This window comes from Brachyistius frenatus, unplaced genomic scaffold (genome assembly GCF_029030835.1).
Source record: "Brachyistius frenatus isolate BFR_SWC_R1_liver_20210118 unplaced genomic scaffold, ASM2903083v1 Contig_253, whole genome shotgun sequence".
Classification (NCBI taxonomy): Eukaryota; Metazoa; Chordata; class Actinopteri; family Embiotocidae; genus Brachyistius; species Brachyistius frenatus.
The window spans coordinates 154626-271677 of NW_027210852.1; the positions used below are offsets into that span (position 1 = coordinate 154626).

General features: G+C 43.2%; 15 protein-coding genes across 23 annotated transcripts; 5 read left to right on the forward strand and 10 right to left on the reverse strand.

The window, feature by feature from the left end:
• Window positions 1–795: 795 nt before the first annotated feature.
• Window positions 796–13337, forward strand: LOC138634182 (serine/threonine-protein kinase Sgk1). Of its 2 annotated transcripts, none has more exons than XM_069720870.1 (13): window positions 796–976; window positions 8011–8086; window positions 8872–8950; window positions 9042–9082; window positions 9181–9238; window positions 9344–9427; window positions 9546–9677; window positions 9802–9914; window positions 10052–10175; window positions 10284–10379; window positions 10482–10637; window positions 10743–10832; window positions 11223–13337. In XM_069720870.1, exons 1-13 carry the CDS (start codon window positions 949–951, stop codon window positions 11385–11387), a joined length of 1242 nt encoding a protein of 413 aa, XP_069576971.1. In that variant the 5' UTR covers window positions 796–948; the 3' UTR covers window positions 11388–13337. The 2 variants fall into 2 exon arrangements, with proteins under 2 accessions (XP_069576971.1, XP_069576970.1); XM_069720869.1 differs by lacking the exon at window positions 796–976 and adding an exon at window positions 7237–7465.
• A 662-nt stretch (window positions 13338–13999) lies between these two features.
• eya3 (EYA transcriptional coactivator and phosphatase 3) lies at window positions 14000–25744 on the forward strand. 4 transcript variants are annotated; one of them, XM_069720866.1, is made up of 19 exons: window positions 14013–14193; window positions 17395–17499; window positions 18571–18620; window positions 18796–18890; window positions 18992–19072; window positions 19175–19226; window positions 19731–19840; window positions 20089–20226; window positions 20424–20509; window positions 21074–21251; window positions 21700–21869; window positions 22197–22280; window positions 22409–22498; window positions 23475–23533; window positions 23655–23815; window positions 24165–24279; window positions 24718–24839; window positions 24942–25042; window positions 25339–25744. In XM_069720866.1, the coding sequence occupies exons 2-19, from the start codon at window positions 17443–17445 to the stop codon at window positions 25417–25419; spliced, it is 1830 nt and encodes a 609-aa protein (XP_069576967.1). In that variant the 5' UTR covers window positions 14013–14193; window positions 17395–17442; the 3' UTR covers window positions 25420–25744. The 4 variants fall into 4 exon arrangements, with proteins under 4 accessions (XP_069576966.1, XP_069576968.1, XP_069576965.1 ...); XM_069720865.1 differs by having other exon boundaries at window positions 14000–14193; window positions 17392–17499; window positions 24718–25042; XM_069720864.1 differs by having other exon boundaries at window positions 14001–14193; window positions 24718–25042.
• A 3654-nt stretch (window positions 25745–29398) lies between these two features.
• On the reverse strand, window positions 29399–32485 carry LOC138634183 (XK-related protein 8-like). The gene is made up of 3 exons (XM_069720871.1): window positions 32115–32485; window positions 31414–31604; window positions 29399–30743 (listed from the first exon to the last, which is right to left on the reverse strand). The coding sequence occupies exons 1-3, from the start codon at window positions 32420–32422 to the stop codon at window positions 30055–30057; spliced, it is 1188 nt and encodes a 395-aa protein (XP_069576972.1). The 5' UTR covers window positions 32423–32485; the 3' UTR covers window positions 29399–30054.
• A 1788-nt stretch (window positions 32486–34273) lies between these two features.
• Window positions 34274–36304, reverse strand: LOC138634166 (XK-related protein 8-like). The gene is made up of 3 exons (XM_069720846.1): window positions 35711–36304; window positions 35109–35296; window positions 34274–35011 (listed from the first exon to the last, which is right to left on the reverse strand). Exons 1-3 carry the CDS (start codon window positions 36034–36036, stop codon window positions 34314–34316), a joined length of 1212 nt encoding a protein of 403 aa, XP_069576947.1. The 5' UTR covers window positions 36037–36304; the 3' UTR covers window positions 34274–34313.
• A 793-nt stretch (window positions 36305–37097) lies between these two features.
• srsf4 (serine and arginine rich splicing factor 4) lies at window positions 37098–41990 on the forward strand. 2 transcript variants are annotated; one of them, XM_069720890.1, is made up of 6 exons: window positions 37098–37263; window positions 38497–38639; window positions 40221–40324; window positions 40467–40681; window positions 40798–40875; window positions 41063–41990. In XM_069720890.1, the coding sequence occupies exons 1-6, from the start codon at window positions 37157–37159 to the stop codon at window positions 41586–41588; spliced, it is 1173 nt and encodes a 390-aa protein (XP_069576991.1). In that variant the 5' UTR covers window positions 37098–37156; the 3' UTR covers window positions 41589–41990. The 2 variants fall into 2 exon arrangements, with proteins under 2 accessions (XP_069576991.1, XP_069576992.1); XM_069720891.1 differs by lacking the exons at window positions 37098–37263; window positions 38497–38639 and adding an exon at window positions 39717–39760.
• A 383-nt stretch (window positions 41991–42373) lies between these two features.
• Window positions 42374–48614, reverse strand: msto1 (misato mitochondrial distribution and morphology regulator 1). The gene is made up of 14 exons (XM_069720889.1): window positions 48458–48614; window positions 47497–47626; window positions 47268–47337; window positions 46959–47034; window positions 46349–46406; window positions 46100–46250; window positions 45161–45275; window positions 44875–45009; window positions 44645–44797; window positions 44383–44514; window positions 44096–44280; window positions 43317–43421; window positions 43122–43216; window positions 42374–42990 (listed from the first exon to the last, which is right to left on the reverse strand). Exons 1-14 carry the CDS (start codon window positions 48539–48541, stop codon window positions 42746–42748), a joined length of 1734 nt encoding a protein of 577 aa, XP_069576990.1. The 5' UTR covers window positions 48542–48614; the 3' UTR covers window positions 42374–42745.
• A 1182-nt stretch (window positions 48615–49796) lies between these two features.
• On the reverse strand, window positions 49797–52939 carry apoea (apolipoprotein Ea). Its single transcript, XM_069720862.1, has 5 exons — window positions 52921–52939; window positions 52578–52641; window positions 51918–52068; window positions 50965–51252; window positions 49797–50186 (listed from the first exon to the last, which is right to left on the reverse strand). The coding sequence occupies exons 2-5, from the start codon at window positions 52618–52620 to the stop codon at window positions 49889–49891; spliced, it is 780 nt and encodes a 259-aa protein (XP_069576963.1). The 5' UTR covers window positions 52621–52641; window positions 52921–52939; the 3' UTR covers window positions 49797–49888.
• Window positions 52940–54950: 2011 nt separating this feature from the next.
• On the reverse strand, window positions 54951–56524 carry LOC138634172 (apolipoprotein A-IV-like). 2 transcript variants are annotated; one of them, XM_069720856.1, is made up of 4 exons: window positions 56435–56524; window positions 56291–56338; window positions 56016–56166; window positions 54951–55733 (listed from the first exon to the last, which is right to left on the reverse strand). In XM_069720856.1, the coding sequence occupies exons 2-4, from the start codon at window positions 56328–56330 to the stop codon at window positions 55154–55156; spliced, it is 771 nt and encodes a 256-aa protein (XP_069576957.1). In that variant the 5' UTR covers window positions 56331–56338; window positions 56435–56524; the 3' UTR covers window positions 54951–55153. The 2 variants fall into 2 exon arrangements, with proteins under 2 accessions (XP_069576957.1, XP_069576956.1); XM_069720855.1 differs by having other exon boundaries at window positions 56016–56169.
• A 2654-nt stretch (window positions 56525–59178) lies between these two features.
• LOC138634173 (apolipoprotein A-IV-like) lies at window positions 59179–60456 on the forward strand. Its single transcript, XM_069720857.1, has 4 exons — window positions 59179–59271; window positions 59359–59406; window positions 59504–59654; window positions 59761–60456. Exons 2-4 carry the CDS (start codon window positions 59373–59375, stop codon window positions 60338–60340), a joined length of 765 nt encoding a protein of 254 aa, XP_069576958.1. The 5' UTR covers window positions 59179–59271; window positions 59359–59372; the 3' UTR covers window positions 60341–60456.
• A 1289-nt stretch (window positions 60457–61745) lies between these two features.
• Window positions 61746–65861, reverse strand: tomm40l (translocase of outer mitochondrial membrane 40 homolog, like). Its single transcript, XM_069720858.1, has 10 exons — window positions 65806–65861; window positions 64838–65076; window positions 64660–64727; window positions 64411–64503; window positions 64222–64323; window positions 63962–64067; window positions 63546–63668; window positions 63391–63467; window positions 63024–63126; window positions 61746–62547 (listed from the first exon to the last, which is right to left on the reverse strand). Exons 2-10 carry the CDS (start codon window positions 65073–65075, stop codon window positions 62408–62410), a joined length of 1050 nt encoding a protein of 349 aa, XP_069576959.1. The 5' UTR covers window position 65076; window positions 65806–65861; the 3' UTR covers window positions 61746–62407.
• A 5250-nt stretch (window positions 65862–71111) lies between these two features.
• LOC138634170 (probable ATP-dependent RNA helicase ddx6) lies at window positions 71112–78524 on the reverse strand. The gene is made up of 13 exons (XM_069720852.1): window positions 78352–78524; window positions 75888–77051; window positions 75693–75797; window positions 75137–75266; window positions 74773–74919; window positions 74202–74296; window positions 73935–74057; window positions 73388–73516; window positions 72988–73104; window positions 72682–72745; window positions 72478–72579; window positions 71604–71824; window positions 71112–71509 (listed from the first exon to the last, which is right to left on the reverse strand). The coding sequence occupies exons 2-12, from the start codon at window positions 76128–76130 to the stop codon at window positions 71610–71612; spliced, it is 1470 nt and encodes a 489-aa protein (XP_069576953.1). The 5' UTR covers window positions 76131–77051; window positions 78352–78524; the 3' UTR covers window positions 71112–71509; window positions 71604–71609.
• Window positions 78525–79106: 582 nt separating this feature from the next.
• Window positions 79107–80425, reverse strand: LOC138634184 (trypsin-2-like). Its single transcript, XM_069720872.1, has 4 exons — window positions 80202–80425; window positions 79957–80101; window positions 79675–79768; window positions 79107–79328 (listed from the first exon to the last, which is right to left on the reverse strand). The coding sequence occupies exons 1-4, from the start codon at window positions 80326–80328 to the stop codon at window positions 79107–79109; spliced, it is 588 nt and encodes a 195-aa protein (XP_069576973.1). The 5' UTR covers window positions 80329–80425.
• A 333-nt stretch (window positions 80426–80758) lies between these two features.
• On the reverse strand, window positions 80759–90437 carry lipea (lipase, hormone-sensitive a). 2 transcript variants are annotated; one of them, XM_069720882.1, is made up of 11 exons: window positions 90313–90437; window positions 87941–88190; window positions 86962–87246; window positions 86687–86777; window positions 86429–86574; window positions 86151–86336; window positions 85487–85639; window positions 85079–85223; window positions 83994–84221; window positions 82651–83027; window positions 80759–81781 (listed from the first exon to the last, which is right to left on the reverse strand). In XM_069720882.1, the coding sequence occupies exons 2-11, from the start codon at window positions 88178–88180 to the stop codon at window positions 81521–81523; spliced, it is 2112 nt and encodes a 703-aa protein (XP_069576983.1). In that variant the 5' UTR covers window positions 88181–88190; window positions 90313–90437; the 3' UTR covers window positions 80759–81520. The 2 variants fall into 2 exon arrangements, with proteins under 2 accessions (XP_069576983.1, XP_069576982.1); XM_069720881.1 differs by having other exon boundaries at window positions 83988–84221.
• Window positions 90438–98501: 8064 nt separating this feature from the next.
• On the forward strand, window positions 98502–113519 carry LOC138634188 (sodium/hydrogen exchanger 3-like). Its single transcript, XM_069720879.1, has 16 exons — window positions 98502–98963; window positions 106052–106354; window positions 107327–107487; window positions 108172–108250; window positions 108455–108632; window positions 108709–108929; window positions 109067–109269; window positions 109799–109888; window positions 109978–110048; window positions 110130–110259; window positions 110373–110518; window positions 110892–111018; window positions 111210–111383; window positions 112168–112222; window positions 112323–112412; window positions 112505–113519. The coding sequence occupies exons 1-16, from the start codon at window positions 98678–98680 to the stop codon at window positions 112804–112806; spliced, it is 2616 nt and encodes an 871-aa protein (XP_069576980.1). The 5' UTR covers window positions 98502–98677; the 3' UTR covers window positions 112807–113519.
• Window positions 113355–115937, reverse strand: olah (oleoyl-ACP hydrolase). Of its 2 annotated transcripts, none has more exons than XM_069720901.1 (6): window positions 115807–115937; window positions 115501–115639; window positions 115299–115398; window positions 114535–114704; window positions 114369–114451; window positions 113355–113995 (listed from the first exon to the last, which is right to left on the reverse strand). In XM_069720901.1, the coding sequence occupies exons 1-6, from the start codon at window positions 115934–115936 to the stop codon at window positions 113853–113855; spliced, it is 765 nt and encodes a 254-aa protein (XP_069577002.1). In that variant the 5' UTR covers window position 115937; the 3' UTR covers window positions 113355–113852. The 2 variants fall into 2 exon arrangements, with proteins under 2 accessions (XP_069577002.1, XP_069577001.1); XM_069720900.1 differs by having other exon boundaries at window positions 115492–115639.
• Between the last annotated feature and the right edge of the window lie 1115 nt (window positions 115938–117052).

Here is a 117052-nt window from a genome sequence, read left to right on the forward strand (position 1 = left end):
TTGTCTTGTCAAATTGTGTCGTCTCTGTAAATTAAATAACAGCGTGATTGTTGTTCACTTGTCCAGCTCCCGAAGCAAAAATCCTAATTGGACGCTGCACCCGTGTGAAAAAAAAACAACAAAAAAAACGGTGTGAATGATGCTGTCGTTGCTCCTGTGGATCAACTCCCACAGACTCCTCGTCACACAGCTCTCATTGTATCTGATGACCTACAGCCCGAAGCTAACAAAGCAATCAGGGCCGTCAGTGTGACTAACCAGATAATTCTGTCCCCCAAAAACTCCGGAGACGCAGTCAGTGAAGGAGGCAGAGGAGGCTGGTGTAGCAGCGAGCAACATCCCCGCTGCAGCGGTGGCCAATTAAAAAGCAGCTTTAAAAAAAACCTCTGCGTCTGTTCTCGTGTGTTCCTCAGGTGGTTCCCGTGTCATGGAGACTGGTTTCCCCTCTGGCGGGACTCCCACGCTCACGGGAGCCGTAACCAGACACCGGCTTTTGTTTTGTTCGAAGGCTCTCCAGGTAGATAAAAAAGAGAAGATGAGGGTGGAGGTGTGTGTGTGTGTGGGGGGGGGGGTATAGTGGAGGAAAAGCAGGTGCGTCACAGATCTTTGGTTTCAGTTGTTTGGTCTCAGCGCAGGCTGGGGCGATAAGAGGAAGAGGCGGCGGAGGAGGCACAGAGGAAGAGGGAAGTGCAGCGGGGAAACTTATTTGCCTGTGAATCGAAGACTTTTTTTCTGAGCACAGCTGCAGCGAGAGCCATTGAAGAAAAAAAAAAAAAAAAAAAGGAGCTAGAGGAGGAGGAGGAGGAGGAGGAGGAGAGTGAGGCGTATTTAGAGGAGGGCTACATCTCTTTCAGGCTCTCAATCACCTGGATGCGCCGCAGCAGACAGACGTTCACTCATCAGAGACTCTGTGCCTGAGAGCAAATACAATCACACACTTAGGAGGACATGAAGACCGGAAAGAAATCCTTCATAGGTAGGCACGCCTTTAATTCACTGTCTGTGCTATAGGAAAGAATCTGCAGCCTCTCAGCAGCGCAGCAGAGAGTGATGCACCTCCAGGCATGCAACTTTTACACCTCAGTCCTCTAAATATTGTCCTCTCGGCTTTATAATCATCTTTTGTATCTTCATGACCGTTTGTTATTCGATCACCCCGTCTTCTTGCATTACCTCTGCGTGCTTTGACGTCACTGCCTCCGGCTAAATGGAAAATTTGGTTAGACAAGAAATAAGAGATGCCAAATTCAAATGTGTCGTCCAGCACTGCTCTGTATGTTTTTACATAGTTCATTTTCATTGTCCACAGCAGAGCCGGCTCACCTCCTCCCTGCAGCACCCTCCTCGTCTCATTTATCACCTGAGATGATAAAAGCTGCTGATGGGCCTCGGCTTTTGTATTGTATGTTTTGTTTGTCAGCGAGAGCCCGAAAAAACAGTTTTGGTCCCACATTGTTCCTAAATATAAAAAAAAAAAAAAAAAAATTTTTATCCCAAGAGCATGATGAGAAGATGAATATCACGCTCTTTGCTAAATAAGAACCAGCAGCCAGTTAGCGTAGCTTTGCACAAAGACTGGAAATACGAGGAGACGGCAATTCTGACTCTCTTCAACGGCAATAAAAAAATCTGTCCTGCGACGCCTCTAAAATGTAAACACGTCATATTTGTTTGTTTGATCCAGACGAAAGCACAAGTGTAAAAACGACGAGTTGTGGTTTTACAGAGGTCCTGGAGGCTCCACCTGTTACCTCTCAATCTGAAGAGGGACGACGAGACACGAGGCTGAAAAAAAATTGCCCCGACCAGAAACCCCTGTAAAACAGTTTTTACCGTTTTGTGGCCTTAATTCAGAGCCAAGCTACCGGTCCCCCCCCCCCCCTCTCCGTTTACACGCTTTGTGCTAAGCTAACCAAACCTGCTACTTGCCCCGGCTTCAACTTCACATATCAGTGTTCAAATCTTCTCGTGTTAACTCTGTCAAACTGTTCCCACAAGAGTTTCACCAAACTGTTATATCTACGTTGTATTTTTGTTTTGTTGTTAGCCTTTCAGCTCTGTAGCGAAGCCACAGACTCGAGCTGACTCACTGCGGTCTGGAAAGACACGAACAGTATTAGTTTCATTTCGGGGTTTCGTCGGTGGAGAGATGGTGACTGGATCCGTCTTAAAGCGATTTGACAGATGATGCACTTGACTTAATGAAAGAGATCACTCGCTGAGGTTTCTACGCCTGTTGACAAACTGGAGAAAAGCTGCCCAACTGTTTGGGAAAGTCCAAAATATCTGGAGGGGAAGGAGCTGCTGAATAAATGCGAAGTGAGAGTTTTGCCCTGCAGCCACGCAAACATGCCTTTGTCTACAATCATCTAAACAGTTGTTGACCAGGTTCCAGAGACGCGAGACCAAAACATTGGCACCTATTCAATCGTGTAATACAACGAACGCTTAGTGTTTAGATCGCTCCTCGAACTGAATGAATTGGTTTCCAGCTTCCACATTCGATCGATTCTCTGCGGATGTTTTCCAGACGTGTACCTCATAGCGATAACTGACCTCATGAGGTTTCCACCGCGAGACCATCGAACACTCAGCAGACGACAAACTGGATCAAAGGAATAACACGGTGGCGAGTTCGCTTTATTTGGGCCAGCCTGCGTGTTTCTAGGGTAACAGTGGCTTCATGGGCCGCGGCGAGCCGAGAGATTTTCTAGGCGTCTGACCGCATGTTGCTTTCATGTATGTTTCATATTATGGAGAGGAAAAAAAAAAAAAAGGAACTGCATGTGTGAAAAAAACAAACTGATTCATCGCGTTTGACCGTCATGAGAGCTGTAGTTTATGAATGAGCGTTTGGTGCTGTGGATGGAAACGGTTCCGTTCTACTGGACTGTGAGTTTCTGTATAGAGTCGCATATAACACGGGAATCACCTCGAACAGAGCGAACACATATTCGACTGGAGATAATACCGGAGTACAGACTTGAAAAAAAAAGCCGTCCTACCATCATAATAGCAATTAAAGTAGTTAGAGCAGCCACATTAATATAATTAAAAGGGGCTTTGCGGTTCTAAATAGTCAGGATCATCCCACTTGCTTGGCAGCAAATTAAAGTCATACATTATGGAGTGATTTGGAAGCAGTGTGCATCTGAGTCATCGCATAGGAAAGCAAATATTTCTTTCCTCTGTTTTATCTGATGAAGCAGGCACATGAGCAGCCGTTTAATCCTCCACGGAGAATAGAAAAAAACAAAACAAAAATACATCACATCTACTGCCTGGGAATCCAGGAGGGACACAAAGACGGTGCAATTCTAACTGGGGTTTCGTCAGCCAAAATGTGCTCCCACTCACTGGGCCCCCCCGAGACTGCACTGCGACGCAGGCGGACTCGAACGCCACCTCCGGTCCGCGTCTCCGCAGGCAATTCTCTGTACGACGACTGCGGAGTCTCAGATTCATGCAGATGACGAGCTCGAAACAGAAAAGAGGAACCGGAGAGAGAGAGAGAGAGAGTGAGAGGAGATTTTTAGTAGAGAGCTGAGGCTGATGGAGCCGACATGACTGTGTGGGTGTGAAACACAGAAGGCCGTGATGGCTCTTCAGAGCTGGTCAACCAGAGCCACGTTGTAATCAGAGATCCTCCATCCTCATTAGCCAAAAGCCTTCCCTGCCAGCCCTGCAGTTGGTCACCAAGGACCTGTTTGGCTGTATGACTCATTCGTCCACCTTCTGCTGCCTCCTTACCCTCCACACTGGAAGCAGGTACAGGTCTGGTGTCTGCCACGCACCGTCCTCTCGTGTATTACTATGACATTCGAGTCACAGAGCTCTGAAACATAAAAACACTCAACCGCTGAGGCTGCAGTTAACAGTTGTTTTCATTGCTGATTTCTGTGGATGACATTTCACCAAATCCAAAAGGCAGCATCTTCAAACTGCTTGTTTAACTCACCCAGCAGCTCAAACCCCAGAAATATTACATCTTTGGTCGATGATGACTAAAAACAAAACAGCAAATAAAAGATTACTTACACTAAATTCTTTTTTTTTTTTTTTTTGCATTTTATGTCAGTCAAGTAATTGATTAATCCTTCCTGCTTGTTCTTACAAACCTTTCTAAATATCCCAAATACTGCACAATGATAAAGATTTCAAAACCTCCTTATTCTCAATTTAAACAAAGATGGCACCTGGAAACACATCTCTTTGATCAACGTGTACCACATGAACCCAACTGTTATTTCATACAAAATATGTCTGTCATTTTACTCATTTACAAGATAAACATTGGCCTTAATTAGGAAATACAGTTGTGAGAAATGGGTTTAAAACATTTTTTTTTAAAATCTGCATTAGATTGACTTTTTTTCTCATCTACGTGGTTGAAATAGTCAATAAGTATTGTGGAAATACTGAGAAACAACCTTCAAGCATTACAAAGATTTATTTAGATTTGTTTAAATAATAGTGAACCAAAGTCTTGACATGATGTCCAGATATTCCAGCTGCTTCTGTGACTCTAATTTTTAAATCGTCATTACATGGTTTCACAACCATAAACTTCTCCAAAGCTCTCTTTTAATGTCACATTTCCAACTTTGTAGCTGTAATCTCTGCTGTCTAACATCACACTGTTCAGTCTCCATCGTGCTGACTCGGCTGAGCTAACTGCAGCCCATCAACTGGGATGTTTGACTCACACACGTCTGCAGCTTATGGGATGTTCTGTTTGATACTTGCCAAAGTAATGACACCTATTCATTTTATAAATGAACCTCCTTGACTAGTTGGAAACCACACAGCATGCGGTTTGAAGTTCCACGGTCAGATTTATAGTTGCAGTCTTTTAAATATTACTTTGAATGAGTTTGTCTTCGTTCTGGAGTTATTTCGGCTCGCGGGAGTCACAAAACTGGGGCAACTTTTTTGTTGCAACTCGAAGCGCCAACTTGCAACCCACAGTGAAGTAAAACCACACGGAGGCTGGGGAGTTATGATCGATGGCACCCTGTCATGCCGGAAAAGGCTTTTTACGGTGACTGCTGGCAGGCGACTCACACTACTACTTGTCCGCGAGCGGAAACGCTGCCCGTCTGCTGAATCTATAAAATTGGACAGAGTGATGGAAAGCAGGGCAGCTTGTGTGAAGGTGCTAAATAAATGTGGCACATGACGGCGCGGGTGCCGGAGAGAGAAACTCGGTCATATCTATCCCTGCAGGTGTTACCACAGACGGCGACACGATACGCTTGAATAATTCACAGAAAGACTACTTGAGGTGTGCAAAAAGCCTCGAACAAAGCCTGGGAGAGGTTTCGGTGTCGTGCAATCGGATCCGGTGTGCTCCCGCGTAAACGGAGACGGAGACGAGCCGGGAGGGTTTGCTCTGGTAGCCTTCCAGGGTGTGACATGATATACAGACGGCTGCGGCTCTGCACCAAGGGGCTTTCTGTTGGGGCCTGCACCACCGATAAGGCAGCGAACTTCCTCTTTCGCTGATACAAAAACTACCGGTCCTGTGCAGTCTCACTTCCTGTAAAACGGTGCATGACTGTCACATGTCATAAAAATTTTTTTAAAAAAGGGGGGCAAACTTCAGGAGTTCCCCCTCTGATACAGTAAATGAATCCTGAACTGACTGAAGCGGCTGTTGGTAACACCGGCGGTGGAAGAAGTATTCACATCTTATACTTCAGTAAAAGTAGCTGAGCAGCAATCCATAACTTTGACTCGTAAGTTGGACGAGAATGAATCAATTTGAGTCTTTTTTCTTTTTGAGCACAATGCTAAACATGACGTGCTCAAACAATCTGGTGGCTCACTTTGTCACATTTGAAAGTAAATTAAACATCTCGAGGTTTCGTAGCGTCAGCCGGACAAAACAAGACGTGTGAAAATGTCAACTGGAGCTGCAGGAAATCACAACATTTTATATTGATTCAAGAACATCTGCAGATTAATGGATTATGAAAATAATTGTTAGTTACACACCTAAACGTGAGTAAAATACTCCGACTTGCCTTGAAAATGTTCCTCAAGTAAAAGTATTTAAGAATTATTGGAAAAATTTACTTTAAGCGAGGAGCAAAAGTAATTACAAATTACAAAAAAAAATAATAATAAAAAGAAAAGGCGATCGGTACATTTAAGAAAGCTGTGGATGTTTGGCATTTATTCATTAAAAACGTGACTGAAATGATTAATCGATTATCAGAATAGTTTTAATATCAGTGATTAATCAGCCAATTGCAATGTATTATACTTCTCTATGAGCGATTAAACAACACTTTGACATCCAACCGGCCTCATCTGAAAAACCACTAACGCTCAATGGAAAGATTTGGATGCGGCTCCCTCTCCTCCTCGGGCAGTACAGCCATCTGCATTATGGCACCGTTATGTAACTGACGGGGTCAGTGGACCACAATATCTAACAGCTGGACTGATCACTGCTTAAGCTTAGATGAGCATGACGTCATTTGTAATTTCTCCGAATTTATATAACGCTGTCGTTGCCAAGTCACCTTCGTAAACCTTGACCTCATCAGCCACAGAAGTCCACCGGTTATTCAGAATGAAAAGCACGTGGAGATTTCTCGGAAATTAAAATAGCAGATTGTCTCTGGAGTATTTTTTTTTTTTCACGATGCACTTCGCACTTTTACAACCATCGATGATGTGCAGTATTGGGATTGGATTGAGGCTGCAGCTGCTTCAGGCGGGAGCGGGGATGCAGCAGTCGTGACACACATTTCTCCACATCCTTTAAAAGACGAAGTGCTTGCAGGGAGGTACCGAGAGGTGCCACGCTGAGCCCGTTGGTGGGCCCGCTGGCTCTGGTACCACGGTCCTCGACTGTAATGCCTTTATATGCACGGTGATTAGTCAGTTGGAGATTTTCCATTGAGAGAAAATGAGGAGGAGGCTTGCAAAGACGTGTGTGGGAGGGCGGGTGTGTGTGTGTGTGTGGGGGGGGGGCTTTCTCCCACCTCCTCCTCCCACCTCCTCTGCGGTGCGCTCTCATCGTCATCTTCCCCGCCTCCTGCAGCCAGAATATGGCTGCGGCGGAATCCCGTGACGTCACGCCCCCCTCCCCTCTCTCTCTCTCTCTCTCTCCTCCCTCCCCCCCGAGTTGTTGCCGTGGTTACGCGCGTGACGGACGATGGGCGTCGCCTCCGGTACCACGTGCTCGGTATATATACGCCGGCTGGTTCGCTCCGCGGCAGTTCAGAGCGGAGCGCGGTCGCAAGCAGGTCGGACGGTCGCACGACGAGGGAAGTCGGAGCCGAAGAGAGTTTTTTTGAAGAAGAGGACCGCGGAGGAACTATTACTGTGGAATTTTGTTTCCCCGCGTTTTGTTTTATATTGGATATTTGTTTATCGTTCAACATGGCCGTGACAGAAGCTGGATGCGATCTGACGTACTGCAAAATGAGGGGGATCGTAGCCGTCCTCACCGGTGAGCGACACGATGACAGCAATTTATATTCATCCTCTGAAGCTTTGACTGTAATTAAATAACAGGCATTGATGAGGGAGCGGAACAGCTGCAAAGAAATCAATTGACCTGAATTGCAAAGTGCATCTTTCTTCTATATTTACAGAAATATTGTAGAAAATTCAAACTTGGAAATGAGCAATAAAATGACCAGAAATCTCTCTAAAAAATATATATATATATATATATATATCCAAAACTGGTTTATCCGTGTTGTAACACGGATCTCGGCTGGAAAATGCTTTGTTGGCTACCACTGCTGGTATCTGAAAGTGTGACCCAGGTGGTTGCATAACCTATAAACCCGCATCATAAGAGGTCTCTGCAAATCTAAACTATAGCAGGATATTTGGCGCGCACAAACTGCGGATTACAGCTCCAAACCATAAACAGATTTTTTGTTGTTGTTGTTTTTTTGTATAGCCTCATAGGGGAGACGAAAATCTTTGCCCCATGTATGTGTGTGATGCTTCCTCCACTGACACGAAGGCTCTATCTCTCTGCAGCTTTCATCAAGGAGAGGAAAATGGGGCTGAATGACTTCATCCAGAAGCTGGTGTCCACCCCACATATCTGCCAACAGTGAGTATTTCCATTTAGAAGAATTGTTCCATCTGTAGATGGATAATTGGCCTTGATATGGAGGCACAAAGCACAGCTGTGGGCTTCAGTTACTTCCTGGGATCTTATTTCTGATCAGTAGCCTGCTCATGATCAGTGTTGATAATCCAATCAGCCACCTGAGTTTGGCAGGACATTCTGCGGAAAGCATAATCCAGTTCCATGATTCGGGGGTAAGAATAGTCCTTTCATGGAGAGCCCGCTAACAATCTCCCAACTTCGTAATCCCCTCCGTCCCCCAGACCAGGCTAAACCCGTAATTCAATTATTACACGATATGTGGCTCGCTCCGTCGCACGGTCCCCGAACTCTCGGGGCCGGGCGGCCTGGGTCGAGGTCTGGCGCTGTGGAATAACACCCAGACGCTACACCTGTCCCCTCCAGATGGGAGGAAGGAGGGCGTCTGTACTGAACCTTCTTGTTGTGGGTCAGCGGCTTAAGCTTCTTTTTTTTTTACAGAGGATTTGGACAGTTGACCGTTTGGCGAGCACTCGTAAACTTGACCTGTCTGAACGCTTCAGACGGTCATTCACACCCCAGCAGGGAGCGTCGATTCAGCTTCTCGGCCTCACGGAGCGCCTGAGACCCGGTCAATTAAACCCACAGCCAATCATCCACACTGAATAACTAAATGTTGGGGGAAAAAAACAAACAAAAAAACACGTTCAAACTGAGCCGTACGGTGAAAGTTGGAATACTTGATGTTACAAACCAGCTCTTAACCGACTCTTTGGTTTTCGTTTCAGTGCTGAAGTCAACAACTTCCTGAAGATTGATGAGAATCAAAACGAGGAGGTTGAAGATGACCAACTTCCTGAAAGACCGGTAAGCAGAAACTGCTTACTTAACGACCGTCTGACTCATTTTCTTTTCAAAACACGGCAGTGTATTCATCCATTTTTCCCATATCTTTCAGATGTGCCTAAATTCACGAACATCACTGGCTGAGGAAACTCAGTAAGTATATAATCTCTTTATTTTACTAATCGGAGACATATATCCACTTCACCGTGTGTCAGTAAAAACTAACTAACTTCTCCGTTTCTCTTCATCAGGATCAAACCCTGTGATTTTGACTACCTCAAAATCATCGGCAAAGGCAGCTTTGGAAAGGTGAGTCTTCATCTTTGGTGCCGGACTCTTTATGCAACATCTCTCTGCTCACGTCTGGTCATCTCCGTGACATCATTACTGATGCAAATGTTTACTCGGATACAGGTTTTGCTGGCTCGACATAAGGAGACCACTAAATACTACGCCGTTAAAGTGCTACAGAAGAAAATCATCATGAAGAAGAAAGAGGTAAAACTCTCGTCCTAAACAGTCGAATAATTCCAGAAATGAACTTAAATCCCCTCAATGTATAACATCAAATGCCGTGAAAATAAAGAGTCTAATATATCTTCTAACTCCTCTCCAGCAAAAGCATATCATGGCTGAGCGCAGTGTGCTGATGAAGAACATCAAGCATCCCTTCCTGGTGGGGCTCCACTACTCCTTCCAGACTACTGACAAGTTATACTTTGTGCTGGACTACGTCAACGGCGGAGAGGTGAGCCGCAGTCTCGCAGCGCTTCGACATCACCCTCAGACACAGAACCAGGCCACAATATATATATATATATATAACACGTGAGCGAGAGACAGATTTGTTGACAGATGTTTGTGTTTTCCAGCTGTTCTACCACCTCCAGAGAGAGAGGATCTTCCTGGAGCCCAGAGCCCGGTTCTACGCCGCTGAGATTGCAAGTGCACTTGGCTACCTCCACTCTCTGCACATCGTGTACAGGTAATGAGTGATCCTACGGCGCCCCCTGGTGGGGATCTGTAGACATGATCTGGAAGGGGCATATTAGTTCTAATGCACTGCGACTAATCCCGTTTTTACCTTCTTCTTCTTCTTCTTCTTCTTCTTCTTGTTCACAGGGACCTGAAGCCCGAGAACATCCTGTTAGACTCACAGGGCCACATTGTCCTGACAGACTTCGGCCTCTGCAAAGAAGGCCTAGAAGACAACAGTACCACAACAACCTTCTGCGGGACGCCTGAGGTACAAGACTAATCTTTACACATTTATACAGCGTCAGTATCAACACAGATACAAATTCTAAAAAAGTTGGACTGCCGCTGATGTTATTTTTTCTTGCTTTCCTCACAGTACTTGGCCCCCGAGGTCCTTCAGAAGCAGGCGTACGACCGCACCGTGGACTGGTGGTGCCTGGGATCGGTGCTCTACGAGATGCTCTACGGACTGGTGAGTGAACTCTGTGACACCGTGCCTTCAAGCTCCGGCTCTCCCGTCCGTCCGTATGAGATTTAACTCTTTACTTTTTCTTTTTTTTTTCCCCTTTTGCAGCCTCCTTTCTACAGTCGCAACACTGCCGAGATGTACAACAACATCCTGCACAAGTCGCCCGTGCTCAAGCCCAACGTGTCGAACTCGGGCAGGGAGCTGCTGGAGGGGCTCCTGCAGAAGGACCGCACCAAGAGGCTGGGAGTGAAGGACGACTTTGTAAGTGTTGACCGTTAAGCACACGTGACATGCAGAGCTGTGGGAGGTCTGTGACCTTGGTTTGCTATCAGTCTGCTCATCTTGTTCCTCTTTTTTGACCTTCAGCTCGAACTCAAGCACCACTCCTTCTTCTCTCCAATCAACTGGGACGACCTGATGTCCAAGAAGATCACGCCTCCGTTCATTCCCTCAGTGGTATGTTAAAGGACTAATTCTCAATTCATCATTTTGTCTGTATGATGCCAGAAAATGGTGAAAAACGCCAACGTTTTCCCAAAACAGTAGATGGAAAGTTTACTATCTTATATCTTAATGAAACCAATATTAATTATTCAAGAACCTGAAAACAATTAATAATTGCAATTTAATAAATAAATAAAAATCGACTGCCAAAATGATTGCCAAGTATTCTTCTGTTGATCTACTGGGACTTAAATCTTTTAGCTCTACGATCATGTGTCAAAACCTCACGTTTAAGAAGCTGGTACCAGCAGACGATGAACATTTTTCGCACCATATATGACTTAAACAACGAATCTTACCATTACGGCACACGTGTGATAACGTTCCCTCTTTGTTTTGCAGAGCGGTCCCACAGACCTGCAACACTTTGACCCCGAGTTCACCCACATGCCGGTGTCCTCCTCCCTGTGCACCGACTCGCTGTCCGTGACCAGCAGCGTCAAGGAAGCAGCCGGAGCCTTTCCAGGCTTCTCCTACGGGCCGCCGGCGGGCCACTCCTTCATGTGAGCGCCGACATCGCCGACCCCTCCGTCCTGAGAAGGAACGAGAAAACGGGACTGAAGCTCTGGATCAGAGTGTCGTTTTGGACACGTGGACCGCGCCGGAGCAGCCTGTCGGGGGAGACGCGACGCTGAGGAGGAGGGGGGGGGGAACTAACCGACGTGAATTACCGTGGGAGGGCAGATCTCGAGGGATCTTGTGCATGATTGGTGTACAGATGGGGGGTAGGGGGGGACTCTGGTGTTACGACACCGCCGGGCCCTACGCGTCTGCCTCAACCATCCAAAAATGTGTGCCAAGTACGGATGCACTTTGGGTCATAAAACATCACTCTGATGGGTCTGGAACTCGCGGCTCTACTGGTGGAGCGACGTGAAGAGAAGTGCCTGCAGCTCTAAAGGCAGTTCGGGCGGAGCAGCAATGTTGGCGAGAGCCAGTTTTATCAAAAAAAAACAAAAAAACTGTTTCACTTGTCTGGACGTTTTGACCTGGGCGCTAGCCGTTAGAGGTGATGCCTTCGTTGCGTGTCCACGTTCGAGCTTTTTATTTGAATTTTTTTTCTTAAAAGTTCACAATGCATTTTTGTTTATATGTAAATGCTCAATTGCACTCGAGGAAACGAGGGTCAAGAAAAGTGAGACAGTCTGCTTTAAGCATCAGCAACTTTGGATTAGACAGCAGCATATCTTTCTTTTTAGATTTCATATCACTATTTTGCAACAAGAAATAATGGCATTTCAATATTATAGGCTACCGGTGACACCTGGACCAAACAGATACAACAATATGCTTTAACACAAACACTTTTCTTTGACCCGTTTGTCCCTCCAAACTGAAAATTAACCTTTTACTGTACTGTGTAGAAAGAAAGATGCATATATTTTATTGTAAAACTTGAAGGTTTTCCATGTTTTAATAACCACAGACATCCAGTTTATTTTTAAGAAAGTTTTGCATATATTATAAAAATGAGTTCTGAATGTTTCCTAGAGTATATCACATATAAATAGATTTATGAAAATTATATTTCATCTATGGCAATATATTTTATTTTTGGTTTTTCAATTCCTTTTCATCTCCAGCTAGTGACTGTGTTTATCTATATCAGCTGTTAGCAAACTTTATGAAGGACTTCTCTTATTGATCAGGAGAGGGCGATACAGCGTTCAACCAGCAATAACAGGCCCACATCAACAATAGCACATACAGTACTCGCTGTAAATCAGTCTTATTTCTAATTAAAGTGATTGCTGTTTTATTGCAAACACTTCCGACAAACGGTCGACCGTACGATTACAAATGTCTTTGCATTTAAGCGTCATGTAAAGAACTGTGAATGTCTCGTGCCTGTCCAAGGCGGCCTGATCCGTGTTTATTGTATGTACATATCTCTTTCCCGAAACCTCTCGGTCCTTTTTCTAGAAAGTAATCTATAAAAAAAAATTTTTTTTTTAAAGTGTTTCATTAACTTGAAGAAGAACCACTCGGTGGAGCAGGCGCTGGCATCGTTTAACCACCGGCCTGCTGCGTAATACGGTTCTGGAAAGTGCAATAAAATATCATTAACGTGAAAAGAATTACGAAGCATTTTATCTCTTCTAGCAGAAGTGTAAGTTATAATATCTGCTCTGATATTCAATAAATTATTAAGAGAAGACTCGTGCAAACAGGGATTATTGATGACTTTGTTTCGCTGCATTGGATCTCGACATTTTAGTTTTTCGCATACAGAAAATAAATCTTCGAGCCTGCTGAAAATAATGATAAAAGAAAATAAGGCAACACAGTTCTAGATCATTTTCTTCCATATTTGGAAGCATTACTTTTCTGTTTTTTTTTTATTTTTTGTGTATTTATTTTCATGCTACTGTATAAACAAGATAATTTACTTGATCAACTGAAAATACTCAATTGTAATCTGTGTCCAAAATGAAAAATAAAATCGAGTGAATTCGAGTTGAGTGCACCGTTTTGTTGGCACGCTACAGGAACAGTTCCTGGACATTTTTATATCGGCTCTTGTAAAAGAAATAAACAGTTAAACAGTTTTTAACGTGTTTTGCTGACTGTCTCCTGTTGTATTTTAGGATCAACCTCCTTCCTTACAAGTTTGTTTTAACTCCTTTGATGCACCGCTGTAGACTTTAGGTTTTTGTCGTGGATCGTTTGTGTCTTTTTATGAATTAAACATCAAAGTTTAGTGTTATTTAGTTCTGAAGAAACTTTACTGTATTTTAACATCATTTTCAACCATTAAAAATTGCAAATTGGACCCAACTTGAAACTTCCCACATTGTATACATCCAGAGAAAAACTTTAACCAGAGGAGATGCAAAACTAGAGGATGGTTCTTGGTACTTAAAATGACACACAAAAACAAAAATCTTCTGATAAGATATTAAGGCTGCACTTAAAACACTAAAAAAAATATATATATATATAAAAGTTTGCCAAACAATACCGTAAAGAACTGTTTTCGACTCATTTCAAACCCGCTTGTTTGACGTCAACATAAAATTAATTGGAAGCAACAAACCCAAAGAGAAAACAGATAGAAATTCAAAAAAAAAAAGTGGAGGAGGCTCACCTGTTCAAATAACAAATGTTTTGGCATTTTTCTTTCTCCCACACCTGTCGTCTCCCGTGGCGCCAACGAAACGGCTTCTGAGAAACAACGGTTCGCACATGCGCCGTAGGGCCCGCAACGCAAACTTCCTGCTAAATAGTGCTCCCTAACAACAGACAAAGCTTGACACTGTGGATTCAATTGAAGACGCTTAAATAAAAGCGATCCTCCTCCGCGCCTTCAATGGTAAGACCGGGTTTGATCATTTCGGCGTGTCGGGATTGTTTGTTTCGCGATCGGCTTTGCAGTCGTGAGATGCTCTCACACGCTGCCATTTCAGCACCCAACTCCAATGGCTGCCGGTGCCGACTAATCTCTGGAGCGGAAAAGTTTCGAGCCCGGGCCAAACTTAAGTACACATCGTGACGAGTCGACCGTCCATTATTCCTTGACCAGATATAAAGCAGCGCGCATGCACGACCGACCGGGGGACGACGCGGATTACGCTGTAAAATTAGTTGGTGAAAAAAATATAATCGAGGCAGTAACCGATCCGCCCGCTAACGTTGGGAAGCTAGCGGTTCCGCCGGAAGCTGGCCCGGGTGTTGTCTAAACGCTGGTTCGGGTCGCTGTAACTTGCGTCTCTTTAATAAGTCCAGCCAGCGAGTAAACCCGTATGTTGTGGACATTTTAATGTCTCGGGCTTGTTGGTTGTTGGTTTTTTTTTTTTAAAAGGAAAAGAGTTTTTCAGGAAGTAGTCGGACGCCTGACTTCACCTTCACAAGCGAGCTGTCCTCGGCTGGGGTACCTGTCCTCTTGGTTACCTGTCCTCTGGGTTACCTGTCCTCTGGGGTACCTGTCCTCTGGGTTACCTGTCCTCTGGGTTACTTGTCCTCTGGGGTACCTGTCCTCTTGGTTACCTGTCCTCTGGGTTACTTGTCCTCTTGGTTACCTGTCCTCTGGGGTACCTGTCCTCGGCTGGGTTAGGGTTACCTGTCCTCTGGGGTACCTGTCCTCTGGGTTACTTGTCCTCAGGGGTACCTGTCCTCGGCTGGGTTACCTGTCCTGTCCTCGGCCGGGTTTATCTGTCCTCGGCCGGGTTTACCTGTCCTCCGGGTTTACCTGTCCTCTGGTTTACCTGTCCTCTGGGTTTACCTGTCCTCCGGGTTTACCTGTCCTCCGGGTTTACCTGTCCTCTGGGTTTACCTGTCCGGTTCTGTCCAGGCTCAGTTATATCAAACATACAATGAACTGTGTCTTCATAATAAAAGACAGATTCATCTGTCTGCATCAGGGATTTACTCCTAATCTGCAAATCTAATCTAATTTTTAATCTAATCTGGTTGTTATTTTATTCGTCCCAGAAAGTTCAAAAGACCACTTTTTTTTTTAAAGCCTCCTTTCATATGTTTATATACAATCAATCAATAAAATCACGAGTTGACATGTTAGATATCTTCACAGGTTACATGAATTAAACGTTGTCAACGATGATTATTTTCTCAATTATTTGTTTTGTCCGTAGCATGAATCTACTTTTTTTTTTTTATTATTTATTTTTTATAAATACACATTAGAATTTCTCACAGTCGCTTCAAACGTCTTGTTTTGTCCAATCGACAGTCCAAAACCCGAAGAAGTTCAGGTTTAACATCGCGCGTGACGACAAGTATTCACAAACGTTCCTAACTTTTTATAGGCGAAAACATTTCCATCAAAGGATCTGAGCTTTTGAAATGTGATCTCATCATCTCGGACCCGGGGCAGATCGGTTGATTAAAACAATAAAATAAATAAATCAAAATCCACAGTGACATCCAGTGGAAATGAAATTAACTGCATCCCAATGTGACGGGTGGTTGCGACAGACCCGAGTCATGGCTGCAGCGCCGTTGTATTTTTCCAGTTGCAACATATCTTAAGCGCCGCGGTCGCTTTTAATGTCGTTATTGCGTCGGGTGGGAAATGAGATGGATCACAAACACCGTCCCCGTCCCCCGTCCCCCGTCCCTCCCAGCATGATCTAATCTGCAGCGTTTCATTAACTCGCTCAGCGTTCGAAGAGTATTTCGCCGTAATTCTACGAGAAAGCTTTCACGAGTACGACCCCTGAAATTCTTCTGAAAATCAACAAGATCTTGTGAACTTGCGAAACTGATTCCCGTTATTGACCGATTTCCGTCGGATCAGTGACAAAATATCATCGTTGGTTTTAGAAAACATTTGAGGGACTTGGTGGAAATATACACCACCCATGAAAGAAGACGTTTCAGACTTTCTGTGTCAAATAAAAGAGAATCTCAAGGTCACAGCTGATCGGATTTTCCCTCCTCTTTGATGACCTTGCGCCTCCTTTCTCCACGCTTTAAGAAAAGAAAGGAATAGCTTGAAGCAGACACCCCCCACCACCACCACCACCACCTCCCCTCTTCCCCTCCCCCGAAGGATCCTGTAACAGGGCGATGGTGTTTCTCGGGTGGTGCGATTCAACCCGGGTGTTGTTGTGATGCTGGCGGAGAAGAGGTGATCGCGATCAGCCTGGTTACCGTCGGCAACAGCTGGAGAGATGACGGTTTTGATTCATTCGGGCCTGTCAGATGAGCCAGAAATAATCTGATCATCTCTGATTAACAATATTATTAAAAAAGCAGCAGTTTGAGAGTGGAAAACGTTTTGGAGTCGGTGTAGCAGGGAAAGTTTTAATTATCGCGGTGACTTCATCATCTTTTCAAGTTTAGCATCTTACGACTGCGTACAGTAAGCTGTGGTCTTAATATCTGGAACATATCTTTGTAATTTGTTGTCGGGAATCCATCCGGTAGCCTCATTTTTTCGAGTTCACTTACATAAATCTTGCATAAGATCACTTCGGTGGCCCCAACAGTTCAGGTGGCACGCGTTGGATCCTGAACACGCACCCTTAACGACTACCTGACACACTGGGGGACAAAACGAGGTTAGATCTTATCCACCCCCTCCTCCTCACCCTCCCCCCGCCCCTCCTCCCCCTTCACCCCCCCCCCCACCCCTCCTCCGGGGCATCTATTGATATGACAGCTTGCACCTGAGCAGTTAAAGCTTCTGGAGAATATGTTTTCCTTGAATATAGGTTGGGACACATGTAAAGTGGCACGCATCCTTAATCCCACAGTAAACACAAAGAGTGGCGGGGACATTGGGTAACGTCAGCGCCGCACGTGCCTCACCTGCGGGTCCCGTGCTGGAGATTAAAACCCGGGTGCCACATTTCCTTTATGGCCTCTACCTCTACCGCTGATCGGCCCCTGATAGCGGCGTGGAGGGGAGGGGGAGGGATCCATCGATGAGCGTTTCTTTATGGCACAGGGGGAGGGGAGAGTCACGCATCGGAAAACTACATAAGGCTTTTACTCCTGCCATTTATTCCGTGCCTCCCTGTGTTTTGGGTCCTCCGGTTGTGTGAAGCAGGGTCCCGACAGGCTCTCCGGGCGCAGAGAGTAGGCTGAGCGTGCAGACATGTCGGGTCGCTCCGCTGCAGAGATGGATGACCCGCAGGAGCTGCCCGAGCTGCCGGTGAGTCCACGCACAGCAACACACAGCTTAAACAAACATTACGCAGCAGTTTTCAGAATCAGAGTTGGCTTTGTTGGACAGGTATGTTTACACATGCAAGGAATTTGACTCCGGTTGTAGCTTCTCTCTCTGTGTGCAAAAAAAAAAAGAAGTAAAAAATTAGACATAAATAGACATATAAAACATAAATAGACATGTATATATATATATATTGTAAGATGAATCTGTGCATTGTTTTCTGTGACACACAAGAAACATGTATTTCTGTTGCATCGTGAAGTTCATGCAGATATTTCAGATATCATTTTATCTCATTTCTTCTTTAGCCGATCAAAGTTGGCAGTGAATTTCACTGGATTTTAAAATGTGACTTTCACTATACTGAGTAGCTAATAAATAAATGATTATAAGTTCATCGTGATTTTAAGTTCAAATTAAAAATAGTTGCCAGTTATTGTTTCTCAAATGTGGGAATTTGTCATTTTTTTCACAAGCACATAATTATAAATGGATTATTCTGGTGGTTTTTGTGTGTTAATTGGCCAAAATAAGGCCAAATTGTAAAAGCAATGTGTCACCTTCTGTCGAATAAACAAGGTAAAATACCCGAAACAATAAATTATAAAAGTGTGTAAAATTGGTATTGATGGCTCACTGTTTGTTTTCGCTTTATAATTTGGAAAATAAAGCAGTAAAGGTGCAAAACAGATGTTTCATTGTAATATTATTGCACAGAAAACTGTGCAGGTCTTTGATATTTGCGTGCCACCTTTTCACAGCACACTACTCGTATTATAGTATTATGATACTGTGCGTAAACACAATATATAGTTACGGTTCTGATGTCATTTCTTTTCACCGTAGAGCAAATAGCCTCCAGACAGAAACCACAAAAGAACTCCATGAAAGAAAGAATCATTTAGCGCGATAGATATCAGACCCATTATTTTTATTTGATTTCATTTGTTTAAAATATTGAGGTAAAAAATTATGCCGCATATAATAGTTGTTAAGCAGCAGAGAAAATAGAACTAAAACCTTTTCTCAGAAGTTTTCTTTGTGTGTGCGCAGACGAAGAAGGCCAAGATTGAGCTCGACGGTAGACTGGAGAAAGAGCCACGGTTGGTATTCACTTATTACATCTTTTCAGCTGCTGCTTCTATAAACCACGCAAGAAAAACCACTGAAAGGAAAAAAAAAAAAAAAAAAACCTTGTTGGACTTTCTTGGTTTTTAGCCGATTTGCAGGTTCGGGGCAGAAATTCAATTTTAACGTGTATTCTTGATGCCGTTTCAGTAATTTGGGTGGCGACAGGAGCCCAGCGGCTGTTTTAGGTCCGTCGGAGCAGGACGGCTCCTATTCTGCTCTGTCCGCGGCTCGGCTCGATCCGGGTAAGCAGGAAATATGTTCAAGGCTCACAGTCCACACAAAGGTTGCTGTGGTATACCAAGTTTTTTTGTGTTTTTTTAAATATATATATCTCTGGCTGCAGGTGAGCAGGAGCAGTCGAACGCAGACAGAGGAGCAGCACCCGAAGCGTGTGGTGACTCCATTAACTCGTATGCACATTCTGGTAGGAACAAGAGATCCTGTCTCAGATTTAAATGATGTACGATGCAGTAATAAAGACAGGAAAGCTGATCTCGTAGCTAAAACTGAGGCTTCTGTTTTACAGCCACCGACACAGCCACGTCTGAATACACCCAACAGGTTTATCAGGGAAGCAAGTGAGTACACTGCATACATCCCATCATTTATCACGTTGTGATGTTAAAAAGATTTAAGAATAAGCATAAACATGACACAAGGTTTTTAGCTGCACCAGTACAGATGTAATCGGTTTTCCTGCTCCACTGTGCGGGTTTATTCCTTAAACACTTTATGGTTATTACTCTTGTTTTTATTCTTATGGTGTAATCATTTTTTTTGAGAAATCTCTAGCGAAAGAAAAACTTCAGGATTTAATCAAGTTTTTTTTCTGAAGAAATCTCTGTGAAGCTCAGTAATCTTAAAAGGATCAGCCTTTCTTTACCGCCTTTGAATACCGACATTTTGTTCTCGCAACGGAACATTCACCGCAACCTTGAATCGACAGTTTTATTCCTTAATTTCTCATTTCATGCTTCCTTTACATATTCAGTTGCCACACGACGGTATCGGGCGCTGACGTAGTCGTTTTGGTGCAGGTACATCCAGGTGTGTTGTTCTAGTTGTCGCGCTCTCTCTTTCAGCCCAGCAGTGACGTCGTACCCCAGCCAGGTAGCTTTCCCTCCTCTGGCCCAGTCCACTGTGTACTCGGGCTTCCCCCAGACAGGCCAGACCTACGGCCTCCCACCGTTTGGTTAGTGTCCGCTCCTTCTCTCAGCGCATTTTAAGACTCTGCTCACTAAAAACTCAGCATCACACCTTCGTTACTTTGCTTCAAAGGTCTTACTGTGCTTTGGCGCTGTGGAATCAATCTGCTTTTGGTCTCTTGCTCTTACACACAAAGCCCCGAATCTTGACCGGAGGAGCCGGTCTCTTAACCTCGACCCACTTCTCCCGCTGCCTCTTTCATTTTCTGCTCCCGTTGCTCTCTCTGATCTTCAGGTGCTATGTGGCCAGGCATAAAAACAGAGACAGGGCTGCCTGAGGCGCCCTCTGGTGGCCAGCCTGGGTTTCTCAGCTTCAGCACCGCATATACCTCAACCCCGCCAGGCCAACTGCACTACTCATACCCCAGCCAAGGCAAGCTGCAACCTCACTCTGTCTCACCAGATAACGCTGTCACACTGTCTGCAAAGAACACAGAAATAAAGGAGAACTTGCAGTGGCACAGCTCTGTTTCCCTCTCTTCCTCTCACTTCAACCATCATGAAAAACACTTTTTTGTTGTTGTTGTTATTATACTCAACTCTGTTTTAAAGAGCTCTTTCTGTGTCCAGGCTCAAGCTTCACCACATCCAGTGTGTACTCCAACATCCCCTCAGCTACATCCGTCACCACCGCCTCCACGGCAGCGGGCCACCAGGTGAGGAGGACGGTGGTGTTCCTCAGTGGAACAAAATGTGTTCTCCTATTGATCAGGACTCCACAGGAGAGGAAAATCCACGTGTCATATCTTGTTTTTATGCTTAATTATCAGAACAAATGAAACATCAAAGATTCGTACGTGTGTTTTATCTTTAAAATAACAAAAATACTCACAATTCAGGTTATGAATTTATCCAGATAAACATGCCACAAATCAAATAAAAATTCTGGAGAACATTCTGGCGAGATTCTTATTCTGTGTCATCCTTTTAGACTATCAGACAACTATACACAGTGATGCATAAAATACGATTTGATAAACAGTGGCTAAGCATATGCAAGAGTTTTAAAGCAACAGGACAGATCCAGTTTCATATTTAAGTTGTTGAGTATGCAGGTGGAGGTTTTTCTGGATGATTTTATCAGGACTAAAATAACCTGCTCTGTGACACGCAACCAGTTATGTTGAACAATGAGATTATCGCTGCATTGTGTTTGTCAGTCTTTTCCCATCATCATCATCATCATCATCATCTTTTTTTTCTTTCTTCACCTTGTCCAGGAGTTCAGCAGCTATAACTCTCTGGGACAGAGTCAGTTCTCTCAGTACTACACTCTGCCTCCCAGCTACGTGCCCGCCGGGCTGCCCAGCAGCGACGAGCACAGCGCCGGTGTCGGCGTGGCCGGATATTCAGCTGTGAAGTCGGAGGAAGCCGCTTCAGCCGGACTGCCTCCCCGAGGTCTTTTTCATACCCCGATTTCTATTTGTGTTTTTTTTTTTTTTTTTTTTTTTTATTTCCTTCGTCCTTTCCATTACGAAAGCTGTTTTTAAAACCACGGAGCGCGTTGTTCTAAGTGTGTGTTTATCTGTATATACACACAATACTGTGCAAAAGTTTAAGGCGCTGAAAGTAAAGTGAGGATGCTTTTTACGATGATGCCATTCATATTCTTTATTTATCCATGAACTTCATACAAAGTGCAGCAGCGGGTCCTCGTGAGTCTGATGTCACTGCATGATCGATGAGAACCCAAACAACTGAAGGGCCTAAAACTTTTGCACCGCTGTGTTTATATGAAATATGTGTTGATAGTCTTTCTCACACACATTTCATTTCAAAGACAACAGAAGTCAGTGAATTGATCGGGTACTAATGTCCCACTCGTGTCCTCCCGTCTTGTATTCAGATGCGTCCCCACCAGAGAACCTCCCAGCAGGTGCGTCCCTCCCCACCGGCGTTGCCCTCCCTGCTGGAGCCCGAGATCACGACGAGGTCGGCCGCAGGAACTCGGTTGGCAAAGCCAAAGGGAAGGGCAGGAAGTCTGATAGCTCCCCACCTGCTGACACTGACCTGGAGGTAGACGTGCGCTCGACTTGTAGGGGGTTGATTAAACTGTAGCGCGTAATCTTATCAACCGAGTTTGAGCTTGTTTTGACCATTAAATCAAATGTTTTCGCTCGTCATTGCCCATTTATTAAGTGGACTAAAGCACCGCCGTGTCGGTCAAGTCCAAAGTCTATATAGAACAGCACATTCATGTAGTTTAATGTTTTTCAAAGGTAATGGCAAAGCTAGTGATGCAACGATGAACAGCTGAAAGGACCAATTTGCAAATTAAAAAGAAAAGACATAGTTAAATGTGTTTTACATCGTAATTAATATTCTTCTTTTTGTGTGTTTTAGCGCATTTTTCTGTGGGATCTGGATGAGACCATCATAATATTCCACTCACTGCTCACCGGCTCCTACGCTCAGAAGTTTGGGAAGGTTAGTTTCTGTGGAGAAAAAAGCACCAAAAAAAACAACAAGTTTGAGCATCCAATATATAAACTGCAAAAGTGTGACTCAGTTTTATTGCGTGACATCTGTTGCGGGTCTGTGTTTCGTGTGTTCAGGACCCGGCCACAGTGCTGAACCTGGGCCTGCAGATGGAGGAGCTGATCTTTGAGCTGGCCGACACTCATCTGTTCTTCAATGACCTGGAGGTAAAGTGGAAAACAGCCACACCGGTCTGAGAAAAGCAGCTTTTTTTTTCTTTTTTTTTTTTTACTTCTGGTTACAGCAGCTGGTACAAGCTAAATTATTATTATTAGTGAGAAACCTCCTGATCTTGATCTCTTATCGAGGTCGTTGAGTTCTGGAGAAATTCTAATACACGGCTGTTGGATAAAAAAAAAATTTTTTAAAAAAAAGAAGGGGCGGTGTTTAATCAAATCCCAGTAAAACTGCATTAAAACTAAACATAAACCAGCCAAAGGTGCTGTTTCCACACACCAGTGTTGTCAAACTGACGGTCAGTAAAAAGACGTCTTCCGAGGCCGTTGCAAAGGTTCCTTATTATCAGGTTGGGGGTGAGACTTCCTACAGACTTCCTTGAGTTTGACACGATGAAGGTGTGCATGAAATATTTATTATTATTATTATCATTTTGGGCTCTATGCACTTGGCATAAAGTGGCACCGAGCGCAACTTTAAGTATCCCTGCTGGTTTCAGACCAGGCGCAGCAGTTCAACCAGTTCAACCAAGTTGTTTGAATAGCAAATGTACCTGCGCCCGTCCGAGCGCCCGTGGGTGTGTCGGTCGGTCAGGGACATTGTTGGCACGTTTCCGTCTTCAGGCAGCTGAAAGTTGACCAACAAAACCACATTTGACCGTTCTACATTTTTTTCTGCCCAACGAACTCTGTTTGTGTTCCTACTACTTGGAAAATCCGCCGCGATAATAGCAAACTGCTAAAGTGCAAGTGCGCTTGGCCGCGACTTATCAAGAGTCAAAGTACAACCCCTTCGACCCGCCTGCTTCAGCACTCGCATTCTCTGTCGCTAAACTGGACGCGCTCAGCGTGCACCTGTACCACGCGCTTCAGACCGTCTGCCCCCCGCCCTCCCTCCCCAACCCCGATGTTTGCAGTTCTGAACGAAACGAACAAAATAAACCTCCCACTCGTTGTGTTCTTCCAGGAGTGTGACCAGGTCCACGTGGAGGACGTGGCCTCTGATGACAACGGACAGGACCTGAGGTGTGTGACATGCTGTCCTGCAGCCGACCGGCCCGGCACATGCCGACTTCTCTTCTTTTTACATCACTAGTTTCACCTCAGACTTTCATTCAGGTTAATAAGTGTCTCGCCTGCACTTTAGTAACTACAACTTCCTGGCTGACGGCTTTAACGGCCCCAGTGGGGGAGGAGCGTCGGGGGCCGCCGCGGGAGTGCAGGGGGGGGTGGAGTGGATGCGCAAACTGGCCTTCCGCTACCGCCGGCTAAAAGAGATCTACAACAGCTACAAAGGGAACGTCGGGGGTGAGTATGTATCACACGCAGCTATATCAAAGTAAATGACGAGAAGTAAAAGGTACAGGCACCTCCAGTCTTGTGTTTCACGCTTTAAAAGGCCGGTTTAGGCGTGAATTTAACATGTTTTCAAGGTTCAACCTCGTGGCCAAAAGGAAACAGAAAACTGGAGGTCTGCGTGTGCGCTCCCTTCTGCGTTTTTGATTTTGAATATTTAGCTGTGACATTACGTGTTTGTCGTTGCACCACCAACCAATGGGAGGTGCGTCATTTCAGACACCGGAAACATTAAAACAGGAAGCACTTAAATGTTGTTTCTTGTAGGATTTACACCTCGTGTTATGTTGTTGTCCTGCAGGCCTGCTGAGTCCCATGAAGAGGGAGCTGCTGTTAAGACTTCAGTCTGAGATCGAGAACGTGACGGACGCCTGGCTCAGCACGGCGCTCAAGTCTCTGCTGCTCATCCAGTCCAGGTTTTTAGGTTTTATTTCTTTAAGCGCCCCCGTGCACCTCAGCGTGCCTCCGATCCAATAAAAAAAAAACTCCAATCATTGTGAACACTTAAACCAGGCTGACAGTTTAATTTGAACTCCACCTCATCAGAAAAATGTTCTGCTCGGATGTTTCCACCTTCAACACGTACCGTCAAGCAGGTTTTTTGTAGCACGCGCTGCGGTGAACATCAACTTTTTAAATGAAATTCCTTTAGTTAGATTTGGGTAAATGAATCCCTCAGAATATTTGTGTAAATGCCAAAAATGCATCACTGACCTGGTCTTTTATAATTTATTTCAATTAGTACAACCGTGGGCATCAAAAGACTCTCCTTATGTCTGTGTTATTGTTTGAACTGCAGTTTTGTTGCTGCTAAGTCATGCTATTCATTTAAACCTTTGTGTTTCCACCGACAGGGGGAAGTGTATGAATGTGTTGGTCACCACCACTCAGCTGGTTCCAGCTCTGGCCAAAGTGCTGCTCTACGGCCTGGGAGACGTGTTCCCCATCGAGAACATCTACAGCGCCACAAAGATAGGTACGCGCGAAAACACCGAAGTACAGTTCGATCTGCTGCGGAGAAACGTACTGCAGGTCCGAGGTGGTGAGTTAATCCGCTTGTGGTTTCCTTTTCCTGCAGGGAAAGAGAGCTGCTTCGAGAGGATCGTCTCTCGCTTCGGGAAAAAAGTGACGTACGTGGTGATCGGCGACGGTCGAGATGAGGAGTTCGCAGCAAAACAGGTAAACCTGAAAGTTCCCGTGACCCCTGTGTGTTCATCCAGTTCGGTCCACATTCGATCATTTAACGAGGCGTCTGCGCCAGAAAAGCTGAGATGTGAGTACAAAGCTTAAACGAAATCGTGAATACGAAAACAAGTCAAATGAGATCACGGTGATATTTGATGCGTTGACGGTTCCAGACTTGTAAATCACTGCATTCGTCTCGTGCCGGTCCATTTTAGAGAAAGTGAAATGAAATGCAGATCCAGTGTGATTATGCCGGTCAGAGCTCAGTTGTGTTCTCCCTCCCCGTGCAGCACAACATGCCTTTCTGGCGGATCTCTGCTCACGGCGACCTCGTGTCCCTTCACCAAGCGCTGGAGCTGGACTTCTTGTAAAGGAGACGCCGTCCTTGAATGTCGCACGCTAAAAAAGGGAAAATGTTGTCGTCGCGCCCGGCGACTCGTGGAGTGACCGTTGTGTGAAAAAAAGAAAAGAAAAGAAAAAAAAAACTACTCCACGACCCCGACGATACACACTCGGCCCGCTAGAATTAGAAACGGCTATCTGCTCCCGCTGACGACTCGTGTGATGATATGTATACGTACGGAGGCGGACTTTGGGTCGGAGCTGACTGTGAGAAACAAACCGGACGCATCGGGTCGGCTGAATTTTAAGTTTCCTCTCGCCCAGCACTCCCCCGTCCCCCCCCGTCCCCGTCCCCTCTCCACCCTCACCTTCACCCTCTACGGCAGCTAACCTCCAAACGGCTGAAACTGGCACTGATCTGGACCCAGAAGGGATGACATCCATTTTTATTTTATCGTCTTTCTCTTCAGCATCAAATATCCTGCGTTGAACATTATCCCTCAATCTCGGTTCTCTTTCCGGATTTTCACAATCAAAGGGAAGTTGTTGTTGTTGTTGTTTTTTACTGTTGTTTTTTGTTTGTTTGTTTGTTTTTTTAATCTTTTAGGGTTGTAGCTTTTTTTTTTCATTTTGACTCTATAATTCAAAGAACAACATCAAAGCAGATTTGTTTGTGTTTTTGCATTGAAAAGACTTGAAAGCATCATCGTTGGTTGCAAATCATGAATTAGCTAACAGTCATCAAGAATCAAAATCCTCATTTCCTCCTTCTTTTTTTTTTTCTTTCTTTTTTTCTTTGCCTCTCATGTAGCTCGTCCACTATTTAACAAAAGGTACTAACATCGATCACGACCTTCCCTCCTGACCTCACCACCGGTCGGTCAGCTGCTCCCGCCTCTCCACCGTGTTGCAACACCAGACATGTGGTCCTTTTCACACGTGGTGTGCGTGATCCGTGGTCGCCCGAGTCATCCTTTCTGAACGCCACCAGGGTGTAAAGTGAGGAAAGCAGGGCGGGAATAATGCGTCGAACATAAACCTGATCAGTTTCAGCAGCGACCGGGGAGATCGACAGGTGACTTACACAGTGAGTTGGTATTATCGGCAAGGCGGCGCGCGCGGGTTGTTGAAAATAGCGTCACGCTCCAGTGAAAACCACGTATCAAAACAAAAAAAGGGAAAGAAAGCAGGAAAGCTGAAGGATTAAAGTCCAATGATTTCATATTGTTCTCTTCTCATATTCTGCTTTCTCCTCACGCCTGTATTATCCACGATGCAACTCGGCCACACTCGGGTAAAAAAAAAAAAGAATTGGACGTGTTTTTCTCATAGCAGCCAGTTTCATGCAGAGATGACTGCGGCGATCTAATAAGCACTACTTCGTATTTTTCGTTTAAAATGTCCAAACTTGTAGTCTTCAGCTCATTCGATGTCACTTGAGGACATCGTCGGACTTCACCGAGCCCCTCTGGAGTCACGACATTTACACTCGTCCTCGCCAGCAGACTGCGATGTGGAAAAATGGTGGAATTCTCCTTTTAAGTACAGTGAACCCTCGTTTTTCGCGGGGGTTACGTTCCAAATAGAAACCGTGATAGGCGAAATCCGTGAAGTCGTAACCTTTATTTTACAATTGAAATAGATAGAACTGGACATTAAATATATCTACGTTACATATAGTCGTAATGTGATTTCAATGCACGATGCAAATCCGTGAAGCAGCGAGACCGTGAAAGGTGAACCGCGTTATAGCGAGGGTTCACTGTATTACATTTTTTTTTAATTTTTTTTTTTTTAAATCATATAGAAACATGTTTATTACCTAAAAGCACGGTCACGCAGCTGTTAAAAGTTTACCGTGGCTTGTGACGTTTCGGGGACGCGTGGTTTTCACAGGACGCCGGCGATGATCAACCCTATTTGTCTTATTGACGCCGCCTGTCCTTTGGGGTCCTCAGAGCACAGTCCTAAGTGGCCTTGAAATCCCAGACAGAGTTTAACTTCCATCAAAAGAAACATCTCCTTCAGATGGAAGAGGCACAATTTGCATTTAAAACAGCCAATTTCTGCTGGTTTTTTTGTCGTTGTTTAGCGATGTGAATAAGGACAAACGTGGTGGGCCCAGACGCTCTGTCCGACTTGGTGTTAACATTTGTTGTTGTTGTTGTTGCTTTTGTTTGCTTTTTATTTTTTAGCTCCTGATCCTTTCAGATTCTTTTTTTTTTTTTTTTTTTTTCTTAGGACCTAGATGTAAAATGATTTTGTAATTTTTCAAGCAAAAATAGCAAAAACAAATCTGGTTATGTGGAAGTAAAGTAAAATATCTTTGAGTTTTGGAGTGCCGATGAGTCAAAACAAGCATTTAGTAGGTTTGGAAATTATGTTGTTTTTGTACCAAAACAAATGATCAAGAAAATAATCAGATTAATAGAAAATAATAATTTTGTTTTTTCTTGAAGGAAAAAGTGAACAAAATGCTCTGTGGCATCTTTGTAATTGACCAACAGTCCACAACCCAAAATACATTCAAAAAACGATGAAAAACAGCAACTGAGAATAATTTTTAAAAAAATAAGCTCTTGGTGATTTTTCGTAAAAAAAAAAAGTAAATAAAATAAAAACAGCACTCAAACTATTATTTAAAAGTTGCTGACGAATCCATTAATCACTTGATGTTTTAATTCTAATCAATCAGCTGCATGACAACCTTTAATGAGTCATATTCAAAAGGGGAAAACGAAACAAAAGATGACGACTGTGCAATACTCCTCTACTCTGTCACGAACCTTACTTTGAGGAATTTCTCGTCGGTGAGGGAAGCAGGAGTCGACTCTCTCTGGTCTGAATGAGATTACGACTGAACAATACTGAGCCTGAAGACGATTTTTACACACACATGCAGCTCGACCGCTACGAATGTGTATTTCTGTGTAATTTGTTTGTGTGTCTTGCGTGCATATTTATATTGTGCCTTTGACCCTCATCTGTATGCATAATCTCAAAAGGGAAATATGTAACTTTGTTTTTGGTTTGATACACGTATCGCTGCATCGTTATATTATCCAAAGTGTTATTTTACTTCTTTCTTCTTTTTTTTTTGTTTAACTCGATACTTTAAAAAAAAAAAAAAAAAAAAGTGCTGACAAGATTTTCTTTTGTTACAAAGATTTTGAGTTGATTATTCTGTCTGCACTGTTACTGAAACTATACATCCATCACGGCGGGGAGTGTGTGAAGAAGCCTGCTTTAGGAAACGGGCTCACGATGGTTTATTGCTACTTTTGCTGGGGAACGTTCTTGTTTTTCATACTTTCGTTTGAGGAAAATCTCTCAAAAAATAATGTCCGCTTTGTTTTCGGATGTTTGCCTCCCTTTCGAAGAAGAAGAAGAAGAAAAAAAAAAAAGGAGATCGCATTTATTTTGCTGCTGTGAAACGCTTCGCACCGCTTCGAGACAATCACAATCTGTTATAAAATGGTATTTTTTAATGCAGGTCCCATGACGAGGTGAAACGCAGCTTTAACAACGTGAGCTCTGCGGTCGTTGGGTGTCGTACTACCTACGTGAATTCAGGAGAATTGAGCAGTCCTCACTTTTTTTGACAAAGATTTGTTAAAACTGAGACCATTGCATCTTTTCAGCTTTATTGAATGTTTATTTCTTTACCGTGTCTGCATGTCATGTCTGTTTTGAAGTGTATATACCATGGCTGTTAAAAAAAAAAAAAAAAAAAAGTCCATGCAATGTTTAAAGGATTATACTTTTCGATGTCCTTTTTTTAATTTTTTTTTTCGATGCCAAATACTGTTATTTTTAAAAAGCTGTTTGTTTTTTTAATTTTATTTTATTTTTCTAATGTGTTTCATCTCATCTGCAAGGACATGTGAGGGTCATGTAGAGAGCCTGGATGTGATCCTGTAAACTGAACACTTATCATAATAATCAATAGTAATTTAATTACAGTAATCAATACCCCCCCCCCCCCTCCGCCCCATCAGTCCTGTAGGGTTTTCCTGTGTACCTGAGACACTCAATACAATGTAAATACATTTTAAAATGTTTCAGACTCAAGTTTGTGTTTATTGCTTGTTGTGGTAAAAAGCTACAAAAAAAATACAAATAATTAACAACAGATATATAAATATAATATTTTTTTTTTTTTAAATTTCAAATTAACTTACAAATAAGGCATTCTGGAAAAACTGGAAGACCATTGAGAAAACCTGGTAAACACTTGGATGCTCCAGTACAGTACTTATAAAACAGTGGTTGGTCGTTCCTGCCCAGACATATGCAAAGACATAATTTAACACAACTAATAAATAATGCTGTTTTCTGTGTGAGTGACCACTTGTAATCAGGTCTCACTTCCTCGCTTTGTATTCAATTGATGATTTAAGCTGGACCTTTACAGATAAAATCATTATTTTCATAGTTTTGAAACGGTGCTGAAAGTGCGTCCGAGAAAACATCTCAACAACTTGGACCTTCATTAAAGCCGGATGACCTCGTGTCTGCTCGGTCGGGGGCGGTTCGGGGAGGAGCGTTTTGCTGCTCATCTTTCCCACACAACCCTGTGATCTCTCGTGAAAACCGCCGGTTGACTGACATCTGCATGACTCCCGTCCTGACCTCGGCTTCCCGTGGCCGCCGAGGGATGCAGGTCAGGAGTAGAAGCTCTCGGCCTGCTTCCTCATTCTCCGGTTCAAGCGTGTTGGCGGAGCGGGCAGACTGCGAAATGCGACGCCACAGTCCACCACGTCTTCATCGGGGGAGTCCCCCTTCAGCTCCTCCTTACCGAGGCTCGGATGGTAACACTTATAGTACAAAAGTTTCAACAAGAGACCGACGATGTAAAGTGCAACAACGCAGACGGCTTTCATTATAACGTTCAAGTGTGGCACGACGGGTGGACCCGAGGTCATCTTCCAGCACCACAGGCTGCAGAGAACGGAGACGTCCACCAGTATCCAGGCGTGATAGAGCAGAGTCTTGTTCCTCGTCTTCCCGTCCACCACGTTGAACCAGTCGACGTACCAGATGAGGCCCACGGTGGCCCGGTACAGCCACTCTCCGCACTTGCACTCCATAAACTCCGTCTTGGCTCGCCAGGCGCAGAAGAAGAAGACCAGCCACGAGCACAAGAAGTGGGCGAAGATGAAGCAGGGCAGCACGGAGGCGAAGAGGGCGAGGGCGGTGAGGCGGGACAAGATGAGGAGCAGGTTCCAGAAGAAGTACACGATCGACGACTTCACCGACTGCTTCTCCTTGTCGGGCAGGAAGGAGCGCAGCGAGCGGTGGTACATGGTCACGCAGAAGGCGACGGTGGAGGCCGAGAAGACGGTCTTCAGCACTGAGGAGGATGAGAACGGTCTTCATTACCGACTGTATTGCTCTAGTTAATGAGTTTCTGGATTTTAAAAAAAAAAAAAAGTTATTCCTCTTTCATTAAAGGTGATTTTTTTTTTTTTTTTTTTTTTTGTAGTAATGAACAAAACAACTTTCAAAAAGACAAACATGCAGTTGAGGTTCAAATCGTCACAAGTTTTTGGTCTGAACTGGCTCTGATACAACAGTCTCAGTAAATCCTCCATTCATGAAGGTTATAATATATGTAATATAATATATAACAGTCATTTTGGAGGCTGAAGTTTGTGGTGCCGTTGAACTGTCGCATTTTACAGAGAAGCAGTTCAGTTACTTTTTTTTTTTTAGGTATTTATAGTAAATGGGACAAAATAATGTAGAAATACTCACATAAAATACTTCTAAATGTGTATTGACACTACCTGACTAAATATACTTCCTAACACTCAGTTTTCAGTAGATCATCATCTGCAGCTCGTTTCTATTCCAGGACTTGTAATGTAAAAAATAAATACTTGCAAGTGATTCATTCATGCCTTGAAATTGTCACTGAAGTCACAGTGACTCATGGTTTCCCCCCCCTCCCCCCTCCCTCCAAACACACACACACACACACACACACACACACACACACGACACGCTGTTGAGGAACCGACCTTCAATGTGGTCAAGCCGGCTTTCCCGCAGGATGACGGAGAGCATGAGGACGAGCTGAGGGGCGCTCTCCGAGAACGTCTCGAGGATCCGCAGCATGCTGAGGTCGTGGTTCATGTACACGGCGAAGCCCTCGGGCTCGCCCCGCTTCGAGCGGAAGTTCTCCCAGCCGGTCAAAAAGACACCCGCATGCCTGAGGACGGAGAAGTACGAGTCATAACCAGTTTACACCAAGTCAAGCAAAACACACTGACGATATTGAGACGGCAGGTATTCAGGCATTGGAAAAAGAAAACATTCAATTGCAAGCATTGTATTCTTAATATGTTGGCAGAGGAGAGCTCTGAAATCCGATCAGCTCGAAAACAATGATGTGTTTTGGGATTCTTGAGTGAATGTCGACACACAAAAACAATGCAAAACTTTTCCAGTTTTGTAAAAAAATATTTAATCCAGCTAGACCGTTTGCTGAAGGCTGAAGTTACACATTATGTTCTCTGCTGCACAGAGCCGGTGTTAAGACAGGATTTCCCAGAAACAGGAATGTTTTCAGGAAGAGGCTCTGAGATAAGAGAAACTTGATCGAAACCAAAAGAAGCCGAATCGAAACAGTCCGGTTGCCATTCCTGTTCTCTCTGTTCAAACAACCCGAAGCACTTTTCTTTTTTTTTTTTTAAAAACATAATTAAACAGTTTACACAACCTGAAATAGATTCCCAGCTGGAACACATGCAGGAGCTTCAAATGGTTGTAGCTCAGCTTGCTCCCAAACTTGGTCTTCATCTCGAAGTTGTCGTAGCTGTACCACAGCCAGCTGTAGACCTGCACCAGCACAGAGGAGCCCACGAGCAGCAGGAGCAGGACGCCGAGGCACACGTAGGCCTCGTCCTGGTAGAAGGACACCGCAATCAGGATATCCAGGACAATGTCTGCCAGGAACATCGGCAGGCCCACACAACTGAAGAGGAAATCCAGAAGGGAATACTTGAACACGGCGCCGGTGACTTCCATACCGCTACCGTCCACACCTTTCCTCTCTGAACAGCTGTTTACACGACGCTCGGCTGGGTCCAAATACAGCAAAGAAAGAGGCAAAGTTCAGCGTTTGAAAACCTCTCCTCCGACAATGTGACACGCCTTCATTTGGAGTCACATCTTAAAGGCATACTGAACCACTTCCAACACGACCTACTTAAAAGCCGTCACTGTCAATCAGACTAGTCGCACTGTGACTGAGTTTCCTGTTAAAACCTTGAGTTTCATCATTCACCATCTGCAACGAGTGTCTCCGAAACAGAAAGAGAAGCGGATACCAGGAGGGATTGAACATGTTTGCCACTTTAATAATTGCACATGGCAAATGAGGTAAAAAGTGAGCACCCGGTCGTGGCCTTGACCTTTGATTTCTGCAGAGACCGTTTGTGTGAACATTCGCGGAGATGCACAGGCTAAACTGAAAGATATTCAACGTGCGAAAATAACACAGAAAACAACAAGTTAGAGGAGATTTAAATAAACACAGAATAATGCCTTTTTTTTCTTTTTTTTTTAACATGGAGACGAAGTAGCGTCGAGTCCCTGAACGCACTCAAAACGGGCGTTTAGAAAAGTAGTGAGCGGTTCAATTTACATTCAAAAGATTGGAGGAGCAGCAGCCGACAAACACGGCATTTATAAAACGCCGTCACGTATTCAACTTCAGAAATACAACCTGTACTGCAAAAATCAGTTAAAGTCAAACAAACCTTTAACAATTGACGTCCAAAATATTCTGATTATTGATATTAATACTCAATACAATATTTATCAAATCGCTTTGGATTTCACTGGAATAAACAAACGCTGTTCATTTCTTACTTCTTGCTAATTTTGTATTTTTAAAATACAAAATACACAACAGCAACAACAACAAACCATTGACCAGGAGAATATATAAAAACTTATTAAATACAATTTCTTTAGTAGAAAATGTATCAGTTTAGTTTAAGAAATTAGCTTATTAAACTATCCAGGCTTAATACGGAGTCCACAGATTTTTTTTTTTTTTTTTCCCGAACCCTTTTATTCTGCGTTACCCGTCGCTTTGATAAATATGAGGGTGGATGAGGAAGTTCAGAGCGACGAGCACGAAGGAGCTATAAACTTCTTGAGGAGCGACTCGAAGATATGTTGCTCGGTCTCGTGTCGTTTCACAAATGCGCCTCGACCAGCGGTACAAAAAAAACAACACGTGTACAGTTTACTTCCTCATAAAAGTTGCAGCTTCCTCCTGCTCTCTGTTGGCAGAACTGCTTTGTGGATTTTTATGTACGCATGTAAAATGACATATACTGCGAAGGTGATTTCATCCATTGATCCCAAGTCATGTTGTACCGTTTGTTGCTGAACCTGTATTATGGCCTGGAAGTGTCCGAAGCATCTGGCAAAGTGTGCAGCACACAGCGGAGACGGCCCGCAGCGAAGCACCGCTGCATCGCGTCGTGGCATTTACCGGTCTAAATTTACTTTATTTGAATTTATTTATTTAAATTTATTTACTTTAAATTTATTTTAGTAAATTTAATAAATTTATAAATGTATTTATTTATTAAATTTATTTATTTAATAAATAAATAAATTTATTTTAAATCAATTTACTTTATTTAAATTTATTTACTTTGAATTTATGTATTTATTACATTTATTTATTTAATAAATAAATAAATTTATTTTAAATAAATTTACTTTATTTAAATGTATTTACTTTAAATTTATTTATTTATTAAAATAAATTTATGTATTTAATACATAAATAAATTTATTTTAAAGAAATGTATTAATTTATTTAAATTGATTGACTTTATCTGAATTTATTTTCTCGGCTCTATTCGTGCCATCTAAATGGTTTCTAATGATTCATTGTCTATGTGTAGAAATGAGCGGCGTGGCAGGCCATCCGTTTGTTGAGAACGCGGGAGGACGCGGCGGCGCCGTCCTGGATGGAGAAGTCCCTGAAGGACACGTCTGCGTCGGGCAGATCGTCGGGCGGTCCGGGGTCCCTCACCGGGGGCCGCCACAGTTTGGGGTGGAAGCAGCAGTAGTAGAGGGCTTTGAAGAGCAGTCCCAGGAGGTAGGCGAGAGGCAGAGCGACGAGCAGGGCGAGGGCGTACGGCTCCGACCGGACCGGGTCTCTGTAGCACCACCAGGTCGCCAGCAGGATCCCTCCGTCCGCGGTGATGAAGGAGTGGTAGATGAAGCCCCGCCCCCGCGTCCGACCCTCCGCCACGTTGAACCAGCTGAAGTACCAGATGAGCCCGACGGTGGCCCGGTAGAGCCTCTCGCCGCCCGCGCTGTCCATGAAGTCCGTCCCCTGCCGCCACGCCCACGCCACGAAGACGGGCCACAGGAGGAGGAAGTGGGCGGCGACGCACCCGGGCAGGACGGAGCAGAAGAGGGCGAGGGCCGCCACCCGCGGGGCGATGAGCAGCAGGTTCCACAGGAAGTAGATCAGGGAGGAACCCCAGCCCTGCTCGGCTTTGCCCGGGAGGAAGGAGCGCAGGGAGCGGTGGTAGTCCACCACCATCCAGGCGATGGAGGTGGTGGAGGCGGCGATGCTCACGACTGCAAAACAAAAACACAGAAACACAAGTTCGATCGAGATGAAGTGAAGCAAACGAAGCCGGAGAGAGAGAGAGAGAGAGAGAGAGAGAGGACGCACACTGGACTGTCCGGGCCTTGTTGGTGGACAACATGACGTAGATCATCAGGGTGAGCTGAGGGGCGCTCTCGCAGAACGTCTCGATGAGGCGCAGCATGCTGAGGTCGTGCGACAGGTACACGGCGTACTCGGACCCTCCCTCCTTCCGCCACCAGACCCGGAAGCCCCGGCGTATGGCGGAGATCTGCCTGGGGAGGGAAGGCCGTGAGAAATGAGAGAAACCGAAAACAATGGAAGCAATCTGGCGTGAAGAATCAGGATCACTTTGAACTCGTCATCATCTCATTATCTCATTATTTGTGCATTTGATGCTTCAGTTTCCCCCCCTCCTCCTCCCTCCTCCCCCCCCCCCTCCACTGAGATACTGGATTTACTGGTTGCCACACCTGAAATGTGACGTTTCCTTCAGTTATCCTGCAGAAATACGGTTTGATTTTTCTTCATAAAACTAGAGAAATATCCTAAAGTGTGCCAGCTGGTTGTTGAAACTCTTGAGGAACCGCGCATCACTGCAGTTACATCCAAAAAAAACAAAAAAAAACCCAGGTCTAAGTCGGTCCATCGTGGAGGAGTTTCGGTGGTACCGACCCAGACATGTATACCTGCAGAGAAAGCCCAGCTGGAGCACATGCAACAGGCAGAAGAGCTTCACTCGGCCCCCGCAGAGCACCGCTCCGGCCCCGGTGTGCGCGGGGAAGCCCGGCAGCTCTCGGTCGTACTGGAACCAGAACCAGCTGAACATCTGGACCACGAGCGACGAGAGGACCATGAGGCCGACCAGCACCGCGAACCAGAGGACGTCCCCGCGGCGGTAGAACTCGGCGGCCACCCAAACGTCGGAGCCCAAGTCCACGAGGAAAGTGCACAACCCGACCAGGGAGAAGGCGAAGTCGACCCAGGAGTACTTCGAAAAAGTTCCGCGCTCCATCGCCGCAAGCGGGCGAAACAAAAGCCGAACCCGACCGAGCGACCTGTCGCCGGGGTGCTAACGTCGTGTCCCGTTATCTCCCCCCCGGAGCGGGTCCATGTTCTCCACCGCGGCGACGACGAAAAAGTTCCGTGGACCCTAACATCTCGGTGTTGAACTCGGACCCCCCCGGCCCGGAGTGACCGCTCACGAACCTGAAGAGTGAAGTTGTGAAGAGGAGAACAGCTGGTGTTACTTTCTCTACCAAAACACTCGGCGCTTAACCCCGCCCCCCTCCCGCATCACGAGTCCGGGGTGAGCCGGTGTGAACTTCAAACAGCGCTTAAAAAAAAAAACCAACACAAGGTTTATACACAACATTTATCTTCAACAATTGTGATAATCTACTTCTCGTTTGAGACATTTTTTTTGTGAGTAGAATAAAAAAATAAATAGTTCAACTCAAATGTGATTATTTGTTGTTGTTTTTTTTTGTTTTTTTTGCTGAAGACGTTCAAATTCACTGTTTCTGGGATTTTGTGTCACGTGATCCTGTAAATATCACTTAACGCTAAAGAAATAAAAGTTCATATTAAATGGTACGAACTGATAAAAAAAACAAAAACGAGTCAACTACCTGTCTGCTAAATTTAGTTTATTGACAGAAAATATCAACCTTTTTAACTCGTTAGTTTAGACGATCGACAGAAAATATATCTTTAATATTTTGATCACGGTGAATGTGTTTAAACACGCCACACCCCCATCTGCGGAAAGCGACCAATAAGAATGAGAGGAGCGTGTGACGTAGTCTTTCCCTCCCCCCAGCCTCGCGCCTCCTCCGTGTGCGCTCGTTCGGTAAGCACGCAAAATAAGCCACACCCCCCTCTGCGGAAAGCGACCAATAAGAATGAGAGGAGCGTGTGACGTAGTCTCCCCCCCCCCAGCCTCGCGCCTCCTCCGTGTGCGCTCGTTCGGTAAGCACGCAAAATAAGCCACACCCCCCCTCTGCGGAAAGCGACCAATAAGAATGAGAGGAGCGTGTGACGTAGTCTCCCCCCCGCCCCCCAGCCTCGCGCCTCCTCCCGTGTGCTCTCGTTCTCTCCGGTAGCACATTTCGGTAGCACACGAAGCTAACAATATGTCGCGGGTGTACATCGGACGGTTGAGCTACAGAGCCCGGGAAAAGGACGTGGAGAGGTTCTTCAAAGGCTACGGGAAGATACTCGAAGTCGACCTGAAAAACGGGTACGCTTTGAGGCTCGCGGGTTTGGCCGCGTTTGTTTGAAGGCTTTAAAAAAAAAAAAAAAAAAAAAAAACCCGTCGGGACCAGGCCGCGCCGCGCCGAGACGAGCCTGCGGGCTTTGAGGCCTTGTTGACCGGACTAGCCTGCTGACGTTAGCGCGCTCGTGTGTGCGACATTTCTCCGCGACTTTACACGAACGTATTAGTCGGATATCTCCCTCTATATATATATATATATATAAATATACAAAAGAAAGTTAAGGGTTGGAGATTTGCGATATTCTGCTTAATGTTTGCGCTTCGTCGACGCCTGTTAGCTCGGGCTAACTAATGTTGGACGTGGCAATGTCACCGCCGGGTGTTTGTGTTTAAAGCGAACTGTTCACTACAACTACGAAACTGCATTTCGAAACACTTTATAAACGCATGCACAGCCTTCCCCGTAAGTTAAGTCCTATCAACGTGCCGGTACATCAGCTGGTGTCCTCCACCTAAACGTGCATTCACTTTCACCATCGGTATATTTCGGATTATATATATTTATATTTATTTATTTTCGGGGTCTGTAAATTGTCAAGAATCTCAGAAGTGCAGATTTAAACAGCTTGTTTTTTTAATAATTTTATCAGTACAAAACAAATGCACTCACTTTACTGAATAATGCTCGATTTATTTTTTTACAACTATATATTTATGTCGATTTTTTTGTTTTGTTTTTTGATGTGCCTCCAATCCAACATGTTTTTTATTTATTTATTGGCCTTAGATAATACAGCTGCTCAGTGCACACTTTAAATGCATGAAATGAAAAGAAGAAAAAAAAATGCATCCAAGCTGCTCCATAACTTTTTTTTTTAATGTAAATATTGGTTGTTTATCTCAATTCCACTTGCAGGTTTTCAAGTTCACATCATAAAGGATTTTCTGTATTATTTTTTTTCTCCCCCCAGCCGTGAATGAATTAATCTTTGCTCTCTGTTTGAGAGACAATTGATGTGAAACAAAGGATTTGGTTAAATATAGCAGTTATAGCCAATACTGATCAGTTAAAAAAAATAGTTTTAAAATGCATTGATCTGCCTCATTCAGTTTAACTAAATCAGTAATTAAGCCGGTGTCTTGTATGAATGATGTTTAACCAGTTGGTGTAAACTTGATCCATTGTCACCCGGTGCTTAAACGTGTCCCCGTGTCCCCGTGTCCCGGTCCCTCCTCCCCTCCCACCTCTCCCTGCAGGTATGGGTTTGTTGAATTCGATGACCCTCGCGACGCAGACGATGCCGTCTATGACCTGAACGGCAAAGAGCTGTGCGGGGAGAGGGTCATTGTGGAGCACACCAAGGGGCCTCGCCGGGACGGAGGCTACGGTGGCGGGAGGAGTAAGTATCTAGCGGGGAGTGTTGTCCTTATTTCACATGAATGATGTCATTTGATGAGGGGTTTCATTCGTTACAGGGAGTCGCTAAGTATCAAAGGGGCGAAAGAAAAATAAAAAATTGTAAGCTTGTCCTTGGTGGCTGATGTGCATTCAATTTATATCATAGTGATCATGATCCGTTTGATTCTGTGGATGGTACTTGAGAGTGGGGCGAAGTGGGTCTGGGCTAAAACGAGGGCCTAAATATTGTCATCTTGGTGTTTGGCCACGAAGTAGAAAATCATATCTCCACCCATGACTCGTAACAGGAAGTTAACTGTTGCAGATAACGCGGTTTTCAAGGTTTTTTTTAGTTTTTTTTTTTTTTTAGTTTTTTTAAGTCATTGAGCCACACACACATCCACACACATCCACATCCCCTGATGTGATAGCATCAGTATTTCCTCTTGTTCTGAGCTCAATAAGCCCCCCAACCTCCCCCCCCACCCCCCTGTGTGTTAATGGTCTTTTTTAACATACAGGCGTGTCTCAATTTCTGGATTGAACACGGTAGAGAAGCATCGAGCGCCACTCAACTAAGCACTGAACGCTTTTAAACAACAACAACAACAACAACAGCGGGCGTGGGGAGCAGGTTTCCTTATCGGCATGATTAAATTTGTGTGCACCGGAGCCACCAATGACCTGAAAACGATCTTTGGGTTTAAAACTTTGTTATGGTAAAACTAATAATGCAGCTACATGTGAATATTGTGATGGGGGAAATGGCTTACTGGTAGGATTATCAATGTATTCATTTGAACACTGTAAAAAAAATATCTATTTGATTGTCAAAATATCATGTAATCTATTGATGTCTTAGTCCGTTTATATTTTTATTTAAAAATGATTGTCAATTTAAAGGTAAAGATTTAACAAAGAACCTCAATGTTTTAATTGAAAGAGTCCTTTGCTGACTGCCTGCCCCTATTGCTGGCCATGGTGTCCCCCCTTTCCAAGAGTGTGGTTTGACCATTCTGGGCCCCTGGGCAGACCAAAAAAGGGAGCCATTGTGAATGAAGACCGCTTTTCCCATTAGGCCCAGGCCGGGTGGTGAGGATGCCATGGGGGTTAGGAACAGATGTGGGTTCAGCTCTTATAGGTGCCTGAAAAAAAAGAACATGTTTTGTAACAGTGAAATGTTTTTAGATAGGATAGCTTAGAAACTTGCTTTAGTTCACCGTAAGTACTTCCTCGATCAGTTATGATTTTGGATTTGATTATTATTTTTTTTTTCTATTTTGTTAAAAACTGATTGAACTTTTACCAAAACTGATATTTAACAGTTGTTGTTTTGGCTTAAGCTTTTTAAATGAATAAATAATTAGGATCTTTTAGGATTTTATAAAAAAAAATTGTATTGTTTTTTTTTTTTTAAGGCTTTTTTTTTTAACTTTGCTTTTTCCCTTCATTGTTTCCTTTTCCCAAGTGAATATTGCTATATTTTTTTTTGTAGTGTGTAGCTTGGAGTTTAGTATAATTGCACCACCACAGTTACTCTCCGGTCCTCATTATTTCCTCTGTTTCCTTGTTACCTTCGAAGGTGGATATGGGCGCTGGAGAGACAGATACGGTCCACCTATAAGGACAGATTATCGACTTATTGTTGAGAATCTTTCTAGCCGCTGCAGCTGGCAGGACTTGAAGGTAAGACATTGGAAATACACCGAGGTTTGTCATTTTAATCTTGAATGTTGTCTTTGTTTTTTTTTGTTTGTTTGTTTTGACGTCAAGCTCGTCAATAACATCTGGTCACTGCGCTTGCGCGCGCGCTTCCATTCCTCCGCAGGACTATATGAGGCAGGCGGGGGAGGTGACTTACGCCGACACCCACAAGGGTCGCAGGAACGAGGGAGTGATCGAGTTCAGGCTCTACTCCGATATGAAGAGGGCTCTGGAGAAGCTCGACGGCACCGAGGTGAACGGCCGAAAGATCCGGCTCATCGAGGACCGTCCCGGCGCCAAACGCCGCCGCTCGTACTCTCGCAGCCGCAGCCGGTCCAGGTGAGACGCGACGCCTTTTTGCGATCGCAGCGGTCACGAGCGGAAAAATAATGGGAAGCGGAGACGGGAGATGACGCGTCGCTAACGGTTACCGTGTGTCGTTTCCCCCCCCCCAGGTCCCGCTCCAGGAGCCGCAGGTCTCGCAAGAGCCGCAGCCGCAGTGAGAGCAGCAGTCGCAGCCGCTCCCACTCCAGGTGAGAAAGCAAATATATTATGGATCGGAAAACATTTTTGGTCTCTAATATCTTTAATGAGTTCATTTGTACTCCTGTGTTCAGGTCTCAAGTTTAAAAAGTCCACCAAAAGTCCTTTCTCGGTTGGTTTTGTCAAGGAAATAAACCAGTTCTGATGTTTGTTTTTGTTTTGTTTTTTTGTCCACAGAGCTGCTTCCCGCTCTCGCAGCCGATCTCATAGCAAGAAGAATAAGAACAAGATCAAGAAGGAGGAAGAGGAGCGCAGCAACGGCGCTCAGAAGAGCAAAGACCGCAGCAGGAGCCGGAGCCCAAAGAGCCGCAGCCCCAAAAGCCGGAGCCCCAAGAGCCGCAGCCCCAAGAGCAAAAAGATCAAGAAAGAGGGCAAGAAGGGCAAGAAGGAGGAGTCCAGGTCCATATCTCGCTCTCGCTCCAGGTCCCGTTCTCGATCGGGAATTAAGGATCGCTCGAGGAAATCCGGCTCCAAGGGCCGCGAGGAGCCCAAGAGCGACGACGAGGGAGGCGACGGGCCCGAGATGGGCTCCCGCTCCCGCTCCCGCTCTCCCGTGGAGTCCAAATCCAGAGCCAGGTCTCAATCCAAGTCCAAATCCCGTTCCCCCTCACCTGCCAAAGCCCACTCCCGATCCGCCTCCCGGTCAGAGTCCCGCTCCAAATCCCGCTCCCAGTCTCGTTCTCGCTCCCGCTCCCGTTCCTAGTTCCGATTTTGGACTGTTTGTCATGAGCCCCGATCCCAGTGTCTCCCGCCGTCCTGTATTTACATTCCCCGAACCCCCCGACGCGACCCCTGCCTCCTGTTTTTTGATAAATAGCTGTAGAACACCAGGCACACATGCTCGATGTCTTTTATGCACAGGCGACCCCATTTCATTTGACTTTTACTCCACATATTTTTTCATTAGAGGTGTCTGTAAAATAACAGGGTGCAATCTGAGTTTTATAAGTTTAAATGATGGTATGATATGTGTCTTAGCCTTTTTTAAACAAATGTAGAAGCATACTGTTTTTGTCGATATGCTGGGTGGGAGTATGTTCCTACATCTCACATTTGTGGAACCCTTGTATCATTTTGTTTTCAGATTAAAAATGCCTGTTCTGGACACATTGTTGGATTTTTTTTTTTTTTTTTTTTTTTTTTGGTAACAGATCAAATGTAAATTGATAAAAATGTCAATTGAAGTTTTTGGGTATAATATTGTGTTTGAATTGCTTTTTTTTTCTTGACCTATCTTGAGGACCAGTTTTCTATCAGCTGATGAAAGTGGAAAAGAGCATTGCATACCTGTATCTGATGTCAGCCCCGTCTTACGAAGAAAGGTCGGGTGATATTGTGAATTAATTCATCAACAGATCCCATAAAAAGTCTCATATCATTAACACGGCTCTGCGGGGTTTGTTGACCGTAAACAAAGCAGCGCTAAATCGCAGGCTGGTGTTGTTCCACTTTCAATAGTCGAGTAAAACAACAACAAAAAAAAAAGCATTTGTAGTTTAAATAGTTTAATACAAAAATTGGCATTTTACGGGTCACTTCAGACTTCAGCAACAAAGTTAGGTAAACAGTTTCTCGGCCAATGAGAACTCAAGTAAGCGTCAACATCTGTGCACATCAGTCGTTTGAATTTATGGTCGGAGCGTTACGCAATCTGCGCCCAAATGCATACAGAGGTGAGACAACTACAGTCTTTGTGGAAATACAGTCGTTAATTTATAATGTAGTCTGGAAATACACTTTAATTACATAAACAGTCGTTTTGAGAGGGCGTGACCACAGTCCATACGTGCACACGATGCTACGTCGCCCAGCGTCCGTACGAGCGCACGCAGGCTGGCAAGCGAAGACTCTCGAGTCCCGTCAGTCGTCCTCGGAGGAGGAGGAGGGGGAGGGGGACGCCACGCCGCCGCTGTCGTCGCGGTAACACCGCGCGAGAAGGCGCAGCTGCTCCAAGGCTTCCTGGTAGTCGCCCATTTCGGGCCCGTGGGAGAGGAAGCTGGGGGCCACGCGGCGGATGTCGAAAGCGCCGACGACCCGATGCATCTCCGACAGCCAGGGGCCGAGGGCGGGGCCCGACTGGAGGGACGTCATGACGGGGAGCGGAGCTGCAGGAGACAGATTACTACTTGTGACGCCCGGGAACAATCTTTTGACCGAACAATTAAAACGAGGCACGCGGAGAAAACGGTCCCGACGGATAAATAAATAAATAAATGTAAAAAGCGAAAACACTCACAGCCGGCCGTCTCGTTCTGAGCGCACATCGACCTGCTGAGTATCTGAGGGAACGGCGGCGTCAGCTTGCTGGGTGTCGACACCAGCTGCAGATCCCTGACAAGAGTGACGACGAGGGGAGAGAAGAGCGGCTGTTTAATCTCGAGGAGCGCGCGCGCACGGGAGAAAAGCGGTCGGTGTCGGCGTGGAGACTCACAGGGCGGCCGTGGGGTAGAAGGAGCTGATGTAGGAGGCCAGGACTTCCTCCCCGCTGCGGAGGCTGTGCAGCGGCGTGGGCGGGGCGGTCCCGGGAGGCAGAGAGCTGATGGAGAGACGCATTTATTCTTTTATGAACACATTACGGGGGAAAAAACTTTTTTTTTTTTTTTGGTTTTAATATCTTTGTGTTTCAACACCTATTTTTTTTTTTTTGAAAACTTGGTGACCTTATCGAACGCTGACGAATACGGTACGTTTTTGTATTTGTTCGGGCGCCTTCGTCCACGTTTTTTTTTTTCCCAGCACGTGTTCAGCTGTAAGACGGCGGGATCAAAAGGTTTCGACACAGTTCCTGTTTGGTTTGAACGCCGCATCGCAGACTCTCAACCTTTTTGATCCGCCCTCGTATTGAAAGACTGAATTATTACTTTGTCAATTTAACACAGTATAAAACTGCACAAAATGTATAGAAGAAAATGTACGTAGGAGACAATAAAATGTTTCACGCGTGGGTAAAAAAAAATCACTTATAATATAGTTCAGGTTATGAAAAAAATAGTTTCTCTGTTTCACACACAAATACAACAGAAACATGTCATGAATACGCCTATAAACCCATCTATTTAAATTAGTATAAGTTTTAAATCTTCTCTACGTCGTATTTAAATCAATATACGTCACCATAAACAACAGAAATTTTGATATATTTCCTTCTTTTGTCTAAAATATGTAAAAAGCGTAATTCATACATTTAGAATTTCTTGATAAAAGTCTGACCTGATCAGTTTCTGGCCTTCGAAGCCTTTGAGCGTCGCCCACTGGCTGTAGCATCGACCGTCGCCGGCTTCGGCACAGGCCGAAAGGGGTTTCCAGGGCAACGCATCAGCGCAGGCACTCAGGGCGTCAGGCAGGGAGCTGCCTTGCATCATGGGAAAGGGGACGGCGCCGTAAGCAGCCACCACCTTCGGATTTAAATGGCAGCGGTTACTCTCGGCTCAGAGCCTTCTCTAACAGAGAGGTACAAAAATAAATAATAAATAAATAAAAAAAGAGCTGCAAAGGACCTTCCTCCCCGATACGGCCAGCGCATCCGCCACCTGCCACATGGGGACGCTGTTGTTCCTCAGCCTGTAAGGCACGGTGAGGGCGTCCAGGGCCAGAGCCAGGACGGCACTGGAGTGGTACCAGAGCGACGGCTGCAAACAGGAGGAGGAACAGATTTGAATTCAGTCAAAACGAAGACATTGAAAAGTGAAAACAAGGCGATGAATGCGTTTTAAAATCGAGTCTGAAGCAGAAGAAACGAACAACGGTTTGAGGACTCACGTCGTAAGTGAGGTGGGGGAACGCCATGGGAGAGGACGGTCGTCTGCCCAGTCCACCGCGCAGCGTCAACGGGCAGAAGAAGGAACTGTGACCGGCCATGTTGACTGTCCCTAAAGTGCAGTTTAACAGGTGGTAGAGGTCCTTCACTGGAGTCTGAACAGAGAGGACGGCGTTCACAAAACAGCTGATTTCACATGATCGAAGGGTGACGCGGCCGGAGAGACACTCACCGAATCCGGGTGACTGACGGGCGCCAAACCCCAGGTGAGGATACCTCTGCCGCCGTAAGAGTCCTGCAGCATCTCCGTGACCTTTGACCCCAGGCCCGCGAAGCCGTCGGCCAAGTCGCACAGCACCTGGAAACCCTGAGAGGGGAAACGGGACGCGGGGGGGGGGGGGGGAGCGATGACGATTTATGTCAGGGAGAAGTCGAGGCGACGGCGGGGAAGTCACCGAGGTGGCAGATATTAAAAAACAAAAATAAAGAGTCGAGCGCAGCGGGAGCAGCAGAGTTACCTGGAGGTAATCGCACTCCTCCACAAAGAAGTGCAGTTTGTCCTCCAGGTCTTCGAGCACCGAGCCCTGCAGCAGAGACTCTCCCTGACCGAACGCCTCCAGACGGTGAGCCTCCCTGCGCACGCCAACAAACAGAAAGCTCAAAAATCCGACACGCTGCTTTTCTTCAAATAGAAATTTGACGAATAAAATCTGGAGTTTCGGGGTTGTACCCGAGGTCGGATGTCACTTTTACCATAAATGTTTGAGGGCTGAACAGAGTTACAGCAGCGCATGTTAATATTTCTATATATATTTGATGGAAGAATGTCAACTGTTTTGTCACACTGTATAAAAGCTGCCCTACGGAGGAGATCTGGGGGGGAGCATTGCTGGCCACCTCTCTTTGAGGGAGCATGTAGTTGCTCCTCCTTGCAAAGAATAAATGTCCGATATGTTTGATTTTGAACCGAGCCTCTTGAGTAATTTTCCTAACAATATTCTAGAAAGTAGGAAGTTCCTCTTAGTCTCTTTATGCAATATCAACGAACTCGTATCCTAAAACTAACATCAGATTGGACGTTACAAAGATCGTGTTTCGTGGAATTTAAACGAGGCTTGTTTTGATGTTTCTCTGTGTTTTATGTAAACATGAAGTTAAAACTTAAGTTCCAGTCGGGAGCTTCTTCTTTTTTTTTTTTTTTTTTTTTTGCCCGAGGGTCGCGTTTAAACCTCGTCACTGCTGTGTGATGATTAAATAATAACAATTCAGACTGATGATGACATCTCGAGCCTGCTGAATAAAACACTGCTGAACACGACGAAGTTAAAAGCGACTCATTCCGGGTTTTTAAAATGCATTCAGTCAATAACTTTACATGAAAACCTTACTTTAGAATAAAACTACAAATCAAATAACTCTCTTGAAAAGTGTTTTCTTTTTTTGGGGGGGGGATTTACCCGTCGTGGTTGTACTGGTGGATGACGGAGATGGTGCGAGGGTGCAGGTGGATCCTGAGGAAGTCGGACCACACCTTCACGCTGCCCTCCAGCCGGTAGCACTTCTGCACCTGAGCCAGGCGGCTGTTCACCGTGTCCACGCTCACCGAGCCTGCGGGTGGGAGAGTTTTCATGCTGATGCAGAAGCTTTTCATTATTTCACAGTTTAAAGGAGGTTTGTTTTCCTGGTTGTTGTTGTTTTTTTTGTACCCGAGTATTGAGGCTGGAAGCTGGAGGAAAAATTGACCTCGGCGAGGACCTCCCCATTCTGGAAAACAAAGACCGCTGTCAGGACGAGGGACTCGACTGTACCGTGACGTTTTTGACAGATGTGCGATTACATATTTGGAAAAGCAGCTCGTTTCCTGACCAATCAAAGATTAACTGACAGTAAACTGCAGAGAAAGAATTAAGAGTGAAGATATTCTGCATTTTTAAAATGTCTTTGGGTGGTAAAAAAAAAAAAAAAAAAAAAAAAGCTAAGATGCCTTTCTAATGATAAAGAGTGTGCACTGTTTGTAGACTCTTAATAATAATAATACAGCATAGGAAGCTTCTTCTAATGGTCTTCTATCCTCTTATTATCATTTTATGTATTTTATTGAATTTGTTAAATCCGGTTTTATTCCATCTTCATTGATTTTATTCTTCTGGTTCTTTGTTTTTTTTTCTTCTTTTTTTTAACATCACTGTAATGCATTTTCTTTTTCTACTGTATATAAAGTATTTTTTTAGTTGCAAAGTGTCTTAAACAACGTTCTCTATAAATGAAGCCGCTTTGCCTCATTTTCACGCCACTTTTCCAACTTTAAATACTCACATCCAGTTTTTCCAGATCTTGAAGAAAGCTGTTCTTCACCGGAGGACTTTCTCTGTGCATCATGAGGCTTCCCTCCCTGCCACATGGAGCACACAGTTACATCAAACGTAAAGAGACCTGGGTAGAAGGTAAACCGTGGTCGGTCCGATACGGACGGGTACTTTAATGGTCACAGGTCTGTATGTCCGTCAGCCAAAGAGGTTTTTGTTTCCTGTACTGCACAAATTGTTTTTGACCATATTTGATGTAAAACAAACGTGTCGGAAGGTGTTAAAAAGGCGTAAAAGCTTGCGAGACGCTCTGATTTACCACGTGACCGCTGGGGTTTCTCTGGCTGCGTCATACAGACGTCCCTCCCGCCGCAGAGTACGAAGACTTCCTGTTGCAGACAGACAAGAGAGCGGAGCGGCTCAGTTTACTTCAGGAATTTAAATTACAAAAACAAAACAACAAAAAAAGCAACCTGCCGGATAAAAGCATCACCCGCACGGACGGTCGTGTTCACAGTTGATTAAAAGTGCGTGATGGGAGGAGTTACCTTTGAGATCCATGGCGATGAGCCGCGGTGTGTACGTGACGTGTCCGCCCAGAGTCTCTCCCTGACGGAACACCGCATCGCTCTGGATCTCGCCGAGCGCCGCCTCCGGATCGTACGACAAAGACGCATCCTGCACACACAAGAGAGGGAGATCATCGGTTCATCGGAGTCCGAGTGAAGCCGAAGAGTTGAAGTGAGATGACAATATTAAATATTGTGTTTTGTATAAATTTATAGGGTAAGAATGCAGTGGGGTGTTTTTTTTGTTTGTTTTGTTTTTACTACCAATGAATATTCGTAAACGTCCCACACAACATTACAATAATTTTAGAATTAATATTTATTTCATTATGACTTTTAATCGTTTTTCTATCCATTTAAGAAAAGGCAGTTGTGATTTTTTTGCAGCTCCTCGTCAGGTTTTGGACCAATAATAAAGACAACAGTCAATAAACCCTAACCCTAATCCAGAGAGTCGTGACGAGCATTTTAACTTGTTATTGAAGCTATTCTCTGATTAATCAAAACAAAAACAAACAACAACAACAACAAAATCATAATAAATCAGCAGAATAACAAGACTATATAAATAATTGTTATTTGCACCCCGGTGTGCTGCTTTTACTAAATAAACAAAATGCTGTATTTAACAGCTTGTGTTGTTTTCTGATCAATGTTTATGTATCTTTACCTCCATGTGGGCACAATATGAATGACACAATAACAAAAATAAAAAATAAAAATTTAAAAAAAAAAAAAGTAGGAGAACATCTATTTACACACCTGTCTGTTAGGAAATAGTGAATTGTTTTAATTAATGTAATTTAAACGCTGTTTGCTGCTCACTTTAAAATAACAGCGTCAGAAGTTTTTTTTGGGGGGGGGCTGCACGCGCAGCGCTAACGTTAGCTTAGCATTAGCCTCCTACGGTGTCCTGTCCTCCTCCTCCCTCCTCCTTCACCTGTAAGTTCCACCAGTGAGTCCCCACGAAGTTTGAATAGTGTCCGAGCTGAAGAGTGACGACTTCCCGACAAGGGTTGCTCATGTCGGCGGAGATTAACGGGCGGGATGAAGTGTGAAGTCCGCCGCTTTGAGCATGATGGGAGCTGTTTGGAGGTAGACGACGACGACGATGACGATGATGACGACGACGATGACGCTGCGCGGGGGTGACGAAGCTACTTCCGCGCACGGCTGCGTTCCATTGGCTGAGAGAAACGAACGACGCGTTATGATTGGACGGAGAAATGACGGGACGTTTTTGTAGTTTGGTTTCACCGTGCCGTCGCTTCACACGCTTAAACACGAGATTACGTATATATATATAATAATAATAATAATATATATATTATTATATATACACGAGATTAAAAAAAATAAATAAATAAAAAGCTTCAGCATGTTTTGAAAAGATTTTGAAGGATTTGTTTTTGGAAATACTGCTTTTATATACAAGCGATAAAAATCACCAGTAAATACAAAACTACTTCTTCTATATAAGGTAAAGTGTATTTAGTGTGTATAAATAGTTTTTTTTAATTTTTTTATTGGTTTTGGTTTTATGGTACACTCGCGAAAAATTTCGTATTTCGGTGGAGTCGCGAGTGGGCGTGGCCAAATGGCTCGCTAGCGCCCCCTTAAGGAGATGCCCCTGCAGCTACATTTACCTGCATGCACAAAATCCGGTGGACATGTGTAATACTTTTAGCGTGTCGTCCAAAAAGTGACCCAAAATCGAGTTTTTGGTCACTTTTTGCTGTAGTATGACTTTTTTTTGTTTGTTTGTTATAATTTGGACAACGTGCAATAGGATGATATTTTTTTAAAGTCTCGACAAAGGGGGGAGGATTCAAACTCCCAATCTCTGAGAGTCCACCGTCCATAAATATTCATTCAAATGCGACCAAAATCGCCGCAGACATCCTTCGGATAGTAGATATACGTGTTTTCAAGGGGGTCTGCAGTGATACTGAATATCTTCCTGTAATGTGTAGTGGATGCAAAACATTTCTCCGAACGTTTCAACTTCACTAAAAGTTGAATCACCATCAACAGGTGAAGTCTTGAACTTTTAATATCAACCTTGGTGAAGTAGGAGACGCCCGGGAGATTTTTTTTTTAATATTTCAACAAACACATTTCACTAAAAGTTGAATCACCATCAACAGGTGAAGTCTTGAACTTTTAATATCAACCTTGGTGAAGTAGGAGACGCCCGGGAGATTTTTTTTTTTTAATATTTCAACAAACACATTTTTCTGCGTGGCTGTAAAGCGTTTTGTATTGATGAACTCAAACCCTTTTACACGAACCAGCTTTATTACAGGCGGTGGATGTAAAAAAAAAAATAAAAAAAACAGCAGTCCAGACTGATGTAACGGTTTACATGTTGTCACTGAACATAAGAGACCCAAGGTTTAAACCAGTCGCACAGCTCCTCCATCTTGTCCTCCAGGGTGGAGCGCAGGTCGCCGGCCGTCTCCTCGAAGCGGTCCTTGACGTCCTCGGCCGCGGTCTGAATCCTGCTCTTCACGTTCTCCACCTGCGACCTCAGCATGCCGTTCAGGGTGCTGATCTTCGCCTGAGCGTTGTCTCGCACCTGAGAGAAGTACGGGTCGACCCGGGCCCTCACGGTCTCCACGTTGCTCGAGGCGCGAGAGTGAAACTCCTCCAAGTAGTCGGTGATGTGTCTGAGACAACAACAAAAAAAACAGCAGCTTTAATGGGAGCCGCCAACATCTCCATCGATCGCTTTCCTCCGGCATCAAAGTGTTGTAAACAAAGTGTTATTATTGATTGCGTAACCAGGATTTCACAGTTCTCTAAAATTGCATCGCAGCTCGTGGAGTTGTGACGTTTTTCGATAAAATCGAGAGAATTAGCAAAAATTGCAAGTTATGTTTTTTTTTTTTTTTCTTTTTTAACAGCTACCTGATAAAGAGTCATATTTAATCACTTTAATCAAATTACAGAAAAACTTACTCGTTTTTTTTTATTTGTATTTTTTTTAACGTGGAGAGCCGCGGGGCTTAAAGTTACAAACAAATCATAAAAGTGACGTAGCTTTAAAATAAGAGTTTTAAATGTTTTATGAATAATATTAATTAAAAAACTAATAAAACCAACTTTAAGATGTTCGTTTCCTTCTGAGCAAAAGTCAAAAAAACTAAAAAAAAAAAATACTCATTTTACAACGATATAAACCAACTAGATGTTCAATTTCCTTTTCCTGAAGGAGATTCCACTCAATTTAAATTCTGCTTTCTGGGCACATATTTTAGAATAAAAGAATAATGCAGTTAAAAAGTCCAATTATTATGAAGTATAATAAAACTGTTCTCCGAGGAGATCTCAATAAAAGTGCTTCTGAATTCAGTTCGTAAAGTTAGTAAAACTATCAGAGCGTCTTCCTGGACAGAGTTTGCCATCAGCCTCCCGAGCCCAGCTGCCCGCCTCCGTCCGCCTCACCTCTTGATCTCCTGGGAGTCCTTGTTCAGGCGTTTCTTCATCTTGCGGGTGTAGGTGGAGACCCGGAGCCTGACGTCGTCGGCGTTCTGCTCCATCATGGTCTGCAGCTCCAGGACGTACTTGTCCATCTGCTCGCGGGCCTCGCTCATGTGATCGCGGAGCTTGTCGGACAGCAGCTGCAGGTCTTTGCCCAGACGCTCGGCGGCCTCCTGAGTGGAGGGAGCCAGCTTGGTCTGCAGGTCGTCCCGGTACATGGCCAGCTCGGACATGCTGTCCTGGATCAGGGTGCTGTTCGGGGGAGGTGAGGAGATGGGTGAGTTTAAGGGGTTTGGTTTGGTGTTTCTGTGAAGCATGCATTGTTCAAAGGGGGTCGAGATGAAGACAGAGCAAATCAAAGCCGCATTCAAAACACTGAAGCCTGTTTTCTTTTTTTTTTTTTTTTGCTTTACGAAGGCTCCTGTACCCATGAACCCTGTACTGACCCACAAATATGAACAGATTTTAGAGACTTAAAAGAGCCATCAAGACTAAACCAGTCGAAGTCAGGACAGTGGACTTTAATCGAGTGTACGCTGCAGGTCTGAGAGTTCAGCCGGCAGCTCTCGACGTGCCTCAGATTAAAGTCTCAACACTGAGCTGAGTGAAGAACATGGTGCTGCAGTCAAAATGGAGTCAAAGAACAGACAGAAATCTGAAACACTTCCAAGTATCAAAAGGTTTTTGTATATTAAAGCACTGAAGGAACATTATTTTTATTTTTTTTTAATCTAACTGTGATTACTGAGTGTTGTTTAAGGCCAGAAATATAATAAACTTGGGGGAGGAAATGTGTACATTAAAGAATAAGATACGCTGATGTGGAACCAGTTCAGGTCCAGTACCTGATTTCACTACAGTGCATTGATCCGTCACTATATTGGACTGAATTTAAAAATAGTTGATCGTGAACTCACTCCAGTTCTCTGCTGATCTGGGAGGTCCTGATGTTCTTCACCACCTCGTCGGCCCTCGTGTTCAGGTCGGTGAGGTAATCCTTGAACTTGTCCACTGAAACCTCCCAGCTGGTGCTCCAGTCGTCCGTGACAATACTTCTGGCCTGGCAGCCTGGTTTGGAAAAAGAAAAAGAAACATCTCTGAAATTGTGAAGAATAAAACAAAGACGGAAGAAGAGTCTCTGGCTGCACATTGAAAGGTGGTCAAACTTCTCTTATTTTGTCAACTCTGGGACTCGTATTCAGACTCCCGGCGCACAGAAGGTTAATTTTCAGGGATATTCTCCTATTTCTACCAAGAGCTTGTGTTGTTCAATATATAGAGCTGACAAGAAGATCCAGTTTGCTTCCTTCATGATACTTTTTTCACCACAGGGGCCCGGAGAAGGTTGTACTTTTCAAAATAAAAGCCCCACATGTCTGTCCTACTTCTAGCTACGTTTTTGTTTTCCTTCTTTTCATGGAGACACTTTACAACCGTCAGCAACTTGCCAGCTCTCTCACACTCATCTAATCCAATTCACTGTTTTTGGTTTCTTATCTTAATAAATTTGACTCGACACAGTAAAATTCTTCTTCTTTTTTTGTTTTTACGTGTATCTAAGCAGAAATTGAACTCACCTGAGAGGACTGCCAGTGCAAAGATTACTGCAAACACCCTCATGATGACCGGCAACAAGGACACCTGCAATATGATATTATATATATTATATAATATTTATAAAAATGAAATACAGGTTTTAGTGAAATTTCTTTACAAAATTCTCACTTGTTAAACTTTAATATAAAGACCTTTTCTAACTGATTTAACATTTTAGTCATTTAAATGTTCTACTTTTTTTTTTAATGTTGTACAGTGTTTTTAAATCAAACATCATAAATACAAACAATTATTCTACACAGTTTAAAACAAATTTAATGATTCAACCAGCTGTTACGGGTTCATGATTTCTCTGTATCTTACCTCAGTGATCAGTGACGTCTGAGACCGACTGAACTCGTCACTCGGTATTTATACACTTTAGCTCGCATTGATTTGATCCAATAAATGTGGGGAGGATCACTGACCCGCGTCCGAAGTTCCCAGCGTGAACTGCGCTGTTGTCACCTTTTATGGCAGTGTTATTTTGGCTCCACGTCGCACACTGAGTACACAAGCACAAGCACAAGCGCACACACACACACACACACACACACACACACACACACACACACACACACACACACACACACACACACACACACACACACACACACACACACACGGGTCAGAAGTTAGGACCACCTGACCCCTCCACTCGGTGTAATAATCCCTTAAATAAAAAAAAATAATAAAAAAAAGGGATTCTTCTTTTTTTTTTTTTTTAATCCACTCAAGTGTAAAATCAATGCGATAGCCTTGGTGCTGTTTGATAGCACAGCAGGAAAATAGATCAAAGGTCACTGTAGATTAATGTCATTGTCCCGCTGATCTGGTTCATAGTCTGCTTTAACGACTGCTGCCTTCATTTATACGACTTTTATAAGATGGGAAACCTTCCAGCGAACGGACTTTGACACCGATCAGACTATTCAATGAATAACTTTATCGTGTGTAAATGTGGAGATGAACATGGAGCCTCACTGTTAATAGATAATATAAGCAGGGTGCATTAAGACATGAAAAATATTGGAAAAGTCATCGATAATATCAAGGAAACGGTTTTCTTGTGTTGGTGGCAGGGTTGAGGTTCCCAGTCTGGTTTTGCGGGAACCTAATAAAGACTTTAACATTAAGCATCATTGACAAGGCAGGAAAGAAAAGAAAAAAACAGTTACGTCATGTTTGTTTTTTTAATTATGTGTATTGTTTTATTTTGACGGGTTGAAAACCACTAGAATAAGACCACATGATTGTTATTTTTTTCAGTGTTGTATTTAATTAGCACTTTGACAATTTGGGATATTTGATTTACTGATATGTTCTTTGAAATTTAAGATGTAAAGATTTCAAGATGTTTCGGACAAATAAAACTGTCCTTAGTTCTGTGTTTTAGTGTTTTTTTTGGTTTTTTTTGCAAAGAAGCAGCGGAAATAGACAATAAAAATGTGATTTCAAAACAATAAACATCAATATTAGATTATCCTTCGTGAGCCTGAGTCATGAAAATGCACTTTTTACTTTCTTTTGTGTTGCAGCTCTGCCTTTCTGTTTCGGCTGATTAACTTTCAGCAGAGATGTTCATGTGAATTATAATGAATTCACATGAACATCTCTGCGCGCAGCTGTTGGCAAAGTTTCAGTGAAACTCTGCAACTTTTGCTGAACAGCTGCAGGTCTGGCCAAAATATTTAAAAAAAAGCAATGGGAGATGACAGTAAATACTAAAACGGGGCTATCAAACAGAACAAGATGAGCCGAGTTAAAGTTAACAACTGGACTCGCTGTCAGGATGATTCCTCTCACTGTGGAGTGAAATCTGTCGAAAGTTTGCTGACCTGACAATAAACAACTGGCCACAACAGACCGAATGAGGCTGTTCCGACATTACGTCACACAGTGGTGCATTTTTCTGCCCATCGGTCCAAGTTTTCATTTGTAAATGGTAGAAATATGGTTTGCACTTATGTAGCTCTCAATGCACTTTACCACTAATTCCTATTCATGCATCCACGCAAGGTGCACGCTCGCCATCGGTAGAAACTTGGGGTTCAGTGTCTCGGACACTTTGGCAGGTGAACAGGAGGAACCAGGAATTGAACCACCACCTTTAAGATCAGTGGGCAACCAGCTCCACCGTCGGAGCCACACGTTGTAACACAGCAATTATTATTTCTTTGATCACAACGTCCGAGATTGTATTTGACGCATTGAAGTCTTAAGAGTTTAAAAACATTCATTCATTAAAGTACAGCCACAAACATTTAGAATTTGTTTTGGCGAACCCGACTGTGTATTTTCCATTTCAAACACCAAGAAAAGCCCAAAATAAGTTGAACATGTTTATTGTTGTTTTATAGATAACACTTTTTACTGGTAAACAGCAACACAAAAGACAAATCACTGACGGTTCAGACGCTTTCACAGACAGAAAAACAGAGAAAATGAGGTATTGCACTTCTTTTTATCTCGCCCATAAATATCACCCCGACTTAGCAGCAGTTCTTGACACAGACAGTGGACCAATATTTAAAATCTAGTTTTCATCGCAGTCCATTTACTGGATGAGTTTAGAGAAGGACCTCCACAGAGCTTCCAGCTGCTCCTTCAGGTTCTGGGTGTCGGCGTCCAGCTTGGCCTTCAGCTCCGCTGTGTACGGAGCCGCTCTCTGCTGGACCTCCTGGATCTTCTGGGCCAGCTGGGTCTCGAAGCTGTGGGTCAGAGGGATCATGCTCCTCCGAAACTCCTCCAGGCTCTGGTCCATCTTCTCCTTAATTTCCTCGGTGTAGGGACCCATCTGGGTCTGCAGCTGGTTCACGCTCTCGTCCAGCTGCACCTTCAGCTCCTGGCTCTTCTGCAGCAGGACGGCCTTCAGGGCCTCGGGGTCCATGGCCTCGGCGTAGGGGGCCGCCTCCTTCTTCAGCTCCTCCACCTTCCTCTGGAGGTCGGCCACCAGCTCGTCGGCGTAGGGCTGCAGGCGGGTGCCCACGGCGGTCAGGACCTTCTCCAGGCGGGCCTTCAGCTGCTCGGCCTCCTGGGAGAACTTGGACACGAGGTCCTGGGTCAGAGGAGCCACCTGAGCGCGCAGGGTGTCGGAGAACCTGTTGACGGCGTCGGTGCTCGATGCGATGAGGGCGCTGCAGAGACACAAGCAGAACTTTGAGTACGACATGACAAATGTTTGAGCTGAAACTTACAACATTAAAAGTAGCGCTTTTACTCTGAAAAGACTCGCCCGCTGCGGCCAGAAAATGACAAACTGAGGCAAACCAGTCGATTCACACACCTCAAACTCACTATGAAGCTCCACAACAATGACCATGAGGATCCGCTGTCATATTGTCAGGCTGCTCTCACGTCGTCATTTTGAAAAGGTAAACTATAGCCATTTTCTTCGTTTCATATTTCAAGACTCTTACTTCATTTCCTTTCCCAGCTCGTACTGTCTGATCTGCTTCAGGGAGTCCTCGGCGGTCATGGTTGCCTTGGCAACGTAGTCCCAGAAAGCATCCTTCACCATGTCGACCTGCTGTTTGGGCTGGTTTTGCCACACGATGTTGGCATTGCACCCTGCTGAGGGAATACAAAGCATTTATTTTACACTGAAAACTTAAAGGAAGTTGAAGAATTACATGTGAAATTCCTTTTTTTTTTGTTGTTTTTTTGTTTTTACACCGAGGGGAAACTTTCTCACCAGTGAAAACGGCGAGAACGAGCACCACGAGGACCTTCATATCTGCAGCTGGAAAGAAACGTGCAAAATTAGCTCTTACTGGTCATTTTTTTTCTTAGATATCATAGAAGTCAGAGACGTTGCATTATCCCACTTCTGTCTTACCGGTGTGGATGAGCTTTGTTCAGTCAGTCAGCTGTTGGACTGTGCGTTTCCTCCCGACTGAGTATATATAGGCTGCTGAGTCGTATGGAGGAACCAGAGGAGTAAAGTCCAGCCCTGAGTGCCGCGCTGTCACGGCTGCTTCCACATCACAGCAGCGGTGAGTCAAAAACGCCCCCACCCACCCCGACACCTCAACTGTCTGACGAAAGCTCATTTTAACGTCACTACATCTTCACTACAAGAGGAAAGAGACAGCAGAAGTGTCTTTTAACACAAAAATAAAGAAAAAAAAATGGCTTCGAATGTAAGAAAAGTCGAGAAAAGACACTTAAGTACAAAGATATATAAAGTGGGCTCAGGATGGCGTAGCTGTAGACGGAGAATATGGATGAGTAGAAAGTATCTGAACGCGGACAGCAAATATTAACAAAAGAAAAGAAGAAAATTGGTTGTCTCCCCTCGTATGAGCTCTCCGACAACCTTAAAGTCACTTTTCTACTTTGATTTGGTACTTGTTTAGGGACCAGTGGCTGTTGTTGATGGTCTCAGTGTAGTTTGGCAAGAAGTGACACTTTCTAGATTACAAAAACTAAAATTTTAAGTTTCAAATTCCATTATCTTATATGTTATAAGTGCACATTTCACTTATTCAACACCAAGAATTTCATTTCAACTTCATGTTTATAAGTTTTGGCTGGTATTAAGTTTTAATACACCTGCTTAAGAGAGACCTGTGACCCTGTTCAGGATAAAGCCGGTGTCGATAACGGATTGAGAGAGAAACATTTCACTCAGCTTCATGTTTGATGTGAAAAATTAACTTCAAATGTTTTATGACGGCCTGGTTTTCAGGAGAGGAGGGAAACATTCGAGACTCAAATAAACACTCAGTGCTCTGGTAAAACACCCACGGGAACCCAGAACATTTTAAAAATCATTCAAAACATTAGAGTTTAAATGAATGCAAAATAACTGAGGCTAAAGGACAGATACAGATTCTGTTGTTATTTGGCCATAAATCCAATAATTGGACAACTTAATATATATATATATATTTTTTTTATACAATTCATCCTGATGGGAATATGAATGTCTGTAGGCCTGATTACAAAAGAACAGTAGGACCTTTAAAAAAAATTTAAAATAAATAAATAAATTATATACTACTGTTGGTTGGTTAATAACCAACATGCTTATGTAATCAAACTGAAGAGAAACTAAAAATGTACTTCTATACAACATCACACAATCTGTATTAAAGCTATAAGAAAGATTCGACATTAAATAGGATTCAAGTTTAAATAAAAGAGTGAAAAACAGGTGAGGTAATGTCAGGTCAGCTCTGACACTGTTGTGACCTACAAATACATACTGGTTTTTATTTACTTCAGCCTGTGACTGCGCAAGTAAGTAAACATGCATATCGATTCACCAAAGGTTCTTAACTTCAAACTATTGTTGTCAGAGCTTTTAAGAGGTCAGTGAGGCGCGAGTCGGACTTTGGTCCAATTGAGCCACCTGCCTGAAAGTTATCTTCACCGAGGAACGTTTCGTCTCCTTTATACAGCTGTTCCCGCTCAACAGACTGATAAGACAGAGGAGCTAAAGTCTTCTTCTCAAGAGAAACTACTGATAAACAACCCCGCTGTTTTTTTTTTTTTAATAACACACTAAGAACAAAGAACGAGAAGAATTTTTTTTTTTGTTTAAAAAGGGGGACTTGGAGGTTGTTAAGATGGTGCACATAAGTTAAAACAGATTTAGTTACCATCACGCCGTGTTGTGTTATGCCAACAAATTGGACGTCCACTCAGAGGCCCCACATGCACACGCACACACGCACACGCACACACACGCACACGCACACACACACACCCTCTGATGAGGACATTTCCATCTCACGGACTCTAATGGACCAACCACGGGACGTACCGGCTGTGGGTCGCCGAGGAGACAAACACCCAACAAATCTCAAACATGCTCGTCAGAAAATGGAGATGAAACCAACTTGTACACAATTCAAATCTGCCGTCTAAAAGTCCCCGAGTGACCCCCCCCCCCCGTGTAACAGTCGCCTATGCGCATCGAGGAGAAGTAATATCCCGTCGGGAATGTCGGGATAGCTTGTCCGACTTCAGAAAAGTGTCGTGAAGGCGGAGAAGCCTTCTGAAATGACCCGACACGAGATACACCCGTTCTGTAATGCTTCTTCAAGGCAACTCAGACGGCTTGTCGGGTCACAGAAGCCCTCCTCACAAAACTCTCCTACGTTTTGACTTATCCGTCATGTCGGAGATAACCAGAGGGATTCTGGGAGATTGGACTCCGAAGAAAAACAGCATCTGTCCAATTTAAATGCCTGATATCACGTATTTTTCAGTTTCCCCGGAGGAGAACCCCCACAGAGGTCATGCGAGTGACGAGTCGGGATACCGTTAACAATCTGTTTGACTTCAGTCTGATTTAGTTTTTGGTCAAACCTCAACTACAGCAGTAAGGGATCGGAAAACGTTTTTTTTGTAACCTTTGTAAAATGATAGTTTCACTTCATTGAAGGATTTGAATACCGTTTTGGCCCTCAAGCCACTGACTCGGTGTAAGCTGCGGCGCGTGACACTGTTAAAGGCGTATAAATGATTATAAAAGCCACTCGGATGACAGATTATCACACCACGAAGACGTAATGACACAGATTATGACGTGGAGTTACAGGAGTGTGTCCAGCAGGGCACTCGGAGGAGGACTTTACCCTTCAACACGGATATAAAAGGCGCGAACAGTCGTCTGCACGACACAAGTCATCGGACAGTCACAAAGAGACGAGCTGCATCTGCAAGGTAAAATACTTTCTCATTATAAACTGATATTTCTTAAACCGGCGACGAGAAACGAGTCTAAACTGTTCATCGTCTTTCGTCCAACAGTATCAGATTCCATCATGAAGGCTATCGTGGTTCTCGCTCTTTTCTCTGGTGAGTCAATATTCTCTTTTTAAAGAATTCAACTTGGATCCATTTAAAAAAAAATAAAAATAAAGCTGGTGAAATAAATCCGCTGCTTCATCCACAGTTTGCAACGCCAACATCCTGTGGCAGGAGCCGCCCAAGACCAACCTGGACCTGGTGAAAGATGCCTTCTGGGACTACGTTTCCAAGGCGACGCTCACCGCCGAAGACTCCCTGAAGCAGATCAGGGAGTCCGAGATCGGACAGGAAGTGAAGTAAGAGGAAAAACAAAACAAAAACAAAAAAGATGAAATCAGAGATACAAGGTTATGTTTCAGTGTTATAACGGAGTTGTTGTTGTTTTTTTTCTGTGTCCGTCAGCACCAAGATCTCCGAGAGCGCCGACACCGTGAACCAGTACGTCGTGGCTCTGCGATCTCAGGTGGCTCCTCTGACCCAGGACTTCATGACCCAGTTCTCCCAGGAGGCCGAGCAGCTGAAGGCCCGTCTGGAGAAGGACCTGGCCGCCGTGAGCGCCAACATGCGGCCCTACGCCGACGAGATGGTGGCGCACATCCAGACCAAGGTGGAGGAGCTGAAGAAGGAGGCGGCCCCCTACGTCGAGGCCATGGACCCCGAGGCCCTGAAGGCCGTCCTGCTGCAGAAGAGCCAGGAGCTGAAGGTGCAGCTGGACAAGAGCGTGAACCAGCTGCAGACCCAGATGGGTCCCTACACCGAGGAGATGAAGCAGAAGATGGACCAGAGCCTGGAGGAGTTTCAGAGGAGCATGATCCCTCTGACCCACAGCTTCGAGACCCAGCTGGCCCAGAAGACCCAGGAGCTCCAGCAGAAAGTGGCTCCGTACACAGCGGAGCTGAAGGCCAAGCTGGACGCCAGCGCTCAGGACGTGCAGGCTCAGCTGGCCACTCTGTGGGAGTCCTTCACCAAGATGACGCAGTAAACCGAGTCCACCGCTCCTCCAACCGCCACCTATTTATTCATCGAAGGTTTGTTTGACCAAATAAAAAGCTCACGTTCTACATTTTTAGCGTCTTCATTGCTTTTACAAGAGGTCTGTCAGTTTCTCTGAGCGTCCGAAGAGTTTTACTCGAAGGCTGCAATGTTAAAGTTTCAGTAAAAATTACACACACACACACACACACACAAAAAAAAAAAGTGTACAATCTGACGACTCGGCATATATTGTCACCTGTCGAGGATCAGCTCACACATTGTTATTAACAGCCTTGAAGAGAAAACAATGTGTGTGTATTCATACTAGCTCATCCTTTAACGTGCTGCAGAGTTTCATCTTGGTGTTTGTACAAAAAATTCAAATCAGTTCAGTGCAGCAGCAGAAGCCACGTCTTGCAATGTGGTTGTTTTTTTTTTAATATACGATGATGCCAAGAAACTAGGCGGCGTACAGATGAGCAGTCCATCACAAGGTCAGAACGGAAAGACAAGAGACTCGCTCGCATTCGCAGCTGCGGCCAATTTAAAAATCACCAATTAACGTCACACGTCTTCGGGCCGACGCAGGAACGGGAAGAAGCATGAAACCGCCACGCGGAAAGACCTCAGCAGGGTTTTGAACCCGAAAAGAACCGTACAAGGTTCCTAATAATCTGTTCTCATGTTACATTTCCAAAGCTTTTCCCGACTTTCTCCGGGTTTCTGGATAATTCACGTGTTTCATAATGTCCAGTTCCTACGAAGGACGTCAGAGATTCTTTAAAAAGGCAGTTCAAGACATCCGCGGAGACAAACCTTTGGGCAAATCGCATTCACGAGTCGGCACTTTGGGGGATTTCTTTTTTAATGTATTTATATTGTGTCAAAAAACATTTTTTATCTTTATTTTGGGTATTTGAAGCTGTTTTTTTTTTTTTTTATGTCGTTTTATTCTCTGACTTTTAACAGAGAGAAGTGCCATACCAATGCATTTACTACTTGGACTACTTTAAGACACATATTTAAAAGTAAACCCTGTTTGGTCAATTGCCCACTTGGCTGCTTCTCTATTTTTTTTTTATTTTTTGGGGGGGATGTGACCGGTTCTCATTGATCAACGGTTTTCTTCACTCACCTCCGTGGTGACGAGAACAGACCTTTTCCATTTCCGGGTGCGCTGGTCACAAACATCAGCACACCTGAACGGCATCAACCGCAATTCACCGAGCTGAGCCTCATTTCTGACGGATTATAACCTGCGTGGGGAGACATCAATATTTAAATGAGGATTGTTGCGGGAGAGATGAAGGGCCCGTGTTGCTAGAAAAGATTCCCGCCTATCTTTCACCGATTATCCACTTTTGCATTAATTAAAGGTCCTTCGAGACAGCAAGTTAAAAAAAAAACAACAATTTAAATCACACTATCGACTGAAGGATTTGAGCAGGACGTGAAGTTTTTGTAAGAAATGTTATTTATCAGTTTCCAAGAGGTATATACAGGTCATATATACTGTTCCATATGTACGCAACATAAAAAAAAAAAAAAAAAAAAAAAAAGGCAACGAAACAAGTGATGGATTGTGAACATGGCAAACAGTACAGTTCGGTACACTTCTTCCCAACAGCTGATCGAGCAGTCTGTAAATCACTGTTCAACAAGCAAATGATTTCATTCACTGCACACGAAGAAAGACTTTTTAGTAAAAAAAAAAAACAACAAAAAAAACAGGAATAAAATTCAGACAAACCGTGACAGAAACAAGGAGCTCCATTATACTGCAGTACCTGTACGAGTCCACATATCCTGACCAATCACATTCGTCTTTAAGCTATCGCTCATTCGGGGGATTCATCTTTTAGGGTTAAAGTCGAATGTAGATGTACGTCGTTAGCTTCCGTTCCCCACGCGTGATGAGAGTTGATCTTGGGAAACCGATAACATGAGAATCTGCCGCACGGGGTCGGAGACAGGCCGAGACGATGGGACACAGCGGTAAGCGTACGTGGCACAGTCCGTTTTGTCTGTACTGAGCGTGTCCGTGTGCGGGCCGGCGACCCGCCGCTCGGCCGCTCTAACCGATGGTGACGCCGAAGCCGCACTGGAACTTGTTCTTGCGGTGGTTGAGGAAGGAGCAGAGGACCAGAGAGAGCGGCAGCGGCAGCAGCTTCTTTTCTAACGTCGCCCCGACGACCCAGTTACTGTCTACTGAACCTGAGAGGAGAACATCACAGGGGCTCGGTGAAAAAACACAGGAAGGGATTTTTTTTTTTTTTTAAAAAGCTGCCAATTAACATAAAAAAAATATCTGCAGATAAAAATGCATTGAATTCAAAAGTAATTCATATGTAATTATTTAATAATCGAGCAAATTACTCCGTTCAAATATGTATAAGTTGCATAACATTTAACATAAAAAGCCAAATCAGTGGAAGGATTCTTAAAGGAATAGTTCAACAATTTAAGAAACCTCTTAAACCAGAAGATCAACACCACGTTCATGTCTTCTCTTGTCATGAAACCAAGTTAGCAGCCGAAAAACAGGTAAACTGGAAGGAAACTCCACAGCCATTTAGATTTTGCTCTGTAATCAATAATAACCACGTCGTAATGCTAATAAACTCCCGTAACTGATGAAGGTGCGAGTGCTCGCTCTTGAAATGCTCATAATACACAAACGAGCGTCGTACCTTTAAACTGTAAATTGGCTTTAGGCACATCGAGCAGGTAGCCGAACGACACGCTGGTGTCCTGCATGCGGGCGCTCGCCTCGAACTCCACACCGACCTGCAGCTGTAGGAGAGAGGAGGCCGTCGCAGCTCAGAGGAGACAGAACCACCACCACCACCACCACCACCACCACCGACTCGGGATGCAACCTCTGATCCGAGAGCTGCACCGGCGGGGTTTAAATCGAAAAGGCAACTCGGGACAAGAAAATCTATTTTAAAGCTAAATTAGCAAACGTCATTCTGTCTTCTCAAATCTGCTTTTCCAAAAGGCTCACGGACAAACCGTTATCGGACGAAGGCAAAAAAAAAAAAAAAAAGGACCAACCTGATCGTTGGCTTTGTGGTAGTACGACGCGTGAGCTCCCGCCGCGCCGAGCGTCAGCGTGGCGATGTAGTTGCTGCCTGCGCGGTGGGAGGTCGAGGCCGTCAGTGGGTATTTTAAATTCGAAGTACAAACTGACTCTTGAAAGTGAGTCTCACCTGTGTACCTGCCGACCAGAGACATCACCGTGCCCTCCTCTCCGGGCTTGCGGTGGTACACCAGCTCCCCTCCCAGAGCCAGAGCCGGCGTTATGGACTGGAGGTAGTGTGAGATGACGATACCTGACAGCAGAGGACGACAACCAGAGGAGTCGGATCACATCTTTGGTTTCTGATGCATTACAGCACTACTTAAGAAAACAAAAAACATATGGTCTGTGGTAATTTATCTTGAAGATAAAGAAAAACAAAAAACAACAGCTATTATAACACGGACTGTAGTGAAGTTAAACTTTTTTTTTTTTTTTTTTTTTTTTTTAGCTGTAATTACTGCTTATCCCCACAGGTGCCGACAAAGAGAACAAAACGGAGATCTTTGAGGTTGTGACTTCAACATTTACTGACTGATGACCTACCAGAGCCGACGAGGACATCTGGGTTTCCGAGTGTGACGGTTGCAGTGAAATCTTCTCCTCTGAACTCAGCATCGCCTTGCCAGTTCATAAACTTGTGTTGTTGCGTCTGAGGACATTTGGACAAAGTTATCATCGCGCGCAGTGGCAGAAACGAGGAACAATGAAATAAACTATAGAACCATCGAATGTCAGGTTGTGAAGACATTGAAGCTATGTAAACTAAGTAAATAACTAAATAAATAAATAAATAAGGGGTTTACCTGGAAGGCCACTTTGGATCGTATTCTGCTACTGATCTGGTGGATGATCTGGGCGTTAAGGCTGCCGCCGTTGTCCATGTCTCCCACCATGACTGGAAAAAACTGAACAACCGGAGCCTTTGGATTACAATTTAAAACCAAAAGAAAGCCTCTTACAGAGGGATTTACTGCGATTTCACCGCTGCATACCTCGGCTGGACCGGTCTGCTTCGGTCCAACATATGTGGCACCGAACCTGTAGCTGGAGTCACCGGTGGTGCTCAGCAGCACGCTGTGATTCACCTGCAGGGACGCAGTTTAAAAATAAAATGCTCATTTAAATTGAATTCATTCAGACTTTAGTGGATGTTTTCAAGACTAAAATCGCAAAGCAAAAGTCTGAGCTTCAGAGATGTTGTTTAGCTTTGCGAGTTGATGCGTTGAAGAGGCTGAACTGACCTGGAAGTGGTTGCTAAGGCCCTTGTTAACAACGAGCCTGACGCCTTCCATCTGCATCGGAAAAACCTCTGAGGAGGAAAACAACAAAACCCCACATATATTCAGGTAAAATAAGACACTGTTGCTCCAAGAATAATGTTTTCGAATCCCATAATTTTGCTCAGTTATCTCCGCATACCTTTGCACTTGCGATGGCACTCGTCAAACGCGCCTGGGTTGGGCAAAGGGTTCTCCACCTCCTCCTGCTGCTGCTGCTGCTGCTGCCCCGGCCCGGACACCGCCCCGGGCGGGGATAGTACCGAGGAAACCGGAGGCATCCCGAAGCCCGGCGGCACCGTCAGCCCGGGGACGGCAGCACCCCCGGGGGCTGGAGGCGGAGGTGGGTTCGGGGAGCTGGCAGCCAGAACACTGCCCATGCTGAGCAGCCGGGGGGGAGAGGGTGGGGGAGGGAGGGGAGGGTAAAAGTAAGAGAGAGGTTCACTGGAGGTCCCAACTGAGGATTTGTGACAACACCAGCACAGGTGGGGATATTAAACTGGGAGTTCTTATAGCTATTAATTAAGTCAGAAAGTGATTAATTATGGCAAAATATACACACACACACACACACACACACATATATATATATATATATATATATATATATATAACAAGATGACATTCTCCAGATCACTTAAAGCAGGCCACGTGCCGGGTCGCACCACCCACGGAGAGTAAAGATGGGTGGAGAGTAAAGATGGGTGGAGAGTAAAGATGGGTGGAGTGGCCCTTTAACCTTTCACTCAGCTCATTCATATGGAGCTGGAGCAGCAGAGCAAAACCAACCGCTTGCAAAAAAACAATGACGCTTGCGTGACAAATCAAACCCACTGGAGGTCACCCACAACGTGTGTTTGTGTTTATGGGATGGCGGTTGGAGGTTTTGAACGGGACGTGTAAGTCGGTATTAAACCGCTAGCCGCTAGCCTGCCCCGTTAGCTTTCCGAACCAGCAGCTTTGACAGCTTTGAAACGAACAGCCGCCGCTAACGGAGCAAAAACAAACGCCGTTTTCCGGCGTCGACAGCTGCCGACAAAACGCCCGACGCGCAAAAAGCCGTTTCCAGCGACGCGTTGTGTGATATAAAAGCGAACGAGCGCTACTCACGTTGTAATATCCAGAGGACGACTCAGCCGGAAGTAGAATCCAGTCACACCACAGAAGAAGACGCGTGACGCGAAGGAGGGGTGGGAGGGGGGGGCCCCGCCTATTTCCTCAAAACATGATGTGATTGGACGGCGGGCCGTGACCCTCGAATAGGATTGGCAGGAGCTCCCGTCAAGTAGCGTCGTGCGCGTTGACGGTTGAAGGCGTGGCTTCGTGTGGACGTCATGCCGACACTCGTTTACCATTGGCTAAATCGAAGTGAGGTCAGCTGAAAGGGGGGGGGGCGGGGCCTGCGGCTCCGAGGTTACCCATTGGAGGAGACATTTCACGCCGGTTGGCTGCCGTTTGGAGGGCGGGAGCAGGACCATATAAGGAAGAATTACCTTCAAGGTCAAATGGCCGCTTCAGGGTCTCCAAGGCAGCGTTAAAACGCTCAACACAGTTTATTTTACCCAGCAGCAGCTTTATAATGGAGCAGCAGAGGGTCGATAACAGTTATTTTAGTGGTCTCATTACAGTTAATTAGGTGCAGCTGGACACTTGAGGTTTCACTGTGAAGATAAATAATTTGTGAAGAAAATTAAAGCCGAGTTCGTAGTTGAAGCGTTTTACTTTATAAGATATAAGTCAGATATTTATACAGCAGACAAAAATATGGTTTAAATTACTTATGTTTGTCTCAGTCCATTAGGTTAATGAATATTTAAAAAGGTCAAGTGTGTAAACCATCAGTGGGGAAATAAACAGCCAACAATGGACAAAAGTAAAGTTGAAGTCAATTTATTGAATTTTACGGCCCTTGCATGTATTTCCACGTTACAACAGCAGAGAACAGAGTGATTAAACACAACTTGCTGGAATACCTTGTGCCTTTTAAATGCGTTTTGTAGGGAAAAACAAAAGCATTAAAACATGAACAATGCAGGGATTACATATTTTTGCAGTCACCCAAACTAAATCATCGCTGAGTTTTTAAATTGAATGGCATTTAAAAAAAAAAAAAAAGGGAGAAACATGGGGCAATGAGGGAGGAGAATAAACACAGTCGGGTTTTACAGTGTAATTCAAGCCCAAAATGAAGAAACTGTGATAATTGTTTTGGGAGGGGGAAAAAAAAAAAAAGGGGGGGGGGGACCATCAAGGTGCCAATAAGTACGGAGAAGACTGAACAACTCAAATTAAAAAGATCAACAGCAGAAGGGTGGTTTGTAAACAGAACTGTTAAGTACAAGGGATCAAATTCAACCAAGACTTTTTTGTTTTACCTGCCAATTCACAGTATTACCACTCACTTCTGTCAGGGTTGTAGAGAAAACACTGCTGCAACTTTATCCTCAGCTACTTTAAAAAAATTAAAAAAAGAACATTTTGAGTGAATTAAGAACCTTGACACTGCTGTTTTCTAGACGTGTTGCAGGGGAAATACCGCAGTAACTTTATCTTCAGCTTGCTGCAACGAATCCATCATGAGATTTGGCAGAAATCTCCTGCAGCGCGGGTGAGTCTACATTAGTGCAGCACATTGACAGATCCAATCCAATTCAGCTGTGCACAGTAGAAATATTAGCGGCAGTTCAGCCATTAATACTAGTTTACGTCGAGTTGTTAACTTTTTGTTTTTGTTTGTTTGTTTGTTTTCCACCCGAGAAGAACTTGCAGAATCACAAATGATTCTCATTTTGTACCCGAAGCCACGCCCCTTTTCTGGCTTTATTTTTTTTTTCCTTCAACAAATATCCCTCCCTCCCTCCCTCCCTCCCTCCCTCCCCCCGTCGGCACTCCAGGTCAGAGTGCAGACACACAAGACGACGACGTCATCGACGACACCAGATGACAAAATTAAAAAAATTAAAAAAAAAAAAAAATCAACCGAGTTGCTTCATAACATTCATAACGACATTCATCGCAACCTCCTCTGTGACGATTCTGAGTTTACGCCGACTAAAACCTAAAAATTATACGTTCGCGATTTGGGAGTCAATCCGATAATAATAATAAACATAAGCCGAGAGATATCTTAAATATTACTCCGTTCCAATTTTGAACATCTGAAAAAAAAAAAAAAAAAAAATCCACCATAACTCCCTTTTTGATAAACTGTCTGTAATTTGGGGGTCACAGAGGAGATGATTGAATGACTGTCAGGGACGTGATCAGGAACACAAAACAAGAGAAAAATGGAACATTTCTCATTTAGAAATGAATTTTGTTGTTGTTGTCCGCAAACGTGAACTCTCGAAGGAAAAAGGGGGGAGGCGGAAAAAAGGAGAAAGAAACAAAAAACAAACAAACAAAATCACATCCCTGACAACTGCGAACACCCACACTGATGTTCAAGACGTCGTACTTCACCGACTAAAAACAAAAACAAAAAATACAAAACAGGTCCGCGCGCGAAAACGCGGCTTCGCTTACATGCGGCTTCAAACTGAGAACGCGACCGTTTTCATCCTCCTAAAATCAGAACCGTCGTCCACGCGAGGGGCAAAAAATCGGATCCGATTGAAGCGAAACTGTCCCGATTTCTTCCTCCCCCCCCCCCCCCCCGAGGACGAGGACGAAGCCGCCCAAGACATCGGCGGTTACGGCTCGGTCGAAGCTGCGTGTAAACGTAACGATGCCTAACGAGACAAAACTCGGCCTGTTACGGCTGCAAACACACACACACACACACACACACACACACACACACACACACACACACACACACACACACACACACACACACACACACACGACATTCCACTTTTTTGGTTTTGCTTCAATGTGAATCCTGAAAATTTATTTCAAGGACAAACAAAGGGAAACAAAAAAAAAATACTACTTCCTCCTTCCATGAAGCAAAGTATTTTCTTTTTTTCTCTCTCTCTCTCTCGCTCTCTCTCGTAATTGTAAACGACTAGTGTAAACAATGAATCATTTACAATTTTGTTTCCTCTTAAATGATTCATAACACCTCGTATATAAAGATTGCCCTAGTGGAATAAAAAAAAAAAATTAAAAAAAAAATTAAAAAAAATGGATCGAGTCGCTGAAAACAAATCACAGCACTTTGATCAAACGTGGAGGTTTCGAGAAGATCACAGTGCTTTCAACGCTTTCCACAAACTCTCTCCGGTACAACTTCTAACGCTCGTCTCTGGCGCCTGAAACGAGAAGCCGACAAGGTGTCTTGTGTGCGAAAACCACGTTAAAACCGAGCTTTCCTTTACGCTTCAAGTCCCAGAGAGAAGAAAAAGATGCCAGACGCCCCGAGAGCTTCTGATAAAACACTTGGCTTCTGCAAAAAAACAAAACAAATAAAACCCCCCCCAAAAAAACACCCGAAGAACCTCCAGAAATCACCCAGTGCTAAAGCCTCATTGTGCCCCCCCCTCCACCCCCCCCCCCACACACAAAAAAAAAACTGCTTTAAGCAACAACAAAAATAAATCTTAAAAAGCAAAAATACTTTCTTTTTATGTCTTTTTTTTTTGTTATCATTTAGTGATGCTCTGTAAGGGGAGGACAACAACAAAACAAAAAAATTAGATTAAAAAAAAAAAAAAAAAAAAAGAGTCACAGCTGCCTGTTCAAATATGCTACAATTTTGCTTTCAAAAACAGAGCTCACCCCTCACATTTTGTATAATTATAAAACACAACTGTGCCGGGAAACAACAACAACAACAACAAAAAATATTGTTATTGTTGCTGCTGCTGCAGGAAAAACAACCGAATCTTTCGGATTATATTTAAGTGTAACTTCTGTAGTTTGTGGTCCTTTGTGGTCCGAGCAGGTTTCGTCAGTCTGTGGTCCAATGAAACCATTTTCACATCCAGTTTTTGTCTTTGTTTTTTCTCCCATTCAAGCGAAGCCTGCGGAGGAGTTTCTGATGCAACAGCAGCAACATACATGACGACGTGCTTTAAGGGCTCGACGTTCAACCACTGGGAGTTAATATTGGCAACGAATACATTCACCAACTTCAATTTTTGTCATGACAGGGCTTCAAAAGGTTTGGTTTTTTTTTAGTTTTTTTTTTACCACCTTCACACAATAAGAAATGAAAAACCTGAAGATGTGGTGGGAGGAAGGAGGGGAGGAGAAGGAGGAGGAGGGGGGCGGGGGGAGGGAGGGGGGCAGTAGCAGAAAAATTCAAAGTATTGTTTTGCACCAACCTCGGACCCGTTGTCGTATGTACCGGCTGATAGATGGCAAATCTTAGCCGTCAGAACCGGTTCGAGCCGCTCTCTAATGCGTCTGAGAGGAAACCGGATTCTCCTCCAACCAGCTGCAGCGATCGCTAGATTTACATTGTTCAACAGTCAAATAGGATTTTTTGTGTTTTTCTTTTCTTTTCTTTTTTTTAATGTCAAAGAACAGCGGCCGTCTGCAGGGGGACTCACAGAATAAACGCAACACCATGAAGCTGTCATCTTATTTCCCACGCGGTGTGTGTGTGTGTGTGTGTGTGTGTGTGTGTGTGTGTGTGTGTGCGCGTGGTTGCGGGCCAACATCCATGAATCAGTACACGGGGGCTCGTGTTTTCTCACATTAGGTCTGCTCGTATATTATTCATGTCGAAAAAAGGAAAAACAGTCACGCAGTACTAAAACAAAGCTGCCCTTTTTTTCCCTTCTGTGTTTTAATTTTTTTTTTCTATTTTAACTTATTGCAACGTTCGCATTAAAAATAAACGTTCACATTCAGGATATTGTTGGGTTTTTGTTTTTTTTTCCCTTCCAAGAAGCCGTGTTTCAACACACCTCTCGGCAGGAGAACGTCGGTCGTGTGTGTGTGTGTGTGTGTGTGTGTGTGTGTGTGTGTGTTGTCTTTTTCCCCTTGCATAACAGATGGGGGGGGGGGGGGGGGGGGGGGGGGGGGGGGGGGGGGGGGGGGGGGGGGGGGGGGGGGGGGGGGGGGGGGGGGGGGGGGGGGGGGGGGGGGGGGGGGGGGGGGGGGGGGGGGGGGGGGGGGGGGGGGGGGGGGGGGGGGGGGGGGGGGGGGGGGGGGGGGGGGGGGGGGGGGGGGGGGGGGGGGGGGGGGGGGGGGGGGGGGGGGGGGGGGGGGGGGGGGGGGGGGGGGGGGGGGGTTTAAATAAACTCGGGTTACCATTAAATTCCTCTTTGTGCTCGTACTCTGCTGCGTGACAGGAGACAGCAGGCTCTGAATGGATGAGTGCACATGGGAGTAAGTAAGGCACTTAAGTGACAACAGCAGTGTGAGCGGACAGAACGACGGCTGGTGTTAAGTGCACCATTGTTAACATTAAAAACAGACCGACCTTGCTAACGGCGATGGATACACCCCCCCCTCCTCCCCCCCTGCCCTGCCCTCCCTCCGTCTCCAAGGACGACGGGGCTCGAAACGGCTCCGACGCTCGTTTTTTTTTTTTTTGCGCCTCCGCTTCGCCCGGCGACCGATTAAATTCCGGGGAGCGCCGTACGCAACGCGCGGTCCAGTTTGGTGCAAAAACGATACGCTTGAATTTTCTCAAGTTGGTAAAAATAAATTGGGAGGCAGCTCTCGTTGAGGAAAAGACGAGGAAATGCTCCCCCCCAAAAAAACCAAAAAAAACAGCCTTCTTTTTTTTTCTTTTTCTTTTTTACATCCGTTCGACAGGCTTTTGGAAACAAGTGAGAAATGAGGAAATGAAGAGTTGCCTGAAGCCTGTGTGCAAGCGCTGATGTCTGTGCAAAAGCCCGATGTGTGTCTGAATGTTCTGAGAGGGGGGGGAAGAGACAAAACTCAACATTAGGACGACAAGCTCTTTCATTGGGTTTTGTCTTCACGTCAGCAGCGAAAGACCGAGTTACCTGTCTCTAGGCGCTGTCCTGCTGGCGGCCGGGTTTCTCCTCGACCTCCTCCACGTCGCAGTCGGCGCTGCCTGAGTGGCACTCGGCCACGTAGAGGCTCTTGTCGATGCTGCTGGGGATGGGCTTGATGTCGGTCACCAGCTGGTCTTCGATGGCCTTCAGGTTGAAGCGGTCCTCGGACGTGATCAGGTTTATGGCCAGGCCCAGGTGACCGAACCTCCCTGAGACACCCAACACATACAGTTTATATACAAACATTACCGCGTGTTGGCCTCAACCCGTTTCAATAAGTCTCTCCGTTCGTCTTAACTTTTAGCAGAACGAACAACAACTTAGATCCTGTATTCTGTAAAATATCCCAAGATTCCCACAGACGGAGATGATTTCACGTTGAGAAGAACTAGCACACATAAAAACACTACTTTAGAAATCAGACGGAAAACTGAGAAACTTGTGTTGAATTAGAAGAAACTGTGTTTCTGTTCTGATTTCTTATGAGTATATTTTGTATTTCTATTTAAACCTGTAGTGTAGAACTTTTTCATGTAAATAAACGTACATTGACGCCTTTGCTGAGTGAGTTCACTGCCAGATAAATTCATCTGAATTTCACAGTATACAGAGTTTTTAAATCTGGTGTCTGGTGAGACACTCCCACGCGCTCTGAGCATGCTCTGTGGGCGGAGCCAGGCCAGCTCACCTCTGATTTAGCATCTCTTCCAGACTTTTGTTTTGTACTTATTGTCATTGGCAGAAGGCGGAAACAGAAGTTCTGCACTGCGGGTTTTAATTCTTGCTTCATCGCCATTTTCCACAAATTGAAAGTGGAACACAACGAGCGGGCGTCACGTCGTTAACGAGAGGAACATCGCACCTGATCTTCCGATACGATGCAGGTACGTCTCAGCGTTCTTGGGGAAGTCGAAGTTGATGACCACGTTGACCGCCTGGATGTCGATTCCTCTGGTGAAGAGATCTGTTGGAAGACGGCAGCAGAAGATCAGAGCGGCGTTGACGGACTTCCTGGATAATATCTGCGGCTCGGTGTCGACCCGTGAGGAGACGGTTAAAAACTCACCGGTGCAGACCAAGTTTCTGCACAGTCCGTTTCTGAAGTCGTGGAACACGCGGTTTCTGTATTCCTGCAAACAAACAACACGTGTAAACAAAAACACTGAACAACACAAGTCTTTTCCTTCATATCTTGTGCCGAGATTCAAAACTTGACTTGAAGCTTTTTGAAATGATATGAAGTTCATTTTTATTGCAGCCAACGTCTTGAAAACAGTTAAACGTTCTCTGCACAATTCATGCAGGCTGGAAATATCTTCTTATTTTTGCTCTGGTCGTTTTAAATAAAAGACGGTATTTTCCTCGCACTCACCTGCATCATCTTGGCGTGGATGTAGAAGCAGGAGTAGCCCAGCTGAGTGATCTTCTTGGCCAACAGCTCCACCCGCTGAGTGGAGTTACAGAAGATGATTGACTGGTTGATCTGGAGCTGTGACGAGAGAAAGGGAGGGGAAATAAAAAGAATCGCGTTATCGCCACAAGTCGTAACTCAAACGTTGTGCTGACGGAGCGAACAGGAGCAGAGGGCGTTAACGGAGATGTTAAAACAAAAACATGCAAGATTCTCCAACCACAGTAAATAAAAGAAATGCCAACAGGCGTTTTTCTACAACTGAAGCCAGAACATCTTTGTTTACATTTCAAGAAACACACGGAGACGATAAATCCTGCTTCGTTATTAAAAGGCACTGAATGCAGATTTGGTCAGTTACCCTGGAGAACAGCGTGTTGAGGCAGTGGACTTTCTGCCTCTCGGTGACGTAGGCGTAGTACTGAGTAATGCCCTTCAGAGTCAGCTCCTCCATCAGGTTTATCTCGTAGGGTTTCTGAAGGTGCTTCGCCTGCAGCACGGACACGCGGAGAACAAAGAGTTTAGAGTTAAAGTTACATGAACATTTTTCTGAAAACAATAAACTTGATTTGTTTCACATCTGGCGAGTCAGTTCTTGTCGGTTTGTTTTTGACGCACTGCAGGACTGAAGCAACAAGTATTCACGCTCGTCAAGTCACTTCCCGGGACAAACATCCGTTTGCGTTACACAAAACAAATCGTTTTATAAAAACAGCCTATTCAAAGCAATCCCTTCCTGTCACTGTTGGCTGGATTTGCTTTCAGATGCAGAGAGCCCCGGATGAGTCCACAGCAGACAAACAGATCTGGGAGGGAGCAGCTCGGTCTGCAGTGCGAGCCAAGTGGTGCCAAGTGGCCCGGAGCCATCGCGCTACACGAGCGGCTCCGGCGGCTAGCCAACGACTCACCATGAACTTCTGCACGCTGATGGGGAAGGTTGCAGAGTAGAGCAGGATCTGCCTGTTCTTGGCCAGGAAGCTGATGATATCCTCGATGAGCACCACGAAGTCCTGAGACAGCAGCTTATCCGCCTGAGGGGAGACGAGACGACACGAGACGGTTGGACGCGAAGCACTTGACGCGCTCCGAAGCGACAGAGACTACAGCTCCGACGACGGACATCGTATGTACGACTCGGACCGTTTACATTTCAAAATGGCTTTCTCGGCGCTTACCTCGTCCATCACCATCATCTGGACCCGGTCCACCTTTGCCACTCCCTTCTTTATTAAGTCCAGGATCCGACCGGGCGTGGCGATGACCACGTGCACTGATGGGAAAAGCACAAAGTACAATTTAACCGACGGCACTTTCACGACACAAAAGACGACTTGAACATTTGAATCCAGAGATCCTGCAGATCAGACCTACTCGTGTGCGATACTGTAATATTTGTCCGCACATGTTACCGTCTGTTCAGTCGTCCCTTGTGGATAAAATACCATAAAATAACGTTGGACTGTTCATTTCATAGCACCTGACATTTTTGATTCATGCCAAGCAGTATTTATTTATTTTTATTTTATTTGTTTTTGTGTATACAGTGCGTGTGTGTGTATATTTATTCAATGCTTATTTTTTTTCTTCTAAAATAATTATTTTGATCTATCTCACTTTATGTATACGTATTTGTACATTTGTTCTTCTTGTGTGCACCTCCTTTGTGTTTCTATGCTGCTGTGACGACGACATTTTTTTTTCCGTCCAAGTGTAAATACCATAAAGTAGGTCAGTGAAACTCTTTACCGGTCTCATCCAGACGCATGATGTCATCTCGCAGGTTGGTGCCCCCCGTGGTGGCCATGACTTTGACCCCTCCCAGGTGTTTGCTGATCTGGATGCTGATCTGGCTCACCTGCAGCGCCAGCTCACGAGTGGGCACCATGACCATCGCTGGGAAATTAAAAAAAAAAAAATAATAATAATAATTTTAAAAAATGGACACGTTTTCACAGAGGGTGAAGATACAAAGACAAAACAGCTGACTAAGGAGAAGGACCACTACAGTATGAGGGACAGTGAGGGAGGAGCAGAAAGGAGAGGAAGCACGACGACTGTGGAGGATGTGATCGGAGAGCCTCCATTAGGAAAGTAACCGGCAGCGTCTCACCCTGTATGTGGTCCTTTTTCAGGTCTATCCTCTCCAGCAGTGGGATGAGATAGGCTCCACTTTTCCCCGTCCCATTCTTAGCCCGGGCCAGGATGTCCCGTCCAGACAGGGCGATGGGAATACTCTCCTCCTGCAAGGACGCCACAATCTCAGCCTCCCCCGTCTCATGTCTCTGACTACACCGAGGTATCATGCTGAGACTTCAATGTTGCAACACTACTGCTCTCATTTACATGGCAGCATTGCACTGACATTACATCATACTGTGGAAAAATAAGCCCTGTGTTTTAACGTGACTGATTTGTTCCACTTTTGTGTTTGCACAAAATCTTAGAAAAGGCAAGATGGCACAAAAAAAAAAAAAAAAAAAAAAAAAAATTCTAGTTGAAGATGCTTTAGTATTTAAATCTATTTATATTGGATTGTTTTTTTTTTTTTTTAAGACTTGATATTTGAGGAAAAAAAAAAATAAAGCAAAAAGCTACAATAAAGTAACATCGAGGCAGGAGAAGATCACATTGGACAGAAAAATAAAAAGGGATATTATTTACTGTACCTGGATAGGGGAAGGTTTCTCCCAACCCATCTCAAAGATGCCCATCAGCAGTTCTCTTTTGAGACAGTAATCTTCAAACTCATTCCCCTTAGTGGACGTCACATCCTACAGGGGACACAGAGCGGTTAGGACGACAGCAGAAGGACAAGTTTTGAAGCCGAAACATGACGACGGACGTTATGGAGTGTGACTCACTGAGGTTTTGACCCTGTTGTCTTTGGGAGGGAGCTTCAGGCTCTTTTTCCAGTCATCTCCAAACTTGATCCCTCCTCCGTCCTGAGGGGCGCCGCCGGCTTTCTGCAGAGCACCCAAAGTCTTTCCTTGAGTTGTGGGTGCTGGCTGGACTGAAGCTGGTTTGGTCTGTCCTCTGAGCTGCCCGTTCTGCTTGTTCAGTCCCATGACGACCGGGCCAACGTTTTCCGTTCTGGCGGTTGCCATTTTTTCCTGTTATCCTTGTTGTTGTTGTTGTTTTTTTAGTCGTTTATGTCCTTTTCACTTCAGAGTGTCAGATTTTTGCCTCTTAGGTTTTTACTTTTAAAAATTCTCTTCAAAAGTAAAAAAAGTTTAATAAAGCATTAACAAACAATATTCTCTATTCTTCTTCTTTTTTTTTTTTTTTAAGTCCAAAGCTTTGACGACAGAAGTGGATTCGTAGTATTTACATATACACACGTACGTGCAGTTCGGTCCCCTTCAACAACAGAGTGACTGACGTACAAGAACAACAAAAAAAACAAGTTTTTACACAAGAGCTCTTCAAAACGAAGAGAAATTTGCATTCATATGCATGAATATACTTGCCCACAATATAGAAAAATTATATGTGAACAAGTATCAAAGCGCTTCAAGTCCTGAAATAGAACAACTAAGGCAATCTGAACTTGGGGAATAGCTTCTTCAATATAATCTTAGTTCAATACTTAAAGTCTGTTTCTAAATTGGACAAAATTTCTTGTTTCCACTTTGAGTCCATAAGTGTTGCTCAATATCTCTGTTCTTGAAAAAAAAAGGATGTCCAACTTCGTACAAGTTTTTCCCCAAAATCATATAGTCTGTAATGCTCTCCGTTTATTTCCACTGTGTGGGTAAGTGCTCCACGTGTGAAAAAAAAAGATCCTGAAATCGCAATTCATACAAGGGGTTATCGAGTCCAAAGCCAAAAAAAGCTTTCCACCCTTGTTGAGTCTTCAGTGTGTGTGTGTGTGTGTGTTTGTGTGTGTGTTTGTTTTCTCCTCCAGGTGTTTGACCTTCTCTCCCTTGACACCACAGGTCTTCAGCTCGGTCTGTGGAGTGTGCGAGTGTGGCCGTGATCGACCCGCTGCCTCCTCAAAGTCAAAGCCAACTGCTCAAACTTGTCACCTGAAAGAAACGCAAGCGAAACATTTCAAAATAAGACGAAATTTTTTTTTAAAAATTTAAAAAAATCAACCGATTAATCGCCTAGGTTAAAAGTGATAACAATGCTGTTCATTTTTGAGCTGTGAAATATCAGACGACTGTGAAATACATTTTCAAAAGCACAAGATGGTGGGAGAAGTTTTTTTTTTTTGCTTAATTAAAGATGGACTAAATATTAAAATAACCGCAAAATTGATAGCAATCATCTAATTGTCACAGCTCTACATGTTAGTCAGGCGTTCAAGACTTATGATGAACATATTTATGTAAATGAGGTGTTGAACCTACACAAACATTTGTCTGAACATAATAATAAAATTCTGATAAATCTGTATTCCTACTTTCTCCAATACTTTACATTTAACGTGCCACAAAGCTTTTTTTTTTAATATACATATATCTGTGATTTATTTGAATCAACTTCAGAATAAATTTATACGTAAATAAAAATAAAAATACATGTTAGTTGCAGGAAACGTTGCTGAACTGTAGTGGAGAAGCTTTAAAAGGTAGTCGATGGTTTGATCTCAGGGCAGATTAACGGAAGCACACATTTTCGGGATTTAAAAAATAAATAAATAAATAATAATAATAAAAAAATCCGTCTAACCAGCAGTGAAGGTTTATATCGACCAAAAAACAAACAAAACAAACAACAACAACAACAAAAACCTTCAGTCGGGTCAGAGCTGATGTTAAATTACGGTGACGTCACGTCAGAGTTTCTTCTTCGTGCTTCGACCGTTTGGATTTGTGCATTTCTATTAAACGTCAATTTACTTTAAATGCTGATTTCGGGGTTTTTTTTTCTAACACAAACACTTAAAATTAATTCACTTTAAATAAATAAATAAAAAACAACAACAACATTCTAGCTGTATTTGTAAATGAATTATTTTACTGCTGCGTCTCCGGAGAGACGTCAAGCTACGTACGTAGCTAACCGAGTTAGCTTCGCGCTAGTTAGCCGCTAAGCCGCAATAATCGCTCTCGACTTTTTGTGGAACCTTTTTTTAAATTTTGCAAACTACGACAACATTTGTCCAAAAAAAACAAAACAACAAAATAAAAAGTAACCGGCAACAACAGTAACTAATGTCTTCCGCCCGTCGTGACTGTATTTAGCGCGACGTGGGACACAACTAGCCTCGAGGCTAATTTGGCACAAATAACTCCACTCGGTAACGTTAGCTTCGTGCTAGCCTGTCAACTCGGGTGTTTTTAACACAAAGCGGACGCTTTTAAGTCTCCGCAAACGTACCTTAGTTTCTTTGTTATTTTACAAGGGATGCTCGGTGTGCGGTCGATCAGCTGCTTCGTTTACGATTCGCTTTTAATAACCGATTTTCTCTTGATTTTAATCGCCTCTATTGTGTTTCTTCCTTTAAATCAACATGGTCGCCTTCTTCTTCGTCTCCTCTTCCTCGGCGTCTCTTCTCCTTGTTTATCACTCGAGGCCCCGCGGCGACTACCGCCACCTGCGGTCAGAGCCGGGTACTGCGACATACGTCGATTTCTACAGCGTTTGCGCTGGTTTATTTATTTATTTTTTATGACAAGTTGTATTCATTGGAAATAAAAAAGTACAGTGTGCTTATCCAGTTAAATTACAGAACGATCATTTAAATTAAAATCATTTAAGTGTCCCTGCACAATACCAGTGTGTTTGCAAGGTCCAACTACTAATCATGTATAATTTATATTTTTCCTGGTAAAATTATAAGTACTGTACATACTTTGAACATTTTAGATTTCTGGATAAGCTTTCGGTGACCTCAATATAAAGCAAATGACACAGTTTTAGTAGAAAACAAATTAAAAACACAATAAAGACTGCTACACACACAAGCTTCACTGGAGCAGTTGGGGGTCCTAAAGGGCACTTTAGCACCGATAATGATGGATGGTATTGTCTTTTTACTTTTCTCATGCAGGGGGTTGAACCAGGCAGTCTCAAGGTCAATAGTCAGCAAAAGAAATATTCATTAAAAATGTTACCATTGATAAAAAAAATATTCATAAAGGATGCATGAAATTAATCAAAAAGTGGAGAGAGTGTAAGTTTGTTCGGCAGGGTGATATTTTAATGTTAAAACTTGACTTACAAACAGTGAAAGAAGTCATGAGCTGGTCAGAAAAAACAGTATGTTTCTCAATAAAGTGTGTTGACAGCGGCAGATAGAATTTCCTCAGTGAGCGGCCCATAGTGGAGCGGAGCCAGTCGGTGAACTGACAAACCTGTGGAGGATAAACAAATGTCATTTCAAGAGAGGAAGGATAAGGGAGATAGGAGGAGTGTGAGGGTGTTGCATGCACATAATAAGAGGCGAGTCATTTAAAACAGCTCCTTCTGCAGAGGAGGATTTTTCTCAAAGGTTTAGCTCCTGTTTTAATAATGGCAGGATTTCTCCTTAGCAGAAGCTATTAATATAGATAACAACAAATACACGCTTCCTCTCAGAAAAACGCTCACACCATCCCCAAAAAAATAATAAATCCCTGATGACACCAGTGATGGAACACTTTAGTTAGAGGTTGTTTTTTTTGCCCAGAAAACTTCAGTCAGAGGTGAGAGTGCGCGAACCTTGGCGTAAACCCCGGGACGGTTTTCCTCAGCACAGCCCCATCCCCAAGACACCACGCCTTGGAGTTCCCCGTCACACACCAGAATCGCCCTGATGAAGAAATTATGGAAAAATAACATTCAATTATAACAATAAATATAACAAAATGAAAGCACAGCAAAACTCTGATATATCAATAATAGAAAAGAAGCACAAAAACATGATGCCGGCTGCAGAAAAAGGCATTTAAAAGGTAAAATCAGGAACAAAAAGAACGATGTCTTTAAGATCATGTTCATCATCTGAATTCATGGCAGGAGTCCTTGCCTCCTTCGAGGAAGCCGGCGCAGAACATAGAGGAGGTGATCCTGTTGGGGTAGGAGTTCTCACAGTCCTGCTGGGACAGGACGGGCAGATCCAGGCAGTGCAGGCACTTCAAACACCCGACTGGGACAAAAAGAGAGAGACAGAGAGAGAATCACATTTTCAGAGGCACACTGGTCTCATCTCATGTTGAAATCACACACCTGCTCTCTCCCAGACTTACAGGGACTCTTGGTGGCTCCCCAGCCGGACACCAGACACCGGGTCCCCGCTGCAGCGCAGCTGCCGGGCAGAGCGACGGGCCGGACGTACTCATCGAACTTTGCCGGCTCAGCAAGTTTGATCAGCATGATGTCGTTGTTGATGGTGTACCGGTCGTACTCCGGGCGGCGGATGACGGCAGCGGGAGCGATGAACTGCTCGGGCCCGTCCTTGTAGCTGATGTGGTCCCCCCCAGAGGTTAGTTTGATTAAGCTTCATAATGTTTTTAGTTCACAATGTGTTACATTTTTCTCGGTATAAACCTGCAAAGCAAGCTTGTATACAGCAATAACAGCCATTACCCACCATTTAAACTCAACTATGAAAAGGCTCATAAAATCAGGGAGCTTCTGAGGTATGCATGTATACATGTGTGAGACCTGAGAGTCACAGGGTCGGGAGGTTATCCTAACAGAGCAGGCAAACACTCAGAATAGCTGCTCAGACGCGTCCTTGTTAACATCGAGTACCTTTTCCGATTTCCTCCTCAACGCAAAAAGTTTCAAACAAGCACAAACAATCCTTGAGGTTTTCATTTAATACAAGCTTTAAATATAACAACATGAAGAAATACTGGAAATTATTGTACAGTATAACAAGTTACTTTCCCACTCGCGTCCAGACACGTCTGGTAAATACAATATGAAGGCCTTTTTATCAGTTTGTTGTAAACATGTGACAAACTGGCAAAACCAGATCATACACCGAACGAACCCAACTATAGTAATAATTATAATACAGTGCACCTGGAATGTGCTTCCAATACAAGTAGACCTTTTATCCTGGTAAGTTGAATTATAATAATAATGAAGGCAAAGTGAAACAAAGCTTTTTCTTCTTCAGTGTGTTCAGCATAACTTTAAATTCAAGGCACAACAGCCGCCCCTCCCTGAAACATCTCACATCAGGTGATAAATTACTGCAGGAGCTGGTTATGGTGATTTTCTGAAGTGAGTTTTTGTCAGTAATATTGCCACTGAGCTGAATGTAAATGTAAAGCTTGGTAGAAAAATACTTGTTGTAATCATTTATGATCATGTCAGTGCTGGTTGTAGATCGCTGAAGTTTTTTTTTTTAGCGGCTCTCTTGAGCGTTATTGCCGACAGAATATGCTGTGGAGTGTAAGTTTAAAGTGCAGCGTAAGTACTTCTGCTTCCTCCGTTGCACGCTCATAATTCGTTTCACCACATCACTCTCACCACATGATGTCATATCTCTTTTTTTTTTTTTTCTTCTTCTCTTAAATCTCAAAACTACAAAGTCCCCAGAACGCCCGGTGAATCAGCCCGACGGATTGGTGCTCTGAAATGTCTCTTCCAGCTTCTGTCGCTTGCGAAGACCGTGGGTCGGTTTCTCGAAAATCTCCCTCAGTTGTGCCACACAGATTTCTGCGGCGACCTCCGTGTCCTTGGCGAGCTGATACAGGCTGAGGAAGCCGTGCGGGAGGTCCTCCACCACCGTCAGGCTCACCGGCTGGCCCATGGCTCGCAGCTTCTTGGCAAACATCACGGAGTCATCCAGCAAGGCGTCCAGAGCAGAGGCCTGCGCGGACGCACAAAACAGTCAGCTGCTGGGAAACTGAACAATCTGCTGAGAATAACAGACTATAGTCTAACAGATACTGGACCTTTGAGCATATGTGGAAAAAAAAAAAACAGTAAACACAAGACTGTTCGATTGTATTTTCTCTTCTTAATACAGATCATGTAGATTTGTTAAAAAAAATAAAAATAAAAAAAATAAAAAAATCCACTTGTCAAGTCTCTGGTGCAGCAGTGATGTTTCCAAAGGACTTCATCTTTATGTTGTGTTTGGATTGTCCATGTTTCCACTATATGAGCTATCCAGTGGACAATCCAAACACAGCATCTGTTTACTGCAATTTCCTGCATCTATCAGCGGACATATTCACCCTGTTCTAATATACATGCAAAAATGTTTTCATATATGACTCTAACATACAACGGGAATGATGTCTGAGACCACATATTTTAACATAAATCTGGAAATAATCAGAAAAAAAATGATTGCATAAGAGAGCCACTGAGTCATTTTTGTTGATCTGGCTGACCAACCATTGAACCAGGTGAAGATGTAGCATGACCATTGTGAACACATTTTGCAGCCTGGTTATTGATCACCAAATTACTGACCACATCTCAGATTTATCAGGCTGAAAATCTTACTTATTGCCCTGATAACTTCAGCAAAGTTTGGGACTAAAGGTGCAAAAAGATGCCCCCCGGAGCAGCTAAGAAAAGCCCATCTTAAAATATTTAACTGTGTTTCGGCTGAAATGACACTTTGTTGAAAATAGCTGAGGCTAAGTGGATAAATTGTCCTGAGGTTTTGTAATAAACGATGTGATTTTGAGAAAGTCTTAACACCTCGTTGCCTCCCCCCTCTCTTACCACTATGTGTACAGGTGGCAGGCCTCTCAGCAGGTTGTTCGGAGCCAACAGGGGCGACACAAACGGGTTCCTGATAATGGGGCAGGACGTCTGGTGAACAAACGCCAGGCACTCGGAGCGAAGAGGCGCAAAACCCTCCGGGTAATCGAGGTGCCCGTCAGAGTTCGGTGCGGCGCTGAGAGTGAACGCCCTGCGGGCTTCGTTCTGCCTCTGCGACTGGGGGCGTGCGCCGCCTGAAGGCCGCATCGGGTCCAGAAAGGACTGGATCCAGTTGGAGGCGCCGTACGTGAGGTCACTGAGCAGCATGGCCGTGTCCCGGCTCAGACTGCTCAGACTGCTGCTTTCCACCGCGGGCTGCAACGTCCGAGAGTCGACACCTGGGAGGAAGACGAAAGCGAGGTCAGCAGGGGAAACTAAAACGCTGCAGAAAATACAGGAGAACACGGGTGAGATACAACATGGATGTGGCACTCGAGTTATCAGTGAAGGTATCAAGTCAGTAGATTTGTCCATCAGATATACTTTTACGTGGCTTTTTGTTATTAGTCTGAATAGCAGAGGTTAGTTGAACGGCACGAATGGGAGAAGATGATAAAGTAAATTGTCTTTTCTTTTTTTTATTTATTTTTTTATCCTTAAAGTGTCTAATAAAGAAAGCAGACCATCTTCATATACGTTTCTGTGAATGTTTATTTTAATGTGCGCGATGGGAAACAAGACTTTCTATCTTTCACAGAGAGCAGCTCTCTGGCTTATGATCTCCAGCAGCCGGATATCGGTTCAAAAATCATTGACAAGCCTGGTTGAAAAGTTGAGGTTGTCGCCCCCGCAGTCTGTTAAGGGATCTAAGGTGCTCGGCAACCAAATCCAGATATAAATGTGATGAGGTATAATCTCCTGAATCTTCCAATTGAGTGTTTGTATTCCAGGAGGTCTGAGAATTCTAATGTTGATCTTTTAGTCAGTGTGGATATATCGTATGCCGTCCTTACGTATAATGGCCTGTTGGAGGTTCAGAGCTTTCCGCTGTGGAAGTTAATAATATCTAGCTGGCCAGTCAAACCTTTAAAGTGACGAGGCGATGCCACAGTGCTAAAAATTAAACCAAGTCGGTTGACACAGACGGAAGCGATCAGAAAGTAGTTCATTATTCTCATCTTTCTTTCCGAACATAAATTCTGATATTCTGTATCTATATACTTGTGTGTTAAATGAGATGTGAAAACAGCACACACCTAACCCTGTGCACGCACACACACACACACACACACACACACACACACACACACACACACACACACACACACACACATATATACACATATACACACACATACCTATACCTGCATAGGCATTAATGCATTTTGCAAGGACACCAAGAGGCAACAGCGGGTCGATGAGCGTGAGCAGGCGGGAGGGCGAGGCGTCAGTGGTGAGCAAGGTGGCGGGGTAGGCGGCCATGATGCCGTCGGGGACTCGGATGCCGGAGGCTATGGCCTTCATGGACACGGTGATGCAGAGGTTCCCTCCGGCGCTGTCTCCGGCCAGACAAACCCGCTCAGCAGTGGAGCCTGGGACACACAGATGGAGCTATTAGTATCTAGATAACGGTAATAACAATTGCAACAGTATTAATAAACAACAGGAACTCCATAGCAGACTGTTTGGTAAATGTTTTTGTCTGAAACATTTTACACTACCACTACGAGATGAAACTATGAAATGGATCATTTTTTTCAAGTGTTTTATCAATGCACAGTAGGTTTAACAAAATGAATTTGAAGATATCACTTGGGGCTTCGTGATGAGCACTTTCCAAATTTTTTTGTCAAAACAAAAAGGTGAAAAACACAATAGACAACCAAATATATAATATATACAAATAATAACCCCCGAGCAAAGGACAACCAGTATTACGACATACACTACTAGTGTACCGTGTACATTTGCTATCTACAGCTGTTAAGTGAACATCGATACATTTTTAAGTTGTACAGAGACTTTTATACATAGTTAGAATTTACATATGTATGTATGTCAAGTGAGTCTATCAGTAGAAATATATGGAATAACTATAAGTAGCTGCTTACACTTACAAATGCTTTGAACTCAATGTGTCGTGTTGACATTGCTTCTAGTGCAAACCAACATAGTAACACGACTCTATTTATATTGCTCTACTTTCACTGTTTATTTTACCGTCTCGCTATTCTGCTGACTTTGTTTTTCCCGCTGAGTCATATCCCTTCTGGTGTTGCGTGTGCAATGACCTAATTTATTTCTTATCTTTACGGTTCGCAAAAGTCGCTTACATCTATAAAATCTACGATAAGAAAAGCGATTCCCGCGACAAAGACACCCTGAAATGTTCAAGGCATGAATTCTCCCAGATGTTTTCACTGTAATGTCGTGTGACTCGTGCACGAACCCAGCAGGTGGCAGTTATTCAGTGCCCAGCAGTAGGCGTAGAAACATTCCTCCAGGGCTCTGGGAAAGGGCGCCTCGGGTGACAGGGAGTAGTCGACGGACAGCACAGGCACATTCAGCTCCTTCGACCAGCTCCGAAGATAATTCTGATGCACGAGGAGGGTGGACAGAGAAGAGATGGATCGCAAACAAGAGCTGCTTGTTGTCAGTACATTCAACAAAAAATGTGTTTCTTTTGCAGACAGTTCGTAGGACTGAAAGATCTCGAACAAAATAATTACATTAGCTGTTATAATGGGATTAAGAGATCAAGTCGTAAAATTAACCTTACGATGACTTTAACAAACAGCTACAGCAGATGAAGACACTGTTAACGGCTGCGGTCCTCCACCAGCGTGCTCTGCTGTACCTCGTGGGATTTGGACGTCTGGGCCACAAAGCCTCCTCCGTGGAAGTGGATGAGCAGCCAGGGGGAGCGAGGCTGCTTCTGCACCCAGGGGAGGTGGGACACGGAGATGGGGGGAGGATCTGTACGAGAAAAAGCCTGAAGCTCTTCACTGTCCTATAAAGTAAGAGGACAAGTCACAGAGTAATTAATAATGAAGGAAACAAAGCGATAACGCAGATCATACACGATGAACAGTAAAGTTATTTAGCTAAAATATAAACTTCAAGTCCCCTTTTAATATCTAGAGATCATTACAATGAATACCAAAACTGTCTTTACAACATTCATCTTTTACTTTTACTTCCTGTGCCTTTTATTAGCACCTTGAATATTTTGGTCTGCCTCACGTACTGAATACCTCATTGGTTAACATTTTGTAATGTTTCTTCTAATAATGTCAAACCTTAAAATCATCACATGCCGTGTCGTGGGGACATTTTACTAAACATATATATCCATATGTAAGGACTAACCCTTTCTCTCTCTCTGTGACCTCTGTTGCCACATAAATAAAGTTCGCTCACACTTTTTATTTCCTTTTACCACCTCCTCTTGTTTTATGTTTCCTCACTAGTAGTAGTAATTTATTTTTTTAATTCCCGGTATTACACCTGCAGGTCCTCACCTGTCCCTGTCGGAGCTCGCAGGAGATCAGCCGCATGTGGACGGGCCCGGGGCCCGAGTGGGCGATTGGCGGTGACACGGTGGCAGAAAGCCTGGGGTCGGAGGCCAGAGGGAGGCGTAGAGGGACTGGAGGCAAAGTCAGGGTTAAATTGACCTGCACTGGGTTAGAGGATATTCTGTTGAAGCCCTGCATAGAGAAGGACAAGCAGGTGAGTGAGTAGTTCAAACACTGGAGAGCACTTCAGGTAGTGAAAGGGAAGAGTACTTGACCCTGCCTACTGTTATAAAGCCGGACTCTGTGAGGTTCCAGAAGGACTTCCAGAACTGCATGTCCAGATTCTGGGTGATGCGCTCGAACTCGGCTCCCCGCAGCTCTGGATCGATGACGTACTTCCCTGATGTGAGGAGAGAAAGAGCTGCCATACCTGGAGGGGGAGGAAAACGTATTTTAAAGAGGATCACATCTGAAAATGTCAAAGCAAGACCGGAGAGTTGAATTTGAATCTACACCACTGCATTTAAGGCAAAAATACTCACCTAACCCAGACTGCTGTTTCCCATATGTTTCTCCGTATGAAACCATACTTATGACAACAGTCTGGAGGAACGGGCGAAGGGTAGGAGAGAACTGTGAAAACAAACCAGAACGGCATTTAATAAGTAACGTCAACAATTAAAGCAGTAACAATTAGTGTACGCCAAAGAGTAGCGTGAGTGGGAGAAACGGGTGATTAAACCAGCATCTAGCGAAACATCTGAACTCCGACACGCCAAAAAAAAAAAGTGGTTCAGAAAATAAGTCACGGGCTGACCTGGAAGCCCAGACAGCGGCCGTAGAAACAGGCTTTGTGCATGGAGCTGTACTCCTGCACGAACCTGCGGCTCAGCTCCACGTCGTGCTGGGCGTACAGCTGGCCGTACTCGTTGTCGTTGAGGAGCCGCTGGGCGAGGTGGAGCAGGGCGCGCAGCTGGCACAAGGCACTGCAGTACGCCTCCATCTCACAGGTGTTGTGATCCGCCCGGAAGAAGGCGCCGTTGTAATTACCGGTGATGTAACGGCCCTTGTGAATAATGTGCAAAAGGCAAGACAGCAAAACCTGAAAAAAAGAAACAAGGAGAATTTCACGTACGAGGTAGGGAGGCCGCGTTGATCGGTTTAATTACAGGATACAGTAAAATATAACAAACTGTTTACAAGCTGCTGTGTAGCTTATGATCTGCCTGATGAGGGTATTTAATGAAATATAATCATATCAACAGGGGTCCTGCTTTAATGTCTAACTGTGTGAACATACTGGTGATTCCTCACATGATAAACCGGTAAATTAACTGTAAAACCTTTTTCATGTGAAGTTTCTTCATAGTTTATATATCATTGATCATAATTAAGACAAAACTGTATTTTGTACTGCAGTACGAACAAACAAATGAGGTCGTCTAACTTAAATCGTTCAGCAGAGATAAGGATGAGGAACACAATCACAGTCACGTTGTCACTTTGTGGTGAAATCAAGGTTCAATCTGAAAACTCCCCTTTTAGCCCTCTTTTGAAATCTGAGCGACCAATTATCTCAACCAACATTTGCCGTTTTAAACACAATTGTATTATTTGTGTTGTAAATGATCATAAAAATGTGACATTTTGTGTCTGCTGTTAATAACTTCAGTCTACAATCAAACAGGGAATAAACTGGCTTTTTTTTTTTTTTTTTTGCTTACTAACACAAAGGATTTGTGAGAAGAAATCCAAGCTCAGAAAAATATCCTTCAGGTCGGTGGGATGTGTCGTACCTTGACCAGGGTACGGTAGCCATTCCCGGGCGTCTCTTCATCAAAGTCGTAGTGGTGATAGACGGCGGTGAAGCTGGCGACCACTGGCTCCAGGGCTCGTCCGTGCTCCTGGATCTCCCTCATGCACGTGACCAGGCGCTCGGCTACGGCGCCGTACGGCAAATCGGAAGCCCCACAAAGGAGAGAAATGTTGTTTTGGCATACCGTCTCCAAGGCGTCAAACACAGCCTGGGAATCCATATCTGGACGGCTGGGAGACAGAGAGAGAGAGAGAGAGAGAGAGACTGAGACTCAGCACTTCAAACCTCCTTTCTATCTGCCCGTGTAGCGATCGACGCGGCAGACATGTGATGTCCACTGCATATCTTGAAGGAAAGCCCCGCGGGCAAACACACAGATGACCTCACAGTGCAACAAAACTCGGTGCTTTGGTGATTGTCCTCTTATCTATTTAATCATGGGTTGTACTTCCAGTACAACCGGAGGGGAGACCTTTGAAACGAGTCTGTCTGCCATCGACCCCGTGAGTCTCTCTCACTTTGATGTCATTAAGCAACACGGATGATTTCAATTCTAACGGTCATCCACCTCCATACTTACTATGAGTAAATCCTCTTGAACACAAACACATGCGTTAGCGGGAGTAAGTGGTCGTATTACAACATGACGTGTGTATCTGTTGTTGGATAGATTGACAATATCAATAACTTGTGCCTGCTATCTTTCTGGATGACTGGAAAAGACTTAAGACACGTTTTTAAATGTTTTTGGCTCGCAGTGCGATAAATTTTTTTTACAAACGATGTGGGGCTCCAACATTATCTTTATCTAAAACTATTAATTATCAATAATCACAAAAAAAAACATTGCGGGTTCCTAGAACGAAGCTGCGACCATCGGTATCAGAAAATACTGTATGTCAAGCAAAACATAACAAAACTAATTGCAGTACAGAGTGACATACCAATGACAATATGTTTGGGATCATGTTTGGATAAAAATCTGTTTAGACTGGTTCCCTCATATGTAAATTAAATTCATCTGAATTCAATTTCCAGTAAAAGAGTTAATCTCTACTACAATATAAAATTACATAAGATCAAAAATATTTTGCACCACAGCAGCTGTGAGGAGGGCCTGAGGCGGGCAGTGTAATCCGGACACTGTCACATTTCTCGTAATGTTCGTAAACACTGACGGCTTTATTGTAGTTCTGACAGAAGATTGATTGTGAGTTTTTCTATTTCTGGTCTGTTTCTGCTTAGACTTTTAGGTTTCTAACAACAACAACAACAACAACAACAACAAATATTCCTGTCCAGCATTATTATTTGCATACAGACAGGGAAATAGACACTAGACTGCAACAAAAAAACACAAACAAAAACACGTATTCATTTCACTTTGCAGTTATGCACCTACATTTATATATATATTTATACAACTTGAAGTTAAATGTTATTTCAAGTTATATTGAAGAAATTTTATCAAAATGTATCACGTTATCAGTAGTTGAGTACTGCTGTGAAGTTTACACTGCCTAGTTCACATACAGTTTTGAAATGTCGAGCTTTATTGCCAGTATAATCATACTAGAGTTACATTACTTTATTAAAGTGATTAAATAACTGCATACATATTTGAGTTTTTTTTTTTTTTTGCTTTAAAATGAGTTGCTGATTTAACTTTCTGTGGATTGACAAATGGTTTCAGCTCCAAACAGCTTAAATAAAAAAAATCATTCACGTCCAGTTTTGATGTGAGCCTCTGGGTGCATTCCTCACTACGACCTTTTGTTTTCCAGCTGAATCTCACCATTTTTTTAAATTTTTTTTCCCCCTAAACAAACAAAAAAAAGCCTTGCTTGTTCCCGCAGCCCTTTCGACCCAAACAGCTGATCGATGACGTACAGCTGTCAACAGGCTCCTCCGTCGCTGCCCAACACTGTCCCATATCAGCTTTCCTCACCGACACCAGCTTTTTATTTTTATTTTTTTTTTTACTGATAAAACGGCTCGTAGTTTTTTTTTTTTTTTTGAGGCGGTGTTTTTCCGCTAGCTTAACCTCCAAAACCGGGAGAAAAATCCTCACCGACAAAATGCGAAAACAACCTCCGTCACTCACAGCAAAGCAAACACTTCACAAACCGTTGACAACTTTGTGTACTTCCAACTGCCGATCGACTTCCTGTTTAAGTGCCATTAGAAACGCTAACACGCGCGGTGACAGTTGTCACTAAACGTTCCCGCGCGGGGTTAAAAACGCCACAAATGTGCCAGTCACGAAAGATATGTGTTACGATTATGTGCCGTCGTAGTGTGTGTGTTTTTTTTGTTTGTTGTTGTTTTGTTTGGTTTGTTTTTTTTAACTACCTTCACTCGCCCACGCGCATCGTCCTCCTGGATGTTCCTCGGCCGGTTTCTGTCAGCGCGCCCGCAGGATGACGGGTGACGTCACGTGAGCCGAGCGCGAGCGAGGAGGCTTCTGCGCGCGCAACAGGTAGCAACAGGTAGGCTAAAAAAAAAAAAAAAAAAAAATCCCCATTACCTCCAAAGTGCGCCACATTTTATGGTAAAAATATGCCATTGTGGATGACATGGTAGTAAGTAGTGCCGCTTAAAAAAAAGGTTTCTATTCTGTAAGATGGATTTACATCCCTCTCAATGCTTCACTGAGCCTTTATAAGCCATTAATAGGCTTGGATCTCTGTTTAGCTTGGTGTGTAATTCATTAAAGGTGCAATAAATAAGATTGAAGTCCTTGTAGTACCATTTTGTACTTTAAGAGGTGATAGTGAGTCACTGCAGTCCATCTTTTTGGTCAAATTTGCTGTTAGTTGTAGTTCACTTTTTAGGGCCCGAGCACCAATGGCGCGAAAGCCCTATTGTTATCCAAGCGATTATTATGATTCTCTGTAAACAACTGCATTTTTGGAGGTTTTATCATATTTAAAAACTCATGAAAGTTGGTACACCCATTTCTCCCGGCGAAAAATTTGGTATTTTAGTGGAATCGCGAGTGGGCGTGGCCAAATGGCTCGCCAGCGCGCCCTAAACAGATGTCCCGGCCGCTCCATTTACCTACATGCACGAAATTCGGTGGACACGTGTATCACACTTAGACGTACAAAAAAGTTACATTGCACCATTATGTCAACTCAACAGGAAGTGCACCATTTTGAATTTAGTCGCCATTTTTGGCGATTCGCACATGTTGTACTTTAACGAACTCCTCCTTCAGATTTTGTCGCACCGACTTGAAATTGAGTCTGTGCCCTCTTAACATGTTTGGAATTAAAAGTTATCAAAATAATTTGTTTTCTTCGATCGGTGTGCCGGTGGCCTGACGGCCAAAAAGTGACCCAAAAGTCATGCTATGGCATGTTGTTCAAAAAATGACCGGCATTTTCAAAGTCAAAAATGACTTAAGACGAAGGGGGGAATTGAACCCCAAACCTTTTACTGAGAGTCAGCAGTGCTAACCACTGTGCCACCAATCTTCCCGGGTGATGGGCTGCATTGTGAAAAATCTTTGGCTCACTGCAACCTATAACTCCACCGTCCACAAATATTCATTCAAATGCGACCAAAATTGCCGCAGACATTCTTTGGATAGTAGATATACGTGTTTTCAAGGGGGTCTGCAGTGATATTAAATATCTTCCTGTAATGTGTAGTGATGCAAAACTTTTTCAATTTTTCCAAACGTTTCAACTTCACTAAAAGTTGAATCACCATCAACAGGTGAAATCTGAACCATTAATATCAACCTTGGTGAAGTCGAATCTTTTACCTGTTGAGTTAACCAGACTGTCGGTTGAGTCTCTGGAAGCTCTGAGTGAACTCCGTGAAACACTTTCTCCTGCCGCGATTTCTCCTCCGCCACCGAAGATAGTCCAGCGGTCTACGACGCAGACTCCAAGCTGAAAACGACCTCATGAAGACACGGGTTCGAGCCCCGCCGAGGTAACACACACGGTTCACGGTTTACCCGCCGAGGTAACAGTCACAGTTTACCCGCCGAGGTAACACGCAAGGTTCACGGTTTACCCGCCGAGGTAACATTCACAGTTTACCCGCCGAGGTAACATGCAAGGTTCACGGGTTACCCGCCGAGGTAACATTCACAGTTTACCCGCCGAGGTAACATGCAAGGTTCACGGGTTACCCGCCGAGGTAACACACACAGTTCATGGGTTACCCGCCAAGGTAACATTCACAGTTTACCCGCCGAGGTAACACGCAAGGTTCACGGTTTAGTGTGGGCGAGTCCCCTTAATAAACAGAGAGCAAATCCCTCTAAGGGTAAGCCACACAGGTTCGGGTTTGTACGTGCAGTCATACTAATACCAAACCAAAGGTCAACAACAATACAAAACAAAAAAAAATACAAGTCCAAAAGTGACTTTTTTTTTTTTTTTTTTTTTTTAATATTTCAGACATGATAGAGTATGACACAGAGGTGTTAGAGCAGTTGCTGCACAGTGAGAAGTAACTTGAGGCATGCATGTCAGCTCAGGAAAAGGTCATACTCCAAAAAGTCATGAAAAGTCATCCAAAATATCCAAAGTATGTCGTCCAAAATATTCAAAGAAAAGTCATAGCATGTCGTCCAAAAAGTGACCCAAAATTAATTTTAGTATAGAGTATATTGTATATAGTATATTGTATATAGTATACAGTATATAGTATAGCCAGGGAGATGCGGCTAAGTTTGATGTTTTGCCGTGACACACACAGGAAGTTGATGTTTAATTGTTACTATAACTGATGATTGTAAGGTGTGATTAATTGAAAAATGGTGATTGGTTAAGCCTATAGTTTATGTTATAGCTTTCTTACAGCCACAGCAAACCCATACACTCTGTAAAGTTATACAAATAGCCACTTTTACAAGCAATATTTTACAACTACATATCCAGTCTACAAGAACTGTCGCGAGTGCAGAATGAAACTTCTTTCTTTCTTTACTCACCATCTGCTGTCTCTAGAAGTGGGAAGCAACACCACTGTTAGCTCTGCTTCTGTTTGGTCAAACGTTTCAGCCGTTTGTTTTTGTTTACTGTTCCAGTTATCCTGTCATGTGTCCAGCGTTGGACTGAGGGCAGACCGGCCACTACAGTGACTCACTATCAGGTGCGGGCTGTGCAACACAGTACCCTGACGTCTTTGACTTAAAATCAGGACTGTTATTTGTTCACATTTTGTTAATAGTTTTAGTTAACGTGAATGTTTTAGATTAAAAAATCTTACATATTGCACTTTCAAAATTGCTTAAACAGTACAAACAGTTATTAAAGTACTGTAGTAATAGTTCTTTTTCATTCTCGTTGTGTATGTATGAGATGGTGGGAGTCTCTAGTGGCCATAAAATTACTTGCAGCTTCAATGAGATATACAGAACTTTTTAATGAAAATACACAATATGGATATCTTTGGGCTTAAGATATCACCTTAGTCTTGAATTTGGCTGTGAATAATTGAATAAAACAATCCACATAACCAATTTATTAAGGATAATGAATAATGGCACCTTAAGAACTGGAATATATCTTACAGCTCGATAGAAATAATTCATAAAAATGCTAAATATCCTCCAAAGAAACTGTTCAGCAGTTATGATTGGTGTCATTTGTCCTAAATCCAAAATGTAGATTGAGCTGCAACCCCATTTTTTCTTAAACACAGGAACACATCTAAACAAGTGAAAAGATGCAGTACATCTCCTATTTCAACAAGACGTTTAAATAAGTATAGTAAATATATAAAAGATAAAACACAGGCATCGACGGCTTTAAAGTACAAGGCAGTGCATTGTCAAAGTGTGGTTTTATTTCCTATTGTGGTGGCGGGGTGTGGTTAGCTCAGCTGCAGGGGGTAGAGAGCCTGTCTCCAAGGAACCCCCACAGTAGCTCAGACCTGCTACACTGGTGCCCAAGGGGGGGGGGGGGGGACATGGAGACAGACTCAGACAGATAGCTCAGTCAGACGTTCGGGTGTAAAATGCCTTTATTTGCCCGGCCCACACGACAACGTCTCTGTGCAACCGCGTTCCTCGCCTCCTTCTCACTGCTCCCCTCTATAAGGGAGAGCTCATCAGTTCGTATTCGGCTCAGCTGCGCTCATCACACCTTCCCGGCACCGTTCCCCGAACCACTCCTCCCACTCTCTGCTCCCTGCAGCCGAGCTCACCACACCCCGCCACCACACTCATTATTACTCCTCAGCAGCAGAAGACGTCATGCGTGATTGACCGTAGTGCAGTTCAATTTACAGAGATAAGCGACTAATCTTACAGTCTGATAGTATGAGGCGATTTATTGGGGGGAGGGGAGGAGGGGGGGGGGGCAACATACTGTACATAATAAGTCACCGTTACTGTCACCCGTGTCTGATGTACCATTACAGTATTGATGTGACACCGTGTTGAACCATTTACATTGTAGAGAATCACCTGTTCTTTTACTAACCCACAGGTTGCTGATAAGTATCACACTTGTTCCACATATCAAGGTCACCTTACCGATTGTATGTTTATTAAACATTTCTGTGTCACTTCCCCGAACTGTCAACCCGAAACAAGCTCCATCCGACTGATGTCCGTGCGGGTGCGTTTATTTAACACCCTCTTCTGTCTGCAGGTTGACACCGTAAACACACCGTATGGCGGATGAACGGGTTTGTGGTAACTTTTTTTTATGTTTCAGTCTAAGACCTCCTTGTCCTGTTATCAACGATAATTATAGTAATTTTGATTTGTTGTTTCATACTGAGCTCCCTCCGTTTTGGCAGAAATAGAAACTAAAGAGGATTAAAAACAAATTACATGTGTGTAGTGCTTGTTCACGTGATTTTGTCCAATTTATAAAAAAAAAAAAAAGGCAGAGTCAGAGTGATTCTTCACATTTATTAACAGACACAAGCTTGTCTCATCAATCAATTATAACAAGTACTAAACTAAATATAGTAGAAAACCTGAAAATGATCACAGTCATAGGAACGAGGAAAATCTCCCCCAGGTTTTATTGTCTTTGTGTCTGACTTTTCTGGTTTCTCTTCCTCTCCGTGACTCTGCACTGTCCTCCGGGAACTTTCCCATCCCTTTACCAACAAGTCAGTACTCACGACGATGAGTTGTGTTTTTACAGTATGCTGTTGCTGTATATTTAGAATTGAAGAGTGACATAGTCAGTGTTGTGTTGTGTGTTTCTACTCTATCTAATCTATATTTAGAGCAGAGTTGATCAAAATATTATGTGGATTATTTTAGACTTCAGACTGTTTCATAACAATTTTGTTTGCATTCAATAATTTTAATGCAATATAATATTGCTTGATTCCTTCGTCCCTAAAAAAGAAAAGCAGTAAATTCTCATATTTAAGGAGCTGGAACCAGTGAATTTTGAGATTCTCTTGGTGTTTGAAGGAGGTTACTGACTTTGATGAAGCTGTACTTTTACATATAGCACCGTAATAAGGGGGATTTTGTTTTTTTATGTCTCTGTCCCAACAAACAGTCACGGCTGTGGATGCTTTAAGTTTTCGGGTTGTCCGTCTATCCGTCCGTACGTCTGCCCGTCCCATTCTCGTAAACAGGATATCTCAACAATGCCTTGAGGGAATTCTTTGAAGTCGGTCCGAATGCTCACTTGGTCCCAAGAATGAACTGGGTCAAAGGTCAAAGGTCAATGTAACTTCACGTCCATCCATTATTGTGAAAGTAATATTTCTGGAACACGTGAGAATTTCTTCAAATTTGGCCCAACAAATTAACTTACTCAATGACTGACTGACTCGATTCAGTTGGTCAAGGTTCTCTGTGGCCTAAAAATGTTTCGCAAGAAACACTTTTTTGGCCATGATTGAACGCCATAACTCAGGGACAGACGGGGAGATTGTGACCACATTTCAACTTTAGTTGGATACTGAATCGGTGACATCATCTCGGGCGGCCGCTGTTAAACTTTGGTGATTGAATAGATCTTCTGTGCTGTTGGGTTGAAGCCAAGTTTTAGAATTTGTAGCTTGCAAACTGCAACTTGACTGGTTTACAGAGACATACAACCGTGATAATTCTAGTTTTTCAACATATCTGAACAGCTTTGGAGTGGATTGCCCTGGAATTTGGTGGAGATATTCATAGTGCCGAGAGTATGAATCCAAATGACTTTGATGATCCTCTGATTTTCTTATATAGCGCCACCAACAATCAACGTATCCAGGGAAATATCTCAAAATGGACTATATGGAAGGGCACAACAGATTGTACATGGCTTAGATAATCCCTCACTTTTTCTCTGTCACCATTATGAGCTTGACATTTTTACGTGAAATGTCTGCACTACTTCAAGACATATTTTTCGGTACAGATATTTGTGACCTTTTCAGGATCTTTTGTAATTACTGCAGAAATCGTCTGACTTTTCATTTACTGCTATCATCACGTCACAGTTTTAATTTGTCCAATACATTTTATTCATTGCTAATTAGCTAACGTTAGAATACTTATATACTAACCTACTACGAAGAGCATGGCATATCAGCAGGTTAGCATGTTAGCATTGTCACTGCAAGCATGTTAGCGTGCAGATATTGGCAATTAGTTCAAATTTAGCACTTTGACCACTGAGCCACATAGCTGTGGAATTATGTCTTAATAAGTAATCAATTGATTATCAGATTTTTAATGATTTATTTGTGGAATTTGAAGGAACTTGCCGAATAATAACAGTTCCTCCGCACTTCCTAATTCATTTAGACTTATTGCATTTTTGACTGTTAACAGGGGCAGCCTGGTGTTGATCAGGTTACTTTAGCTAATTTCCTTTTTAATGCCGAACCTCAAAGGTCTAAGGGACGCCTCTCCTTACAGAGACCTCTCTAATTACCCTTAACCTCAGATACACGTTTCGGACCTACCTTGAGTCAAGGTAACAATTGATGTGGCCAGTTTACTCATTAACTGTCAACAGAGCTGTCACGCGAACAGCTTGGATTTCCCTGTAGTTTATGCTGGTGTCCTGAAAGAGAACATCAGCACGAAAGTGACTCTGTAGGTTTCAGAGTGGTTAAATGAGTTAAAAGGAGTCTTATTTCAAAGGACACAGGGTTCAAGGAGATGGAGGAATGATAACTTAACTTGTTCAATTTGATGTATTACTTTCTGAAGATGTCCTATCATTGGTCCTTTTTTTTTTTGTAGTTGGCATGATACCAGTTACAGAAGCCAGAAGGAAGAAGTGATACGATTTTGGTGCAATTGCAGGAACATTATTTTGATTTGTCCTAATCATATTCCCTGAGCTTTCTTGTTTGTTTTTTTTAAATCTAAAACACAGGACAATTTTAATATTTTTTTCTATTTCAATTTGAAATACTTTTGTCTCCTAAATGAAATTTTCACAGATCTGGATTCACAAACTTTTGACATTGTCTTATGAATCCAGAGGCTATGTCAGACTGAAGGCCATCAATTTAATTTCAGTTTGTTTTGACTTGAAGGCTAATACACCAAAGATCTCATTTCTGAATTAAAAGTAGTTAAGTTTTTTGTAAACTGCTGGATTTATGGTTTCTATATGCCCTTATTTACCCACAGTGAGAGAATGAATGAAGTATTCAGAGGTTTAGCCTATAAGAATATGGCTGTTTAGATTGGCTTATATAGCTGTTTAAATTGTAACTAAAGGAATTTTATTCGACCAGGAGGTAAAACTTGAGTAACGACTCGTGGAAAAGAAACCGCACGTCCAATAAGGGCTCATTTCCCGGTTTCTGTCACCTAAACACACATGTATAGTGGCAATGAAGGCTCAACATTGCACTGTTGTGCAGCGTGTCGGGGAGGGGGAGGATGGGAGTGAGGGTGCTCCTTTCTGATAAATGAGACGAACGGGTCAAACCACCTTCAAACTCATCGTTACATGCAGACAATGATACAAGAAAGGGCTCTTCAACTGAATGAAGACACCTTACTTCATTTTTTTAAGCCAGGAAAAAAAAAATTAAAATAGTTTCCCTAAAAATCAATGGGCTGAAGGAATCTTTTAGTTCCTGAAAAAGTAGTTCCATGAAAGTGCAGTTTCAGATTTAACTCCTCTGTGGTTCGGCTGACATCCACTCTTTTACATAATACCCATCTAGTTGTTTGTATAATATGAATGATGGCCAAATTACTGCCAGTAAAAAGTTTAATTATCCTTTAAGTGGATAAACCATTCCAGCATGAACCATGCTCATATCAACCTGTGTAATTTATAATCGCATCAAAAAAAAAAATCTTTTGATACAAGGTTACAATAGGACTTACAGAGTATGCGAAGAAGGAAGTGTTTTGAAAATATTTTTATTGACTCCATCTGAGATGTTTAAGATTAGTGAAAAGAAACTCAGAGCATTCGCAGCGTTAATAAATGACAAGAGCATAAAATCTTTCATTGAGTAAAGTGGGAGAACTCGCTGGTCCGGGTACGAAGTGGGAGGCGACAGAAGAGCATCAGGATGGGCCGAGTTTCACCTGCTTTAAAATGCTGCATCCTTGAGAGACCAGAGAGCAGAGAGGATGCCAGCATGCTCTGGACAGATAAAGATGTGGACGCATGTAGGAACAAAGTAAAGGAGACCTGAGTGGGAAGGAAAGAAATGAGAGATGAGGCTTCAGTCTGAGGCTGACCCGAGCACTTGAGCTGATGGCCTAACTAACAGCTGCCTGAGAGTTTGTGAAACATTTTTCTAAAACATGGCAACTACTTGGCAATTTGCACTTTTTCTCTGCGTGTTGCTGATGGTGTCCAGAGGCCCGAGTCTGGCTCAGGACACACATCCCGAAACTTCAACCGACACTGGTCATGAGGACACCTCGAGCTCGGATTCGGGCACCGGGAACGGGGCGGGTGGTCATGCCGATGGCGGTCATGGAGGGGAGCCCATCACCACCTTGCCTATTGTGACTTGGAAGTGGGACCATGTCTCCACTCCATACCTGGTTGCCCTGTGGATCCTGGTCTGCTGGATCTGCAAACTCAGTGAGTCCCAAGTCCATGGAGGGCTGAACTGTCCTGACTGTCGGGTATCAAAAGCAGCTCAGTGCTTTAGAAAGAGATTTCTAATAGTATATTTAAGGGCTGCAGATAACATTTATTTTTGTTGTTTAATAATATCGTAAAACAAATCTCTCAGCCCAAGCTGACATCGTGAATACTCTTATTTATCTCTGTCAGTAAGTGGAGTACAGAACTAACACTTCTGATTTAAGTGCTTACAGTATTTCAATTCAATTCAATTTTATTTATTGCACCAAATCATAACACACATCATCTCAGGGCCTTTTACATAGTAATGTCAAGACCTGATAGTGTTATAGAAAAACCCAACAATTCTCCTTTGAGCAGAATTTATTCAAATCATTTATCCAAAGAAAATTATAAGTGTTATCTTATCATACTTTATGATTGGCCTACCACATTAACCTGAAAGCAGCATTTTGAAGTTGTACTGGTGACTATGGTGATACTCATTCCTACTTTGGGTAGATTAATCTCTAAAATACGTTGTACATCATATTTTAAAAGCTGATCATACAGTTAGTTACGACTTTGTTAGGTACACCGAACTAAATTTTGTCTAATTACCACATTATATATTTTGTTTGTTTAATCTGTTCAAAAACCGTCAAAGCAACAAGTTTCAAGGCTGGTGTAGTTGCCAGGCAACCAGCAGAGAAGTTAATGTGTTTTAAATTAAACAAACGATATATAATGTTAATTTGTGAGCTACATATTTATCGAGCAGAAATTAGAGCTGTATTGATCTTCTTATCAAATGCTTTGCAAAAAAGTGAAATACTCCTTTAACAAAATATCAAATTAAGTATTTTATTATACAATACTGCAAAAGTCTTGTAAATACAATACAGTTAAGATTGTTTATTGATTATTTCCACAGCTTGGAGTAGTCTGGTACAACAGAAACGTCAGACTGATACTCTGAGCTTCTTGTAGCAAAATCTCCACAGGTAGACAAATCTCTGTCATCTCATGGTATATACAAAGATTAAAGTAATAAAACCCCTCAGCCACTGTCAGCCTACATGGTGTCTAAGATGCCTGTATTTGGGGTTTAAATGCTTGGATTGAATCTGGACTAAATACACGTAAAACAGGAGCTTAAAGAGAGCCTGACCTCTGCTGAATATCACACCTGATGAAGTAGCCTACTTGTCTTGTCCTGTTGCGATCACAAAACATTGTCATTAGCAATTCTTGTATACATAACAAATGCAAATAGGTTGCAGCAGTGTGGACAATGTAAATGAATGACCACGAATGAGTCAATGTGTGTGTGTGTGTGTGTGTGTGTGTGTGTGTGTGTGTGTGTGTGTGTGTGCGCGTATGCGTGTTTGTGTGCACCTCCGCTGACATAAATATGGGACTGTGGCTGTCTGTATATTATGATGCAGAAAGTGACTCTGTGGATGAAACAGTGAAATTGGACACAATCCGATGACTCATGTTGGTTATTGTAGCTGGAGTGCTGGGGAGAGGTGACTTTTAGGTCACTTTAGGCGAGGTTATTATTTAAAATAGAAATAAATGGTGTTAATGTTTTGAAATCTTTGTTTTGCAGTCTTGCAGAAAGAAATATCCCCAAATTTTGTGAGTTGGCGAGCTTAAACACTTTAAAGTTAACTCAACCCAATTTATTTAAATCTAAATTTTTTTTTGAAAGTACAACGCTGTATATACTTTTTTTATAAAAGTTTCTTGAGTTAAAAAAAATCAACAATAACCCGTAATTTTTCAAAATTCCCACACTACCGCGAGGCAATTTGGAGAGTTTACACTTTAAATCCCTTGAACAAAAACATCAGAAAGAGTACCGGCTGTTGAGAAAACAAATATTTACATGAGAATTAGGGGACATCCCTGAAGTGTTACAGTTAAGCCCGCTGCATTAAACTGATTAATTATTACTGGCTTGTAACAAATGTGTGCTGCGGCAGGAAACTATGAGCATGTGTGTAACTTTAAATATGTTTCCACATAACTTTAATTACCTAACCTGTAATGTAATAACCGTACTATTACTACTACTAATAACTTAACTATATATAAATATGTCTATTTATGTATAAATATACTTCTCAATATGTTTGTTAAATATGTTTCTATAATGTATATATACACTTCTTATGAATTGATTGAAACAATTGAAGTTCAGCAGAGAAATCTTACGTGAACCAAACACCAAAAATATAAACGCTGATGACGTTATACTTTACTCATTTCGGTTCTCTCAAGTGCTCACAATGGCCTCAATTTTCTTCAGATCATGTTTCCTCTTTACAGATTTACAATGTGTGCTTTCTTTCATCCGTCTCACTTCTCAAAGTCCCTGTGCTTGGTGCTGATTGAAGGACAATGGACAATAAATGCAGGTTGACTGTGATTGGCTGGAAAACTTCCTTATACTTGAATATCTGGAAGCATTTTATGTAAACAAAGTGGAATTATTCCACTTCTCAACAGGTTAATATCAGTTATTTCAACTTTTTCTGTTGAACATTTACTGTCGCTCTGTGTTGATCTTCTCTGTCTACTTGCCTATGATGCTGCTGATGTTGAAATTCAGGTTTGTTTTACTGTTTAACTCATTTGACCTCAGATTTTCGATTGATCACAGACAAAAACAAAAAAAACATCAGGTGAGTACTGAGTGCAAAGTTTTATGACTTTTGAAAATGACACATTCGATTGAGCGAAGATAGATTTGCCTCAGCAGCTTCACATGACACGCAACATCATTGTGAAGCTGGAGCTTTTCTACCTCCCTGTGTGACAATAGCTTTTATCTGACCTCCTGTTTTCACCGTGAAGTTGACCTCTCTCCACAGTGTACACAGAGCTGTGGCCGTTTCACAATGATTGAAAGGTTTAAGTTAAAGCCCAGCCACCGTTCAGCAGGATTTATTAGTTAATTTGTTAATAAGGCTTCATGCTTGACTGTGCAGACTTGGCAGTTCTTATGAAGAAGATTTATAGCGTTAAAAAGCACAACGAACTTGAAATGATCTTTAAATTATGTAACTGGTCGAACATTCGTAATTAAGTAACATTTGATTAACTCCACACTAAAATAACTAGCTGCCTTTCCCGAATAATATATCTGATGTTTTTGTTGCTGGCGCAAACAGGGGTGTCTCACACCTGTCTGAGTGCTATCACATCATCAAACCAGTCCATCTCACCAATGAGGCTATTGTCCCTTGTCCTGCTCAAACAAGACGGGACTGTTGGCTAAAGAAAACATCCAGTCATAACGTAACAAGTTCAGTGAATCACTGCTCAGGGGAGTAAAATACAGCTTGGTGTAATTGTCTTTTAAAAGATGAGGCTTTGAGGATTTTTATACCGGCAATGAATCAAATTTAAAAAAAAAAAAAACAGCAAGATGTTAAGGCAAAGTGGCAACCTGCCTTAAATCTGGCATTTTGGCCGTGGCCATCTTTTTTTTTTTTTTTGGAGCCAACCCCTAGCAGCTCTCAAACACAACAAAACAAAGCAGCTCCTCTTCCAGCTGTTGGGAGATCATTATCATGTTTTCTAGTGCGTACGTATAGAAGTACGTGTCTGAGGCTTTCAGCCCCAAGACATTTAGTTCTTACCGGAGAATCAATGACTCAGAAATATCGATTTTCAAAGGCTTTAATCTCCTGAAACAGCAAGCTGCTGTTTTTCAGGTCAAAAATCAGTAAATAATGTATTTTTTATTAACTATTTTCATCCATGGATTTATACACTTTGAGTGCAGTACTCTAGTGAAAATTAATGACAGCAGGATGGTGTAAGTGTGATTGACTGAAAATAAACTGAAGTGCCACTCAGTGCAGATTAGAGGCTCATTAATGTGGTTTTATGCCTTGGGTCGTCCATCTGTCCATCCGTTTGTCCATCCCAGGCTTGTGAACGCGATATCTCAGGAACACCTTGGGGAAATGTCCTCGAATTTGGCACAAACCTTTGCTTGGACTCCAGGATGACCTGAAGTGAACAGGTCAAAGGTCAAGGTTACTATGACTTTATATCCGTCACCTCCGTCGCTCTCATTCTTGTGAACACAATATCTCTTGAACTCCTTAAGGATTTTTTTTTTTTAAAGATTTGTCATAATAAGTAGACTCAAAGAGAATCTTAGACTTTGGTGGTCTAAGGTCAAAGGTCACTGTAGCCTCACCAGACAGGTTTTTGTGGCCTCACCAAACAGGACATTTTCAAAGGTCAAAGGTCTTCAGAAAGTCCGGACAGATGTGGATGTGAACTGCAACTTGACTGGTTGGCGGAGGCATAAAACCACGAGTCTGTGATTCTAGTTTAAGTTTTTGGGACAATAGAGCTCTGTGGCACAGACAGATATATATATATATATATATATATATATATATATATATATATATATATATATATATATACTTTACAAACTGTTAACATTTCTCCGAACATGTATAAACGTGTCATTTTTTATTTATACAAACTAAACTTTTGACAAATATATGAATATCACCAGACAGTGACACTTTTTTATAAATGCTAGATATTTAATCATATAACTAATGTCCAAAATTTAAAATCAAAACAAAGCAATAAGCTTGTTAACGGAGTCATCGCTCCATGTTTGAATAGTAGCAGTTTATATGGTAAACGGTAGAAGACAGCTTTCTCATTTCTCACATCTCAAGAGAGTCTTTAACCAAGATTGAGAAACATCAGTGTCAATCATTACTGAGGTATGAAGCCAGTGGCAATGTTTACACACACACACACACACACACGTACAAATTGTGTTGAATGGATGCGTTAAGGACCAGAGATCACCAACAAAGCAGTGACTGATGAATGTTTCAAGTGTGACTGGATAACCACGTTTTTTTTTTTTTTTTTGCAGTCACTTCCCCCTTTTTTTTAGTTCTCCACCCTAATTCACACAGTCACACACAACCTTGACCACAGAGGAGATGTCGTACATATAAAAGGCCGAGTCCAGGATTTTGTGCACTTCTGAATTCACCGCTGACCACAAACTGTGGGAGGATACAAAAGTCAGAGACGGGGAAGGAAAGATGGAACACTAGAGGAGACTGAGTCGTGAAAAGATAGTGATAGTAAACAGAAGTGAGTAAGACAGAGGAAGTTCAACAAAAAATTAAGGGATAAGAAGTGCAACACACTGTCCAGCAGCAGAGTCTGGCCTTGGTACAGACCGTTTTACCTCCTTGACATCTGATGTTGTTCGGGCACAAGACGAAGGACGTTTCTCTCTTTTGGAGTGTGGCTTCTCTTTTTCTATTTGTTTTTATATATTCGACCAAATGCAACGCTGTGGATACATGCGCCTCTGGCTGTTGGGGTCAGTGCTTCTGATCTGCTTCGTCTCCTCTGTGATGGGTGAAGCGGCGCTGACGCATCAGGAGTCCCACGTGAAGTCGTCACAGCCGAGATCGAACTTCAGTCAGCCTGAACACGGCCACGAGTCCGGCATCTCAGGAATACCCGTGGTGACCTTTAAGTGGCACCATGTGGAGACCCCTTATCAAGTTGCATTATGGATATTGGTGGCTTTTTTGGGTAAATTAGGTACGTAACACAAATTGCCGGGTGTGAATGCGCTGGAAAAAGTGTTATGTTTGTTTGTAAGATGATAGATATGGATTACAATTGACTAGTGATGATATGAGGTGAGACGAGAAGTCAGGAAATGTCAGTATGTTAAAGTTATATCAGTTTGTTTGTCAATGTTGCAGTCGAACAAATTCTTTTGTCGAAGAAGATAATAATGAGCTATTTTTAACTTGAGGTAAGTTAAATACAGCTTTGCCCTCTTGTCAAACACTGGGGAACTCTTACCACATGTAAGCATACGCATGATTGACTTTCAATGCAAAGCTTTCTCAAAATGTCTTTTATGAAACTTTCTGTGAAAGAAGGGAGAACTTTAACATATTTTTACCTTTATTTTTTTTTTCAAGACATGGAAAACTTTAGTTCTTTTAAATCTTTTAAGTGTTTTTTCATAAAATTAAATATTCATGTCTAACTACTATTTTAGACAAATGTTTAATGCTCAAGTCGTCATGCAGCTGATCTGCTTCATCAGGACTGTGCACATGTGGTTTGATCAGCTGGTGACATAAACGATTGACTTAACTACTGCCGTCATGTTTTGATTCAAAAATATCACATACACTGGAAATTGCACAGAAATTGCGCCAATTTCAATCCAGTGAGAAGCAACACAAAAAATAAAAAGCACAAATACAGAAATTTGACTGCGATATGACTCCAACATGTAACAAATCGTGGCAGCCTGTTATCAAAGTGGCATGCTGTTCCAGAGGACAGAGGAGTTTCTTCTGTTCTTAGCTTTTTTTTGCACATTTGCACTGTGATTGGCAAGAAGTTTACACTTTCTAGAATCATTTCAATGTATAACATTTGATCTTAAAACTTTGTGCACTCAAAAGAACAAAACTCCCGCTAAATGTAAGCAGGTGGTAATTCATTATATTGAATTCTGAAGTTATCTAAGGTGCTGAAAGGATCATCTCGGATTAAAATGAATTCTTTGGGCTCCACACACTTAAACATATATAAACAGAGCAACAACAAAAATACTGCACACTAATTCCTTTAACTTTATGTTCAACTATTTTTAAATGGAAAATGTTAGCATAACAAAAGTGTAGCCCCATGTTGTGGAAAAAGAAATAAAAATTTCTGAGGTGTGTGTAATGTCAAGAATACATTTAATTGACACTTTGTCAGTCCATTAAGTCCAGTCACCCCAAGCAAAGTCTTTCAAATTTCACATGTCCCCACATGCCAGTTAATGATATGCCCAGAACAAAACGTTTCTTAAACCAGTGTGACAATTGATCATTACACATCAAAGGAGTTTTAGATTTATGGTTTAGTTACAATGCAATGTGAGTTTAAAATGTTGCCAATGCCAACTGGAAAGCAGGCAGAGAATTTAGTTGTATGGGTTATTATAAATCTACAAGTTCAGGAACCCGCTGGAGAAACCCGTTACATAATTTTTTTTTCTCTTCTCTTCTCAGTCATCGAGGCCAACCACCATGTGACCAATATCATCCCCGAGAGCGCCCTGCTCATCTGCTTCGGTTTCATTTTGGGTGGGATTATCTGGGGTGCAGACGGGAAGCAGACCTTCACGCTGACCCCGACAGTGTTCTTCTTCTTCCTGTTGCCTCAAGTCATCCTGGACGCCGGCTACGCCATGCCAAACAAGCTCTTCTTCAGCAACATGGGGGCCATCCTGGTCTACGCCGTCATCGGGACCTGCTGGAACGCCGCCAGCTTGGGGCTTTCGCTGTGGGGGTGTCACAAGGGAGGAGCCATGGGTAAAAGAGGCTTTCCAGTTCATTTCCTTTCACTTCCTGCCACTTAAACACCCACAGAGAAAAAGGTCAATCACACTCTGGGATATTCAGACCAAGGAAGTACTTTCTGCTTTTAAGAGGATATGTGTGGTGGGCTGTAAAACAGAGAAAGGAATTACTGAAAATGACAATGTAAACTACCTGTGTACAGGAGTGTCCATGAGGGGAGGGACTAGTGAGATGCCCTTTGACCTTTGGCCACCAAACTCTTACTGGTCCGTCCCTGAGTCCCAGTGAACGTCTTTGCCAAATTTGAAGAAATTCCCTTAAAGTATTCCTTAGATATCATGTTCACAAGAATAGGATGAATGGAACAAACGTGAAGTCACAGTGACCTTTGACCTCCAAAACTTAATAAGTTCCTTATTTTGTCCAAGTGAACATTTGTGCCAAGTGCAAAGAAATTAACTTGAGGAATTCCTCACGAGAATGGGACTTAACCTTTGACCCCCAAAATCTAATCAGTTCATTCTCGGGACGAAGTGAAAATTTGTTGCCAAATTTAATGAAATTCCCTCGAAGCATTAAGACTCACTGAGGCATAAAAATCGTAGAACGAAAGGTACTCCACAGAACTCCAGAACTTCACTGGGAATCATCAAGTTTTAAAGTTTTCTTCAATATCAAAGTGCTGCAGTCACAGTTTTATAGCTATATCACAGACAGGTTTTAAATGGTGTTAAATTGTAAATAAATAAAACAAAAAAACAACCACAACAAAAAAAAAATGACCATTGTCAGACTTTAAAACCACCTAATAAGGGTGAGAAACTTCTTATTTGATGAGAGAGACCGGAGAGAGGTTTGAGGTGGTGATACAACTAATAATAATGAATGCTGGTACCAAATTTAACGGCAGTTCATTCAAATATTTGAGTGTGACCCAAAGAGATAGATTAATAAAAGCCAGATTTCATGTATCTCCTGCTGTAGGTGACCTGGACATCGGTCTGCTGCAATATCTTCTTTTCGGCAGTCTGATCGCGGCCGTAGACCCCGTAGCTGTCATTGCCGTGTTCGAGCAAGTCCACGTCAATGAAGTCCTCTTCATCATGGTGTTTGGAGAGTCGCTGCTCAACGACGGCGTGACAGTGGTTCGTATGCTACAACAGCACACAGTTTCCGGGTTTTCTGAGACATCCGTCCGAGGAAAAAAAGCGCTCGAACCATATGAGGTGTAGAGAATTCAAATATTCTGCACTTCAAAGTAAGAACCTGTAGACTGAGGTCTCGTCTCCTTGCCTGAACTAAACCATCTCCGGTCATTTGATGTGCTTTTTGAGGTGGTTGATCTCAACAGAGGTTTTTCTTTGAATCACAAAATTCCACTTTATTCACTGCTGAAAGTGCATTGAGGAGTGGATGGGAATAAAAAGGAATTACCTTTAGTTTTTAAAAACCTTTCTAATAATGTGTTTTAGACTCAAAGAACGGTGCTGGGTAATAATGAGCCCCAAAATATGAAAAAAATATCTGCACAGTACTGTCTTGTTGGCAGTCCTTCTTTCATTCTACATGGAAATGATAATGTTTTTACCCTAATTGGTCTCATGTAACGGTAAAGGTGTGATCCCCAGCTGTATGTCTGAGCTCTGTGAACTAAGGGAAATAAATGCTGTTCTAAGGCAATTTAAAAACAGGATAGTTTTTATTTTTCTTTGTAAACAGAAAGGCCCAAAAAAAAAAATCTGAAATTGTATTCCCAAAACAAAACGAAATTATCTAGCTAACAAACAAGAAGAAAGCATTTCTTATTTATTTTCTCCGTCTTCTCTCAGGTGCTCTTCAATGTGTTTGATTCTTTTGTGTCGCTGGGAGGATCCCAAATTGATGCCGTGGAGATCATTAAAGGAATAAGTAAGATGTGACATTTGTTTACTCATTATTATAACAAGGAAGAATGTAAATATGCGTGTAGTGTAACAGCTCCTGGACACGGCTTGGGTTTGATTTTAGAGCTGCAGTATGGATGCAGGTATTTTTACATCAGGCTTCAAAAATAACATTAACCAGAGTAATGTTGGATTACTTTTTGTTGCCTTTCTCTCTCTCTCTCGACAGTTTCCTTCTTTGTGGTGGCATTCGGCGGTTCTCTTGTGGGCTTTGTGTTCGGCCTGCTGATCTCTCTTATAACCAAATGCACCAAAAAAATCCAGATCATTGAGCCCGGCTTCGTGTTCGTCCTGGGATACCTCGCCTACCTGACCGCCGAGATGCTCTCCCTGTCTGCCATCCTGTCGTCAGTAATCCGTGAAAGACATCTCGTTTGTTTCTGTGTCCGTGTCCGAGCTTATTGGTGTGTTTCTGCTCTGTAGGATCCTCTTCTGCGGGATGTGCTGCCAGAAGTACATCAACGCCAACATGGACGAGAACTCCGTCAGCACGGTCAGATACGTCATGAAGGTTTTTGCCAACGGATCGGAAACCATCATCTTTGTTTTCCTCGGCATCTCCGCCATCGATAAGACAATCTGGGTCTGGAACACTGGCTTCATCCTCCTCACGCTCTTCTTCATCTTCATATATAGATTCATTGGTGAGATTTTGTCGTCTGCTGTCAGCTTTGAGCGAAACTCAATCTGATGTCAAAGGTCACGATGCAGACTGTGTGTGTAAGTGCGTGTGTGTGTGTGTGTGTGTGTGTGTTATAAACAGTATGTGTGTGTGTTGCAGGAGTCTTTTTCCTCACCTGGATCCTGAACAGGTTCCGGTTGGTCCCCGTGGAGTTGATAGATCAAGTGATCATGAGCTACGGTGGCCTGCGAGGGGCTGTTGCCTACGGCCTCGCTACGATGCTGGATGACAACAAGATAAAGGAGAAGAACCTGATGGTCTGCACGAGTCTCATTGTTGTGTACTTCACTGTCATTATCCAGGTAACCACTTATCTGCCTTGTTAATTACGATGCGATACGATACGATACGATACGATACGATACGATACGATACGATACGATACGATACGATACGATACGATACGATACGATACGATACGATACGATACGATACGATACGATACGATACGATACGAAATGATACGATACTTTATTGTCCTCGAGGAGAAATTTTTCTTGGGCAAGCATTGCTGCATTCGATATAATTCTGTATTTTGGACGTAAAATAACATTATTCCTAAGAAACATACATGCATGTGCCATAAATAGCGAAGTTTAAGTTAAAAGAGACTGCACATAAAAATACACAATACGTTCCAACACTTAAGACACATTGCACAAATGGGAATACATTTCAAGGCTTGAAAAAAAAACAGCAGTGTATACAAACTTAAAAACGAAATATTATATATATAAGCTAATATAGTATGCAGGTACATTTATGTGTTGCTGCTTAATCACACAGTAGCTTCATTTTGCAAATTTTTGATCGACGCTCTTTCTGCCGCAGGGAATAACGATGAAACCTCTGGTCAATTGGCTAAAAGTGAAGAGAGCTGCGGTGTCGGAGCTCACAATCATAGAAAAAGTGCAAAACAAGGTAAACTTTGTCAAGTTTTTGCAGAAACAACCAGCAGGAGCTGCTTTGCTGTCCAGTTATTACGGAGTCTTTCTCTTCTTGTGCTTCAGGTGTTTGATCACATGCTGGTTGCCATAGAAGACATCTCGGGACAGATTGGACATAACTACATGAGAGACAAGTATGTGAAGACATTTGAAGTGATTTGAAATTTCTCGGCCGTTTGAATAAAGCGGCACCGATCTGTTTTCTTGCTGCGAAGGTGGAATCATTTTGAGGAGAAATGGATGTCGAGAATTTTGATGAAGCCGTCGGTGAGGAAGAGCCGCGACCACCTCTTCAAAGTCTTCCATAAACTGAACCTCCAGGATGCCATGAGCTATGTGAAAGAGGTGACGATCACACTGCATGTTGGCAACATTTTGCTGCTGGATTTGATTATATTTTGTATCACATATGTGATTGCAGCTGCTAAAAGAAGTTCTCCCGTCTTGCTTTGTTGCAGGGAGAGCGAAGAGGCTCTCTGGAGTTTATCCGCAATGAAAATACCTTGATTGACTTCAAGAAAAAGTTCGAGGTCGACTACTCGGAGGTCATGCCTGACATCATGGCCGACATGTCAGAGGATAGCGGTGCAATGTCCGCTGCGAGGTGAGCTTCTGCCCGATTCACAACACAATCCCAGCAGAGCTGAAGTGTACAAGCCTGAATGTGCTCAGTTGATGTTGAATTATTATTCACTGAAAAACACTCGGGGTCATTTCATCATTTTAATTTGACATCTAAATTTGAACGTTGAGATATATAAACCATACTAACTATCCAGAGCTAGAAGAGAAGTGCTGATGTACAACCATCAATTCAACAGATCTGTTCAGACACTGCACCCTGCTGGCCCCAGCGACTCACAGCATTTCAAAGCAGTAGAAATGATCTTACCCTGTTTATCACAGAAGCCTAAACTGGTCGTGTAATTTGACAGTGTGGTATCGCATCAATTAGCTGACGTGCTTGGTTTTCCCAGCCAAAGAGACCCTGTGCCATCGGTGAGCTTAGAAATGCACGAGCAGACCATGAAGGGTACGAGAGAAAGAGAGGACATCAACACTCACCACCTCCTGCAGCAGCATCTCTACAAGGGCAGGAAACAGGTAAACAAGTTCAGTCGCATTACTGTACCCTCAAAAAAGATGCAGCGTAGGAAGCAGCGTTGCCCTCCTCGTGTAAAACTGCTTATAGCGGTTCATCAAAAAGAAATAAAAGAAAAAATGATAATAAAGTTTCTGAATGAGTAACAAATTGTTGTCTCTTCCATTTCTGCATCTCATGTTTTGGTCTGTAGCATCGGCACCGGTACAGCCGCAGCCATTTCGATGTCAACAAAGACGAGAGTGAAGTGCAGGAGATCTTCCAGAGAACCATGAGGACCCGTCTGGAGTCCTTCAAGTCGGCAAAGATGGGCTTCGCTCCGCTGAAGACGATTTCCAAGCACTCAAAGAAAGAGCAGCAGCAAAAGGTCAGAGCGTCAGAATTTATTTCTGTATCTTGCTGTCCTTGTGTGAGATGGGATGAAAAAAACCAAATGGTTTATTTTCTGCAGTTTGCAGATGTGTTTGGCACAGACAATGCAAAACCTCCTCAGACATTTCTACATTCATTTCTGATTTCTATTTCACTTCAATGCACAGAGAACGAATGTGTTTTAGGATGCAGTTCTTGAAATTTGTCTTTTCATGAACATCCACCCAGAACGCCAGTCCCTGCTGGGCCAATGTTGGATGAATAGTTTTATATTTGCTTTATAACATATTTTGTAAATATCTAAATAAATCCTCGTCTACATTTGTTTTTGTTTTTTCATTTTTTAAAAGTCTTAAATTCTCTGTCCTGGATTAATATTCATAGGACGGTTAATGCTTTGTTTTGCTCTCTGAAGTTCTCGGTTTAAAGTTAACTTGTTTTTTCTATTACAAAGTACTTCATAATATCTTTTAGCATTTTTTCTTTTTTGGATTTTTTTTTAAAATTTTTTTTTTACCACTTTATTGATACAATGTTTTGTATCGTGGTTTGTGGTGAAACATCATTTGATATTTAAGAACTTAGATTTAGCTTTTTGAGTTTTGCAGGAAAACCAAATGTTATTTATTAAAGTAATGTATCAAAAGAAATAATTTTGCCATCATCACTAATATCCAAAAATTCCAAGTGTTAGCCAGCCCTAACGGTCAGGACGTGTGAGTTACGACTTTGATGTCCACTTTTTGTTTCAGACTAAATGACTCCTCTTCCTGTTACAGATGCCAAATGGAAAGTCGATGGACAGGAGTAAAAGCTCCCATTATGGTGATGAAGGTTTGTGTCCGTCTGTCAGCTTTAAAAAAAACAAAAACAAAAAAAACTGTAAACACTCAGGGGACACTGAGCACTTCATGAAAGCTTTTTTCTTTTCTAGATTTTGAGTTCTCAGAAGGAAACAACGCGTCCGGCTTCAACCCGTACTACAGTTCAATCATCCCCATGAGAGTCTCCTACACAGCGGGAGGTAAAATAAACCCACCACCTGGTCCTCTCATCATAAAACCCTCCAACTCTGTCATCTCTAATTGTTTTTTTGTTTTTTTTTCTTTCATCCAGCTGGAATAGAGAACCCGGCCTTCATGCCGGACCTGGAACCGGTGGCACCGGTGCAGATCCCTCCCTGGCTGGCGGAGGCCGAGCTCGACAGCAGCATGGTGGCTCCGTCGCAGCGGGCCCAGCTGAGGCTGCCGTGGACGCCCAGCAACCTGCGCCGCCTGGCTCCTCTCCGCATCAGCACGCGCTCCACCGACTCCTTCATGCTGGCCGACGCTCCTGCAGCTCAGCAGGGGGTTGACCAGCCGCCGCCCCAACCGCCACCACCTCCTCCTTCTTCTTTCCACCGAGACGGCCACATGTAGCAAGATCCCCCCCCCCCCCCCCCGCCACCCTCTCCACTCTCTCCAGCTGCCTTCAACCTGGCTGCCAAAGACACAAAATCTAACCTCAGACTTTGCACCGTCGACTCTCCGAATATTGACTAGGGAATGTTTTCTTTTCCATTGTTTCCAGACAAAACGTTGATAGTCTCACAACCTTTGTGCTACTGGTGGAGCCTCTGTTGTTGCTCTTCGCTGCAGACCGTGTGCGCACATTGGCGTGTTATTCACCAGAACATGTTGAACATTGGCACGCTGTTTATTCTCCTCTGGTTCATAGTAAACCTGAAATTAAATATCAGTCCTGAAGGAATTTCTTATCCCTGAATATGATGTAAAAAAAAAAAAAAAAAAAACTTTCTCCAGCTGTGTAGATATTGTGTAGATAAAGTTAATAAAAAGGGCAATTTAATTATAGTGATTTAAAATCAGTTCCAAATCTGTAATCTGAATGTGTGTTTTCTCAGAGCTGTATTTGAGGTTGAATATTAAACTAGAAGAGTAAAAAAACATTGTAAAAATATCACATGTATGATAAAGAAATATTATATTTATTCACAAATGAAGTTTGTAACGTATGTATATGTCCACCATCTCAAATTTGCAAACAGTTCCTCCGGCAACTGTCCAGGCATTGTGTTTTTTTGACTTTATGCATTTAAAACGAGAATTTAGAAATAAAAGTCAGGAATGTTTTTGTTTCTGTGGAATCAATTTTCAAACCTGAACTACATGACCAAAAACAAAACAGGGCAGGAGAAACAACACATTTTATAGTGTTTGTTTACATGTAAATTTGGACCATCATCATAATAATGATTTTTTAATTATAAACTCTGAAGAGGTGCCTTTCAGAAGAGAACAAGATGATGACTTTATCTAAAAGAAGTCAAGAACAGGAACCAGTTTATGTTTCAGTACAAAAAACAGGGCTGTACTTATTCAATTAGGAGGCAGATAGTTTAAACACAGTTAAATCACCATGCTAAATTAGTAAAACACAGATACTGTGCAGCAATTGTACGTCATTATAAATAGTCCATTTCTGCTGTTTCCAAGTGCTTTGTGACGTAGTCCAAAATAATTTTTTCATTCTCGGAGTCCTTCAGGTAGAAATGAGAGCCATCGAACATCCTGACGGTGAAATCTCCCGATGTGATGTCGTTCCAAGCTGTTCACAAAATACAAGGAGGGCATTGATTAGGACAATGAACACTGAGTCATTCTTCCCTTCGCTGTTTGAGCACGTACAGCCTCTGCTTGTTGTCTTGGAGCAAGATTCGTTTTTTCTGCAGGATAGTTCTCAAAGATGGAGGTCGTGTGATCTTGACTCTGAGGCACTCTGCGATGTGCACCGTTTCTATCTGGCACTAAATCAATATTTTGTTTTTTTTTTTTTTCCTTCCAGGCCGTCCACCTCCCAACTTGTTTAATTAAAACGAATTTGCAGGGTCAAAAACCTCCGTGATTTCTGCTACCGAGCATCATGACAACCACATCAGCCCTGTCCATCACGGGGTCCTGCAGGACACTAAAGCACTGACCTTGTAAGTCATGAGGAATGTCGTCCTTTCCATCAAAACATGTGACGGGGCAGGAGAGAAACGGACCGTCCGGCTTGTCGTACCTGCAGGAGAGGCCGCGGGTCCAATCACCGAAAACACTCACTCGGTTTCAAATGTGACTTCGGGAACATGGTTTCCAGCCCACCTGTAGTTCTCCACGACGTGCAGGTCAGCTTTCAGGGCAGGCAGGAAGAGCTTCAGGACTTCAGGGTTCGCCAGCAGCTCAGGAGGAGTTCCTCCAATCGAAGTCATCCACTTGAGAAAATCGTCGTCCGACAACTCGCTTCTCTTTGGAGCTTTGATGCGAATCTCTGACTGAAAGACAAAGAAAAACACAACGTGTCGTTTACACGGTTACACATCATCAACGCCCAACCCTTGTCTTGTGTTAAAGGGGCCAAACTTACAGGTGTTTAACTTTTCTTCATTAATGTTATCAAAGGTGTTTATGGAGGAAGATGTTTAAATGACCTCTGGATTTTAACAATATTTATAGTTGTATTATATCAATATATATTGTAATATTCACAGATGTATGTATATTGAAACTGGATGTTGTTTGAGGCATTGAATTGATAAAAATAAAATAAATAATTATTATTTTTTTTAATTTTTATTAGGCGGTATTATAATAAAGGCAATCCTCATCTAAGGGCAGGCAATTTGTGGTATAAATGCAGCGTGTGGGTGTTCGGTTTTGTTAAATCGTACAATGATTTAATACTTAAAAAGAAAACAAAATCCAATATTTAAACTCAGCCTCAGAGAACAGGTTTACCTCCTTATCGAAGTAGCCATAGCAACTAAAAATGATTTGTTCAGCAAATACTTAAATGTCAGAAAAATTGAATCCAATAAGAGGCCTATGTAAGATAGTTTTGTCGAGTGATACTGTGTGTGTTTACGTACATAAGGTGCAGAAGCACCGGACAGAAAGATGTGAACCGGTTCGATGCTGTGAAGTTTCTTCAGAGCGTCTGCAACTGCGAAGCTTGTGAAGGCACCAAAACTAAAAAAAAAAAATTAAAAAAAAGATCAGAAACGGATTTTGAACACAAATGCAAAAGAGAAAACTGCAGAGCTGGTGCTATTCGGCTCTCACCATACATACCTGTGGCCAAAGAGAGCAAAGGGCTTCTCCTTCAGCACCGGCAGCAACACGTCAACAACTTCATCCACGATCTGCTGCATGCTCTGAAAGAATGACTCCTTGGCTCGACTCTCTCTGCCTGGAAGTTTGACAGCGAACACTGAAAGTGACAGAAAACATGTTCCAAAAAAGGAAAAACATTTCCAGCAACAAGGCTGCGCAGAAGATTAATGGGTGCATCTAAAATAGAGTGAATACTGGAGTAAACAATTTGGGATTAACAGTGCAAAAATGCCCCCCCCCTCCCAGGTGTTCCAGATGTGTCACCTTCGATAGAGCTGTTGAGTATGTTCCCCCAGCGAGCATAGTGTATGGAGCCTCCACCTGCCCAGGAGAAGCAGACCAGCCTGGCCACAGCCTCCGGCCTTTTCTTGAAACAGTTGATCACCTTCTCCATCCTGATTTAACAGAATAAGAAAGATTTACATCCAATAATTACTCACAGCATCTGTGTCCTAATCCTCCATAAAATGAAACAAAGCTATGTTAAAAATAAAAAATAAAAAAATCCATCTGTTTGTTTCTGGCAGCTCCAACAAACCCAGTTGCAGTTCCTCATGGAAGTGCAACGTTTCCTGGTTATTTTTCTTCTATGGTTTATGGTCGAGGAAGCTGTATAATCAATTGTAGCGACATCTACAGTATAGAGTGAGTAATGCCATTCATAAAATACGGGTAATTTCCCATTATGTTGGCTCTGTTTTAATTCATTTGCATACGGCCGATAGGACGAGCCATGTAAAAATCACCACAGCTAAAATAAAAACTTTATTTTGTCTAATTTAAAAATATGATATTAGTAGTTCAGAAAAAGTTTCCCGGAAGTGACGTTGTTTTCTACAGTTGGTATTTCCTGTCGGATTTCCCTCGGTGGGGGAGGAGAGGAGGGAGTAATGGCTTCGTCAAGTTGGAAAGTATAACACAGAAAATCCCAGTGGGAGGAAATAATTTGAACAATAATATAAAAAAATATTAAAAAAAATAGACAAATAGTGATGGTAGTATTCGCACGTATGAAAGAATCGTGACTATTCTTCACGAGCTCATTTAATCAATAATACTACAAACTAATCATTATGTTACTATTTAAAATATTTCTGTAAACAGTAGCAACTATATTTTACAAATCAATGTGGAGGACTGAAATGTAGACTACAATAGATACGTATATATATATATATATATATATATATATATATATATATATATATATAAAGGTACGATGCACAGTTGATTAAAAACATAAAGTAGGGCAGTATAAAACGGAAATACTGCTGTAAATTGTACTCAACTGTCCACTTGAGCTTATTGTGTAACAATAGTAATCTTAGTAAAACGTATTAAAGAGAATACACGTGTCTCCGAGACAAGAGATCCGCTTTTTGTCCGTTCTTTTATTTTGAAGGACTGTTCCGGAAGTTGTCACGTCCTGTTCTCGGTAACTTCCCGCTCAGCGCGAGAGAGGGCGGTGTAAGGGAGCAGATTTAAGACCGGTTCTTCGTCGGTACCGTGC

What these genes read in the sequence shown, in the direction of transcription:
- LOC138634182 (XM_069720869.1), top strand. Translation starts at nt 7,396, where the DNA reads ATGGCCGTGACAGAAGCTGGATGCGATCTGACGTACTGCAAAATGAGG. An exon ending in GCAAAGGCAGCTTTGGAAAG is followed by an intron (nt 9,239 to 9,343) that starts GTGAGTCTTCAT and finishes ACTCGGATACAG; the next exon opens with GTTTTGCTGGCTCGACATAA. An exon ending in CTCCGTTCATTCCCTCAGTG is followed by an intron (nt 10,833 to 11,222) that starts GTATGTTAAAGG and finishes TTTGTTTTGCAG; the next exon opens with AGCGGTCCCACAGACCTGCA.
- eya3 (XM_069720865.1), top strand. Translation starts at nt 17,443, where the DNA reads ATGTCGGGTCGCTCCGCTGCAGAGATGGATGACCCGCAGGAGCTGCCC. An exon ending in AGGAGCTGCCCGAGCTGCCG is followed by an intron (nt 17,500 to 18,570) that starts GTGAGTCCACGC and finishes GTGTGTGCGCAG; the next exon opens with ACGAAGAAGGCCAAGATTGA. An exon ending in AGCCGGACTGCCTCCCCGAG is followed by an intron (nt 21,252 to 21,699) that starts GTCTTTTTCATA and finishes TCTTGTATTCAG; the next exon opens with ATGCGTCCCCACCAGAGAAC.
- LOC138634183 (XM_069720871.1), bottom strand. Translation starts at nt 32,422, where the DNA reads ATGGAAGTCACCGGCGCCGTGTTCAAGTATTCCCTTCTGGATTTCCTC. An exon ending in CAGCTGGGAATCTATTTCAG is followed by an intron (nt 31,605 to 32,114) that starts GTTGTGTAAACT and finishes CTCCGTCCTCAG; the next exon opens with GCATGCGGGTGTCTTTTTGA. An exon ending in CCGGCTTGACCACATTGAAG is followed by an intron (nt 30,744 to 31,413) that starts GTCGGTTCCTCA and finishes CATCCTCCTCAG; the next exon opens with TGCTGAAGACCGTCTTCTCG.
- LOC138634166 (XM_069720846.1), bottom strand. Translation starts at nt 36,036, where the DNA reads ATGGAGCGCGGAACTTTTTCGAAGTACTCCTGGGTCGACTTCGCCTTC. An exon ending in CAGCTGGGCTTTCTCTGCAG is followed by an intron (nt 35,297 to 35,710) that starts GTATACATGTCT and finishes TTCCCTCCCCAG; the next exon opens with GCAGATCTCCGCCATACGCC. An exon ending in CAAGGCCCGGACAGTCCAGT is followed by an intron (nt 35,012 to 35,108) that starts GTGCGTCCTCTC and finishes TTTGTTTTGCAG; the next exon opens with TCGTGAGCATCGCCGCCTCC.
- srsf4 (XM_069720890.1), top strand. Translation starts at nt 37,157, where the DNA reads ATGTCGCGGGTGTACATCGGACGGTTGAGCTACAGAGCCCGGGAAAAG. An exon ending in GAAGTCGACCTGAAAAACGG is followed by an intron (nt 37,264 to 38,496) that starts GTACGCTTTGAG and finishes CTCTCCCTGCAG; the next exon opens with GTATGGGTTTGTTGAATTCG. An exon ending in GCAGCTGGCAGGACTTGAAG is followed by an intron (nt 40,325 to 40,466) that starts GTAAGACATTGG and finishes ATTCCTCCGCAG; the next exon opens with GACTATATGAGGCAGGCGGG.
- msto1 (XM_069720889.1), bottom strand. Translation starts at nt 48,541, where the DNA reads ATGAGCAACCCTTGTCGGGAAGTCGTCACTCTTCAGCTCGGACACTAT. An exon ending in CATCGCCATGGATCTCAAAG is followed by an intron (nt 47,338 to 47,496) that starts GTAACTCCTCCC and finishes TGTCTGCAACAG; the next exon opens with GAAGTCTTCGTACTCTGCGG. An exon ending in GAAACCCCAGCGGTCACGTG is followed by an intron (nt 47,035 to 47,267) that starts GTAAATCAGAGC and finishes TCCATGTGGCAG; the next exon opens with GGAGGGAAGCCTCATGATGC.
- apoea (XM_069720862.1), bottom strand. Translation starts at nt 52,620, where the DNA reads ATGAGGGTGTTTGCAGTAATCTTTGCACTGGCAGTCCTCTCAG. An exon ending in CAGATCAGCAGAGAACTGGA is followed by an intron (nt 51,253 to 51,917) that starts GTGAGTTCACGA and finishes TCCCCCGAACAG; the next exon opens with CACCCTGATCCAGGACAGCA. An exon ending in GACTCCCAGGAGATCAAGAG is followed by an intron (nt 50,187 to 50,964) that starts GTGAGGCGGACG and finishes TTGTTGTCTCAG; the next exon opens with ACACATCACCGACTACTTGG.
- LOC138634172 (XM_069720855.1), bottom strand. Translation starts at nt 56,330, where the DNA reads ATGAAGGTCCTCGTGGTGCTCGTTCTCGCCGTTTTCACTG. An exon ending in CGTTCTCGCCGTTTTCACTG is followed by an intron (nt 56,170 to 56,290) that starts GTGAGAAAGTTT and finishes GTATTCCCTCAG; the next exon opens with CAGGGTGCAATGCCAACATC. An exon ending in GAGCTGGGAAAGGAAATGAA is followed by an intron (nt 55,734 to 56,015) that starts GTAAGAGTCTTG and finishes GTGTCTCTGCAG; the next exon opens with CGCCCTCATCGCATCGAGCA.
- LOC138634173 (XM_069720857.1), top strand. Translation starts at nt 59,373, where the DNA reads ATGAAGGCTATCGTGGTTCTCGCTCTTTTCTCTG. An exon ending in GGTTCTCGCTCTTTTCTCTG is followed by an intron (nt 59,407 to 59,503) that starts GTGAGTCAATAT and finishes CTTCATCCACAG; the next exon opens with TTTGCAACGCCAACATCCTG. An exon ending in GAGATCGGACAGGAAGTGAA is followed by an intron (nt 59,655 to 59,760) that starts GTAAGAGGAAAA and finishes TGTGTCCGTCAG; the next exon opens with CACCAAGATCTCCGAGAGCG.
- tomm40l (XM_069720858.1), bottom strand. Translation starts at nt 65,075, where the DNA reads ATGGGCAGTGTTCTGGCTGCCAGCTCCCCGAACCCACCTCCGCCTCCA. An exon ending in GATCCAAAGTGGCCTTCCAG is followed by an intron (nt 64,068 to 64,221) that starts GTAAACCCCTTA and finishes AAATGTCCTCAG; the next exon opens with ACGCAACAACACAAGTTTAT. An exon ending in AGCCAATTTACAGTTTAAAG is followed by an intron (nt 62,548 to 63,023) that starts GTACGACGCTCG and finishes TTCTCCTCTCAG; the next exon opens with GTTCAGTAGACAGTAACTGG.
- LOC138634170 (XM_069720852.1), bottom strand. Translation starts at nt 76,130, where the DNA reads ATGGCAACCGCCAGAACGGAAAACGTTGGCCCGGTCGTCATGGGACTG. An exon ending in ACAACAGGGTCAAAACCTCA is followed by an intron (nt 75,798 to 75,887) that starts GTGAGTCACACT and finishes TGTCCCCTGTAG; the next exon opens with GATGTGACGTCCACTAAGGG. An exon ending in AGAAACCTTCCCCTATCCAG is followed by an intron (nt 75,267 to 75,692) that starts GTACAGTAAATA and finishes GCGTCCTTGCAG; the next exon opens with GAGGAGAGTATTCCCATCGC.
- LOC138634184 (XM_069720872.1), bottom strand. Translation starts at nt 80,328, where the DNA reads ATGCTGATCAAACTTGCTGAGCCGGCAAAGTTCGATGAGTACGTCCGG. An exon ending in GGGAGCCACCAAGAGTCCCT is followed by an intron (nt 80,102 to 80,201) that starts GTAAGTCTGGGA and finishes TTTTTGTCCCAG; the next exon opens with TCGGGTGTTTGAAGTGCCTG. An exon ending in GTCCCGGGGTTTACGCCAAG is followed by an intron (nt 79,329 to 79,674) that starts GTTCGCGCACTC and finishes TATCCTCCACAG; the next exon opens with GTTTGTCAGTTCACCGACTG.
- lipea (XM_069720881.1), bottom strand. Translation starts at nt 88,180, where the DNA reads ATGGATTCCCAGGCTGTGTTTGACGCCTTGGAGACGGTATGCCAAAAC. An exon ending in GAAACAGCAGTCTGGGTTAG is followed by an intron (nt 86,575 to 86,686) that starts GTGAGTATTTTT and finishes CTCCCCCTCCAG; the next exon opens with GTATGGCAGCTCTTTCTCTC. An exon ending in TGCCACCTGTACACATAGTG is followed by an intron (nt 81,782 to 82,650) that starts GTAAGAGAGGGG and finishes GCGTCCGCGCAG; the next exon opens with GCCTCTGCTCTGGACGCCTT.
- LOC138634188 (XM_069720879.1), top strand. Translation starts at nt 98,678, where the DNA reads ATGGCAACTACTTGGCAATTTGCACTTTTTCTCTGCGTGTTGCTGATG. An exon ending in TCCCTGTCTGCCATCCTGTC is followed by an intron (nt 108,633 to 108,708) that starts GTCAGTAATCCG and finishes TCTGCTCTGTAG; the next exon opens with GATCCTCTTCTGCGGGATGT. An exon ending in TCTACAAGGGCAGGAAACAG is followed by an intron (nt 111,019 to 111,209) that starts GTAAACAAGTTC and finishes TTTGGTCTGTAG; the next exon opens with CATCGGCACCGGTACAGCCG.
- olah (XM_069720900.1), bottom strand. Translation starts at nt 115,936, where the DNA reads ATGGAGAAGGTGATCAACTGTTTCAAGAAAAGGCCGGAGGCTGTGGCC. An exon ending in ACTCAACAGCTCTATCGAAG is followed by an intron (nt 115,640 to 115,806) that starts GTGACACATCTG and finishes TGTCACTTTCAG; the next exon opens with TGTTCGCTGTCAAACTTCCA. An exon ending in TTTGGCCACAGGTATGTATG is followed by an intron (nt 115,399 to 115,491) that starts GTGAGAGCCGAA and finishes TTTTTTTTTTAG; the next exon opens with TTTTGGTGCCTTCACAAGCT.